Source organism: Poeciliopsis prolifica, unplaced genomic scaffold, assembly GCF_027474105.1.
Source record: "Poeciliopsis prolifica strain line A6 unplaced genomic scaffold, Auburn_PproV2 SCAFFOLD017, whole genome shotgun sequence".
Classification (NCBI taxonomy): Eukaryota; Metazoa; Chordata; class Actinopteri; order Cyprinodontiformes; family Poeciliidae; genus Poeciliopsis; species Poeciliopsis prolifica.
The window spans coordinates 1,894,985-2,038,610 of record NW_026562392.1 but is presented as its reverse complement, the minus strand read 5'-3'; the positions used below and the strand labels follow the sequence as shown (position 1 = coordinate 2,038,610).

At 39.7% G+C, this 143,626-nt stretch overlaps 7 protein-coding genes across 16 annotated transcripts in view; 2 read left to right on the top strand and 5 right to left on the bottom strand.

The window, feature by feature from the left end:
• The window catches only part of spag1b (sperm associated antigen 1b), a 16,310-nt gene extending 4,336 nt beyond the window's left edge, over positions 1–11,974 (top strand). For all 3 annotated transcript variants that reach the window (XM_055042097.1, XM_055042098.1, XM_055042099.1), the window contains 9 exons: positions 441–881; positions 4,743–4,842; positions 5,158–5,310; positions 6,463–6,620; positions 7,432–7,573; positions 9,143–9,269; positions 9,379–9,537; positions 10,163–10,486; positions 10,578–11,974. In XM_055042097.1, the coding sequence (XP_054898072.1) occupies positions 441–881; positions 4,743–4,842; positions 5,158–5,310; positions 6,463–6,620; positions 7,432–7,573; positions 9,143–9,269; positions 9,379–9,537; positions 10,163–10,486; positions 10,578–10,706 (1,733 nt within the window). In that variant the 3' untranslated portion in view covers positions 10,707–11,974. The remainder of the gene's footprint in view (positions 1–440; positions 882–4,742; positions 4,843–5,157; positions 5,311–6,462; positions 6,621–7,431; positions 7,574–9,142; positions 9,270–9,378; positions 9,538–10,162; positions 10,487–10,577) is intronic.
• Positions 11,975–12,071: 97 nt separating this feature from the next.
• Positions 12,072–31,691, bottom strand: LOC129367558 (E3 ubiquitin-protein ligase RNF19A-like). The gene is made up of 10 exons (XM_055042096.1): positions 31,467–31,691; positions 20,570–21,555; positions 18,966–19,174; positions 18,472–18,616; positions 17,758–17,920; positions 16,677–16,791; positions 16,304–16,465; positions 15,924–16,137; positions 15,703–15,840; positions 12,072–14,690 (listed from the first exon to the last, which is right to left on the bottom strand). Exons 1-10 carry the CDS (start codon positions 31,581–31,583, stop codon positions 13,919–13,921), a joined length of 3,021 nt encoding a protein of 1,006 aa, XP_054898071.1. The 5' UTR covers positions 31,584–31,691; the 3' UTR covers positions 12,072–13,918.
• A 1,601-nt stretch (positions 31,692–33,292) lies between these two features.
• LOC129367616 (polyadenylate-binding protein 1A) lies at positions 33,293–39,931 on the bottom strand. Of its 2 annotated transcripts, none has more exons than XM_055042173.1 (16): positions 39,607–39,931; positions 39,109–39,390; positions 38,822–39,015; positions 38,568–38,683; positions 38,108–38,247; positions 37,913–38,007; positions 37,658–37,795; positions 36,543–36,638; positions 36,179–36,451; positions 35,996–36,086; positions 35,234–35,356; positions 35,005–35,147; positions 34,168–34,252; positions 33,939–34,069; positions 33,770–33,860; positions 33,293–33,663 (listed from the first exon to the last, which is right to left on the bottom strand). In XM_055042173.1, the coding sequence occupies exons 2-15, from the start codon at positions 39,299–39,301 to the stop codon at positions 33,771–33,773; spliced, it is 1,908 nt and encodes a 635-aa protein (XP_054898148.1). In that variant the 5' UTR covers positions 39,302–39,390; positions 39,607–39,931; the 3' UTR covers positions 33,293–33,663; position 33,770. The 2 variants fall into 2 exon arrangements, with proteins under 2 accessions (XP_054898148.1, XP_054898149.1); XM_055042174.1 differs by having other exon boundaries at positions 39,704–39,931.
• Positions 39,932–41,248: 1,317 nt separating this feature from the next.
• On the bottom strand, positions 41,249–49,755 carry LOC129367513 (14-3-3 protein zeta/delta-like). The gene is made up of 6 exons (XM_055042025.1): positions 49,624–49,755; positions 46,769–47,080; positions 44,051–44,174; positions 42,746–42,909; positions 42,354–42,449; positions 41,249–42,227 (listed from the first exon to the last, which is right to left on the bottom strand). Exons 2-6 carry the CDS (start codon positions 47,069–47,071, stop codon positions 42,171–42,173), a joined length of 744 nt encoding a protein of 247 aa, XP_054898000.1. The 5' UTR covers positions 47,072–47,080; positions 49,624–49,755; the 3' UTR covers positions 41,249–42,170.
• Positions 49,756–54,705: 4,950 nt separating this feature from the next.
• LOC129367514 (zinc finger protein 706-like) lies at positions 54,706–57,886 on the bottom strand. Of its 2 annotated transcripts, none has more exons than XM_055042026.1 (3): positions 57,774–57,886; positions 56,939–57,087; positions 54,706–56,057 (listed from the first exon to the last, which is right to left on the bottom strand). In XM_055042026.1, exons 1-3 carry the CDS (start codon positions 57,784–57,786, stop codon positions 55,962–55,964), a joined length of 258 nt encoding a protein of 85 aa, XP_054898001.1. In that variant the 5' UTR covers positions 57,787–57,886; the 3' UTR covers positions 54,706–55,961. The 2 variants fall into 2 exon arrangements, with proteins under 2 accessions (XP_054898001.1, XP_054898002.1); XM_055042027.1 differs by having other exon boundaries at positions 57,802–57,886.
• A 2,547-nt stretch (positions 57,887–60,433) lies between these two features.
• LOC129367462 (grainyhead-like protein 2 homolog) lies at positions 60,434–77,480 on the top strand. 2 transcript variants are annotated; one of them, XM_055041895.1, is made up of 15 exons: positions 60,434–60,735; positions 61,256–61,442; positions 62,288–62,701; positions 62,798–62,853; positions 64,135–64,351; positions 64,433–64,544; positions 68,802–68,896; positions 74,191–74,349; positions 74,468–74,525; positions 75,364–75,503; positions 75,599–75,636; positions 75,847–75,932; positions 76,035–76,120; positions 76,225–76,289; positions 76,539–77,480. In XM_055041895.1, the coding sequence occupies exons 1-15, from the start codon at positions 60,722–60,724 to the stop codon at positions 76,651–76,653; spliced, it is 1,842 nt and encodes a 613-aa protein (XP_054897870.1). In that variant the 5' UTR covers positions 60,434–60,721; the 3' UTR covers positions 76,654–77,480. The 2 variants fall into 2 exon arrangements, with proteins under 2 accessions (XP_054897870.1, XP_054897868.1); XM_055041893.1 differs by having other exon boundaries at positions 61,253–61,442.
• Positions 77,481–77,832: 352 nt separating this feature from the next.
• On the bottom strand, positions 77,833–140,223 carry LOC129367464 (neurocalcin-delta A). Of its 5 annotated transcripts, none has more exons than XM_055041896.1 (7): positions 140,116–140,223; positions 137,185–137,298; positions 125,339–125,394; positions 89,931–90,341; positions 83,232–83,337; positions 81,553–81,672; positions 77,833–79,587 (listed from the first exon to the last, which is right to left on the bottom strand). In XM_055041896.1, exons 4-6 carry the CDS (start codon positions 90,306–90,308, stop codon positions 81,575–81,577), a joined length of 582 nt encoding a protein of 193 aa, XP_054897871.1. In that variant the 5' UTR covers positions 90,309–90,341; positions 125,339–125,394; positions 137,185–137,298; positions 140,116–140,223; the 3' UTR covers positions 77,833–79,587; positions 81,553–81,574. The 5 variants fall into 5 exon arrangements, with proteins under 5 accessions (XP_054897871.1, XP_054897873.1, XP_054897874.1 ...); XM_055041898.1 differs by having other exon boundaries at positions 89,931–90,338; XM_055041899.1 differs by lacking the exons at positions 125,339–125,394; positions 137,185–137,298; positions 140,116–140,223 and adding an exon at positions 114,816–115,121 and having other exon boundaries at positions 89,931–90,338.
• Between the last annotated feature and the right edge of the window lie 3,403 nt (positions 140,224–143,626).

Here is a 143,626-nt window from a genome sequence, read left to right as displayed (position 1 = left end):
AAAAAGGAAAAAAAAATTGGTAGCAGCCAAAATCTAAATTCGTGCCCCCTTAGGACCTGGTAAAGATCAAATCTTTATGTCTTCTTATGTAGAACACAGACCTGGACGAGGGCACACTTTGTTTTTCCTGTGTACACACAGAACATCTGAGTGGGCTCTAATAATAGTACGTAATAAGTGCTGTGGATAGAGGAAATTCCTCTTGTCCTTCAGGGTTATGCGATATGTAATATCTACATGTGAGTAATTCCCTCCCCCATAAACAGCTTTTGTAATTGACTGCTCACAGTTGGTGTTTCCTGGAACTCCCTGTTTGAGGTGTAGCATGTGTCAACCCTTCCCCCTCTGCCCTGACGTAACCGCTGACTCTTTCCTGTGGGTGTCTCTGTCTCTCTCTCTCTTTCTATCTGTCTTCCTCTCTCCCTCTGTCTAACTTCTAGCTCGTCCGGTTCAACCCAGCCAGCCTGTGGGAGGGGAGGAGAGCTCTGCTGCTCCTGCTGAAAGGGGAGACATGGGAAACGCTCAAAAAAAGCCCCACAGTAGAGGGGACGGGGGTCCGCACACCGACACCAGCAACTCGCATCATGGTCCCTGGAGGAGCAAAGGAGGCACCTCGGATAAGTACAAAGTCCCAGAGGAGTCAAAGCAAAAGGTGGCCAACGGATCAAGCAAGAGGGAATCGACCGCGTCAGCGCAGGGCGATAGGGGGACTACAGGTGGGGAAAAAGCAGAGGAAACTGTCAATCTGGATGCCCCCTGCGGAGCCCTCCCCCCACACCTTTCCCGGCTAAAGAATGAAGGGAACTTGCTGTTTAAAAATGGACAGTTTGCCGATGCTTTGGAGAAATACTCACAAGCTATCCAGGGCTACACAGACTCAGGTGAGTCCTCGCTGTTGACATTGTGCTGTTCAGTCAGACTCTGTGGTAGCAGGTGAGTCTGGACGTGTCTTGAGAAGTAAACTTTATGGATCACAGCGGCCACAGCAGGGCCATAGACAGGTACTGACAAGAAACCAGTGAGTCAGAATCTAACCAACTACTGTTTCATCACCAGCACACCCATGCCCAGAGCCGGCTGAGCAGATCTCTGCGTGTTTTAATTATCAGTAGCTGTGAGACTTTGGCTGACCGCTCTAGTTGCATATCAAAGGTCATAAGCTGTCAGTCATTACTACACTTCTGTTTTGATCTCCAGAATCTTCTGAATGACATTATTTGATTGGGAAAGGTCCGTTTCAGTTTGTCCGAAGTGAGTCAGCTCACACAGCAGTGGCCACTGCAGCCTAAAACTGTCCCGACACAGCCATGACATGATCTGGCGGTGCGTTTAATGACTCTGTGTCCTGAACACTGCGTCACAGTTAGGCTGCTGTGGAGTGGAGGGACAGCGTTTCTGTTTTAGCCTGGGCTAAGCCTCTCAGCTTTGCTCTGTCCAAGTCACATGACCACTGACCACTCACTGTGAAACAGAACGAGTTAGACTAGAGCTGTGTTTTTTTTTTACAGGAAGTGAAAGCCTGAACAGTCAATGGAGAGAGAGAGAGCTCATGATTTCTGTGCATATGGAGGCTTCTATAAGGAGCTCCACTGTAATACACAGAATATAATAGGAGCAAAAACATTTCCTTTGACTATATCAGAATATAAATATGTCTCATAATGTAAACAGTCTCTACTGTTACATTAGCAGAAAGCGTATGCTGAGACGTCGTCTCTGAAATGCCGCGTCACTAGCCATAATCTGATTTGATTTGAAGAGCTGGCATGCTAAGCTGCTGCTGTTTAGTGCAACAGAAGCATGTTGATCCGTCCATAACACTCAGACTCATTTCTGTAACTCTGTGACACAAATGTAAACCCAAACGATGAAAATAGGAAATCTAGCACATGTTGGCGGGTTAATTGAGGCCTACAGGTGGTTTAATAATGAGCATCCAACACTGTTAAAATAATTTTAAACCAAATTACTTTTGTGAATTTTAGAACACATGGTTAGAGGCTCACAAATTTCACTGATATTTGGTTAAATTAACTTTAGAAGGTTGTAGACAGAGTTGGGAAATAACTAGTAACATTTACATGAGTAACATTTTGCACAAAATGTACCTGAAGGAGTACTTTCACTACACTGCACTTTTTACTTTGTTGAGCTGCCAGTATCGCTCCTCTTCCTTGAATAAAATTCACACCTTCATTTTTTATTAAAGTTTCATAAGTTTTGTACAGAAAGAAATTGATTTAGAGAAAAACTGCTTTTGCCTGATTTTGTAATTTTGTTGTTTATATGAATTCTTGTCATTTTTGATGATCAAATAACACCATTTCCACATTACTTGATATTTTGATGAGGTAATTTTTAGATATTAAATGATTTCTGGTCTACTCAGTACTTAAGTAGCACTTTTACCAAAGACCTTCCACATTGACTTTTAATAACTTTGACTAAACTCAACAAAGTGCCAAATGCAGGTTTTAGCAGTTCTTTTAGTTATTTTATGGAATAATTGCACTCATTTTCAAAGTTTTATTTCTCAAAAACTAAAACAAATTTTCTGAGTAGTTCAGTTGGCAGAGCATGTGCACCATGTGCAAAGACGTTGACTACGCGTTTGTCCTGGATTTAGTTCCTGATCTCGAGCCATTTGCTACATGTCTTCCCCCTCTCTGCTTTACCCTTTCCAAAACCAGTTGGAATCTTTCTTTGCGATCCATCTCCCAAAGACAGCGATCCCAAAGGATACTGTCTTTATATCCAATTTGGAATACCAAATTGTATCGATTTTCCAACCACCGAGCCCAAACTGTCCCCCTCAGATGAAAGGAAATGAATTACGATATCTAAGAACAACACAGGAGGAAAGAAGGCTCAAATTGATCACTTCCACCAGTAAGGTGTATTGTAAAGACACGGTTCCACGGTTTTTCATTTATAACAAGACATTTTCCCAATGTTATAAGTGAATTAATTTGCCTATGGAACTCGTGCTTTTTCATCAATATTAATTAAGGATCGACTTAAAACAAGCCCCTGTAGTTTGCTGAAAAGTTACCTGTTAGTCAGTTCTGTCTTATTTCAAGTGTATTAAGATGTTTGCACTAGAAACTAGACCAAAATATGTGGTAAGATTTTATGTTTTTGCAATGCAGAGGTGAGTAGAGGACCAAAAACTTTATTCAGGTAAACAAACGCTACTCTGGGGTACTGTAGTGGCGCCAGGGTTAAGCACAACCCACTTAGTCCTCAACGCGGCTGTCGTGGGTTTGATTCCTGGCCTGGTGACCTTTGCCACATGTCTTTCCCCCCCTCCCTCCAGTCAACTATCAAATAAAGGCCACTAGAGTCAATAAAACCTTTAAAAAAAAACAGCATAGAGCTCCTCAAGTAAAGGTAAAAAGTAACTAAGAAATAAAGAACAATATTTTATAAAAAGGCTTGGCAAGTACTGAGTAACTGACCATCTTAATATTTTTAAATTATGCAGACAGAAAAATAAAAATATATGTTTTTTGCAAGATTTTAGTACTCTAAAGACTGAAATGAAAAAACAAAGAATTCAAATAAGTAGCAGAATAATACAAAATTTAGACACAGACACATTTAAGAATTAGCAGCTTGGACACATTTAGACAGAAGGAACCCTTTTTGTTTCCATATAAAACGAATGACACCAATACTAGCTGCCAGTCATATAGCTGCATAGCAAAAGTGGAAGGAAGCCCAAAAGGTTTTGACCCAAGTCATACATTTTGTAAGCCAGTTATCTCTGATGCTGACCAAATAGATATAAAACTTTTGAATTTGAGGAAAGTTAAAAAAAAAATTCTAAAACAAAAATGTTCTCACTAAATTTTCTGAGAAACAGACATAATTTTGGTCATTCTAAATAAGCGAAAACAAGAAAAGTGTGGTCTGATATAACTTCACAGTGAGAAAAAACGTAAATGTGTATGCATAAAGGAACTCTTTACTTCAACATGTACATTCTGAAAACACTAAGTAGGAAGTGAAAGGAGCTACTGTGATGTTTTCAAGTATTTCATGCTGGTCCAATAAACGGATATTACTTGAACATTGTATTTCATGACATGCAAATCGTTTAAAAGTTCTAGTCACTGCAGCGGAGAGGCACGTCTGCGCCTGCTGCTGTTGTCCGTGTACTTAAATAGATTATAGGGAGCCAGTTAATAAACCTTTCATTCAGAGTTATAGTTTCAAATTTGAAAGGTGGAAAGCAATGAACAAAAGTCTTCCTTTAGGAAATCATAAATGATTCAAGTTAAGGAAGAGTAAACAGAATTTATTACAAGGTTTGTTAATATTTGAATATGCTAACAAGTAAGATAAAGTCCAGCAGCATATCGACATGAAACTGGAAGGATTTGAATGATGATATTAAATTATGTACTTTTTAGTGAGCTTTAAAATGCAAAATTAAAAAAGTTCACACTGTTACATAGGTGCATATATATGCTATATTTATGTGAAATATGTATATACATGCCCATTTAAATTTAAATGTGTGTATTTATTTATGTATTTATATGGACAGTAAATAAGCTCCATTACTATAGGTTGCTGGGTAGAGATGAATAAGCATTGTCTTCAGCCTAATCCTCCTTTTTGTGGTAAATTATTGGTTTGTAAAATAGCATTTTATTTAGTTTTCTTTTTGTCATAATGTTGTTAATTTACCAACATCAAGTTGATCTGAAATCTGAAACTGGTTTCTCTCCATGCAGGGATGGATAGTCCTGGGGATCTGTGTATTCTGTATTCCAACAGAGCAGCGTGCTTCCTGAAAGACGGCAACAGTCAGGACTGCATACAGGATTGCACCAGGTGGGCGCCAGAGTTCACTCCTAATCCCGCATGATGACAGAGAAGCTACAGTAGCAGATCCCAGTCATTTAACAAAGGCGTGTTGAACCATCGCTGAGGGAACCTCCCATTAACACACCCTAAAACACTTAACGTCCCTGCAGAGGGATGGGGTTACAAAAACCATACGGACATATCGTGTATTAAGTAACAGACGTCTAAAATAGCATGTAAATACGAACTGTAGATACAGAAACACAATCTTCTCGTCTTGCATGTATCACAGGGGCCTTGATCCTTTGTGCTAGTCTAATTATGTCTATTTATACTAACCAGAGCCCTGGAGTTGCAGCCATTCTCCCTCAAGCCCCTCCTGCGCCGGGCCATGGCTTACGAGACGCTGGAGCGCTACAGGAAGGCCTACGTGGATTATAAGACCGTCCTGCAGATCGACATCAGCGTGCAGGCGGCACACGACAGCGTCAACAGGTGTTAGCTCCCACCGTTCAGAGTGGCTGCACTGAAGCAGGGCAAACTGAGCACATTCAGTTGTCCTTCAAATATCAGCTAATGTGTTACAGTCATTGCTTTCTGGCTGATTTTACTTCTTTATCTGTATGTCTTTACATGTTTGTAGCCCTGACTATGTTAGGGTTGGCAAATATAAGTCAAGTGCTGTCTTTCTTACCACTGGCTGCCCTCAGGGTCGTGTACTGAGCCCACTGCTTAACTTCAGTTAATCATTTTACTTTAGATATTTATAGTGATATTTTTTCATTTTTATTTGTTTCTTTTATTATTAGTGAAGCTGTATCAATCAGTAGATTTTAATTGTGCAGTTGAACGACAGTAAAGTCTGCCTATGTCTATTTTTAAAACTTAAACTGCTACATTTCCAGAGACTTAAACTCAACCAGGTTTTTTTTAGTCACTTAGAGATTTAGCTTGAGCTAAAGGCTAAATATGGCTTCTAAAGTACATGTGCTTCTATGTTATGCAATACAAACACTTATAGTCACTCATCAGATCAAGGGAAGTTACTCAAGTTGCTCAAGTAAAAAAAAAAATTCCCATATTGAATAAACTAAAAGTAGGAAGTTTGATTATTGTCATTTAAAGAGTGAAGGTTAAATATGAACATTTATTCTGAAAATATATTAGAGGTTATTTTGATATCTTCCCAAAATAATTGCATTTGTTGAAAAAATATGATTTAGCTAAATGGATAGATGAATAAAAAAAAAAGAGCTTTACTCAAAGCTGGTTTAAAAAGTCGAGGAGGAGAAATGTTTGTCTTTTAGCTTTAGATTCCAGTAGCATTATTACAGTATTTTTCCCCTTTTTACTTTATTTCTCGTCTATAAACCAAATCAGGAAAAAACTCTGAAAATCTAAAGGACGGTACTGAACTCCATTTTTAAAATAGATAGAGATTTTCTATGATATTTTCACACATTTTCTTTTTGCTTCTGTGTCTTTTCACCGAACATCTACCCCTTTATTTGATTCGTTTACATCACAACAAAAAAAAGAAAATTACAATAGTATTTTTGGATACAAAAAGTGAATTTTGGGTTGTTGGTTTTTTTTTCACTTCTATTCAAACCTGCTCTGGTTTTTGTTTTGTTTTTCTCTCACCAGAATCACCCGGTTGCTGATCGAGCAGGACGGTGCAGAGTGGAGAGAGAAACTCCCAGACATTCCCCTGGTTCCCCTGTCCGCCCAGCAGCACCGGCGAGAAGACCCCCCCAGCCAGCAGGTCCTGCAGGCTCGAGCAGAAAAAGCCTCCAGAGACGCAGGTCTGTTGAAAACATTCACCCTCCACTGAGGAAACGGACCTGAACCTGCAGAACCAACACTGCGTTTTAATGTCAACGAATTTGCTACATTTTACAGACCCTGACCAGTTTTAAGAATGGATTTTTTTTGTCCCTTTTACTTCCTTTTTATTTATTGTTTTGTGCCTGTTTTATTTTGGAAAAAAAAATATTCCAGTTCCACTGTTAAGAGTTCTTTAAACAATTTTTTAAAATACTTCTCTTTGAGGGAGTAAACCACCACTTTCATGCCATTGAAAATGGTCTCAATATTATCGATTATCGCGATTTTATTGTCTTGCAGATTTAGTCATGACGTCAGGCCTACTAGCAAGTGGCTCGACTGGACTGTTATTTTGTATCATAGGTTTTTTGTGTTGGTCACAAGAGGCATTTATACCTTTTGAAGCCACATTACATTTGTCACCTCCTTGCGCTGACCACGCGCTTTCCTCCTTCCCCAGGCTTTGCTCCAGCTGCTAATAATACACTTTAATAAAGAAAAGAGCTGCTGGCACACTTTTCCCTCCCTGATGATGCTCTGCAGCAGATTGATTAGCCCGTAGTTCACGCTGTGACTGATTGCTGACTTTCTCTCTCATGCCATGTGTCCGGCCAGCTCAGCATTCTCCTACAGTGTTAAACCCCCAGCTGCACAACACTGGCTCGTGAAAAGGAGGCCAATTAAAACGTCCTGCCACCTGGATTTATGACGGCAAAAGAGAGGCAAATGGAAGTGGTGCGCACAGGAATAATCAATGTTAAGTAATCACCTCTTTATTCTGTGTTGTAGAAAGGAGAGCAGAAGTCCGTTTTACAGCTTTGAAGCAAGAAGGGAATGATTTTGTGAAGAAGGGTCAGTACCAGGAAGCTCTGGGGAAGTACGCAGAATGCCTTAAGCTAAAGCCAAAGGAGTGTGCAATCTACACCAACAGGTTAGATAACTCGGTATCTCTCTGTCTCTCTCTCTCTCTGTCTGCTGCTGTGTTCTTTCTGTTGTCGGCACACTGCTGAGAATGAAGAAAGGAAACTGCTGCTAGGATGAAAAATCTCCTGCTGTGCGATTCTGTTCGCACATGTCATGAACTCTGCTGTGAAAATAGCTTTTCTGTGGTACAGAACAGACGCCAAGGTCACCTCAAGGTCGCTGCTGAGGAGTAACTGGCAAATGTATTTAGAGACAAGAGATGATTTAATGTATTCTAGTCCCTTTTTTCAATATTTAACCCTCCCACGACCTTAAGAGAAGGTGTCAATTGAATCTAGTGAGCTTTTTAACGTGTGTGTGGTCCGACATGCACTTGTGTGAGTTTTCCGATTGTCCGACTGTGACATCTGCCACGCTTCACCTGAGCGTCATGCTAAGACTGCAGCACGGTTCAAAAAAATCTTTATTGAATCTCAACTTTAGGTAATAAACATTCCTAGTGCGACGCTTAGGAGGAGCGGGGAGAAGTGGGTTGTCCCATGAGATCGTCATCAGTTTCCAAAATGTCACAAAAAAGGCTCATGAAAGCGCACACGGAGTCAGGGCAACCCTGCCAGACCGCGCACAGAGTAAAACACTTGTGGAGTCTAAATGACTCTTAAGACCATGGGAGGATTAAATATAGATTTTCTATATCTGTTTTTTTTTTTTCTTTTTCTTTCTTTTCTTTTTTTTTTTTGAATTCTCAGGGAAATTCTTAGTATGTTCTTTCAAACTCTAAGTATGAAAGAACATACTTAGAGCTGTAACTAAGTAGAAACTGTACTATACGTTTTGCATTGAAGATAAACGATAAGAATCTTGTAAATATGCTCTCCCTAAAATTTCTCAAGTGCTACAGTGTTAGCGTCACCCGCTTCAAACTCTGCAAAACAACATCTTCTATTGCACACCTTTGGCTTCCAATTATTAATCAGTTCGTCCATAAAACGATCAACAGACCAGCCGTACACTGGGCTTGGCTTTTCATGATGATATCAAAATTAAAATCCGATTAATCAATAGAATAATCGATTGCTAAAATATCCTTTAGCTGCAGCCCTACATAAGGATGATTTTATGTCTTAAATGTCTAAAATTCTAAAGATAAAAACGTCTTCAATTTAACATATTACATTTGTAGGAAACTAGTTGAAAGTAATCATCTTTCTACTGCGACTTTAAAAAGCAGTCACACTCCTCAAACTTTACAGCCCCAAACATACGTAGGTGTGTTTTATTGGGATCCCGTGATAAACACAGAGAAGTCCAGAAGCTGTGGGCTTTTGTATTCAACCTTCTTTACTCTGGTACCTATAAATAAAATTCAACGCAACCAGAAGAAAAGTAATTTAATTGATAAAGCTAGCAAGCAGAGCTAGGTCAAAAAAACAATATTTTACTGCTTGATCCGTGGTCTGATAATAACAGAACATGGAGCACGTTATTAAATTCAGCTCCAGGCTAACGATAGACATTCATCTGTCAAGCCAAGTGGCTGGTGAGCAGAACTGACAGGTTGTTGGTGCGATTCCAGAGCCCTGTGCTACCTAAAGCTGCAGCGGTTTGGTGAGGCCAAGCAGGACTGCGACGCCGCGCTGGAGCTGGAGCCGGACAACAAGAAGGCCTTCTTCAGACGGGCCCTCGCCAACAAGGGCCTCCAGGTCAGCAGACACAAACACTTCTGTCTTCATCAAAACCGGCGTTGGCACAAACGTCACGTTTGGGTGCAGCATCAACTCCACAGCCGGCTTGTGTGTTCGCTCCCATCAGGACTACCTGGCCTGCAGCTCGGACCTGCAGGAAGTGCTGCAGCTGGACCCCAATGTGCAGGAGGCTGAGAAGGAGCTGGAGGAGGTCACGGTTCTGCTCAGACAGAGTCTGGCCGGCGCCACGCAGGACAAACCCAGGAAGACTGTCGCCATCACAGAGGTGCGTCTCTGTTCTGTTTGATGGACAGCCGGGCTGGGCCGTCTGCGCTCCGCTCACACCTGAAGATACGTCTTTTATTTCTGATGAAGTCAGAACTAAAGGACGATGTGATTGGAGCCCCAAGTGTCCATAATATAAACATTACAGATGCATTTGAATAAATTAGAATATGTGAACCTCGCTTGTCAGCTTAAAAGCACCTTTTAATAATAACTTTTTAGCAGGAAGTAGATTGCTTTGCATTAAGCCCATATTTCTGTATTAAGATTTATAATAAGTTTATTTAGCTGCAAGTGGAAAATCATCATAACAGGAAAAAATGCTCAAAAACATCAATCTGTGTGAATAAAAAGCTGCTTCAATTGGTGACATAAACCTTCACTGATTGAGATACACATCAGCAAAACAACAACATAGTGGTCCTGGTTGGAATTTATTAGCTGACCACAGATTATCTTTATTTTTATTTATATTTTTATCGTAAACGTTGCTAAATATGGCAAGAGTTGCTAAATCAAGCTTACATGTGCGGAAGCTGACGTGGTGGTGAGTTTTCAGACGTTTGCTGAGGTTCCACATCCATAACTCCCATGACTCTGAGACGTGTCTCCGTCTCGTACCGCAGGTTGACGGCGAGGAGGCCGCAACGGAAACTCCAAACCCCGAGAGCAGCAGCGCAGGAGACAACATCAGCATCAACCTCAAACCCGGCAGCGCCTATGAATTTGGTCAGTCTTTGAACGCAGCGCGCTGCTGCGGAAACACGGCGGCCTGCGCCAAACTGCTGGCATCCACGGAACCAGAACTGCTTCCCCAGTATCTTAGCAACCAGCTGGACGGACACACCATCGGCTTCATCGTGAAGACACTGGACTCGCATTTACTGGAAGAGAAGCCCGACTTGGCGTACAGGCATCTCAATCAGCTGCACACCGCTGACAGGTTCCGGGTAAGAGGCGGTTCAAACGGTTCCGTTGGTGAATATTTTAAAAATCGAACCCGTTTATGAATGAAGGTAAACAGCTGAACTGTGTCTGCAGGTCGCTCTCATGATGCTGGAGAAGGACGAGCGTCGCTCCGTGACTCGGCTCTTTGAGCGTCTTTCAGCTGTGGAGAGCGCAACGTTCACCAAGGATGATGTTCAGAACCTGGCCAACCAATACATCTGAGCCCCTCTGCCTCCTCCATGCTGCATGAGCTGCTGCTCCTCCAGTCTGGGCTCGATGCACAGACGACACCAGAACCAAGCTCCCAACGTTTCCACAGAAAGACCAAGGAACTGCTTGAAAATCTGACCGACAAGTTCTGAATGTCTTCTTATTTTTGGATAAAAGCTTAAGATATCTTTTTTTTTTTCTTCAGAACAGTTTGCTATGCAGATTTTATGTACCAGCACAAACCACTTTAAGTGAACATCTGGATCATTAAGTGTTCCAGCCTCAATGTGGGATCGGTCGAGTGGAGAGTCAGACGGCCGGGCCCCCAGTGGTCAGCCGGGATTACATAACAGAAACTCGTGTTCCCAGAACCGAGCTTTGTTTATTTGATCCATGAAGCTTTTGAAATCAGAGGCTGTTATTAACCAGCCATGTTTAGAGAAGGTATTCAGTGCTACTTAAGGAAACTGTGGCTGTTAGCAACTGAAGTCACCTTCACTACACAAACAGAAACAACAAAGCTCATTGCCCCCAAAACTTTCATGTTCAATTCTGTTTCAGCAACTATGCAACAATATTGAATCACTAAGGTTTGCCACTGGTATAAGCTGAGGTCAACAGTCTGCCAGGCGAGGCAAAGATCCACTTTCACCTTCATATGAGCTATCAGACGTGAAAGCTCGAGGGAAGCGGCGTGCTTATCGTTTTGATTCTGCTAAATATTTGGTTTAGTTCCCAGTTTTGTTTTTTTTTTGCACTGATTGCAGTTTTCTGTCCGATTCCAGTTTTAGCCGATACCGTTACGTTTTTGTCTAAAAGGTCACGGTGTGGTGACCTCTCTCACAGCAGAACAAAAATAGTCACCAGGTGATTTAGATCTTTACAGGTAGATGAGGCCGGCAGATAAAATTCAAAAATCGCACAAAATAAAGGAAATCTGGGTTGATTTATCAGAGCACCTCTAGATTTTTTAGTTCTCAATTTTACATGTAATCAGACCATAATTAGAATATGCTTCTTTTTTTCTTTTTTTTACATTCTTGAAGAATAAAAATGAAATGAAACATTCTGATTATCCTAAACTGAGAGCTGACCCAGTTTTAAAGTCATTTTGAATGTATAGAGTTAAATTCAGGGACCCGATCCAGGGGCGAGAGGCAATAATTTCATATTTTATTTACATTTGTTCTCTACAATCTAGTTTTATCTGTATATGTTTCAGTAAAATTGTCATCTGTACAGAATTCAGAGGCCTGTTCAATAAAGTCAAAGGAAATGTGTTTCGCGTCACGTTTCACATATTCATTGTTTTGCTTAAAAACAACACACACATTTAATATACTTTTTTTTATTTTATTTTTTGCAGATATGCATTTACACGCATATAGTAAAGCAAATTACCAAACAAATATACAAACACCTTATCCCGTTGTGCACAAACGACCAATTTTATCTTGACACCGGTGTGCAAATTACAACCAAAACATTTGATTATTTTGGTCAAAACCAAGAAAAAGAGGAAGAATGAGCAGAAAAATCTTAACTGTGATGAAGGGAGATCTGCAGCCAGGAGGCTTTATCCACAGAACCAAACCAGAACAGACCTGGGTCAAAACCACACTGCTAGTAGAGGTTCACCAGAGCCAGCTCAGCAGCCTCAGTGCAGACCACAGAACAGTTTGGGAGAAAGAAAAAAAAAAAAAAAAAAAGACACTGACTTCAAGTCTGCTCAGCAGCACACAAACCCGAATCACATGACAAACTCAACGTTCCCATCAACCTCTGCGTCAGTGCAGGTGCCTGGAGCCTCACTTATTTGCGCAACTTTAGTGGAACATGTAAAAACAGCAGTGTGTGTGTGTGTGTGTGTGTGTGTGGGAGAGACCCTGGGTCATGTCTTCATTCATCCCCACGGTGTTTTAAAAAAAAGAAAAGAAAAAAGGTTGCGTGTTACTGAAGAGTCAAAGACCTAACAAGAGCCTGAGTGCTGTCTTTGGTAGGCTGTTGAAAAGTCTTCAGTTAAACTCCGCCGCATTGTGAAAGAGCGCGCCTCTAGCAAACGCACTCTGCTGTCGGTACGACGTTCTCCTCGCTCCCGTTTGGACTCTAGAAGACAAGAGAGGAACACGAGCAGCTTCCTGAAGGCACCATGAGTTAAGATATCAAAGCTCTCAGAGGCCAACGCAGAAAGCAGCTCTAACAGTAAACAAATCACTTCTTTGTACAATTTCGGTCAGCTGACCGACCCGCTGAGTAATGTTACAATTCTAACTTTAACCCTCCCGCAGTCCTAGGACTCGAGTGGACCCGCTGTTCACTGTCCAGGCAGAGTCGCACTGATCTTGTCTGCACTTTAACAAAGTTTTTTATTCGTTTGTTTTTTTTATTTGTGATTTTTGGGAAGTACTGAGCCTGTAAATGGACTTTGAAGGAAAAAAACAACCGTTCTCGAGCGCAGCACAGTTTTATTTCCCCTCATTTACGGGCTGACCCCGTGGCTTTCTACTCGACCCGACAGTGACATCTGCCACACTCTACATGAGCGCCGATTTCAACTACGGGAGGGTTCAGCAAAATCTACAGCTTCGGCCTTCCAGAGACTTTTTTATTTTTTTAATCACTAATCAAATCGGTTCCAACCTTTCCCAGAGCAAAATTCTGCCCAAGTTTTCAAAGTTATCTTGGCACTAAAAGACACTTGAGTTTCGAGCTACAGAACAGAAAGCAGTGGAGCACCATCTCCCTCAGTAGATCTCAGCATTGGAAAGGTCGAGTTCAGAGCTGGAACGGTTCAGTGTGATATATATTCAAAACGGTTACTTTTACATTTACGGGGGAAGAAAACAAACCAAAACGACATTTTGCCTGGTCCCTCACTCGGTTTGTCTCAGGAAATCAGATCTATTTAATGCTGTATGATGAATTGAAGAACTTTATTTTGTCCTACAGATCAATGCAACAGCCAATCAGTGAACAGCTTCGTGTGAAACGTGACAAATAAGAAAAGATCTGAAACAGAAACAGCCTCAGGAGGAACTTTAACGCTTTCAGGTGGCTGCTAGGAACAATTTTACTCAAAAGCTGCTTCCCTTGGAAAACCTCCATCCTAATAAGATGCATCTCTTACTCGGGAATAACCAAAACTGTAAAGCAGCAGCTGTTAGCTTAAAGAAGGAAAGGAGGTGGTCTATAAAGTGAGTGCAGCACTTTAGGTATGGAGTTTATTAAATATCAGTGTGTAAGCAGAGGTTCCTGGCCTGCTGCTCGGGCGGAGCCGCTTCCTGCGGCTGGTGGAGGTGGTGGTGGTTGTGCTCCTTCAGGAGCTCTCCTCCGTTGCAGTCCAGCTCGCCGGCACACATGATGTTGATGTTCTCGTCCGTGACGAAGCAGAGCCCCGACAGGTCCGTGCCGTTCCCCAGGGAGGAGGCGGTGGAGGTGGAGGTGGGGGACTGAGGCGAGAAGTGAGAAGGACACGACTCCAGCCGGTCGTTCTCCACCTCGGGGAGGGGGCTGACGGTGGCCAAGCGCAGGTGGTAGTCGCCGCCGCCGGAGCCGTGGCTGCACGACGTCCTCATGCTCTCCAGGTCGGAGCAGCTGAACTCGGACATGCGGCTGCAGTGGGAGTCGGCCACGGAGGGCAAGCTGCCGCTGAGCGACGGCGAGTCGAACTCCGAGGAGTTGGTGCTGCGCTGCTCCAGCAGCTGAGCGTCCATGTCCTCCCGCGTTTCGTTGATCTTGGTGCCGCCGCTCTTCTTGCGCAGCTTGCCTTTGCTCTTTTTGCCGCCGGCGCTGAAGGAGGAGGCCGACGCCTCTTTGGCCCACTTGGCGGCCGTCCCTCTGCCTTCAGAGGAGCTGCACCCGGCCGTGGGGTTGCTCCAGCCGCAGCGGCCGGCGGCGTTGCTGCAGCCGTCGTCGGCGCTGCTGCCGCCGCTGTGGTGCCGTCGCTTGACGGGTTTGGACTCAATGTCCACCTGGACCTCCATACTGTTTCCCTCTCTGGAGGGACGAGGGGAAAAACACGAATCAGAGCTCAACGCTTCTGCCACAACAAAATCCAAGCATTTTCAGTGTAAGTTTACCAACCTTTACAGCACCACACTTAGGAGATAAAGATACATTTCAAACCTCAAAATCGTTACAGAATATCATGTATTAATATCTTGCGATAGCATTCTACATTTTAAACTAAAATATTACAAAATGTTGCCCTTCTTCAAATTAAAAAGAGCGTCAAACATGTGCGCCGGGTTTGTGCAGCCAATATTTTTGTTTGTGCTGCCATCATTTTAAAGATATTAAGAAAAACATTCAGAAATGACAGAATTATATATATTGTATACCAGCTCAAATATAGCACAATTAATTTATATCAATTTCTTTTGATTTAAACTTTATGTTTGAAATATCACACACACACACACACACACACACACACACACACACACACACACACACACACACACACACACCTGACTGGTCCGAGAAAATAAACATATTTTAAAAAATTAAGACAATCTTTATTTCAGTTACAAAGATCAATAAGTAACTGAGCCATTAGATGCGAAAAATATTTTTAAAATGAATTTTTTTTAAAGTTCTTGCCACGTTTTCTGGCATTTATCAAACAGAAACACGTTAAAACAAGATAAGTTTCATCTGATTCAAATTCAGACAGTGAGAAAAAATGTCGTCTTATTAATCAGGCATTAGACTGAACTTCCTTACCAAACTTATCAGTTTGAACATTAATCAATCACTATACAGAATTCAAACACCTCATCGGAATTGAAGGATTTTCAAGAATCTTAAACACCAGTAGGAAACCTGATGATAACAGCACAGTTGGTGTGTGTGTTCAACTATGATTCTGTGCTGTTTTCATCCTTCAAGAAAACACATTCACCTATTAAATTGTAATATTTTGAACAGAAAACTAGCAGCATGTAAAGAAGCCCAGCAAATGTGCTTGAGATACGTTTGCAGAGACAGGAGGTAAAAACTCGCTCACAGAGGCATGTAGGCATTGAGAATGGAGCCGGCCATCGCTTTGGTGCTGGCGTTGTCGCTGATGGTGCCCAGGCTGACGGTGGCGGACTCCCCGCTCAGACTGCAGCGCTCCTTCTGCACGTCGGCCTGGACCTCCATCCTGAGACGGCGACACATTTTGGGTGAAGCGGGAACAGAACAACGAGATGCAGCGCTGGCTGGAGTGCTTTCGGCGGGCGGCACCTGTGCAGGTAGTTGACCATGGCGCTGCCGGACAGGCTGCCGGTGATGCTGGCTCCGGCCAGAGCCGTGGTGGAGGCCGTCTCGCTCAGGTTATCCCTGGCGGCGCCGAGGCGGTCCATGTGGCTGCCGCTGGCGCTCAGGCTGCCCGTCATCCCCCCGACGCTGCCTTCGCCGATGCTGGGGTTGTTCCGGGTGTCGGCTACCGATGTCGTATCTATGACACAGAGATAATTCAATGTATTCACAATACATAGTACTTTTGAAATGAAATTGTTGCTTATTTTGTAACACACAGTTCTGATTGACCCTGCGATTGACCCGCTCAAACATTTCAGTCCCATCACGAGAGCGTCTAGTTCATCTTGAGAAGTAACAGTTACCGGTAGCGGCCGTTCCGTTGCCAGCGTTCATGTCGTTCTCGTCGTCGAACTCGATACGAACTCCCTTTCCGTTCCCGGCCGACACGCCGCAGCCTCCGCTGCGGCACAGAGAGATGGGCACCACGCCGTAGACGTAGGCCAGCATGATGGGAACGCCAATGCCTGACGGAGGGGGCAGAGCGAGACCAGCTGTCTTGATGATACCAACAAGACTGCAGCAGCAGAGACCGAAAGTCGCTCAGAAAACGGAACTTTCATGAGAGATTCTGGCTCAAAACAACATGTTCATGTTTAGCTGAGTGTGATGTCTAGCCACAAGTCAAGAAGTCAATAAAGATGTGAAGATGTAGATGAGGAAGAGGAAGAGACTGACCGACGGTGACTGCAGCCACCACAGGAGACACGATGGCAGACAGCGTCACTCCACCAGCAATAACCAGGTTCCTCTCATGGTTGGAAATATCCTTGCCTTCGTAGCGGCTATGGATCTGGCGGGAACAGTCCAGACATGAGGGAGAGTTAACCCTGTGACTGCCAGGCAGTTTCCATTCTGACTGGAGGCCATTTGAACTGCAGGACGTGACTTAAGAGCGACTTTCTTAAAGGCTGGTCAGAGCTGCATAGAGAAACTCTGACAGACGAATCAAATCCAGTAGAGCTGGAACAATTAATCGTGTTGAATCCATTTACTGAAATGATCGTCAACTAACTTAGAATCAACTAATCGCTATCTAAAGTATGCAGACTCAAAAACAAAACAAAAAAAACAATAGGGATATTTGCTCTAAGAATATTGTGAGTCATAATGAGGCCAAAACTGTACAAAAAATATAAACATTTTGCATTGAAGATAAAAAAAACAAAAAAAACTTATTTGTTTGTTCTCAAAACTCAAGGACTGAGTTGTTCACATGCTGATGTTAGGATTTTTTATGGTGTGTATGTGGAAAAAGCTTTCACTATAAGAATGCTGTTATTGCATCTTAGACAATACAATGTTTTTATGAAACTGAATTTGTTTATTTGCAAAATTTTAATGCACTTTGACTATTGACTAAAAGAGGTTTGAGAGGCTAAAAAAACTTGAGAATTAATTGTTAGAATAATCGATTACTAAACTAATCCCTGGTTGCAGCCTGAGAGTCTAGACATCGTTTTATTTACTTTAGAGAAGGGAAGAAATGTCTCTTGGCTCTGGCTTCTTCTTTTGGCAGGCTCCAGCGGGGGATTCTGGAGACTTAGTAATGCCACATTATTGGAACGAGAAATTATAACTCCTCACGCAAGAATGTTCTTAGACAAAATTAGTAGTTTGCAGCAGGAAAAAAAAGTTCACTATACTCAGACCAGTTAAGTGGAAAATATCTGAATATAACCAAGCACACAGTTCCATCTCCATGAGTAAAGCAGGAAAAAAAAAAAAAGGATTTCCCCTCTGTGTTGTTCTGTCTCACCTTCCTGCCCACGTATACAGGTATGCCAATGATCATGGCGGGGATAGCTATCCCAGCAATCAGAGCGATTCCGACAGGAGCGCCCACTAGTGTTCCCAGCTGCCAAAGAATCTTCTTCTTCCTGCTCCAAGGCTTCTTCCCCCAGAAAGTACAGCCTGACGGACTGAAACCAGCAGCACAACGGTTAACTTTCACCAAACTGATGAAAACATCTTCTAAAAAATACAAATAAAGTTTGAATAATCTGAAATTTGAGGAATGAAAAGGTACTGAATGCATAAAGGAAAATAACAGAACTGTGGTAGATATTGTGCAAATTTACGACCAAAGGTAAAGACATACAAGGTGTGAATCAATGCAACAGAAGATGAATTTTAATACTACAGATTTTTTTCTTTTTTTTTTTTGTCTGAAAAGTTGTCAAGTTGGCCACAGTGAGCCGACTGCTGTTAACTGTACACACACACACACATAGAGTAAAAAGGGACAGGCTGATTTTCAGGAGGAAGTTAATGTTGGTTTCTCGTGTCAGCATCGGGCGATCGCCGATTTCCCAAAATGAAGACAAATCGAGGTTAATCACCGTTTTATTCCTACCGTGAAATCACATTTTCATTCAACATTCTCAACATTGATTGCAATTTAAGCCTAGTGAAAAATATCCTCTCCTTACTGTTTAAACTGACTGTTCTGGACTTGGCGTGCAACTCTTACCTCAAGTAGTGCAAGTCTGAAATCTCCTTCATGCAGAGCCAGCAGAACTCACAACCACAGACGGCACAGGTCATGTGGTTACAGCTCCCGTCATTCATTTTGACGATGTAAGCGGCGCAGCAAGGACATGGCTTAATGTCTTCGGCTGCAACAAAACAGGACATGATGGACGGGGAAGAAAAACACATCAGAGCCGTAAATGGAAATAAATAGACCTGACAAGCATTTGATTTTAGCAGCACTGGACAGCTGGTCTCTGCCGAGCTCCAAATTTATACTCAACTGGTGCAAAGTCTGATAAATCATGAACTTTTTAGCTTTAGCATTGCTTTTGATTTATTTCACATTACCCTAATAACTTTCATTATGGCAGAAAAAATATTGGCTTACGTGTGTTTAATCCATACAATGTGTTTCGCCAAGTCAAATAAATGAACTTTTTCAGAATTCTCTAAGTTACTGGACGTGGTTGTGCGCTTTCGGGAGCAGCCCACCTGCGGCGCTGCTCTCCTGACTGTAACTGAGGGAGGACGAGCGCACGGTCCTCAAGCGGAGACTCTGGGCTCTCTGCTGGCGCGCCGCGTCGCACGTCTGGTTGGGGTGCCACCGCTGCTTGCAGTGGTAGCAGAACTCCGTGCCGCAGCCCTCCCTGCCGCACGTGATCTTTGGACAGCTGGCACAGCCGAAGGCTATTACTGCATACCTGGGAAGCAGCAACAACATGAATGAATAAATCGCTTCAATATGTGATGGTCACAACACAACAGCTGCAAACAGTGCTGGATATTTATTATGTCATGTGTTAGCTTATTGTCTGAGGATGAATGCGGTTCGGTTTCATCGTTTACGTTTAATCTATAAAATATTAAAATGGGGAAAAACATCAAGTTTGACGCTTCTTGGTCTGAACACTGAATGTGGTCAGATTTCAGTGTATTTAAATGAGTTTTGTCGCTTTGTAGTTTGATATATTCCACAGAAAAGTTTGCGTGGCTGCTGCACATTTTCATCCCAGTGAAAAGGTGTGTGTGTATATTTCAGCAAACTTTGATGCAAAGTTAATTTTTATACATCCCGATTTGTGCGTAAAATATAGCACTGCACATTTTTTGTGCGCGCGCACAATTGAGCAAAAATTGTTTTAGATTTTTTGCATCATGGGAAAAAATAAATAAAGCTAGATATAATGAATTTATACTGTTCATGGATGAATGCACACTGAATATTTGAAATAGTTTTTAAAGGTCAGATTTAAAACAACATGGACTGTGGAGTGTCAGCAGTGCGTCAGACGGTTCATTCAGGGAGGCTGCTAATCATCCACCTCAATCCAATCCCATCAAGTGATGCTAAACACAAGAGAGTCACATTTCAGGGGTTGAATGACGTTCTGGAGGTTTGTGTAGCAGTTGGGCTTGACCTCAGGGCTAATGTTTAATCACAGAGCCACTGAGGGCCTGGGAGACTTCCTCCTCTCTGTATCAATTTACACAGAGATCCCCATCTAGAGCGCAGACAGAGAAGGCTTCCCTGTCAGCCCAGACAGACACCGGACACCAGTGGGCTCCAAACTGTGGCCCAGGGGACATTTACGCCCATCTGCACACTTTCCTGCGGAACAAATTTATAGCAAATGGAGCTGATATAGACTGATGCTGAATAGTTAAGAGTTTAAATATCATAAACTTTTAGTGACTGATTTTTCCATAGCAACAGGACTGGCTCAAAGAATACAGCTCAAACAAATAACTACACATCAGTTTACACACATAACATGAATAAGCACTAATGGTACCAATTAGCATTAAGTTATTCTCAATTTTAAGTTGAGAGTAACTTAAAATTCTTCCTTGCTCTAAATGTGGTAGAGAAGAAAAAAAAGACCTCAAAAACACTATTTGTTCATTTTACACAGACACTGAAGATGCTTACATTTGCTTTCTGGAGCTAACAACACACTCAAAATGTTCAGTGAACAGTCAGTTATCTGAAATATTATCATAGTGGTTGTTTACATGTAAAGAACCAACACGGGTTCACTCAGATGGATTTTAATACAAAGTGTTTTGTATTACGTTTGTCTGCTTCCGCTGCTTACCCACAGTCTGGCGCGGGACACCAGCGGCAGTCCGGATCTGAGACCAGCCACCTCCTCAGCATGAACTCCTCATATTTCTCCATCAGCACACGGTCCCCCAGAATCATGCGGATGTCGTGCGGGTTGAAGCGCTCGGCGCACTCGGGGCAGCTGATGTTGATGCGCGACTCCGAGATCTCGATGCGCAGATACTGGCGCAGGCAGTCGCTGCAGGAGCGGTGGTGGCACGTCATGATGTCGGGGAAGCTCTCCCTGGAGAGGCGTAGAAGGCACAGTGGGCACTCCAGCAGCTCCGCCCCTGCTGCTCCCCCCGCCTTAGCTGAGGAGCTGGTAGCAGCATAAGAAGGCCCTGAGGCGGAGGACAACGAGGCGGCAGCGGCGAAGGCGGCTCCCGTCCCCACCGCGGAAAAGAAGGCCGAGTTCTTGTCATTGCACATTTCAGAGTGGATGCTCTCGATGCTGGCAATGCCGTCCACTCCCGTAAGGCCACCCGACCCGGGGTACTGGAGGTCCCTGGACCGCTGGCGGCCTGATTTTGTGTCCCGGCCTCGTCTTCGGAAGAGAGAAGCCAGAGAGAGGCGCCTCTTCTTCGGGGCCTTCTTCACTGACGGAAGGGAGATGGAAGAAGTGGCAGACTGCAGGTCGCGGTCAGAATCCATGACCCCGACGTTTCCAGCGCCCAGCTGCTGCTTCTGTGAGCTCATCTCCACGGAAGGAGGAGATAGGCGCACCGGTGGGGAGCCAGCACTGGGCAGCCTGTCTCGCACGTGGGTTGAGAGGTGGGGGAGAGGGAGGGGGGACGGGGTGAGGTGGTGGATGGGAGAGGGGCTGGGTGAGGGAGGGATGGGGTGGGGGGGCAGGGCTCCAGAGGGCCCGTCTGAGTTTAGGACATGGTGGCTTCTCCTGATCAACCTCGACGTCACATCTAGCAGCCGGATTTTGGCGAAGAGGCGGGGCTCACGAGGGAGAAAAAGATGCAACAGGACCTGTGGACAAGGGAGAACGGGTGTGAGAGACAAAAAGGACAAGAACAGGAGGAAGAAGAGAGGATGAGGACAATTTTAATTTATTGAGTATCTTAAGTGCCACAAAAAATGGCTATGAGCTATGGCTTTCTTTCTTTATTGTTTTTTTGAATGGAGTGTTAAGTCTAAACAAATACTGAACATTATAACATTTACAGTGTTGGAGTTTGCAGTGCATGTCCCCAGGCGCTACGCATATGGGTGCTGCACTAGAGTGGGCGCCAAAATGAAGGAGAAATGTTACCAATGAGCATTTTCTGTATTGAATGGCTGTTTGTGTCTGTGGAAATGTGCAGATTACACAATTCATCTTTTATTTCTGATTGAGCTGATCACGTACTGGAATACGTAGAATTAAACCTGAACTTTGACATACTGAATATCCAATTGTTTTCCCATTGAAAAAAAAAAGATCCTTAGCTGATCTGTCTAACAAGTGAAAAACAGTCAAACACATTTTCATTGAGTTACAGTAAACTCATTTTATCGCAGAATTGCCTTTAACTTTCAGTGTTTTCAATTATTGAAGCCGTCATCCTTTGCATTCTCCTGGGAACATTTTAATCTTTTATCTTTCAGTCGACCTTCGTGCCTCAGTCTAATGCTTCATGATAATTAACTCTGCCTTGACGAAGAGCTTTCCAGCGAGGGTTTCATTTAGGCTTTCCTGAGAAGAGTTTTTTTTGCTAGACCAACACCATAACTTGACAAAGTCCACGTTTGCTCAGCTAATCAGAACATAACTGCAGTGGCAAAAGAAAAAAACAAGACGTAGACAACCTTGGACAGAAGTGACGCAAAGAGACAGCACTCTGATTTGCCACTAAGATCAACAGTGACGAGGCCTTGGCCGTCAGCCGCTGATAAAGGCCGATAAAGGAGGAAGTGAGCTGCACCACCCTAGACCACTTTTCAGTTGCAATTTTACTCCGACGTACCAGCTAAACTTAATCCGCGGGGGAAAAAAAGGTATTTAAGCTGAACCTATTGTACCTCTTTTTTTTAAAATAGCCAAATAACCTGTGCAAAAAGTGCAAACATCAAAAACACTCAATACTAGCAACACACCCTGTCCTCCAGTCCATAATGGCAGCTGAATGACTGCGAAGATAAACTGCAGTCCAAAAGCTCAATAAAGCACTGGTAAATGATTCATTCAAAGCTAATTTTGCAACACTGGACACATTGAGCAACGCAAACATCCCATCTCTGAGAGAGCCGAAGCTTTTCCTACGAAGCTGCGTTGAGTTTTAGTCAGAACTGTTCAAGATGTTCTGAGAAACGAGGCTCAGTATCTGGAGGCTCAATCAGGCAATTTCTCTATTTCCTGCGTGGCAGCAATTACTTGTGTTATCTTAATGTCTTCAGCAAGCGTCAATGTGTTGAGTTGGACTAATCTGATGAGCGTGTCATCTAGCCACTTGAGAATTTGAAACATTACAACCAAGAGCGAGCAGCAGCAGAAGCAAAAGAGTATTTTTAACTCTATTCTGAAGTTTAGGACTATTATTATACGGTTTAAACTACTGTTTAACACACGAGGTGACAAACTGGACATTCCATAATAAAAACGAAGCACACCATCAAATACATTTTTATGTGCAGAAAGTCAATACCACTCCTGAGGTAAGAAATTACTTTTATATGTGCAGTTGAGGTGTAAAGGTTTGCATTTGTAACAGACACTGCAGTTAAAATTTGGTCTGAATTAACAACTGGTAACAGGAAAGGAGTAAACAGAACCAGTGCATTCAACGTACAACTCTTAACTGCAAGGAATGTAAATATTATATTCTAGCCAAGTCTGCCAACATCTTGCGCCTTCTGTGAGATTTTTTATTTCCTCTTTGCTTATAAAATTAGTATTCAGTTCACCCATTATTCTTGGGCCACAAGCATTGCCTGTGTTAGTTGGGTGCTTGGTGCCCCACCCCAAAAATGGGGAGGGACTTAAGAGTCAGTCCAGAATTACACAGTCGGACCTGGTTGATGACCAGAAAAGAACTGGCACCACAGTCTTGAAGGTTACCATAGTGACATACACCACTATGGATTAAAACCCGACAGCGCTCAAGCCAGTCCATATCCCAGCCTGAAGTTTGCCAATGACTATCCAGATGATCCAGAGGAGGCCTGGAGAGAGGTCAGGAGGTCAGAGGAGACCGAAAATAGAACGTTTTGGTTGAAACTCTAGTCATCGTGTTTGGAGGAAGAACACACCATTCCAACCCACGGCGGCAAAATTGTCATTCTTTGGGAATGCTTTTCTCACAAGGGGACAGGACGACCAAATCGTATTGTGAGGTGGATGGATAAGAATATGCATCCATGAGAGATTTTCCCTCTGTTAGAGCAATGAGGACGGGTTGTGCCTTTTGGGACTGCCTAGCGACAGCCCGGAAAGCTGAAAGATCTGGAGAAGTTCTGTTATGGACAAGTGGACCGTGATTGAAGTGTGTGCAAAGCTGGTCAAGGGCTACAGGAAACGTGACTTTTGGAATTGGAAATAAAGTTGTGTTTTTCTATAATATAAAATACACGTTAAAAAAATCTATTGAAACAAATCCCTTCTAAGAAACTGGTTTATTAATCTGAAAGTATATTGTGATGATTACAAAAACTGTAAAAAAAAAAAAGTATTGATATTTTTGGTCCATAATGCTCAGATCTACATCAATCATCTTGAGCTTTGCTTTGACAAATTTAGACAATATGTAAGAAATTCAAAATGAAACGTAAAAAGCAAAACAGATCTTGAGGAGAACTGACCAACTACTTCTTCAGTCCCGTTTTCACATCTGTGTTATGCTTTGTGTTAATATGCTGAATCTCCATTATTCTAGAGTAATATTGCTGCTAAGGTGCAGTTCTTGTATCCAGAACGTACTGAAAAAGTATTGAAGACTCTTAAACAGAGGGGTGCAGAACCACAATTCCAAGCTCAAAGCCCACTGAGCATGCTCCCTGTCTTACTGTGCCTGTGCACACTTTAGAAAGTTTTGCTGAAAACGCAGTAAAGAGAGCCCCCGCAAACCTGTCAGTCTGCGCTACACGAAAAGATCAAAAGCAGACCTCAGCACAGCAACTCTGCTGCTGCAAGCAGAAGTCACACCACTACACTCTCAGAAACAGGTGCTTCCATCCAAAATCTCTCTTCTCCCATCTTCTTTCTCTCAATTGCAACACAGTTTCAAATAGGAGTCCCATCCCTGCTGTAGGCCTTTCCCCTTAAGAATAAGTCACGTTGCATAGTAGTAAAACTAAAACTCAGCACTGAAAGAAAGTTATACAGGAGACTGGTATGACAATGCCAACTATTCTCCAAAGCAGCTATATGGGTGATGGGTTTCAGTCAACAAGAAATTACTACTTGTGCAAATCAGATATCTTGATGATGCAGCAACTTAAAGGTCTGAAAAAAGCATCAAGTTATACAATAAAATATGTGACAGCCCCTCCGAATGCACACTACTAGCTAACTAGACTTCTCTCTTGCCAATAAGAAAACACAAAGTTGGCTACAATAAGAGGACTTCTCACACATGGACTGGCATATTCTACACAGACTGTGGATTCCTTAAGCCTTAGTTTGTGAAACTAAGGCTCCATTTATGAAAACACACACACAAAAAAAATTTAAAACAGGAGTGCACCGATGAATCAGTGAAGGATATCCTTAATTTTGGGAAATTGATGATTGCATATGAAACCGCATTCTGCAAAAGTCTAAAAATCATTAGCAGTCATCACCCCACTGCTGACAACTTAGCAACTTTGTTGTTATATTTTGCAACTTTTTTAAGACAAAAAAATCAAAAATAGGTATCGGCCATAATCAGAATCAGCAGGTCAGGTGATATTTTTTAAGTAGTATTCAATTAAATGACTGGGCCAAGCGTCTCACAGCAGCATTCACCTCTGCTGACTGACTTTCACACAGTTCATTTGTATCACTGTACTGCAACAACACTGAAAAACCACAAGTATGAACCAACTTTCACAAGAAGAATCAAGTACTGTCAAATCGGGTTAATAAACCGATGTGTAAGACTGACAGACGGTCAAAACACAAATGCTAATTAAAGTCTTGGAACACGGAGCGTCCAGAAACGGATGTAAAGAGCTGAGCTAGTGAACTCTTGCGGTGAGAGTCACTCCGGCTGCATTCCTGTCCCGGGGTCTCCTGTGTAATGCTGCCTTTCTGCACATTCCTGAGCTCCTGCAAAGCTGGGAACAGAGGCTCCACAGGCGAGGCTTCCAAACGCTCAGCGACCGGACACAGAGCAACGTTCTGGCAAGTGAGCTGCAGCGCTGATGTGGGTTTCAACATTACACACAGAAACTGAAACACTGACTGCCTGGAGTGCCGGGGTGCATTAAATTGCACCTAAAACATGAAATAAAATGGCTAAAACACTTGCAGAGGATTAAAAAAAAATAATTTAAAAATACTGAAAACATTTTTTAAGTAGAATTGAAAGTAATAGTTTGCCTGACCATCAATCTGAGAATCTGCCCCCCTGCACTAAACAAAGGATCAAACAGTACAAATAACGACAACAGCAGCAAAAAAAAGAAAAAAGAAAAAAACAGTGCAGGCATTGTTAACATACAAAGGCAGGCGAAGCAGGCCGACAAGGGAAAGAAAAGTTTCCAACGGCAACAAAGCTAGTATAGTGCCCAGCTGCCGCCCCTCCTCTCTGCTCTCAGACGTCCCCTCCTCTCTTCATCCCTCCTCTTAAAGGTGGCGTAGGCAACGATGAGGTAAGCATCCTGGTATTTCTGCTCAGCTGAGAGACCTCAGCCTTCAGGAAGACGGTGTGAAGCAGTCGGATTAGCTGCTCAATTGCAATCAGTTGGCACGTTTGGAAGAAAACAGAGGAACATAAAACGCCTCGACGCGCAGAGCTCATACTCAGAACAGGACCAAACCAGGCTGCTGCAGCTCTTCCACTTAGAAACCGTCACGACTGTATTCAAGTGTGAAAAAGTTTTAAAGTTTCTGCACACTATATAGCTGCATCGTTTTAACATCTAAGGTTAGATGTTCTAAGGCGTGACCTATTTTCTCATTAGTAGGATTATTTTTAAAAATCTGAGGTCTAAATTACTATTTCAGCTCATTGAAGCACTTTAAACAGTTTTTCAGTAGGTTACACATCTTGTACAATTCGCTTCAAATGAACTCTGTGTTTACTAGATTGTTAATGTTTTACAAGTCAATATTGCCTACATAAACAGTGAAATTAAAAAAATAAAGAAGTGAAGCTGTAAAACTGACGTCAAATGTGATGCAGTTGAAAATTAAGGTGAACCTAACTTCTTTTCTTGGTGAACTTGAGAATAAAAAAAGTGCAGAGTTAGTCTAAAGCTTTGCTATGAACTTTGGTTTTCTTAATCCAGCTACTTAAGAAAGATGAATAAATTTTAAAAATCATTATTTCCATCTCAGCATCTGCGTCTTACTGGTTGGGTTGAGTCTGGCCAATATCGGTTTTATCCCCAATTTCCAGTCAGGGGAAAAGTTAAGTCAACAGGTGAATCAGCACAAAAATCTGTGTGTGTTTGCATGTGTGTGAGGGGAACCGACTGGGCTGCAGTCAGAGTCTGAACACTGAAAGATTCTTGGATTTCTCAGACCAAAATAATGAAGGGCATACTTGAAATAAACCAAACAATTGACAAATTGAACGTGAAAGTTAAAAGAACTCAATTTTTAAATGCAGTTTTGTATAAAATATGTATTTTACAAATACAAAACCTGCTTATCATAAATCCTTAATGTTTCTGTGGTCCAAACAATATCTTGTCTGTTAAGATATTAATAATATTTTTAGATTAAACCTAAGACTGAGAGTCATTCCAAAACCTACAAACAAATTCACAACCTCAAATAAAATGTTCCAAACTCTCGAAACACCAGTTTAACGTGCAACACTGTTCAACTCATATTCAATTATGGGCTGAAACTAGTATAGAAATAAAGGCCATCCAAATTCAGTTATCAAGTATAACCAAATATTACAGGTAAAGAAAGAATTAATGAGAAAAAAAACAAACATTTTTTTAATACATCTCATATTGTTTATGCTCATATTTGCATTTTCTAATATTTAACACTTTGAATGAGGTAGCTCCTAAAAAAATAAGCATTTTCCCCTTGGAGATCAATAAACTACATTGCATACCAAAGTGTGGCATTTAAACAATTTGTTTAACATTTATTGCAGTGTATACAGACCTTCCCAATATTCACATTATGTGCAGTGATATTATATTTTGCACTTTTGGGGCAAGCAGTAAATGCAGATTTTTTTTTCGATAAAAACAAAAGCATTAACATTGTTTCTGATTTTTAAAGAAAATTGAGTGATTCGATCTATTGTTCAAAGCTTCTCAGTAAAGGCTGTTTAATCCACTCCTTGTTCATATTGATCATGTTTCATTTGTTTACCATGTCCTTGCTGTTCAACAGCATTAGCTTCAGAAAACTGCTGGACATGCAGCACATAGTGTTTTTCAGACAGTGTGCAGTGATGCTAAACTGTGACATCGGAAAAATGTCTAAAGTCTAAATTTCAGTAGGTAAAGTAAACACCAGTTACAAAAGATAACGGTAAACCTTTTTTTTTTTAATTCAGCTTCAAAGTGGACCACAAAATTGGGATCCTCTCCACTTACAAACTGATGGGTTGTGTGGAAACTTTCACTAACTGGTGTCCTGCATGTGGTCAGTATTGCTTGCAGGAAAGTAAAAACTCAGCACATGCTTAGCACTCCAGGCCACAATGACAACATTCTGCCACGCAGTGAACTGTGCAATCATAAATTCATATTCCATTTGAAAGAGCTGTAAACAGATTAGGAGGACGCCAGAAAGATACCCCGTCCATGTTTAAATAATGAGACAGTATCTTGAAAAAAGCTTTTCAGAAGACAGTAAACATTTTGAACCTGAAAGTTCTCCACTAATCCCCCGGTTCACATGACAGGAAATTGTTTTCACTTTTGTGTATGTTGGATTCTCAACAGTGGCTTTGTCACCTCGTTCTCTGACTGGCTACACGTAATGAAACGTCCATACGTACGTCCTTGCATCAATCCATTCCAGAACCAGGTCACTCTTATCATACCACACGGCGGGAATACACTTGAGCTCAAATTAAGAGTCATCCCGATAATCGGGGGAATCCTTCAGATTGTTGGAAGATGGAAATCGGGACAAAGATCAGCATAAAAAAATCGCAGAGTGAACAAGGTATTCGCAAGTGGAGTAAACATTTATTCAAATCAGCTCTTCATACTGTAGAATATAAACACAAACATGACACCAGTCATAAGGGCGGTAGTATAAGCACATCGCCTGACACCCAATATTATCCCCTTAACACATTAGCCTCATACTAACCCCATAGAGCCGGGGAGTCCAACTCCGGTCCTCGAGGGCCGCTGTCCTGCGACATTTCAACGCGTCCCTGGTCCAACACACTTGAATTAAATTACTGAATAACCTCCTCAACATGAAGCCAAGTTCCCCAGTATCCTACCAATGACCATATCATATGAAGCAGAGAGATATCCAAAAGCCGCAGAAGCCCTTAAGGACTACCTTTTCCATAGGCCATCTAAAGCAAAATGATGGGATAGCATACTCTGGTTTGAAACTATTGAGAGATACACACAGTCATCTGAGCCCAAACTAAAATATAGTCAGGAAACCTGCAGTCACTTTAGTTGCGAGTCATCGCGAAGCCCCATGTGGTGATGTCATGGAATAAGAGACGGATGACCGATACAACGCCTGAAACCTCTTTTAACCACATGAGAAATGAGCTGAAATGCCTTGAAACGGCATTTGTTGTAAACTAGAGCTATATAAATAAACCAAATTAGCTATTACAAGGTATAATAAAGCTTGATATACAATTTAGTGGTGTGCCTAGCCCCTTTTTTTTAATTTCCCCTTTGCTGGACAATAAAGATTTTTTTATTGTATTATATCAGAAGAACAGAGAAATATATGTACTCCTTATTAAGTAAACATTAGTCAAATAGCAAATGTCTTATTTTAAAATTGTTGATCATGATTATTTTTTTGTTTGTTTGTGATGTATGCGACAGGTCTTCCTTGAAAATGAGACAGTGAGTGACAAGAGTTTTTTTTTTTCTGTATCGATAAAGGATGTAAAAAGTCCATCTGTGGCACCAAATCAAAAAATAACTTCAAGAGTCTTCAAGAAATAAGATCACTTTCAGCTAACCAAATTAAAAATGTTCATGTGTCAGAATGAACACAGTGGTGTGACTTTTTACTTTCTGGTCTTGTAGCTGTGTTTACCATCAACCAATAAAGGGAGGTCACACACAGGTCCTGACACACACACAGGCACACAGACTGTGGCATGGAGAGCCACTGACCTTTACTGAAAGATTAGGTGCATGGTGTTAAAAGCCACTGTGTTCTTAGGAAGCGGCTTCTAACATCCAAACGATGATACAATGATGCTTGTTCTAGACAACTTTTATTGCTCTACTGTTACCATGTCAACATAAATAACTGGGTAATTGTTTATGTCAAGGGAGAAAAAAAAACTAAGAAAAAACTTCTATTTAATATCTTACTACTGAACATGAAGATAACAGCATATTAACCAGAGACATTAGTTAAGCTAATGAGAGAAAATATGATAACTATCCACCATTCAGTACTGCAGGTGGTGACCCTGATGGGGTTAAATATGATGGTCAGAGATTAATACTGGAAGGAGTTTATCCCAGCGACTTAGGCAAAAAGAAATAAAAGCGCTTCTCTGCACCCACGTGTACTTGATCAGTTTCCTCAGGAAAAGAACATTTTCTTTTCATTGTATATTTTTATCCATATCATATGACAATAAATAGTTCATTTACAAGGGGATATTAAGTGAAAACTAACTACATATTTAATTCAAGATTCACGTTCAATCTCAACATAAAATTTAAATTTTTATTTATATTTTTAAGTTTCAATGGTCCAATTTCTCAAATACCAAAGTAATGTTATGAAAATTATAACTTCTGAGGCAGAAGGCAGTTTTATAAAGTTGGAAAACTTCCCCTTTAAATGTGCAGATCTGTCCCCGGCAGTTCGCAGTGGTTGAGAAAAGCATACAGGACGGATATGGGACAATTAATATTCAAACCGTTATTTTGTTATCAACGGGTGATTGGTTTTATTTAGCAGATGAAGATTTTATGCAGAACGCATCTTCTCTTAATTTAAATAACCATTAAAAAAAATAAAAGAGTTGATCAAATGATCTGTATAATTGTCAACGTAGGAAGGTAAGAGCAATAACATAATGAAAATCTTTTGACGTAATTTCATTTGTTTACATACGTCGTGCGGTAACGTCGCAACCCCCCCGCCCTGAGATCGTGACTTTCCCTTTGGATGTTCGAATGGTTTAAAAATGTAACCAAATAAATAAATTAAAATCACTAAAAAGGAACTTTAGACCGACCTTCCATGTCGTCGGCGTTAGGTTACCAGATGTTCATTCGATGTTTTAATAATTATCGAGGCATCAACTGTTGCTGTTTTGATTTGCATCCCTCTTGCGCTGAAACTTCTCAGCAAAGAATGTTTGTCGAGGGAGCTACATAGCTCACTGTTTGACAACACCTAATGGAAATTATTAACTATATGTGACGTACAAATACACACAGGCTTCAGCAAACATGGTAAAAACACACGAGAGAATGAACATTTTTCGTAGGTCACAGCTTCCCTCAGTGACGGCCATCAGACTCCCAACAAGCTAACTAACTTCTACACAGAGAGCGTTAGCAGCTGGCTAGCAAGCTTAGCTAAACGCGTTGAGAGAACCTACCGTCTGTTGCCAGTGACACTTGTTCTGGAGACCGTGGGAAACACCAGACGTGGTGCGTTTTAAGAACGGTGAGCCTGACTTATGACTCGCCCAGCTTCTGTGCCGTGAATTCCTCATACGCTGATAGAGGCACTTATTTTCCCCTTTCTTCGGTCCCACCCAGCAGCCCCGTTTCGAACGACAACAGCTCTTACAAGAGATCGCTCTGTTGTTCGCCGATCTCGTTCTGACTCTGGAAATTCAAATAGTATCGCGAGAGTTTCTATCGCGAAGCGAACGGACTCTGGACTGCTGTATCTCAACTAATGTATTTCTAATAGTACTAACACAGTAATTTTCTAACGGAAAGAAGCACTCCTTAAGCACTGCGAAAAGCTGAGGTGACTGGTAGATAGTTAACATTTACGTAACTTTTTTCGGGGGAAAAAATACGTCTGGGGTAATTCTAGTACCCCAGACGTTTTACTTTTACTTGCGGACTTTCATTATGAACCATCGCAACAGTGTGTTGAGTCATTTTTGGATATTCTCCCCACCTCTGCATAAAACTAAAAAGACAGAAAACCAGAGCCAGTTCTATGCTTTTGGAGGCCCAGGGCAGAATGTTGTTTGGTGGGGCCAACAATGTCCACACATCATTAAGCTTTATATATTGCGCAAGTTGGATTATTGTTGTATTTCTGTTTTGCATTTCGCCTTTATATATAGCTTTCAAACATTTAATATCCTTTTAAGATCAAAAAGTACTTTTTGAATACAATTCCAGCTCAGACAAGCACCCTGTATTCTGCTGTCACATGTCAAAATTCTGGTACAATATTAAGTTAGAAATGACTTAATATTGAGTAGCATACAATCACTCTAACAGTTGCAAAATTTGCTTATGCAATAATGTATGTAGTTATGAGACACTTTATAATAAATCTAATTCATATTCATAAATACACTGCTCAAAAAAATAAAGGGAACACTCAAATAACATCCTAGATCTGAATGAATGAAATATGAAAATAATTTCCACCTGTTGTCTATTCCATTTGCACAACAGCAGGTGATATTGATTGTCAATCAGTGTTGCTTTCTAAGTGGACAGTTTGATTTCACAGAAGTTTGATTTACTTGGAGTTATATTGTGTTGTTTGAGTGTTCCCTTTATTTTTTTGAGCAGTCTATATAACCAAATCAAATCAAGAATAAAAGCAGATTTAAACTCAACTCCAAACTGATTCTAGTAATTACAAAGGAGTAAAATTAATTTTTTAAGGCCAGTCAATAACTAGGAAGCACCCACTGAAAGGGATTTTTTATATTTCTTATAGTATGAGACAATTTGGTAACGAGAGAGCAGACAAGACTCCAAACCCAATCCAAGATAGAAAGGATCATGTGAAAGCCCTGTGTGTACAAGTGATTCAGGAGGAAATGAAGTATAAGCCTGCATAGTTAAAAAGCTCATTAACTACATTCAAATCCTGTCACATGTTTGAAACCCTGTACTTGAATAGGAAATTCAGAATTAAGCAGAAAAACCAAGTAAACTGCTTGTACCAGAATTATGACATGTGACAGCAGAATAGAGGGTGCTTCTCAAACACTTGAACATTCTGTACATATTTTACATTTGCATCAACGCAAAGAACAGAGGCAGATGGTTCACTGCGACGCTTTTATAAATGTTAGGGCATAAAGGTTTGAGTAAGTCCTGTGATTCTGACAACAGTGACACCTAGTGGAGAAAACTGCTGAGAAACTGAAACGTTGACACGTGTGACAAATGGAATATGGTTTCTCAGAGTCCTGTTAATAAATCCCAACACCAGGAAGCGTAATTTCGAATGATGTTTTATTACAGCCAGTAGTTTACGATACAAATCACCTCAAACTACTCAGCAACCATTTCCCTGACATTGCTGACAGTTTGAGCACTGACACAGTAAAATGACATAAAACAGAGGAATGCATTCAAATTTATTACAATTTTCAATTTTATCTATTTTGCTATTTTTTTTAACTAATTTTTGTTTATGATCAAGGTCTAGTCAAACCATCTCTAGACCTGGCAAATTCAATTTCTTCTTTTTTTTTTTTTTTAAGAAATAATTTATCGTTTTGCGATGTTTTCTGAGTTTTAGGTTTTTCAATGTTTAAGTTTTTTTTCTCTTTTTCCATCGGTGAAGCAGGTTTCAAAATGCTCAAGCTGCAAGACAAAGAAAAAAAAAGAAAACAGCAAAAAAAACATAAATCTTTATTCCAGACAATAGTTTGAACAATGTTCATAATGTATAACTGTGTACTGTCTCCACCTTAGACGCTGGGAACACCGGCAGGTGTGGTGGATTTCTGCGCAGCCTCTTTGGCCTGGTGGGCCTGGAGCACAGCAACAGCCTCATCCACCTGAAACAGAAATGTTTATGAACCTCAAAGCAAAAGTAGTGTTTCCACAGAAGTCCATATGTTAAAGATGAAGCAAACCTTGGAGCGCAGAGATTCAGGTGACTCAAGCATGTGAAGCAGCTCAGAGTTGTCTATCTCCAGAAGCATACCGGTGATCTTACCAGCCAGGCTGGGATGCATATTCTGGATCAGGGGGAACAGACGCTCACCTGAGGAGGGAAGCAGTCAACTGGGTCATAAAACAGAACTCAACTGAAGGCGTTTGAAGAGTCCCAGGAATCTCCGTCGGAGCTGATGGTTCACTCACCCAGCATCTGCTTCTGCTCCTGAGGAGGGGCAGCAGCCAGCATGGAAGCAGTCAGGGGCTCCTGACCTTGGACATGGACAGCAGGCTACGGGACAGAAAGACGTCAGCCTGCACCAACTATGCCAATAACTCAGAGTAAGTAACATGGATATCTCCAGATATTAAATATTTCTAGATCAAGTTTCAATGCCAATGTCCCCAATCCAAAAGGGCAGATCTATTCAGTTTAATTCTACGGTTCAAAATTTATTTGACATTTATATTTTGAATCCCCAATTCCATTTTCTAAGCAGTTTAGCGATAACACTAATGTGAATATGTAAAATAAGGCTAGAGCATATGAGTGTGTGGATCTGGATATATTTTGAATCCCTAATTCCACGTTTTTATTTAGACATGTACACCCAGATAAGACGGAAAAATTAACTAATCTATGTCATTTTATTTTTTTAATGAGGCTCCATCTGATAATACTGTAAGTTTATGGGATAGGAGTTCATAGGTTACTTACTTCTTCCTACTCTGTTTTGAGCATGTTAAGATTATCGCACAAAAATGTGTCTTTTGCATTCCTTGCTCATGTGTCATTTCATACTTCTATTATGTTCAAAATAAATAAATAAACAAAACAAAAATCTATTGGTGTATTTAAGTGTGTTCTACTGGTCAAGAGTTATCAAAAATTTTTGTAATTGAGGACATCAAATAGCAATCCAGCACCGTTATTCTATATTGGACTATGTGACACTAAACCTCAGATATTGGTATCAGAAGTGAAAAAAGTGAATCACTATTTGAAACGACTGATTTGTACGTAAATGCAAAAGGCCTTCTTACTTGCTGCATGGCAACTTGTGGCTGGGACGCGATGTGTTGCTGAGGGTTGCGCACACCAGCAGCATATTTGTACCCAGGCATGGCACGGACTGGGGCTGCAGTGGCTGAAGCACTGGCAGGGCGCTGACCGAGGGCCTGGGTGGCTGAGTGGAGAACCATAAAGACGACTGGTTAAAAATGCCCACAGTGAGCGAGCGCTTCGTTAGGATGGTTTGACGCGAATCCTTACGCATGCGCTGGGAGGCCATCATGCGCGGGACCTGGGTGTTAGTGGTAGTGGTAGTACGAATGGCGTTGAAGGTCTGGGGCCTTGGTGCTGATGGACGCATGGCGTTGGGCATGTTTTGGAAATCTGAAGAAATTCCACACAATTAATGCACCAATATCAGGATGTTTAAGAGTCGAACCCACAGTATGCAAGTTTTATAAAAAAAATAAATATTTATATATTTCACATATTTGTTAAAACTGTCACAATATTGTGACACAAGTATGGAAAAATTTGTGAAAAAACAAACAAAACAAAAAGCAAGCCATCTTCTCCCAGTGTTGACTACAAAATACAATCACAGCCAGGAGGAGGGTCTTAGTGCCATCAATCATGCATGTATATACACTGCTCACAACACAATCCCTCCTTTCCTTGGTCTGCGCTACGCTAGTTTCTTTTTAGAGCCTGCTAGTTAGCATGGCCACAGATGACAGTGGATATGGAATGGCAAATTGTTTCTCAGCTATTTAGTGGCGAGAACACTAGGGTGATTGACAGCAATAAGACCCTCCTCCTGGCCGTGATTGCTTGTTTCTGACTGGGAGCGGTGCATTTCTTCAGATGGCTATTGCAGCGCTGGAAAGATGGGAATTGATTTTTTTCAAAGGTCATTTGTCTCATATTATTGTGGCACAACATGGTGAGTTTTAAGAATTATTATTTTTTATATAAAAAGTTACATACTGCAGCTTTAAAGAAACGTAGGAGCAAACGACTTACGCTGAGGTCGCACGCCCTGAGCGGCCCAGCGAGGACCGGGGCGGAGCTGGGCCAACTGGTTGGCAGAGTAATATGCAGCGCGGTTCTGAGCCTAACAAAACCAACATGTATTAAGTACAAATCCACACAAAAGCACTGATGGAATATTAGCAAACAATGTTAATCAGCTGCTTGGGGGTTCACCTGTGGAATAGCTGCCATGAAGTAGCCTGAGGGTGGAGCAGGCTGGTAGGGGTTGAGGACAGGGTTGGGCACGGCCCGGACCGTGGCCATCCTCTGCATGTACTGGTTGGTCAGGTGGGCCTGGCGCTCTTCCTTCCGCTGAGCCAGCGCCACATACAGAGGCTTCGTGGCCACGATGCGCCCATTCATCTCCGTCACAGCTTTAGTGGCCTCTTCCGGCGATGAGAAGCACACGAAGCCGAAACCTTTGCTGCGGCCGCCCTCCATCATCACCTGAAGCAAGAGTGGAAGACATCCAATGCGTTTTCAGACCACCGGCTGATCACGACGAGACGTTTTGTCTGAATTAGAAGACTGGCTTTACCTTCGCACTGGTGATTGTCCCGAATGGGGAGAACTCCTTGCGCAGACGCTCGTCGTCGAGACCGTCGTCGAGGTTTTTGACGTACAGGTTGACACCCTGAAAAAAGAGAAATAAAACAAAATAAAGCCCAGCTGTAATAGAATTTAAATAGTTACAATTCTGAACTGTGACTGAATGTTGATGCCATAAAACCAATCTTTTTTCAATCTTGTATACTGCTTTTAGATTGTTTCAGTCTTTTATTCTGTAAAATTTTAATTTAATAAAGCTATAAATACTTTTTTTTAATTGTGCTTACTTAGGACAAAGGGTGAAATCTAGTTATTGTGCTAATTTCTGTTTTTTGCGACAATGTTAATTAATTCTATTAAATTTATATAGAGCCAATTCACAACTAAAGTTTTTACAAAGAAAACAATTCAATCACCCAATTGATCCTGGTTCTCAAGTAGTACAGTAAGCTCAATAAGTTATTCAAAAGTTTCAATCGTCTGAATAAGAAAAGCACTGTTCTAATCAAACAATTCATTTAAATTAAATTGACCTTGCTTTCTCTTTGAAGCAGTGGGGTTTGCAGTTGAGATACTGCACTGCTCAAACAATGCAGATCTTTATCAGTTTGTAAATGATTCACTGGATCTTATGACTGTAAATTACCAAATCAAAGGTTGTAAGTGTACTCCTGTGAGTACAAGATGCGGTTTTGTAAGATGTACATTAAGCCTCGACAAATGGTCTAAGTATCAAGAACACTCTACGTGTAAAAAAATAAAAATAAAAAAAATGTATCTTCAAATACACAGATGCATTTTGGAAGAAATTGTTGAAATAAATTATTTTTCAACCTCATTAATATGTCCTTGTTTTACTTACAGCCTTACACAGTATTGGGTCCTAAAAGGTTTATCTCTGCAGCTAGTTATTATCCACACATACACATAAAGGAACCGCATTTGTGATATTGAACAGAGGTTAAAACCAAGGTTGGCTTACGGTGCCATATTGTCTCATCTCACTACCTGAGTAATTTCTACTTTTTTATTTTCCAGACTGACGGATCTCTGTCAAACGCTGTAACATGTTAACTGTTTAACAATCATGGAACAAACACCAACCTGGTATCTGGTCATGCGATCTTGCTTCATCTGTTCAAATTTGCGTTTAAGTTCATTCTGGCGCTCGCCCTTCTTCTGCGCACGGCCCACATACACTTGTCGGCCATTCAGTTCTTTGCCGTTCATGTCATCCACGGCCTACAAAGGCACCAGAAATGGAGCCCACACACGTTCAGATACAATTCAAATGGCAAATGTGCAACTGAAGTTGATAAAAAAAATAAAAATAACAAAAGACATGAAACCTATGCTAACCTTCTGAGCATCTTCGTGTCTCTCAAAGCTGACGAAGCCGAATCCTTTGGACTTGCCACTCTCGTCTGTCATAACCCGGATGCTGAGCGCAGGACCTTCAGAAACAGGCAGGCTAATCAACACATTTACCCAGCCACTTCATTCCAGATAGCTGGCGACTTGCAATCATCTGCATCTGAAATCTTGACGTCTCACCATATTTGCTAAATAACTCCTTCAGTTTCTCATCATCCATGTCCTCCCCAAAGTTTTTGATGTAAACGTTGGTAAACTCTCTGGCACGTGCCCCAAGCTCAGCCTCCCTCTCTTTGCGAGATTTGAAGCGGCCGACAAAACTGTTAAAAAAAATGACGAAAGTATGCTTACCTCACACACTTTAATATAAAACAGCAGGAGTATACAAATACAGACTGCATCAACGTGGTTACATCCAAATTCTGGTTAATTTTTCTTAAGAATCAAATTGAAAATGTAACAAATCTCATCTGTACTTTAAAGATACTTTATTCATAAATGTTTCGAGTTTACGGGACGCTGGTAGACAAGATGCAGGAAAACACAAAAATAGCACTTCGAGTTAGGCGTCAAAATGTTTGTTAAACACATTCCCCTCACACGTTTTAAAAACAAAAGTGTAACAATCTCCACCACTTACACTTTTCTGTCATTGAGCAACATGCCGTTCATTTTCTCAATGGCACGCTCAGCTGCTTCGTGGGTCTCAAAGTGCACAAAACCGTAACCTTTTGAGCCATTTTCATCACAAACCACCTTAGAAAGGACAGATTTGAGGATGTTAAAAAAAAACATTGAAACACACACCATGCAGGCCAAGCATTACAAAGTAGCTTTAATCTTGTGAAATCCTAACTCGTGCATTAACACAGAATAGATCTGTTGCCGTCTTACCTTGCAAGAGAGGATGTTTCCAAACGCAGAGAAGGTGTCATAAAGGGCCTTGTTGTCAATGGACTTGTCGAGGTTTTTGATGAAGATGTTTCCCACCCCGCTCTTCCTCAAGGAGGGGTCACGCTGGGACCACATGATGCGGAGAGGCCTGCCCTTAATCACATCGAAGTTCATCGTGTCCAAAGCCCTTTCAGCTGGAAACGTTTTTTAAAAAATAAAACAAAATTACTTTAAGCACCCTGTCGTATATGAAGTACAAGTGACTTATCTTTGTAACTATATCCTACCATCAGCTGGTTGTTGGAAGTTAACATACGCATATCCCAGCGAACGGCGGGTGATCATGTCTCTGCACACTCTGATGGACAGGATTGGTCCGGCCGGACTGAATTTCTCGTAGAGCATGGCCTCGGTAACATCTGGGTGAAGGTCTCCTACGTAGAGCGAGGCCATGGGGTAGCTAGGCGCGCTGGGATTCATGTCGGGCGACGTTTGTTTTCAATCAGATAGCCTTTTGAGTTCGACGCGCAATGGTGTCTGTCAGGAAAGCTAAATACGTTTTCTTCACTCTGTTTTGGCAAATAAAAAGAGAAGAGACAGAAGAAGAAAAAAATGTTAACCGCTAACAACGTGGGCTATGTAGCTCGGCTATGTAGCAAAATGTCGGAGTGCGGCCTACCCGACATGGCTTAAATGTCTCAATTTGAGAATTTTAGCTCCTTCAAAATCACAAAGAGTGATAAACTATCGATACAACAAGACACAAGCAGCGACAATTAACTTACTATTAGTAATACTTCTTTAAATGTGGGGTGGACTAACAGGCTATCGTTAATTAGCCGCGCTCTCAACAATGACGCTAGTAAGGTAGCTTGCTAACACCGTTTTCGTCGTTCCGTCTTTCGTTCTTTTTCGAAGGCAGCGTCTTCTTCGCGTTGCTTGGTTGGCAAATCAAATCCTGCTTCACCGATTTTAGGTTTTCTTATAAAAATATGTCTGCGGGTGCTCACTAGCTTTTGGTTTGTTTCATAATAATAAAATGTGTGCCGAGGCTAGCTCCGGAGCACACCCTACGCAGACGGATTACAAGAATGAAAGGAAGGACGGGGGAGGCTGTTTCCAGATTCCAGTCGAATCGCCGGCGCGTGCACTAACCGTAGTTAATGTCACGTATCTCGCGATATTTTATGCTTAGGCGTAAAATAACGTGAGAGAAAACATTAAAATCTAATTTCTAGGAAAATTAGAGTTTAAGACGAGCTCTAATTTAAGACGAGCCCACGGAAAAAAATTCTGAGTTTTTATCCATAAATTTTAGCTTTGACAGGACAGGAAGAAAGTGACAGAACAAATATGGTTTTTTGGAGGGGTTGCTAGAAGACCAGGACCTGGAGACCTTGCTGCCACTGAACTATGAACTTTTGGTTGCAATTTCAACACGCAACAGTTCTCATATCATTAGTACCTATTTGCACCATAATTTAACAAAAACATCATCCAATATCTAGTGGAATCTGAATGTTGCAACCTTGTTAGGACTTCTTAAACAGAACATTCCGCTTCTTCTAAGTTAAACATTTGCATGCATTGTATTTATTTCATTAAGCCAAATGTTTGTAAAGATTGTACTTCCTGTGCGGGCTCGACAAACATTTCTGAGTTTGTCGAACCCGCAAGGGAGTGCACATCTGTAATTCTATCTTTAGAACAGCAGGGGGTGCTAATTCGCACCAACAGTTTTCGACTTCTTGAAATGGAACACAAATTTTTTAGTCATTTCGACGATTACAACAATGAAGAGTCCTTATATTTTAAATAGTCCCAAATAAGTACATTTATCAAGAAGGAAAACAGACGCCATCTTACTTAAGATTGAGTATTAGGTCATGGTAGAATAGCACAGTAGGCCTGCAGCATTCGTGTTGAATCTGCCCTGTGATCAAGTAGAGCCGGAAGACGCACCCAAACGGTAGTTTATGGGTAGCTGAGTCTCCATTCATGGCAGTAAAGAATATGGAGGTTTTCCATTTTGGAACAAAACACAGTGGAAAATATCTTATTCAGAATAACAAATTGCCAAGTTTTCTATCCATTGTCTGATGTATTCCAAATGTTAATGTCTAGAAGGGTCCCAAAAGCACAGGACTGGCTTGCTAAAATTTCAGCAACATATTAAATGTTACTATGGCTGTAACATTTACAGTGTGGCTTATTTAAAACTTGTACTAAAATAAGGTGATAAAAAATGTAAATGAATGTTTTCTACAATAAATTAAAATCTTATCCAGATTACTATATTTAGCCAAACTGACCTTTTAGGTGCCTGTGCTTAAATGCTGAGCTTGCAGATGACCTTGAAACATGTCATGAGTCATGGCAGAACACTGAACAGTACTATACATTTAATAAAGGAAAACAAAGGACAAGTTAAACCTTTTAAATTGTTTATTTTACTTAAATGAAATTATGCATTACCCCCAAATAACAGTTACGCTCAAGTGTTTAGTATGAAAACTCCAAAGACAGACAAAGCTAACCCGCCAACAGCAACCGTTTACATCTCCACAGACTACCCTTTGACCAAATTTATGCAAGAACTGGAAAAAAAAAAAAAAAACTTATTTTCAAAAATTTTTAATTATATAAAAAGTGGGATTTTTTTATACTTACTGAGGTGCTCATACAAAAACAGCAACAGTACAAGCTTGTGCTCTTGTTCTTTTAATTTTCTATACCTCGTAATGGATACATAGACATACAAAAGCAGCCCCCCCGCAACAAAAAAAAAAAAAAAAAAAAAAAGACAGTAGAAGGTTGATAACAGTTTATGGAATGTAACCTGTGTAAAAATCTGGCCCTTCATCACCAGCTCTCCCCCATTATGTCATCATTGTGTCTGCCTTTGCTGTAATTCCTCCTTCTGCCAAGTCAAGTACGAGCAGGCAGGTTGGTATTGAGCAACCACTAATTGATCATCAAAAGATGTGGCTGCATATAAACAGCACCTTTTATGTTTAGGACATACACAGTAATTCTTTTTTGTGGCTTTTAAAACTGCTTGCTGCACGTCTCACGACTGGAAAACACCCAAAAATGCTTAGACCGTGGAACAAGGTCAGCAGGCAACCCAACCCCAAAACATGCACAAACCCTCCCATCACACTTTAAAGCCCCTACCTGTTATCTGCACTTGCTGCAGAACAACAGCAAACCAAAAAGAGAGGGATGATCAAGATAGAGAAACAAAGGATCAAACTGGATGTCATGGATGAGGTGGTCAAAGTGCTGATCACAATAAAGAGGACTTTGGATGATGTCAGGCAGACGGGGATGACTGTGAGGGTGAGGCTCATTCTTTGGGCTCCTCTGATTCCTCTCCCTCAACTGCGTTGTCAGAAGTCCAAAGCTGAGGAAGGAGACAGTGATCAAACTTTCGAATCGCTCAGCTCTTTGCTTTGCTCATCCAATGCCAAAAATATTTGATTGCACAAAATAATAATTAAAAAAAATAAATAAAAAAAGGGAAACTTACCGTCAAGTTGTCTCTCAATAGCTGCATGATTAGTGTACTGTCTTTGTACGATTCTTCACTCAGTGTGTCAAGCTCTGCAATGGCATCGTCGAAGGCCTGGAGGATATAAAAAGCCCATTTTTAGAGTTATGATAAGAAGATGCGATTTGTCTTTCATGTCTGCCTATTTCCAAGGTCCATCCATATATCAGTCACCCAGATCTCTATATAGGGAATTTTAATAAACTTTGTGTTCCTGGGAACAATTTGAGATGCCTCAAGAAAAAGCCGGAGAATATTTCTGGAGAAAGGGACGTCTGGGTTCCACTCCATTACATTTGAAAATGAAAGCATTAGTGTGTGTTTGTTGGTGATTGAATACAAAGCGTCTGCATTCTTGAGTATTGAATTACCTGCTTGGCTAGCTTGCAAGCCTCTTCGGGGGAATTGAGGATCTCGTAGAAGAACACAGAGAAATTAAGGGCTAGTCCGAGGCGTATTGGGTGCGTCGGCTGCATCTCTGCTTTGCTGATGTCGAAGGCCTGCTGGTAAGCCTTCTGTGAATCTTTGATGATACCTGAAAAAATGACACAAAACATTATGAGAAAACAGAACAATCATCTGAGCACAGGACCTAATTTTAAGCATTCAACAGTGTAGAAAGCAATTGGATAATTGGACATACATTAATTTGGGTATACTGAGATTAAGTTTGAGTTTAAACTCGATTATTTTTTACTTATTTTGAGAGGCAATAATTTTCAACGCTTTCAGACACTGCCTCTGTAATACTATCCTAAATATAAGTGTGACATTTATTTAGCAATATATAAGACATGTTGGCGTAAAGGAATAAAAAGCAAACAAAACAAAGTTCTGTAGCAAACACAGGAGAAGATTTGGAGGATTCATCCTACCTTTTCTGTTTTAAACACATACAAGGTTTTTTTTATATATCATTGAAATTAAAGGCTGCAAGTTTTAGCTAACAGGACTGCACATGCTGCAGCAAAGTAGCTGTTAGTGAGTATTGCACAGCTGCTTATTTTACTTGTTTACTTTTTAGTCAAATACTGTATGAACATTTTATGAAATACCCAGAACAGATCAATTTCTAAGTGATCTGTTGCTTCTGTAATGTAAAGTGCTTTGACTTCCTGTCTATGAGCACAGGAAGTCAAATTATTCCGTGATGCAGTTTGAACTAAAAAGAGTTATGTGTTGCAGAATATATTTTAAAAAAAGTATTGATAAAGGCCTACCAGAAGTCTTAAAACACCTTAAATGCAAAAATAGTAAGACATCATCACCAGGGTAAACAAACTGTAGTAGTGTTTATCCTGAGAATTGTTTTGGATGGTTTTAGTGAGATGAAAGAAAAAAAAAAAAAGGTAATTGTGGTGACAAAAGTGAACTACATTTTAAAACACTATTTCAGTCTTAGCGCTGGAGCCTGTCTTCTAAGAGACCAAAGAACAGGAAATCACAGCCACTGAACAAATGAAAATTAAACTGCATAAAAAAGAACCAATGACAATCACTTGCTGTTTAGGCACACCGAGACATCAATTGGATGTGGTGTGCAATACGTTACAATTTCATATTTGTCATATTAAATAGAAAAAAGTGAGGAACTTTAAAAGAAAGGAATGCTATGAATGACAGTAGTCTCACTGCGACACATCAGCAATGTTGCAAATAGCAGAAGAGAGGCGTACCGTCCTTCTCGTCTCCTGTCGCCACCTCAGCCAAGTAGCGGAAGTAGTCTCCTTTCATTTTCAAATAAAATACTTTACTCTCTGCTGCCTCTGCTTTGGGGATGAGGAACTTGTCCAAAAGACTCTGAAAACCAAACCAAAAAAAAGCAGTTATATTTTTTTTCAAGCTTGTATTCATCTACCCTCTAAATTTTACATCCACTTGTCCCCCAAAATCACACAGTTGTTTGTTCAACCTTTGTACACAGATTTTTCTAGCCATAGGTTTTGGACATAAATCGGTAGTAGAAATAAGCTGGGCATGTCTAATTAACCTGCAGGCCTGAAAAATTGGCCAGGCTATCTCACAGATGCTTCAGGGACCACAAAGGGGGACGGACCAATGTGGATGTGATAGCATGATAGCATATGGGCGGGGGTGCATTAGGGGAGAGGAGTGATCTGAAGAGATAAAGGGATACTAGGAGGATGGATGGAAGCTGGTGTGAGAAGAGAGAGGAAGCAGGCAGCTAAACTGATGAGGAAGTAGGTCACATAGACACCAGCTTGGTTCTCTATGACACAAGCATGCGGCGCTTGATAATCTGTTCTGGTTGCTAACCTGAGCGCTAGCTGGAGGAAAGCCGGCCATCTCAATGTGAGCAATGGTAACCTGCTGTTAGAACTCTTGACTAAGAAACTTATGACATAATGGCATAAATCTATGGATTCGCCTGTAGAGAAGCAAAAGACCTTCATTTATGATCCTACAAAATAAATTACAATGTAGGATCGCCGCTCAAATCCAAATCAACTGGAAGACAATGGGCCGTTTTTAAAGTTCTCAAGACCCTCTTTGAATAAAGCTCATTTGCATATTAAAAGAATAAAGGGATAAACAAGGCTAATGAGAGCATGCATTTGCTGAATGCTCTTAAACCAATGTGAAAGATAGGGGAAGCCCTGTGGGATGTGAATGTAGAACTAGGCCACTGGCAAGGGCACAGCTAAAATCAGGATATCACTATGGCAGTACAGAGCAGAAGAATATTACACTGAAGTAGGGATGGTGTTTCTGCACAATTTAAAAAACAAAAATAAGCTTTCATAGGCAAGTAGGAATTTAAACATACAAAAGGTTTCACATGGCTTTTTGGGGTCAACGGAAAATCCAATTCATGTCATTTAGAATAGGAAAACTTGTGCAAGCCAGTGGTTTATTGATCCGTGAATGGGACAGCAGTGCAGCATAGTGAGCATATGAATCCACAAGCCCAGCTAATAAAATTGCAGTTAAAACTTAAACAGACCTCTAAATAGCACATCAGGTAGGAGAAAAACTTACTTTATTCACATTCACCTCACAATAAAACTCACAACTGCATAAAATATTAAATGTAAGCATTTCATTCACACAATTAATGGATTCAAGACTAAAATGGAAATGCATGAGGCCACAAATATGTAACTATCCAACAGTGGCTGAAAAGAAATGACATGTTGCTGTTAGACTAGTAATTATCGGCACTTTAATTACATAAAGCTTTATTCTTGTCTATTAAAAACAAGGTGATGTATTTTGATAAGATTAAAAAAAAAATCTCAAATATATTTCCATGTGCAAAGCTTATTCAAAATATTTTAAGACAATGCTGTTGCATTCAGGGACAGTAGGGGGAGCCCAGCAGGACAAAAAGCTGCCACACCCTCTATGTTGATTTAAAGCAGCATTATAACAGTGCTGTTACTACTGTTGAATAGAATCTCAGGGTGGGAACAATATAAAAGGTAGAAGGTTAAATGCATACTTTATCATATTTTATGATTTTAAAACACGTTCTGTCAAAATCAAAACATAAATGAAGTCCTTTAGTTTTGACTGGACAAAACTTTAACTCAACTCTTCTTCCTCTATCAATACAAGCCGTCTCTTTTACTCTTCATAAGGCTGCAATACTGGAGGGTCAGCTTTGGTCATTATAGGATTAAGACTTTGAGTCATCGCTGGGCAGATAACATGCTGAGGCCCTGCAGAACAATGCAGAGGTTTATATTTACACAAAATTATAAACACTAATTTAACAAATAAAATGGCTTTAAGGTGATTGGAAATTAACAAGTAGTAAAACTGATTCAACCAAAGCTAAATATTAAATGGTAAGTTATCTAAACACTTTGTGGTATAACACTTCCTCATGCCAACCACTACAGGTAACTGATTAACTGTTGAAGAGCATGTTACACATCCACATGTCAACTGAAAAAATATATATACATTAGTAAATTATTAAAAATAAACTTTAAAGCATCTGCTTTGTTACAACAGTGGTACATACAACTGCAGGAGAGATGATTCACTTGGAGCATTAGTACTGTTAAGTCGAGCCTTCTTAATAGACTTACACATCTGCTACGTCACATAGAACAAAGCAATCAGGGTAAGACCAGGACCAAAAATATGATACATATTTACAGATCAGCTTTTTCAGGAAATAATTTGGTCTTGTTAACAAACCAGGCTGAAATTGTGATATTCAAATGACCAACTCTTTCTGTACCTGGCTCTTAGAAATCCTGTTGAACAAATCTAATATTAAAGTGATCAAATTTAAAGATTAAACCCAATGACAAAAATAATATACATTCATGTTCTCTTTTTAAAGGAAGAAACAGGACTTTTTGTGTCCTCACATGAAGCCAACAGGCGATAAAGAATAAGACAGGCGGATCCAAACTCACCAGAACGTCGTTGCAGATTTCTTTCAGCTCTCCCTCGATTTTCTCCCGGTACTCTTTGACCTTGGCTTGCCTGCCCTCGCTGGCATCTGTTTTCTGCTCAATGCTGGACACCACACGCCAAGACGAGCGCCGGGCACCCACCACATTTTTATAGGCCACCGACAGCAGGTTGCGCTCCTCGTTTGTCAGCTCTTCGCCTTCCTCCGTCACCTTTTTCATGGCGGCGGCCATGTCGTCGTAGCGCTCGGCCTGCTCGGCCAGCTTGGCCTTTTGTACCAGTTCCTTCTGAGATAATTCGCTCATGGCTGCTCACTGCAGGGGCAGGGAGCAAAAGACAAAGAAGTCATGCAGAGGTAAATTAAAAATTAAATAGACAGCTGGAGAAACTGTAAGGCTGCAATGCAGCACTGCTAGCTGCCCTTCATTAAGACATTCTGCACTGACAGCCTCAACCCTAATGAATGCCATCCATCATTCTTATTAAAAATAACTGTTTTAAAAGTGCAATTATTGAGCTTCCAGTAGCATGTCTATTAAGCAGCTCACTAATGGTTGGCTACCGGAGCAGATACCCTGACTAATCATTACCAACATTAGATAATAGAGAAAACTGCTAAAATAATTTAGAGTGGAATGAAACACTTTTCTGATCAATAAACAGCTGAAAGTTCAAGCTAGTGTTTACACTACATTTCTTTTCAAATCCATGTATCACAATGCTGAACTGATCAAATCCAGGACTGTCCTGATTGGACTTAATGCACAAAAATACACAACGAAATTTTTATCAGTACAATAAAAGCTAATAACTGTGTTTATTTTTTACAAGAAATGTAGCCATTTCTTGTAAAGGTTTTAACTAAGTTTTCATATTGTTGACCCATCACAAAATGGTAAGAAAAATAAAAATTAGTGGACAAATGTATGCCAAAAATAAAATCCATCCAGATTTAGTTTCACACAAAGTTCTGTCTAAACCATTATTAAGTGGTAATGTTCCCGGTGTTCCAAACGGAGGCAAACTTGTTAAATACCTCAACTATGTGGGCAAAGAGTGAAAAGGTTTGAACACGAACAGTCTGGCAGTGTACCTGTGACGACTGGCATTTTCTTGGCTACAGCAAAAAATTAAAAAAATAATAAGCTATTAGGCTATTATGTAGCTGCCATTGTGGTTCCAGTAAATGGATTTATGCTTTTGCACCCTGGCAAAAGCATAAATCCCTTTTAATTTCCCTTTTAATGAAGCAAAACTGCAATCAAGGCAGATTTGAGAGAAAATACATTTACCGAAAAAATTAAAAAAACAGCCATAAATTTGCTCAATAATGATTGACTTTCTAACTCCTCAAACGTTAGGGCAAATTTAAAAGCATGGCAAATTTTGTGGCAAATATAATTCTTGACAAGAAAAAAAACCCTGACAGTTATATCTATACACTAAAATATGATTGCTGTGATAATTACATCTTTGATGTCAATAATGGACTTTAAGATATCTGCTAATATCTAAACACTAGCATCTTTAGTGTTTAAAACACTAAGATGCACCAAATATATTAACTACTGAAAGAGTAAAATAGTTAAATATATTTGTTGAGGTAAAACCAAAAAATCTGTAGAATTATGGCATTTTGGTGCTAAATATTTTCTTTTGGTTAACAGGGGGATTCACTACAGGGTGGTAATGTTCTGGATATTTGACCTAGATGGATGATCTCTATCATTCCTAAGGCCATTTCACGAACTTTCGCCTTTAAGCTCGTTTCATCAGCCACTCCTTATTAAAATGTTGCTAATCCACCCACATTCGCAACAAATGAGCGTTTTCGAGACAAAAAAAAACACCTAAAAGAAATAATGTTGCAATCACAGTCGTGTCACTCCATTCAGTTAGGCTTTTCTATCCTTCAGCGTTAAAGGGGCCTCCTCCTTTTCTCTCATTCACACTCACCACACCCATCCCTGTACCTGTGGCTTGTTCAACAAGCGGAAGCGAAAACACGAAAAGTTCGTTTGAAGACTTTAAGACGACACGTTCTGGCGGATATTAAAGCAAACGAGCAGCTGGTGAAGGGGACAGCATATTCCCGCAGTAAGAAACAGCCCCGTTAAAAAGTGCACCGGGCTACGAGCTAGGCCCTCGTGACCGACGAATTTCTACTATGGCGCCAACTATTTCCTGAAAAAGACGCTTTCCAAGTTAGACAGCTTTTCCAAACGTAATGACGGTAAAAAATAATAATAATAATAAAAAAAAAACTAACACCGTTCTTGTAGCAAACATAACATTCAACGATGTGGTCAGGCAAACTGCCCAGTTGGAAATGTTACGTTTACTTAACTCGTTTGTTTTTTGTTTTTTTTTTGGTACCTAAAAATAATCACTTGAGGGGGGGGGAAACGGAAATTACTTTGTCATAAACGAAGGAGTGTAACAATGTAAATTGACCATATTTGCAAGATGCCATATGGATATCGGCTGTAGCTAATAGTTCACTGGGACAATGCCATTTCCAGCAAGCCGTCATTTGCCTTATCGGTTATCTACGGCACAGTTTCAGGCAACATGTTTAACATTTGTATCAAGCAGGATTTCACTCTACTCTCAACTGACGCGCCTTTCTATTTTCAGTTAGAAAATCAGCCATTAGACACATCCCGAACTGAAACGTTAGCTAAGCTAGCCTTTGTTCTGTAGTTTGATGAGCGTCCCCGCTACACCCAGTCCTGCCAGTAACCCGCAGACAATGGGCTTCTTCGACCGCCAGTTGTTTATTTACGCTCTTTAAAAAAATACATATAGAATATATAAAACCGAAGACACATTTTCTAAAGCCGCCATGGTTTCATACCTGAATTTTAGCAGATGTCGGCGTACCAAGGTGCAGCTGATTCTCTCAGCCTGTCCGAATGAGTGCAGTCAACGGGGTTTCCTCCCAATCACACCGGTCCAAGACACGGCCAGAGTAGCGCCGAGGCAAATGAGGACTGACGTCAAACGTTACCAGGGTGACCAAACGTGATGGTTTGTGGGAGTTGTAGTTGTCTTGTACATCCCCTGTTAGCTTTATTTTAAAAACAGTTTGGAAACAATTTCTCACTATATGGCCATCCTTTTGCTGTTATTCTGTGAAACACGGAAAACTCTACTCTCCCCTACTGCGGTTTTCTCGCAACAAGAAAACTGAAACCTATTACATTTTATCCCTGTCAAAGTTGTAAATCACATTCTCTGAATCACAACTTTGGAAAATAAATAGAACTGACAGACACAGAAACTAATAGAATATCTTAAGTAGTAAATAATTATGATAATCATCTAAAAAGTCTTGTGTTTTTAGATGATTATCATGAGGTATTTGCTCAAGATGCAGAAGGCACCACAAACTGGAACACAAGACACAGCTATGGTACTTTTCTAATAGAAACTACTATTTTTGCATTCTGGTTGGTTTCCAAAGGGAGAGAGTGAAGCTATTTTTGCCGTGTCACATGATTTCCCCTTGAGCAAAGATTTCAAGCTTGTAACCTATTTAAGGACTGATCAGATAATATTGGCTGCAATGTGCAGAGACAGGAGCAAAAGAAGAGGAAGGAAACAAGGGGGAAAATACATGTCTACTGTGTAAGTAAACCGTGGTCAGGGAAGGGTGAAACTCCAACCCACAGGGACTCCACTATAAAAGCTTTAGAAACCAGTTCGGTGGGTTTTACTGTCCGTGAGCCATGTCTTGTATGCACATGCACAGACACACACAGAGAAGCAGCTTCTGCTCACCGGAACAATGGCTGAGTGTTGAACACAAATCTTTCTGTAATGGCAACAGTTCTCATGTTAGATTTCAGTTGAAAACACTAAAGTGGAGAGGATTAGCACATAGAATACAGCAAAAATGACTGAGGAAATTAACACACACGCACAAAAAAAAGAAATGTGTTATATAATCAAAGTAATTATAGGAGTTTTTTATTATTATTTTTACTAAGTCTCAAAATGTTTCTTTATTTTGAAAGGGCGAAGACAATAAAGCATTAATATCTGTAAGAAAAACTAAAACTACAGAGGCGGTCTGAAATAATTGCAAATAATCCATAAATGTACAGGAGAGTCATTTTCTATGTTACGAAAGGCATATTGTGTCTTTTTAGCTCTGTCGTGTAATATTCATAGTCACAGTTCACAGAAGTGATATTGAAAAGCTGTCTAACAATAGCAGAATTGTTGGATGCACTGTGCACACCATCTATTTCTCGACACACTGAGGCCGTTATTAAACTCTTCTCTGGTATGAAACCGGGAGGACAAACTGACCAGTTCTTCCTGCTCTGCAATTTTGCATTATTCCCAGTTATTTCAACTTTTAACATTATTATCTGTTCGTCACTCTACATAAACATTCTTTTTAGCTCGGACATCTTTGTGATTGTTATGTCGTTTAGGTAAGTGCTGTGAATGTGACCCAGCCTTTTGTAAAAGTGACCAAAAGCCGGTGACTAATTTCCAGGTGTTACATTCCTGGCCTGGGAAGACATAACATGCTATGTGACTCTCAGCTCTTCCCACACCCATGAAGGGCCAGCTGGATGGCAGCTATTTAAGAAGGTGAACAATATTCATGGCAGCTAAAAGTTCATTAAAGCATATTGTATAAATAATAGGGTTTTACCTTAAGACTAAAAGAAGCAAAGATTCAGTTCAGAGCAGATACATTCAGAGAGAAAGTCAGGTAAGTATGTCAGAAATCTTTATTCTTCAAAGACATGACTGTAACTTTCCACTACCATCCCACACAGGTCTCTCATTAACACACACAGAGTAAATACTGAATCTGAGTCAGTGTGAGGAGAGTGACAGTGGTGTTGATTGGGATTTCAAACGCGGCTCCTCTTTAGTCCCAGTGCACATACACACACACACTTCTGGAGGGGTGTGTGTGTGTTCTTACAAAAACAAATTTCCAAAGGGGATGAGCAGATGGGCGACACTGAAACAAAACAAGCCGGGTGGCCTCAGAGGCGCACCGACGTTTCTGAACAGCAGAAAAGCGACGCAGGTCTGGTTGGGAACGGGAGTGATGCAACCGCATGAGCAAAGGTCTTACGTAAACACCGGGAAACGCCCAGCATTCCTCTGAAAGCAAAAAAGTGCATGACTGTATTACTGGAAATCCAAGAGACTCACACCTTAGCAGTGTCGTTCATAAGTTTACATACAGCTATCATCTGGTAGGTAGACCTACCCCATCATGTGAAAATCGCATTCATTTTGGTCTTCTGATGAGGTGGTGAACAGTTAATGTTTTTCCTTTAGTGCTTTCCATATTAGCGTTGGGGTTATACTTATAAAATAAACAATTTCACAGATTTTTAAGAGCAGAAATTGCGGGCATAGGGGCTGTTTCTAGTACACAGTAAGATATTATATAATCTCTAATATTTAGAGATTATACATTTTATATGTTTTCCCCCACAATGTTTGAAATTAAATCTGAGTAAACCTTTTTTTTCTTTTTACCAAAATTTATGTCATTTAATCAAAGTAGAGATTTTTTTTTAAGAGTAATTTTATACACCAAGATAAAGTATAGACAGTGTGGGAATATTCCCCATTATACTAAGAGTATGAAAGTGTTTTGTTGCAAAATGTGTGATTCAGCTTTTGAAAAAGAAAAAAAAAGAAGCAAAATACCCTGTGAAGAGGCTGAGTGAAGAGGCTGAGTGAAGCTGGCGAAAAAGCAACTGCACAGTGAAATCAGTTCTGTACCAAGATGGGCTGGAAGGCCGCTCAGAGAGGAAGAAGCCAATTCCAGAAATTCCATAAAAGATTATACCTTACTTTCATAATTAGGAAACACACACAGAGACAAAGACCTTAATATTTAAAGACATGTCCTGGATCTCTTGAGAGGTTTAGCTGTAGTGACCTTCCTTACATTTAGAAGAAAAAGAAACATTGGAAGCATGAGAACACCATCCCAACTGCGAGGCCAGGAAGTGGGAACATCCTGTTGTGAGGCTGTTTGGCTGCAGGACGGACTGGAGCACTCCACAAAATAGATGATCGGTATCATGAGGAGGAAACATTACGTGGCAAGTGTGAAGGAATATCTCAGGATATCAGACAGGAAGCTAAAACTTGACCAAAAAGCTTTAAGCTTCCAAATGGGGTCCAGGAGGAACACTAAGTCAACACTGAAAAAACACAAAAATCTTAAGTATTTTTGCAGTTCGTTTGTCTTCACAGCAGGTACTCAGTTATTATTTATTTATTTATTTTTTTATCTCAAGTGCTCCTCATCTATGCTATGAAAGGTTTGCCTTACAGTTCAGGCAAATCTTTATTTCCTGAAACCTGGAGAAAAAATAAATAAATAAAATAAACTCCTACAGAATTTATGAAGTGATTTGTCAGGATCACATAGTTTATTTTACAGACTGTGGCAATGCTTGTGACAGGAAACCATGACTGATGACTAATGGCATTAAGTCATTACTTAAAAATCCCTAAAATCCCCTGGACTGGTTTCAATAGTGAACAAGTCCCGACAAGCTAGAAAAAAAAGAGATATTAGATATCTCTTTCCTGATTAGAGATTAGAAATCTGAGACATCATTTAGTGGAACATTTATCTACTTGTTCTAGTTAAAATAACTGTGTATAATTTTTACATTCATACATACACTTCTAAATGTCAGTATTATAATACATTATCCTGAACTGCAGGATTCCTCTTCAGTGTGACAAAGATTCAGGAAATATTGGTTTACATTTACACTGTATGACTGCATAATATTTAAGTAAAATAAGTTTTAAAATGTAGTAAATACTAAATACCTCCATATTATATAGAAATAACTATATTCAGTTTCTTCCAGAGAGTTCATAATGTGATATTCAGTTAGAACGTGTTGTGATGTGGCTTGTCTGTTGGATTAAAAGGCCTTCTGAACATAATCTCATTATGTTGTTCAAGTTTCAGTAAACTCACATTGCTGAATGAAAATGCATTTCTTAAATTTCTGCAACAGATTTCTTTTTCTTTATTTGATCAAATCGGAGAATAAAATAACAGAAGAAAAATGTTACAAATTGCTCAAAATATAGTAAAACCTTTATTTTTCTGCACCCCATTACAAGTAGAATCGGTGCAAAATATTGTAAATTAGATACTAGGTGTGTATGTTATTCAACTGCATTTTAAAAAAATATGCATTAGCTTTAGATTTTGGGATAAAAGTTTGCACAGACCTTAATTACCTTACTTAAACTATTCCATAAATCCACTCTGTAATGCACGTTTGTTTTGTTGTAGAATAAGCACTCTTTTAAAGGTTTTCCCAGTAATTTTGGTTTGCTTTATAAATTGTTACTAAAAGTTTTGAATTAAACACAATCTCCAAATTTTAATATTTTAGATTTTAAAAACAGTGAATAATCTCTGAAAATCAGAATAATGGGGAATTCTAATTACTCTTGAAAACTGTATCTAAATTGCTCTTGTAGCCTCAACTCCTTAGCTGACATATTCTAATGTAAGTGTGTATTATATTCTACAACACACAAGGAGTTGTAGACTTAACAGGTATTTTGATTTCTTCGTTATAGAAAAGCTCCTGGCCATCTTGGATTTTGTGTTTGCAATATGAAGTTTCCAGCAGGCTTCATGAACGAGTTATGATTAAAATTTTTGTCATTTAATCAAAGTAGAAAAGTAATACAGATTGATAGCTGTTCTAATATTAAATGTGTTTATTAGCATTAAATGCCATTCAGCATCAGTCTGAGTGTATTTCATTAATGTTTCACTTAGTAATTCAAGTCAATGAAATAAACTTTATTCTAATATTTCATTTGATCAAAAATGAATGTAGAAAATACATAATGGGACATTTCTGTTTATACATGGAAGAATGCTAAAAACAAACACTGAAGATCTGATATAAAAGACCTTTATTAAAAGACTAAACATTACATTACGCTGACAAGATATGATTATTACAAAAGTAAAAACATGGCTGGTTGTCAGTCCAGACTTAGAGCACAGTGATACAATGTTCAGTGGTTCAATACCAGAAGGTCCAAACCTGTTGGAAAAAATTTTCCTTTCAATAAATTAAATCTGTTAGTTGGTCATAATAGGAAGTTTATACAAAAATAACTGAAGCTGACTTGCAGTGTAGTGCAGTTCAGACTTTCAATGCAGGTTCAGAGTCAGAACACTTTACCTCAGTCATGATCGGAGAACAAAGACTTGCCCTTACAAATGTCAGAAATTTGACTTTTAAGACTGTTTACACTGGAAAACTCCACAGTGATAAACTAAGTTGTTTTTAAATCTACAGCTGTGCACAAGTATGTCACAAATGTTTTACCATGGTAACCTCTGGGAACTGGAGTAGCCCATTACCATCATCAAACTAAGAGATACTTCATGAGGTCAAAGGATTTTCCTCTGGATAAAGATTACTGTGAATAAACTTTCACTCTCCTCTATTTACCTTTCACAGGGAGTAAACTATGTACAATTCATGAACTTATGAGGGGAAGATGGAGGAATTTCAATACCCGTGTAGCGCATATTCTTCATATCGACAAAAATAACCAGCATGCGAGGTTCTGTTGAATCTTTCCAGGCAAGAACAATATCAATGCAGCTTGGAAGTAAAAAGGAACAAACCACCGTTTTGACATTTATCTTTCCAAACACATTATGAACTCAAATATTTTGCAGACATCGTTGCATCAAAACGTGGAGGACAGATTGACCAAGCGGAACCACTTGGTCAGGCTTTAGAGCCTGCTCTGCAACAATGGGAGACCTGAGAGGGTGCAGTAGTCACAAAGCTCATAGCTGCTCTTGTAACTTTAGCGTTGGAAATGATCAAATACCGTTTACAATTCGACATGCAAGACTTTTTAGAAGTGAGACGAGGGGGGAGTACCGGTCGGTCGTGCATCTTCCATCCTTCGGTAACGGGGCCTGGATCAAATTTTGGCAGTTTAGGGCAAGGAAAAAAAAAAGAGACGAACCAGTAGGTACATACCATCTCTGCATAAAACACTCAAACACAGATAAATCAGCTGGAGAAGCAGATATTTCTTCTGAAACACTCAAAGTTATGTGTCCAAAGTGTAGACAGAGCCTGTCCTGAATCAGCTTCAGCTGTCTCATTAGTGGAGGTGGGTGTGTTACGCTTCCACGCCGACTAACTCCTGGGGCATCGGAGACTTTGGATGTTTGCTTTGGAAGTGCTGCTTGAAGGTTTTAGGGTCGGGCATTTGTGTCTGAAAAAAGAAGAGAAATTGGAACATGAAAATAGAAGTTAACAACTGCAAGTAAGAAGATTGTTCCTAAAAAAATAAATAAATAAAGACTATCAAATGCGTACAGTAACAATTATTTTGTTAGCTGCAGAGGCATGGTTTGCAACAACTGATCAAGCAAACGCTAAAATGAAATGTTATTGCATTTTAAAAAATCTCATTTGAAAAAGAGAATTGATTTGCTTGCTTATTTAATGTTATATAAAAAGTCATATAAATCTGTCAATTTTTTGCACCCGATAAATCAATTAATCGCCAGAATAGACTATTCACCAAGTAAAACAGTCAATTATCGCAGCCTTAGTTCTTTCCAAAGTGAACATTAATAGGCATCAGATCTGATGAGAGAAATTCTGTCTCATGATGCAGCATACAGTAAAATCTGCTGAAATGTTTCATTTGAAATTATTTTGTTTGTTTTCTTCTCCAGCTTTCTGTCTATTCCCCAAGTCAACCTTGGAGAATATTTTTTTAAAATATTTTTTTTGTAATGCACTTAAATTAGTTTGCCAACAGTCAATAGAATCAAAAGAAGAAGAACGTGAGCCAAAGACAGAAAAGCCACACTTTTCAAATTTTTCAAAACCATTCACCATATTTCTCCCACTTTTGCAATTTCGCATCACCGTGTCACAACTGTCTATTGTGTGAAATCCCAATTCTATAAACCTTGTGATGCAACATGACGTGGGCACAAACACTTCTGTCAACCATAGATGGTTCAGGTAATGTTTAGCAGGGAGTGCATATTTAAAAACTGAGACTCTCGTGTTTTCTTTCTGAAAACAATTCAAACACAAAAGCACAGCACGTGCCCAGATTGATGCATATAATTTACATACCCGGCATACCCTACAGGTGTACACCAAGGCAGCTTTGGCTGCTGCCTTCTGGTCATGACCTTTGCTCTTCTTTATTTCCGCCTGCTTTTTGGCATTTTTCTGCTGAGACTGAAACTTCTGGTGCCCACGGGCCATATCTGATGTTACATCTGAAGGAATCAGACAGGAGGCAGAGAACAGCAGTGTGTTAGGGAGGATGGATGGAGAGGGTGGCGGAAAAACAAACTGTGAAAACAGGAAATCCATTTTAAAAAAAAGAAAATAAATAAACGTCCAATGATGTTGACGTGTTTTAAAATGTTCAGAGCAACATTAAGTGGGAAACGTCTCCCAAAACTGGGTTAATTGTCTCTTTTTAGGTCACAATCAAAAAAAAAAAGCAATTAACTTGGAAATTTCCCCAAAGAAAATTAAACAGCAGACGTCTATAAATTTACCGGAACTGGGTCAGTTTTAGTGGCTGTATGAACCCTGCTTCAGAGGAGAAACGATAAATGCATATCATTTTACTACCAGGAGTCCAAACAACACCAGAGCATCTCTGAGCCTGTACAGTACGTGCCGTGTACGGAGTGACGTAAGGCTGGCATTGTAGCGTTAACCGCTCATTGCAAGCGTTGAGTTAAAAGCAGTTATAAACGGCAACGATGATGGAGGCGGTGGGAAACACATATCACATTTTGGTAAATATACACAAGATGGACAAAAATAAAACCCTACTGTCATTTTAAACGAGCTCAAACATAAACATTTTATCAGCCGGCTGCAATTTCATACTAGCAGGAGCAATACGTAGAAATGTGCAAAAGATGCTAAATGTCGGCCGTTAACTTACATAAACACAGCATCTGTAAATGGCTTACCAATCGAAAAAATTTGAAATTATTCACAACTGCCACAAAAATGAAAAGTGACAAATGCCAGCTTCCTCTGCACCATCCGTCGATTTCGAACGGTTTGCATACAAAATGACCTAAAGCGCATGCGCAAGCCGTCTACCGCGCTGCCTTCAGGGTCGTCCCTAAACTGGGAAGAAAATCGAATTGTTCGGTTTCAGTTTTGTACTGATATGGAATATGGTGGATTATTTTTCATTGACAACCCATTAACGTAAAATCATCACAAAAAAAATCAATGCGGAATCAATAATTTTATTCAAAACAATTTTAACAATGAATTTGTTAAACAGTTACAGTAAAGTGACATCAAATTTACTCAGCTCATAAATATAAACACGTCCGACCTAATCGTGTAAGATTAAATGCTCGCCACTAGATGTCAGGATAGAGCCTAAAAACCCACTTTACAGGATGAACGTTATTTGAAGAACTGATTGACTAATCAGATTACACTGGGAGCATATTTGAGATTTGTATGAAGACATTTAAAGCAAATGTGATTCTTCTTGGCATTTCATTGCACATGAAATAGCAGAAATATGCCACAAAATGAGACAGAGTTTCTGGAATTTATAAAAATAGATAGACAATTAGAAAACAAAAGCAGATAAAAGGACAAATCTAATATATAATACATAACAAGTAAGATAGCGGAAAGAACAGCAAAAGGACATAAACTCTAATAGTTTAAAAGCTTGTGGCAGAAAGCTGTAGACGGCAGTGGAACAGATCCGAGGGACCAGGGATCTTCTCAGTTCCCTTCACCATCCTCTGCAGGGTCCTCTTGTCTGTATAATTTGTAAATATATATGCAATGTTACTGTAACGGTATGGTTTCAGAACCCTTTATTGTGAGATTTGCAGTTAAAGACATGAAAGTTTTCATATTTCCACTCTTTTTTTATTACACCCTTGTCCCTAATGGGGTCAGGAGGGCTGCTGCTGCCTGACTCCAGCAAACGTTTCAGGCAAGAGGCAGGGGACACAGTGGACAGGTTGCCAGTCTGTCACAGGGCAACACAGAGACAGACAGGACAAACTATGCGCACACACTCACACCTCGGGAGAATTTAGAGAGTCCATGTTTTTGGACTGTGGGAGGAAGATGGAGTATCAGGAGAGAATCCATGCATGCACAGGGAGAACATGCAAAGTCCATGTAGAAGGACCCCAGGATGGGAATCGAACCCAGGACCTTCCTGCTGCAGGGCAACAGTGCCACCAACTGCACCACTGTGCAGCCCAGTTTTCATATATGTTATTTTATTTGTAATAAATTTGCTGAGCATAAAAACATTCTAAACTATTAAAAATGCATTTGTAGTTATTTTTGTGCTTCTGCTGGGTGTCCATACTGTCAGCTACATATGCAAAGTCGCTAAATAAGCTATATATCTCTATATATCTCTATATATTCTTGTGTACATACATAGAAATATTTAGAATACATAAATAAATACTCCAGACAATGCAATTGGGCTGTTTGAGGTTATTTACACCAACACACCCAAAGTTATGCAAAAATAAAATGAGTAAAAATCCCTCAAAGAACCAATAACTGTTAATCCAGAATTAAAACGCCAATATTATTTAATTTTTATGTAATTGACCTCTCTAAGCAGTTAAACCTGTGTAGAACTGGGTGCATGGTTGGTGATACTATTATTAATCACTTAATGTATGCTGATGGCCTGGTGATTTTTAGACTAAATCCAGCTGGTCTTCAGAAGCTGCTCAATATCTGTTTCGCAAATGGTGAACTACATGTTAAAGTTAATCCATCAAAAAGTATCATCTTGATCCGTCGACAAAGGAGGACAAGTATGGGGTATTTCCTAACTTCAAGCTATCTGGGACTTTATTGAATGCATCAAATGAAGTAAAATATCTTGGTCATGTGTTGACCTACCGTTTTTCTGATGATGAGGACATTTACCATCAGGTTCGAATGCTATATGCTCAGGCAAACATCCTTGTCCGTAAGTTTGGATTCTGTTCTGATGAAGTGAAACTGAACTTGTTCAGATCTTAATGTACATCACTGTATACAGCACAACTAAAAAAAAAACAGTCTTCAAAGACTGAAAGTGGCTTCTAATGATGCATTTGTCGTGTAAACGAGTCTAATAATATAATTATTTTACTGTTAACGAATGTTAAATACAGTACAGTGAAATACTCATCTGTACTCTGGAGACACTGGTATGATTGTCTCCTGAACGGATAGTAGCTGTTTTTTCTTGTTTTGATGTACTTTTATTCTTTTATTGTTCTTTGTTTTTCTTTTTATTCCAGACTTTGAGTCTGGAATGTACATCAAAACATACGCTGCAGGTGTACACCAAGGCAGTCTTAGCTGCCTTGTCTGTAATAAAACTGATCTATCTAAATGTATCTATCTAAAACGTATTCCCTGTACCACATTAAAAATAAACATGAAGCCCACATCGCTGTCCTGTCCTTTTAAGACAACCCTCTCGTCTGTGGCTCCACCAATAGGAACAAGAATGCGCCACCTGTATGTAGTCGTTTGACCAATCAGCAAAGCCGCCCCCGTTTCCTCATTCGCCCTGCCTCTTTAAGTGCTGCACTGAACACCTTTATACCTCGTAACTAAATAGTTCTACACAAGTTTCTTCTTAATGAAGTTAGTTTGATGTCTTCTTGTTTTTTTAACTCGACAGTAATAAGATGGGCAGCGGACCCCGGTGTAGCTGGTAAGACTACCTCCTCTTCTGTTGGCTGTTTTCATCGAGAGCCTCCTCAGAGACAGCCTCAGGGGCCCCGGCTGCCGAAGTTTGAAGAGCCCCAAACAAAGTGACCCGAGCCAACTCGAAAGGCCGGTTTCTCGCGCCAGTCCAAAGAAATTACTACAGAGAGCAACATGGACCTGGACAAGTAAGACAAAGCCATTACCTCTCTCTCTCTCTCTCTCTCTCTCTCTCTCTCTCTCTCTCTCTCTCTCTCTCTCGCTCTCTTTTTTTTTTACACGCTGGTTTGAAATTTACGCATAGTAATAATAAACCCCATCAATATTTAGACAATTAAGCACAACTAGAACCTAGCTTAATGAGGAAAACAAGGAAACCCGCGTTATTTAAGCGCAACGTAAACATATTAGGAGATGTGTTGATTGCTGACCCTGTTTCTGATTCTAAATAATAGCATATGCTCAGATGAAGATGTTTTATGATTATTTTTTGAATATTGTGTGACAAAGATATGATTCACGGTCATAGTTTGCGTTCTTAGCCCGTCTGAAATGAGTCCTGTTCACCATATCAGACAGAAGTCTGGTGAGAAAACAGCCTGAGGCATGCCTGTTGGCTCCACAGACTGTTGTCCCGTGTTGACAGATTGACTTTGATCTGACACCCAACGCTCTCTGTCTCTTCCCACTTTCCAATCGTCTCAGCAGTAAACGGCTGGTGGTGGTGGTGCCCAATGAAATGTCGGTGGCCCCCCGCAGAGTGTTCAGCAACGAGGATGAGGCATGGAAGAACTACCTGGAGAACCCGCTGATCGCTGCCACCAAGGCCATGATGAGCATCAATGGAGATGAGGACAGTGTGGCAGCTCTGGGGCTGCTGTATGATTACTACAAGGTCAGAAAGGATGACTTTGCACACACACACATGCACACGCATACGCACACGCACGCACACACAAACATGGACACTCATACACACACACACACACACAAATCATTGTCGACTTCAGAAGGTCTCGACTGAACCACACACCACTCCTCGTTAACGACAAAGCAGTGGAGATCGTTAGCAGCACTAAGTTCCTGGGGGTTCACATTACAAACAACCTCAGCTGGACACCTTATATCACTTCACTGTATAAAAAGGCACAGCAGTGCTCCTACTTTCTAAGAATGAGAAGAGCTTCCCTCCCGCCTCCCATTCTCTCCACCTTCTACAGAGGAACCATCAAGAGCCTGCTGACCAGCAGCATCTCCATCTGGTCTGGGAACTGCAAGGCCTCAGACTGGAAGTCTCTGCAAAGAGTGGTGAAGCAGTTCAGATCCTCTCTGACTCCACTCATCCCCTCCATGGTTTGTTCATCCGGTTGGCTTCTGGCAGGAGATTCCGTAGCATCCTGCAGAACAGCCAGACTCAGAAATAGCTGTCTGACTGGCCATCAGACTGCTCAACAATCCCATCACTAAAACTGTCTAAGACCGCTTGAAAATATTAAGTTGTATATATTTAGCGACATATTACTATTTGCTTATTATGTAATTAAAGGCACACTTGTGTTTCTGTGTGTGCTCCGGTGGCCAATCGATAATATTTAATTGCCAATTTTACTTATGTTTCTTTGAGCAATGACAATAAAGTAAGACTAAGTCTAATTTTTTTCCCTCTTCTGTCCTGTGTGGAGCTCAGTAATGAGTTCAGGTTTTAGTTCTTATCTTTTCTGTTGCCTTAAATCCGTTCAGGTTCCTAGAGAGAGAAAGCGCTCGTTCGGAGGTGTCCCACCCCTGGATCCCTCCGAAGCCTACGGCGGCCCAGACGTCCTGGATCACCACAGTCAGGCCCTGAGGTCCATGCCGGTGAACCTCTCTCTGAACGGCTCCACGGCAGAACACCACGGCTCCAAGCGTGCCGCTGCCGCCGTTGCCTCCGATACCAGAGGAGGAGACAGTAAAGGCGGTGGCTGTGCGCCTCTCGCCCTGGTGAAAACGGAGAGCCAGGCGTCCACCCCGGTTTTAAGTTCCCACCTGGAGGAACCCAGAGAGCAGCAGAAGATGCTTTATGAGCAGAGCTGCTACGACTTGTCGCTCTCTGGGTACCAAAAGGAGGAGCAGAGCAGCCCTCCGGACAGCACGCATGAGGAACGCATGGTGGAAGAGGTCAGGTGCCGCATCCTGCATACGAGTTCTGTGTTCCCCGTCTTCTGCTCGACTTTCCGGGTTTTCTTTAAAACACACTTGTTTTCTTTGTTCCAGATTTATCACAGAAATCGATCTTCACGAGTCGACGTGTCCTTCCATCAACTACCAATGTAAGACTTTATGTTCACATAAAGATAGGCTTGTCACGATGAGAAAAATTACTGGGTGGTAAAATTATTCTCATCCTCACAATGGAAATGATCAAGCTAATTAGAATTCACTATGAGATTGATTAATTAATTAATTAATTAGTTGATTAATTGCTCATTTTCATTATAGTATCATTTCCAGTATAGTTTCAGGACATGATACTGCCAGGGAGCAGAGAGGGGCTCAAATGATTAGTCGTGATGAAATAATTGTCAACTAACTTAGCAATCGGTTAATCGTTACCTGGAGAATACAGACTAAAAAAAAAAAGAAATTTTCTGAAAGAACAGCACAGTCAGAGCAGTATTTAAGTTAAAGTTGTACACAAAATATTCACATTCTCAAGTTACAAAAAACCCTTTTACTGTAAAAAATATATATAAATGTCCTCCTCATGTGGGAGTTTCAGCTTCAAACTCTGTTTAAAATAAATTCTCCTATTAACCACCTTTTGCGGTCAAAATATGAATCTGTTAATCCAAACCATAAACACCAGATCAGTTCCTCACTGTATTGACGTCCAGGTCTGAACTTATCTTGTTTCTATCTGCAAGTTCATCCTTTGCTACCAATGATCTTGTTCATTAAAGAAAAGCTGCATTATTGCATTTTGGGTAATTTTCTCATTCAAAAAATTAATAAATTATTTGTTTGTTTGTGTCTTTTTAATGTATTTCTAATATTGTCCAAAAAGACTTAAGTGGCCAAATGGAAAAATCTGCTGACTGTGCCAAGTTTTAAAATCTGATTAATTGATGGAATAACAGATTACTAAATCGGTTAGCTTCAGCTCCCAGTCACAATGTTTTAGAAGTTACCTCACTATTTTAGTGTTGTTTTAGCTGCAGATTTATCCTTTGCTACAAGCGACGCAGGCGTTCACTAACGGAATGCCGCTGCTACGTTTTAGGCAATAAAATCTTTATTTTCTCATTTTTAGAAGAGGAATTGTTTATTTCCATCTTTTGATGTTTTTCTAACACCTTATAAAAAGGCTTGAGTGGTGAAATGAAAAATCTGCAGAATGTTTTTTTTTATTTTCATATTAATCATCTGAATAATTAGAATAGCAAATTGCTAATCTTTAGCGTCAGGATTAGAATGGAATACGAACCACATGATACAAATTATTAGTAAAAATCTTTCCACATATTCACTACCTTGACTTGTTCTTTGCATGAAAACTTGTGGGTATATTTTGACAAAACACTTTAAGGATTTGAGAACTCAATGTCTTGCAGTGACTGCTTCTCCTACAGCCTGGAGGCCAACATGTCGCTGCGGCCGCGCCAAGGAGAGGGCCCCATGGCCTACCTGAACCGGGGCCAGTTCTACGCCTTGTCTCTGTCCGACAGCGGCTACAGGTCGGCCCACTGTCTGTCCGGGGGCCGAGCGTCCGGCGGCGAGCGGCACGCCTCCCAGGGAAGCTCCGACCTGCAGCGGGACACCGTGGTGCAGGTGAGGGATCCTGGGAGTCCCGGCTAAAAGCCGCACGCGCTCGGCCCTCGTAACGCTGCGTGACTGTGCTTCGTCACGCAGAGTGTGATCATGGTGGTGTTTGGGGAAGACAAGTCCAGAGACGACCAGCTAAAGAACTGGAAGTACTGGCATTCCAGACAACATACTGCAAAACAAAGGGTACTGGATATTGGTAAGAGGATTTTAAAAAATCGTTTTACATATATATAATTTTTTTTATTTTTTATTTTTACACAGATTACCTTTAGCTGTTACTCTCAGGAACTGCTAACTTTTCCCCCTTACTCTACAAGAAAAACAAGGCGGGACACCTGACGGAGAATCCCTCCACCTGCTGTGCTGTAAAACCGGATTAGATTTGAATAACAGTTGATGTTCGATTCCCACAGGAGTCATGTGAACAGCCAGTGGGGCTGCATTTGCATAGACGTTATGGAGAAATGAGTGCAAGCCTGGATTGCGGCCATATCCTGTATGATCATTCAAGAGGCAGGCCTCAACCTGCGGCCTAAATACTCAGGAATGAACACGATCTGTCATCCACTAGTGGGTTTTACTGTGTGGGGCAAGTTCACGCCGCTAACATTGCTGGCATGGACTTGCTGCACAGTGGATAAGAGTGGAAATGAATGCGTGACTGGGCTGTGAAGAGATGATTTTTAAAATTTATTCTTAGTTGGAAATCGGATTTAAGAAGTGAAAATATTTGCGCATCTGATTTTGATTTACTCAGAGATACGGGATAAGATATCCCCTTATCTTACCACGTGGGTAAGATAAGGGGAATAGAAGAGGGAAAAAAACGTGTTGAACTCATAAACTCTGATTTAGAGATTCAGATTGTTTTGGCCGGACTGCTAAACGACCAGAGGTCAGGGAAGTTCAGCAGGTTCATTTATTCAAATATTAAGTCCCGATATATTTGGATTATTTTGTCTGTAGAACTGGTGAAAATGAATGTTTTCAGTTAAACAATGTGTTTGTAATATGTGGAATTTTGAAAGACAAAAAAGTACGGTGGCCCTGAGGTGCAAAACACTACAACATTAAGGAAAGCACTACAACATTAACGAAAACACGACATTAACAAAAACACGACAACATTAACGAAAAACACGACAACATTAAGAAAACACAACATTAAGAAAAACACAACAACATTAAGAAAAACACAACATTAAGAAAAACACGACAACATTAAAAAACACGACAACATTAAGAAAAACAACAACATTAAGAAAACACACAACATTAAGAAAAACACAACACAACAAAAACACGACAACATTAACGAAAAACACTACATTAACGAAAACACAACATTAACAAAAACACGACAACATTAAGAAAACACAACATTAAAAAAACACACAACAAAAACACAACAACATTAACGAAAAGCACTACAACATTAAGGAAAACACAACGGAAGAGGTAGGTCCCAGTGGGAGACCTAAGAAGTCGCTGATTGGACGACAGGTCGTTTTACTTTTGAACCGGAAGTTATTCTGGCTTTAACTTGATTGCTGAAAACAAGAATGTTCTCAGTGATCCAAACCTTAGTACTGTTATTCGTAAATATTTTGAGTCAGGACATACTTACGAGGTGATACTGGACATGCTCCAGACCAACCACGAAGTGTCGGTTAGCATGCGTTCAGTAAAGACTCATTTGAAAGTAGCAGGGCTGCATTGAAGAGGCAACTACTCTCCACTTCCTGAAGTGAGACGTGTCATTATGTCCGAGCTTAGAGGACCAGGGCAATTATTTGGCTATCGGACCATGTGGCAGTTCTCAAACTAAAACACAACCTGCGTGTCAAACGTGATGTTGTAATGAGACTGCTGAGGCAGCTGAATCCTCAAGGCATCGCTCTGAGAACTCGCAGGTTTACAAGACGCACGTATCCCTCCACGTGGCCCAATTACATATAGCATGTAGATGGCTACGACAAAACAAGCCATTCGGCTTGGCCATCTCAGGGTGCATTGATGGTTTTTCGAGAAGGATAATGTGATTAAGACAGCTGTGGAAAGATAGTTTAAATCCCAAGGCCACTTACCTTTGAGAAATGAAGAGAACATTTTCCTGGTAAATTAATTGGTTCCCATGTTTTGGAAGGGACACATTATTTCAGGTGGCTAAAATATGGTTCCCCCTCATATCTCTGGCAAATAAAGAGCAAATGTTTTCAAATAATTTGTTGTTGATGAAGAGATGAATAAGCACAGTTGAAGACTTGTTGGTAAATAGTCCCCATGTTTTGAAGGGGGAACAGATTATTTTAGTCACCTAAAATATATGGTTCCCTCATCATAACTCTGGCACACAAGGAGCAAATTCTACCAAAATCACAGGAGTTATTGTTGATGATGAGTGGAATAAACAGAGAAAAAAATCTTGCTGGTAAATTAAGTTGTTCCCATATTATGGAGGGGGACCAGATTATAATTTCCTCCATTCTTTCTACCCTTACCGAACCTTGGGGAATAAAGAACAACTGTTTCCAAATTCTCAAAAATCTTTACATACACACTACGTGTTGGGAAAACTGTGTTTGGTGCCTGACTTATTTCTGCCAGGCTTACGTGAGAAACGTTGGAAAAAGAGCGATTCTCTTGGCGTATAAAATAACAAAAACAGCATCAGAAGATCTTGTTTATTTATTTATTATACAATTTTTTAAACAACAGCTGCCAATTAAACTCAATGTTACAACCTTCACATGATTATATGAGTTGTTTTACCGAGAAATCGATCAGAAGCGACGTGAAAATGGTCAGATCCGCCTCATTCGTCTCTCTGGCTGTAATGATCGCTCCCGACACAGGGGAACCGAATTTAGCACCTACTACCCGAACTTTCATTTCTACCTTTTGTCTTAACCCCTTTCTCCCAAGAGAATACTTTGGTCGCTCCTCATTTTTCTATTCAAGGAAGGTGCTGAGGGCTGGTGTACGGCAGGATGGGACAGTCTGTTGTGCTAGAAGTAAAGCAAAGAAAAAATGTCGCACATCACATTCATGCAAACAGACGATATGTATTACGAACTGAAGTAAAGCTGCCACAAGTATAAATTAAGTGCGAGTTCGCTTCCAAAAGGCGGCTAGCCTGATCGCAGTGCAGCAGAACCAGAACGACACCAATTATCCTAAAACAGTAGTGCCTAAGGCTGTAACGGACCTTACGATATATAGCTAATACAATTCTGCTGTATTATAGCGACTTTGTGTACTTTTAATTGCATTTATAATGAACAACTAGATGACAGTGGACACGGTCTGGAGACCACTAGCGTTAGCAAGTTACTACATCCATAAGAAATATGAATCTTCCTTTATACTTTTAACTTACTTGAACATTGTGGAGTATCCTCCATACAAGTTTCTTGAAGCCTCTTGCCACAATTACTGCAAAAATTTGGTGACGGCTCAACCACCTCCTTTCCACAGTTCGGGCAATACATGGCGAAGTGACTGTATTCCCGCTTCCTTAGGTTTTCAATCAAACGAAGCACTCCAGCATAACTTCCGGTTCAAAAGTAAAACGACCTGTCGTCCAATCAGCGACTTCTTAGGTCTCCCACTGGGACCTACCTCTTCCGTTGTGTTTTCCTTAATGTTGTAGTGCTTTCGTTAATGTTGTTGTGTTTTTGTTAATGTTGTTGTGTTTTCGTTAATGTTGTTGTGTTTTTGTTAATGTTGTTGTGTTTTTGTTAATGTTGTAGTGTTTTGCATCTCAGGGCCACTGTAAAAAAGGGATCTGGTTTATACTACATGATGTCACCACCATATTGTCTCATCGATGAAATAAAGTGTTGACATTAAGTTATTAAGTTATACAGGTGCTGTACAACTTAATCTTCCCATTAACCCACAAAACCATTTGAAATATTCCAGTTAATCAGTTTGACTTTAAACAAGCTGTAAAATAGGACGTTCTCCTCCTTCACTATTCACTGTCGCCAACGTGGCTGCTATCGGTCTGGCAAGGAAAAAAAAAAGAATAAAGTTTGATATCAACTGATACTGATTTCCATCTTGTTGCTGTTTGTTTTTCGGGGATTGGTCATTTGGTGTTTGTTTGGTCATATGACCGTGGAGTGTTGAACTCCAGCAGTGTCAGTGTGTTGGTGATTTTACAGTGTTGAAAGGGCAGGAAAATATATGTGTATCTAAATCTTACTATATCTATCTCTGTGTGTGTAAACATGTGTAAAGTTCTATATATAAATATAAAGGTGTATCTCTGTCATCGGTCATAACAGCAATATTAATATGGCATATTGGTATCGACTCAAAGTTTTACATTATTGCATCCTTAATGTCCAGGACAGTTTTTTGCACAACATTTCAAAATTAAGGTTTTAAATCATAATCTTAACCCCGTCTGAAACCGTTCTCTCGTGTTTCTTGTCTTTGCATCCAGCTGACTACAAGGAGAGCTTCAGCACCATCGGGAACGTGGAGGAAATCGCCTACAACGCCGTGTCTTTCACCTGGGACGTGAGCGAAGAAGCCAAGGTAAGAACCAACAGCAGCAGAGGCATGCTGGGATTTGAAGTTTTCAGAACCCGGCCGATCACCGCGACGACATGCAGTCCAGTATGTCCGTCCATCAGATCTCGCATGAAGCACAGATCCATTTTCACGTCCATTCATTATGTTGAGCTTATTGTAGAGCATGTAAAAAAATAGTTTCACTTGGATGAAGACAGAAGCCATATTTGCAGGAAGTCTGCGGCCAGCAGCAGTGACCCTGCTGTCTCACACTCGGGCCGAGCATCACTCTTTAAACGGCTGTACAGAAACCCAGGCTGGTAATTGCGGCTTTGCAGGTTTGACTGTAAATATTTACGGTTTGCCACAGGCCTTCTGTGTGCTCTGTTGGTTTTGGGCAGGTTTCCGCTGCAGCGCTCCCCTCATGTGTTCACTGTACCGTGTTCTTCTACTGCTTAGAGAACATGATTGCACAAGTGGTTCCATCTGAGACAGGATAGTTTAATTAGCAGCATCTTTTAATTTGTATTATAACTGAATAAAAAAATCAGCTACAGCTGAAACCAGAAGTTTAGATACCCTGAATAACAAGACAGTTTTTTTTCTCATTAGACTAAACTTCTCTTGTTTTAAATCAGTTAGAATGAGCAGAATTATTTCTGTTTGCTAATTGCCACAATAATGAAAAAAAGAGTATATCAGAGATTTATATATTAATGTCTTCAAAATCAGTATTTTCTAGCACTGCTGCTGAATAATATGGATTTTGCTCAAACCTTCCTGTGTTAACTTACAAACAGTGATTGTTTTTTTTTTTTGTCAATTTCTTTGGAGTAACGACTTCTTCGTTGCTGAGTGGCCTTTCTGCCTGTGATGCTGCAGAAAACGTTTCATTCTGGATGCTGAATGTTACACAAAGTTTTGACTTTTATTTTGGGGGTGATTTGGACATTTTGGACCAGAATCCGTTCATTTCTGGAACACAGAATCCTGGTCCTTCCTGAGCGGCATGATAGTTGTGTCTGTGTGTAATGTTTCAATGCAGCTTTACTTCAAGCATCGCTAAATTGTTCTCAGGATGCATCAGATGAGTGCAGCGCATCAGTTCTCTTCCTGAAATTTCTTTTGACTTTCCCATCATGTGAACCGTTGAAGCGGTGTGTTCCAGGTGTGTTCCTGGTGTGTTCCAGGTGTGTTCCTGGTGTGTTCCTGGTGTGTTCCAGGTGTGTTCCTGGTGTGTTCCAGGTGTGTTCCTGGTGTGTTCCAGGTGTGTTCCAGGTGTGTTCCTGGTGTGTTCCAGGTGTGTTCCAGGTGTGGCCACTGTGTGTCGCTTTGGATGTGGCCTCATTATCTTTATTGCGTTGAAGGCTGTGAAATTCACCATGATGACTGTGTTGGGATGGAATGAGTTAGGGCTCTTTGTATTTTTTTTTTTTTATTCCTTATTTTCTGAATAATATTACATAATTAAAACACGCATTTTCACACACACGCGCACGGGCGGGGAAACTGTGACTGGCTTGGGTCGGTGGAGGTGGGAATCGGCGGTGCTGCGTAGGAGGCCCATTTGCGCTTTAGGCTTTCACAGAAATCAACCCTCACCTCTGCAGGTTGGGGCACGACGCTGTTGATACAGCGCAGTGGGAAACTGTTTGCTGAGCCGCGGTGAGAGCTCACCTAACCGTTATCCGTCTCCGCCGACCTGTTTGCTCAAGCCGCCCGTCCCGTTTTACCGGAAAAATCTACAGGTGTTTGTGTTAGGTTTATATGATTTGGCATCAGTCATGAGAATATGTTCCTGGATGTAGCTATATTTGGAGGAGTGTTTACACTGTACTCTGCCCCTCTGTGATTTTTCTTCTTTCTTTCTGGGTGTGGTTTGAGTTTTAGAAGTTGAACCAACATGTTGATTTTATTTGAAGTCTAGGCCTCCATCTACCTCCCCAAAAATGTGAGATTCATGTGAAGTGGGGCTTGCCTGAGATTCATGTGAAGTGGGGCTTGTCTGAGATTCATGTGAAGTGGGGCTTGTCTGAGATTCATGTGAAGTGGGGCTTGTCTGAGATTCATGTGAAGTGGGGCTTGTCTGAGATTCATGTGAAGTGGGGCTTGTTCATTAAGTGAACTGTTCCTGTTCACTTAATGACACTGTGACCTTCTGTCATCACTGTGCACTAAATCACAGTGATGAACAACCGATTTCTTTGTCGACGACTGAAAAAAAATCCCTCTGCTTTTATCAATAGAATATAACTTTGTTTCTATAACTGCCAGCAGAGTATTGGTTAAAAACCTGATTCTAACAGTAACTTCTCTCTTTAGTTGTTTGCTTCATGAGTTTGTTGCAGAGAATTTTTGGAACTAGTTTATTTAAAACATTGCTGCAACATGTTGAAGTTTGAACATGTGTCAAACTGAGTCAAATCCAGACACAGTTTGAGATCTGGGTTTTGACTAGACCTTGATTTCTTTGAAAATTTTTTACTGTAGTAATTAACCTGCTGATGTGCCAGTTTTGTGACTTTACTCTAATTTGACCAGAGAAAACAAAGTTTCTAGGTTCTCAGGAAACTTTTTTTTTCTAGTCCTCAAACTTGTCGATGCTTACACACACCTCACACTCGACCTTTCACAGACGCTTTACTGCTTTCTTCTATTTCTTTAAGCCTGATGTAAGCCGTTGATACATTACAAGACTGCTTTTTTTTTTTTTTAATGATTAGAGGTTTACGTGAACAGACTGTTCTTGCTTCAAGACTTGAGGGGAACAAAACAATAGAATATATTAATATATTCAGGTTCTCTTCATGTCACTTTGGAAGCAGTGGTGGAAAATAGACTCAGGAATTTGATTTGGTCTCCACCAAACATGACGGAGCATAAAAAGTGCAAAGAAATATTAAATGGTTGAATCTGCCTCCCTTGCTTTGGGTGTGCTAAGTGTGCAGCATCACACTCAAAGAAACCTGAGGTTGCAATTGCTGCCTTGGTGGATCAACAAAAGGCAAAGGTCAAAAGTTATGTCTTGGTTTTCTGTTATTAATAAATTTGCTAAACAGTCATGTTTTGCAAATTTGACTGCTTTTCTTCTGCTTTACCGTAATAGGGCATGTAAGTGTAGAATTTTAGATTAATTAGATATAATTTGGAATAACGTAGCAAGATATGGAAAAAGTGCAGCGATGTGAGAACTTTCTGGATGATATGAGTGTAATAAGGGAGCTGCCTCATCCTTCACTGACTTTTCTTTTCTTTTTTTTTTTAGATCTTATTTATAAGACTGATCAAACCTAAACTCATGAACACCATCACTACAATGTAGTGTACGCTAACTGTCAGATCAGCTACTCTGTGACCTCATCGTATCCCAATATGACTTCAGGGATTATTATGGAGCTCTTGGGGGTTTTTAGCAGTTTCTCCAAACAATGCTGCAGGGAACGTTCTGGAACGTTCACTCTTTGGAAGACCGGCTGCTGCTCCTAGATTAATGATGGTGAGCAGCAGTTGCTACACTAATGGCATTGCAGAAGTCTTTACATGTTGGGGGTTATGTTGACACTCACCTAGCAACTGTCAAAACTTCACTTTTTTTTGAAACGGAGGCGGTTTGTGGCATGAATTACAGTACCTGGTCGTCTGCTGCGTTAGCTTTTAGATTCGAGGGAAGGGTGTTGGCGCAGTCATGGGGAACAACTGTGATGGACTAGCAGTCATGGAAATGTGGTTTCCCCCGCCCTCCTTGTCTGTAGTTGGCAGAATAACTTTTATTAAGAGGGAGCGACCCAAGCGGCCTATGCAGTCCCTACACCGGTGGAACAGATGAATGTTTCTTTCTTTCTTTGGGAGGAAGAAAGAAACTCCTGTCACATCCCACTCATCCTGCTGGCTCTCCAACATGTCTAGACACGGACCGTGGATTTCTTCTCACTTTCCTTTTCTTTTTACCTGCATACCAAGTATAAACAGGGAGGTGTTTACCGAGAGAGCTCAAACATAGTCAACCAGGTGGTTTTTATCTGATCAAGTGTGGGGAAGCGGTACTTACGGGAGGACTAAGACTGTGATGGCACATGTTGGCAGGCTTTAAGGCCAACATGTAAGGAGCTGCAGGTGTGAGTCAGATGTGTTAAAGGTTGGTCAGATGAGGTATTCTTGGAAGAGATGAGTCTCTGGTACATTCTTGACAGGAGCGAGACCGCCGTTGTGACATTGACGACGTCGGAATTGAGAACCGGTTCTCAGTCATCTCACCATTGTAAAGAACGGTCAAAAAAATCCTCCTGAAAACTCAAACACAACGTTCAAAGAAGAAGAAAAACGGTCTACATGCTGCTTTCCATGTTAACTCGGCTTACAGAGGGAAAGCGTTTGTCCCTGAGGTAAGAGTCCAGAAGGAATCATCTAATTTGAATGTATGTTGACACACATCAAGGCCATCAAATCAATCTGGACTTGCATGATGAGCTGCTACACCCAGAATGAGCACCAGGGGGCATAATGGTGAAGCCATTAGGTTACCTTCAGGAAGTTGATCTTAACACAGAGGGATTAGTACTTTCAAAATAGAAGCCTACCACAAACAAACTTCTTTTCAGCCAGGGTCTTGTGTCCTTCAGCCCAGTGTGAGAGACGTTCGTCTCTCCATCTTATCAATGTAACCTGCTTTTCAACAAGAGTTGTGAACATGTGTGGAGCTGTGACTCACAGGCTGTGATTGTGATCTGGGTTTACTCAGGCAAGGTTGTGACAGCAATCAGGTATGTCCATCATAAACATCAGGAAGTGTCAAGATCATCTTTTTAGATGATCTAGTTTAAATAAACACAGTTCTGACTCGGGCCGCACGATCGCCACTGGAATTATGTCACAGGGAAAACATGAAGTTAGAGGCTGAAATATGCAAAATTGGAGAACAGTAGGAGAATGTAGCATAATGAGGAAAAGTGGTCAGTCTTCTGCAGCATACATCTATAAGCTTTTATCAAAAAAGGAAAGTTTTAAGCCTGGTTGTGAAAGTAGACCGGGTGTCTGCCTCATGGACTAAAACTGGGAGTCTGAGAACAAAAGGATCCGTCTCCCATTCTACCTTTAGAAGCTCTAGGAACCAGCAGAAACCCGCAGTATGAGAGCGAAGTGCTCTGATAGGAACATACAATCACATCTCTGATGTATGATGGAGGTGATTATTAAGGGCTTTGCATGCAAGATGGAAAATCATGGATTCAATAGGGAGCCAATGAAGGGAAGCTAAAAGAGGGAAAAAAAATCAGTTTAAGGTGTTTTTATTTTTATTTTTTTGTCTTTCCGTCCTGCAGGTCTATATCTCTGTCAACTGTCTGAGCACAGACTTCTCGTCTCAGAAGGGAGTGAAGGGCATGCCTCTGATAATCCAGATCGACACCTACAGCTACAACAGCTGCAGCAGCCGGCCCGTCCACAGGGCCTTCGCTCAGATCAAGGTCTTCTGTGACAAGGTGAGGAGGTCAAAGGCAACGGGAGCCGTCTGCTCAGCGAGGCTGACTGGACCCGGGTGGATCTGTTCTTTTTAATTGCCGTTTTCCCTTTTCCCCCATTCTGTCCCCCCATCTGCAGGGAGCTGAGAGGAAGCTACGCGATGAGGAGAAGAAGCAACTAAGGAGGAGGATAAAAGGTGATGCATGCTGTTTAGTTCTTTCTAAACATTAACTAACTTAAACTAATTTGATGTAAAATGATGTTAGCAAGCGTTTTCTTTTATGGAAGCAAATGTTTGAACTATACCGGTTTTAGGCAGTATTACCTAAAACCGACTTTTTTGAGCTTTACGTCATGTTGTAATTTTATCCCCTCTTCAAAAACATGCTTTTCATTCTTTCCTGCGTGTTTGAGAAATCCTTTCATCTCCATGGCAAAATGCTGAATGGCGTCTCGAAGGCGGTGCAGCTCCTCGTCTGAGCTTCTGCCTCACAGAGCAGCACTCACCCAGGATTCCTCCACTCAGACCCTTCAGACTAGTCAGCAGCAATTAGCAAACACCTGTCAGAACTGCACATCTGCTGAGCTCATTGTAGACAGACACAGGAATGTGACGGCGAGGTCTGAAGCTGGCAGGTTTTATGATCAGCACTGCTAAATGGTTGCAAATGTGGATCGTAAACCGTCTTCTCTGTTGAAAGAAATGGTGTTTCTCTCTTAAACAGCAGTTGATGATCCTTCAGCTTCGGGCACTTCTCAGTGCAATGCTGGTAAAAACCTCTAAGGGTGCGATCACTTAAGAAAGACAGAACAAGGATTTTTAAAGAGACAGAGACCCAGTTTCAAGGCGTTAAATTACAAAGTCAAAAATGTTTTAAGTCATATTTGACTTTTTATAACAGGTGAAAGTAACATAGTTACTTATTAGAGACTCATAGCTCAATGAGTCTTAAAAACACATTCCTGCCCCTTTAAGAGTTTGCTTAAAAACATGCTGAGCGCTCTCTCTCTCTCTCTCTCTCTCTCTTAATTAGGAAAGAACAGCAGCTTGGGGTCGAGCTCCCCCATGAGGAAGGCTGAAAGTACGCTGTTCAAAAGCATACTGGACCTGGATTCCCAGCCGGTCCTGTTCATCCCTGATGTCCACTTCGGGAACCTGCAGAGAGCGGGGCAGGTGAGGATCCAGTCGGTTCGCTGACACATCCGGCGTGACGCTCGCCGCCTCCGTCCGGCCGAGCGCCTCTCACTTCTTTCTGGCGCTTCCTGCAGGTGTTTGCCGTCAGCACCGACGAGGTTCTTGTGGAGAGGTGAGCATCGCTGGTTCTGTTTGACGTCCTGCCTGCTGCGGCTCAGTACGACACAGAGGGTTTGTGTTCGACCGTTGAGATGTGTTGTCCTGAAACGTGGTGCGACAGGAGAGACTTTGGAAACAAAACCATTTGTCTGCGTCCTAAACGACTGATTTTCAACTGAAGTATTGATATTCTGGGCTGTTTGTCTGTTCATGCGTTCATCAGAGGGCTTCCTAAGAAGACGATGCCAAGTCAGGAAGAGATCTGCCCACCGCAGCCCAAGAAGTCCAGAGTGGAGCCTGAACGGAAAGGTGAATTTTTCTAATCCCGGCCAGATTCTTGTTTTTGTTTCCAAATATGGATTGTAGTTTATTCCAGGTGTAAAATGTTTTGCTTTGCTCCTTCTGTTCTAGTTCTGCTGTATGTGAGGAAGGAGTGTGACGAGGTGTTTGATGCCTTAATGCTGCACGCCCCAACCCTCAGAGCGCTGATGGAGGCGGTGAGCCATCTGCCTTTTCATGTTCAATGGTTGAAACGTGAAATGCTTCATCTGCACCTGGAATACTTTTCACATTTCTTTTTTCTTTTACTTTATCTTCATAGATTTCTGAGAAATACACAGTGCCCGTTGAGAAGATCGCTAAAGTTTATCAGAAAAGCAAAAAAGGGTGAGAAAGCTCACAGACACAAGACGTCCGGTTGATGACATGTGGAAAACCACAGGGATGTCCCGGCTTTCGCTTGGAAAGCAAAATACGTACTAATGCAAAATACACTTAAGGTTGCTTTCAAACATTTTGATAAGGTCAATATATATAAAGGCATAACCAGGAAGTAAGGTATTAGCTATAACCCTGGCTCTGTGTTCTTCAGTCTCTTCTGTTTTTAACAGCATTCCTTGTTTTTATGAACCACAGGGTCCTGGTGAACATGGACAACAACATCATCCAGCACTACTCCAACGAGGACACCTTCATCCTGGCCTTGGAGAGCTCAGCCGACTCGTTTCACGTCACCCTGTCAGAAATCTGACCTCCGTCAGCCTCAGCGCGGGATTCAGTCGTTACATTATACGGACGGAGAAGATGCCTGCCGAGTGAGGCAGTAGAACTGGGTAGACACTCGCAAGCATCGCAGGTAACCGTTAATAACGGCACCGAGCGGGGTTCCCTGAACGCCACGCGGCAGTCTTACCAAGGCAGCCTGGTTAAGAGGTTTTTTTTACACAAAGAGCCAAAATGTGCGATATTATGTGGATGTTACCTGGTAGCAGTCGCTTGCTGAACAGTTTTTTTTTTTATTTTATTCCGTTGGAGCTGATGACATTCCAGATCCACATAAAGCAACATGCTGGTTTGCTGAGGTTCCAGGATGAACACAATAAAGATCTGCTGTTGGCGCCTCGTCTGCTTCCTGACTCGCCCAAAATCAGTGCAGGTTGATGTGATCTGGCATTATTCATGGTACAGGCAGATTTTCTGTTTACTGCTGAACATTATTCCTCTAGAAAGTCGTTTCTATGTTTTTCCTTGTTTTTTTTTTTAACTGACTTTTTTCAGATTGTTGCATTTTTTTGGTATGTCAAAAGTTTGCATGCGAGTTGTAAATAGTTGTAAATTTTAAATGCCATGGAAGCACTAAAGTGTTTTTTTCTGGGTTCTTTCCAACATTATTTATGATATTTGCTCCAAACTGAAGAGGTTTATACAACTTTGAGATTTCACATCAGAGCTTTACTTTCCTCTACTTTTAACTATACTGTCAATGATATTTTGTGTCAACTTATGTGTCATTCTGTCTTTAGCACCATGATGTACAGTCTTATTCGTGAATCATTCAATATAGTTTTATATGCAGAAGTCTGTGTGTCTGTTTGGTTGCAAGAAAATCTAAATGTTGAGGACGAAGTCACTTCTGGAGGTTTTAAAATTGTGTTTTTGCAAGAAAAAAGTTTTTATCTAAGCCTTGAAGTTTTGCACTTCTTTTCATTTGTCTAGTTAAGGATTGGAGCAGCATATAAATATGAAAAGCTGCTGACGGTGCAGCATTTCTGTTGCGCAGGTCAAAGGTCGCACGAGAGGTGAAAAACACATTAAATGATCTTGGTCTAATTTTTCTACATGATAAAAGCGACATTTTAACAAAGACCCTTTGGTTTTTCCCGTCCAACGCGAGACAGAATTTAAATGAACCACACACACACCACATGAATACGTCGTGCACGCAGTATGCCATGGATTTAATGCTCGCCTTTTAATAGACCAAAAAATAAGAGAATCCTGTGTTTCAAAACATCAAGTCACTAAAATACAGGATACCTTACAAAACCTACAAAATTCAACTATTACAAACATTTTTGTTCAACATATAACCATTCTATAGTAGAAATTTATACAATACTGTTTTGTTTTCATTTGGCACTTGATCACAATTCGCGAATTTGTTTGACAGAAATATTACACCTCATTTTTCCTCTCTCCTTTTATAAGAAAAGCTTCTTCGTGTACATTTATTTAAAAAAACAGTAAAAGCGACACATTGTGACAGCATCGCTGGGGTGGTTGGGATTCTCTGTTGGTCTTTAGCATTTTTCTGAACATTCAAAGCTTCTCGTTGCTCGGTTACATTCGCGGGGCGGATCCGGCTCGGGCTGCAGTCTCTCTCTCTCTCTCTCTCTTCTCTTTCTCTCTCCCTCCCTCCTCCGGCACGAAGCCGAGCGAGGAGGCGGAAAAACCCGAGCGAATCCTCCCACGCGCGTCCGCCGGCACGCGCTCGATGTTTGACCCGACAGCCCGCCGTTTCGTTCCGCTGCCAGTTTGAGTGTCGATGAACTTTACAGTTATAAACACACATGCGCTTAAGTCACATGCAAACGTGTGGCGTTAGTTCACGCGCCTGTAGACCCGACGACTACATGCAGCATTTCATGAAACACGTTAAGAGCGCGCGAGGCCTCGCTTTTTTAGTCGAAATAAAAGAATCTGGTCCGCATGCTTGATATCTGGCGACATTTAAATAAACATCTTCTATTATTATTATTTTTATTATTATTATTTCACCACAACTGTGTTCGGAAGAGAACGTTCTGGACTACATGGAACTGCTCAATGAGCTTTAAACAAATACCTACTCTACACTGTTAGGACTAAAGTGTGTTGTGTGAGAAGCTGGAGCACAGCAGCACTTCCTGTGCTCTCACTTCCGTCATTTCAAAATAAAACACAAGAGGACCAGACGCAGGGAGAGGGACGCTCGTCACAAAGTCTAAGTACGGATCCAGGAGCGTATGCATAGTAGCATAATGTTACGCGACGCGTCCGTTCCAGCACGATATATAAAACAAACAGTCTATCAAGTTTACAAAAAAAAAAAAAAAAACCTGGAACGAAACAAAAACACGTCTTACAGTAGAAAAGAAGAAAATGAAATGGGGACTCGTCGTGAGCGAAGGACAGACTTCACAGGTCCTCTCTTGCTCACCTGCAGCGCCTGCTGTCTCTCCCTCTCTCTTCTGCACGCGCTCAGTCTGTCACGCGCGGCGCTCTGTGTGGGCCTAACTGGAAGATTTGAGAGAACAGTGAGCCAAGCAAAGACACTGACACAGAGACTCCAGTTTACACTGCATATATACACACACCCTACGGTGAACCGTCTCCACTCTAACAGGCCTACAGGAGAACTGAGGAGGAGTTACAGTCAGAAAGGGGCCGGAGGTGATGGTGGTCTCCAGGATTTTGCCTGGATTTCAGACACAGACATCTGTTGAGTTGGTGGGTCGAGTAGAGGGTCATAGAAGAGGGAGGGAGGGGAATATTAACGAAGAATTAGGCTCCTGCGGCCGTCTTTAAAAAGTCCTCAATACATGTTGAAGGCCTGGCTTCTTCTTCATCTTCATCTTGTCATTCTTCATCATCAGTCTACTCCATAGTGCAGAGTTACAGGCATGTAGAGTCACCCAAAGAAGCACTGCAAAAAAAACAATCTGCAGTCAGTCAATGTCTCAAATTATTTTAATATCTGCATGGATCTACATAACGTAAGAATGTCTAGCACAGCCATTCATACTGCCTGAATATTTTTCCCTTTTATCACTTGCTGACAAGCGTCAGTGCTTTTTTTTTTTTTGTCAAATTAAAACTATCTTTTGAAAATAACACCCTGAAAACAAGTATTAAACAGATGTTTCACTAAACTCACAATTCTGTATTCATTTTCTTATCGGTCGGATATAAAATCCTCATTTTAAATGTCATGTTTTCATCAGCTGCAAGTGGAAAATCGCCACAAATAACAGAAATAAAGGCTTTCAAAACATCCGAATGAGTGGAATTGATCTGTGTAATGTGAAATCTGTATATTTTAAAACCTTAAAGGAGTTGAGATCAGGAGTGCCGTCCCTTTAATGTGGCGCTCAGATGGCACGCTGTATATCTGCGTATTGTTACTGCGCAGCGGCAGGACGCTTTCACCAAGCTGCAGTCGGTCTGCAGCGTCACTCAGTGAGTTCTGGCTGAGTTCTGGCCCTGAGTTAATCACCACTGCTGGGAATCCACTGACTCACACTGAGGTCACAGCGCTTCCCCTCTACCTGTTAGAGCAAACTCACACTTCACCCTCAGTGAGTGGAAAGTAATATCTCACCAAACACATTGTTACGAAGTGCTGCTGAACCCATTATGTTAAAAGGAGCTGCATAAAAAGCAACCCCTCCATCCCCCTTTTTTTTCTTGACAGCGGTTTTTCTTTTTTTTTCATTCAGTGTTGGAAAAATGAGAAAATGTCTTTCATTGCAAAAAAGCAATTCTTCAGTTATTGTTGATCTATTTTCCAGTTTAGCACACTTGAAATAGGGGAAAAAAATGAATCTAGAAGAACGATTCCCTGCAACATGTAGGAGCTAGTTTTAGGTAAATAATTTCTCAACAGTTCAACTGAGAAATTATTTCACTTGCAAGACATTTTCCCCATGTTAAAAGTAAAATAATCTGCCAGTGGAGCCAGTATTGATTAAGCTATTGTTTACTTAAAAGAGGCTGATGTATCATTGGTGTCCACAGTGTGGCACGAGGGCCATTTGTGGCTCTTGAAATGATGTTGATCGGCCCCATGACAACGAGTCAACAACTGTAAAAAAAAACTTACTAACAAAACAGAAAACAACTGACGACCCCAAACATTTGTGCAAAGTTTTTTGCTTACCTTTTGGATCATTAGGGATTTACAAATTTAATAAAAATGGTGTTCACTTTCAAGCAGGTAAAGGTTAAAACGAGAAGAATCACAATAAACTCCTTTTTGCGTTTTAAATTGAGTGAATTTTGTGGTCTGCATTAGTTTCCATTTGCCAGTTTTGGCCTCATGGGCAAAAGATTTTTGACACCACTCACCTATGACTTGATGAAAAGTTATTTGTATGTCAGTTTTGTCTTATTTACACTAGAAACCAGATAAAAATAAATAAATACTTGGTGAGATTTTGTGTTTTTGCAGCGTTCACAGTTTGTCAGGCTGGAATCTGGGAAACTTTTACAATATGCAACAGAAAACGTGAATCTGATCAGCCTGGACTAGACCTGTCTCTAAGCAGAGATGGTGAAAGTAGGACTTTAAAAGAAAACTGAACCAACGCACTTTTTGTCCGATAAAGTAACATTTCGCAAATGTCTATAAATGACATTTAATGGCTTTAAATCGATTTTTCTGCAGGTTTAGCTGCAGCCTACCAGGTCACCTCCTACAGCGCGGGCTGCTGGGAGGAACCAGGCTTCGTGGGAGAAGAGAACGGCTAGTGAGGCTGGACCTCCGCCCTGCCTCTGTTACATCAGCACCGCAGTCAGGTTTGCACGACTCTGAACCGATGAGGCGTTCCCTGTCCTCTAACTGCCTCAAATGAACTTTTAGTGGAAGAGCCCGATGGAGTGTGAGGCTTACAGATCGCGGCGCTGCCTCGGGTTTAGAACTGGCCGGCGCTGCTGGGGTCGCACTGCAGCAGGCGGACAATAGACGGGTCGCTTTTTGCTCCTTTGATGAATTCCTCCAGAGACAGTTTACCTGTACACACACACACGCGCACGCACAGCAGCAGAAAAAAGAAAACAGAAAATGTTTCAATGATCATGTGGAAATTTGAGGATGAAAAGACTCAATCTCACAAAAGAAATGCTAACTTTTATGCGGCTTTGGCAAAGTTACTTTCTTAGGGATTTTCTACGAACCCTGGATTTTTAGTGCTCAGGAATGGCCACCAGGTGGCGGTGTTTGGATGCTTAAGTCACCCTCAGCCTCTGGCTTCTTCCATACAAGCCAGCCCATTCCTCCTCCTCCTACTTCTACTTCTTCTCCTCTTCCTCAGAGGATAAAAAAGTACTTCCTGGTTCTGCTCCCTCACATCATGTCTGTTTTAACAGCATCACGGTTTAAACGCTTTGGTTTGGTGTGTGAAGCTCATGTGTCCCAATTCTACTGTCACAAACTATTAGGACTCTCAGAGAAATGGACACAGAAGAAAGAAAGTCTGGTCTTGGAGTGAAGGAGATTCCAGTTCCTGTTTGAGTTCAGCTGCAGAACCACTCTGGCTCTCTGCTGTGAGACTTCAGAGGACGATTCTGCACATTTTCCACATCAAGTGGAATGAAACTAGGAACATTTGCAACTGGCACAAAAACAATAAACTGGCTCAATATTTACATTTTCTCAAAACATTGTAACTGAAACAGATTTATTGATCTGACTATCATGTATTTATTTCTGGTTCATTTCTCTCCTTTATTAGTTCCTTAACTTCCTTTTTTGAATCCATTTTCAATTCCTATGTAAGAAGGAATCTCTAATTACTAATTATTATGTACATTAGAGTCATTATGTCATTATGGAGGCCCATGGAGAGTCATGGTGGGAATATAACACTGAAACAGAGGTGGCCGCTTTGCTACGTTTCAATTTTTGAATTATTGCTGTTGTTTTTTTTACATTTATTTTCATATTTTTCACTGCAGATGCACCGATTGCAGTTGTCTGGCCGATTGTTGAGTTTTAAAAAGGAAACATTTTGGTGCCCGAGTTTCTAAAGAAAAAATATTTGAATAAAATTTTAGTACAGTGATACATTCTCCTATATGCAAAAAATGTACTAACTTCACAATTCTCAAATACTTGATGTTATTGCTACCTGAGCAGATACCCTGACTAATTAACAAGCTTATAACAAAGCTACACTATTCAGTGCTGAAGTTGATACAACTTTACCAGGTGCTTTTTCTGCGTATTTGTCCTATCTTCGGTTTTTCATTATTATTAAATTGCGGTTAAATAGTGTGATACCATGAAGTTTTGGTCATTTTTATCAGAGGTTATGATCCTCAGACTGATCCATGATTAGTGTTGTGTGAAAAGAAAAGTTATTTTCTTTATTATGTTTTCTTTGTTTTGTTTTTTTGATAAAGGCCCCTTTCTGTTTCTCTTCAGATGAATTCTGAGACACCTTAGACTTAGGAAAGTTTCCAGCTGTGTTTTATAAAGCAGTTCTTTCTGAGGGAGGCCACTGATCCAAGAGCCTACAGATGGTACATGAAGACCCAACAAAAACACAATACTGGAAAAGACAAACTCACCGTCTCTGTTGGTGTCCATCTGCCTGAAGATCTTCTCCGTCCTCTTCTCGGGCGTCGACTCGTCCTCAGGCATCTTCATCACAGACGAGACCATCTTATATATCGCCTAAAGACAAGGACACATAGCTGTTGGAGTAACATTTTAACATCTCCCTGACTCATAAGGCAGCTCCGCTTTCTTGGTCCATCCAGGGCTTGTTGACATTTTTATCGAAATGTTTCACTTTAAAATCTCACTTAGAGGAATTCCAATTGTTTCTTCTAACTGCACGCAATACGTCACAAAAACATACAGACGAAACAAACATGAGCTCAGTTCTGTTCCACGGTAATATGTTGAAGCTTCGTGATTTCATAAAATGATGAGCAGTTCATCTCACCCATATTAAACCAAAACTGTTTCCAGGCAGAAGAACTTCATGTCATTATGTAGCATGGGAGGTTATGCTGTTGCCTGGCAGCAAGAAGGTCCTGGGTTCAAATCCTGCATGGAGTTTGCATGTTCTCCCAGTCAATGTGTGTGTTCTGTGCAGGTACTCCAGCTTCCTCCCACAACCGTGAGGAGGCTGAGCGAACATGACTGTGAGGTCAGCTGAACACTCCAAGTGTGTTTTACACCAGAATCTTTTCACTAACAGAGCATGTTAAAAATTTGAATCGAGTGTTATGACTGCAGCATGTGAAGCTTCAGTTGATAGAAAACTATTTTCAGAACAGCGCCGACCCGACAACTGGAGAAGTTATTGCAATAAACCATAATACTGTTGTTTGGAGATCTTTTTGAAGTAATATGATGATAATGACATAATAACGCAAGAACACATTCCTAAAGGTCAATAAACTCTCAATTCTAATGGACATTTAACACTAGAACAACATCCAGGTCTACTCCAGACCAAAACACCAGACTCGAGACTTTTACCACCAGTGTTTGGTAGAAAGGGAAAAATTATAAATCATGCAAAATGGAAATGATTGAGTTTGTCTTCATTCATGATGTGATTAACTGATTTCCTCCTCATTGCAACAGTTTACTAAAAACACTTGTCTTCTGTTTCAGGAGGCGTTCAGAGGTCGTACAGCCTGTCTCATTCAGAGTGAACCAACATTATGTCAGTATGAAGCCGTTCTGCTCGCTCCGCTCCGCTGCTCTGCGATTGGACGTTCGCAGCTTAGGTAGACCAACATATGCACGCACACAATCCCTGACAGACTATTTACCCGTGTTGCGTCTCCCTCTGCTCTGTGGCAGGCTGTTTGGCAGTAAACAGTGGAATCACAGTCCACTCTCTGTGCCTTTAATAGGGAGGTGGGTTTGAGGGGAATGGGAGCTGACATGTGAGCAGAGCAGGGCTGATTGTGATTACAGGCCAGCCAGAGCTTCATATAGGTGTTGATTATGCTGCTTATTACCCAGAGGCAGGATGGAGGAGCAGCCGGGTCAGAGAGGAGCGGAGGGACAACCAACACTGACACTTAATATCAGGCCCTGATTTCAGCACAGAACCGGCTCAGTTATTATCTGATGAGTGTTCAGGACGTTTAGCCAATATCGCAGTCAGCTGTCGGCCTTATCTGGAGAAACACACTCACACCGGATCCAGTTCCTAAACCCCTCCATGACAATAAGGAGTGAAATGATGGGAATTGCACCGCATGTCATCTTAACTCGATTTACTATGAATTCATTCCCTAAGATCTCCAAATGCTGCATATGGTCCTCCCCCTCCCCCAACAGGGGCTGTTATCTATTTGATGCTGTGTAATCTCAGACGTTTACATGATCAAAATCACATTTCCCACTGAAGACGAGACGCGCCAACTGTGTGCAGAGCCTCGCCCTCAGGGGGCGCACTCACTCACAAATTCAATCGGTCCACTGAAGTTTTTTCTCTCTTTATGGAACTTCTGTGTTAGAGCAGTAGGGCCATGGTAGGTAGAAAATTGATCGAATTTCCAAATTTTGAGATTAATCTCAGAAATTTCCAAGACAAAGCAAGAACACTTCTGAGTTTGAAAAGTCAGAAAAATTAAATTAAGCTCAGAAAGTTTCAACAGCAAATGTCAAAGATTTTGTGAGGAGCTTCAAAGAGGGGGAAGGTGATCCGCACAGAAGGGGTCTCACTCCCAGAAGGAACAATAGCAGACATAGAGGACAGTTACAAGTACCTAGGTATACCATAAGCAAATGGCAACCTCGATGAGGTCACAAGGAAAAGAGCCACAGCTAAATACCTCCAATGAATAAGGCAAGTCCTGAGAAGCCAGCTCAATGGCAAGAACAAAATCCGTGCAATAAACAGCTATGCCCTGCCAGTAATCAGATACCCTGCTGGAATAATTAGCTGGCCAAAGGAGGAGATAAAAGCCACAGATATTAAGACTAGAAAACTACTAACATCTGTGCAGTATATGGACTGGAAACCCCGAGATCAAAGTGGGGAACACCCCCAAAGGTGGTGGAGAACGCCAGAGCTAAGATCCTGTGGGACTTCCAGATCCAGACAGACAAAATGGTAATGGCGAACCAACCAGACATTGTCGTAGTGGATAAACAACAGAGGAAAGCCGTTGTGGTAGATGTAGCAATACCAAGTGATTGCAACATCAGGAAAAAGGAGCACGAGAAACTGGAGAAATACCAGTTTCCTCAGGGAAGAACTGGAGAGGGCCTGGAAGGTGAAGACCACAGTGGTGCCTGTGGTCATCGGGGCCCTCGGGGCAGTAACCCCCAAACTGGAGCAGTGGCTACAACAGATCCCAGGAACAACATCAGACATCTCAGTCCAGAAATGTGCAGTCCTTGGCACAGCCAAGATACTGCGCAGAACCCTCAAGCTCCCAGGCCTCTGGTAGAGGACCCGAGCTCAGAGGATAAGAACCACCCGAGGTGGGTGAGAAGGGAATTAAACATTTTTTTTTATAAAGGTATATATCTCCACAGAACTACAGTAGGAAAATACTTATCAAACATCATGCTTGTTCTTAACCACAAATCACAAAGCTCTCTTTCTAATGAAAGGGAGCTAGCCAGTGCTAACCACACTGGCTAGCAGCGGTTCTGCCTGGTGGCTCTGTCAGAGTTTTAGGTAGTGAAAAGGCAAAAGAAAGAGTTGCCCTCCATATGTCAACAGTGTCGTCAGAGCAAGCTAAAGGCAGTCTGGACTGTTCTAGCTGAAAGTGAATGATGTGAACTGCTTTCTTCTGCCTCACCAGATGACCTGTCTGAATGCCCCCTCCCTCCGTCTGCCAACAGGAACAATTACCCCCGCCCTGCACCCGTCTGCTCCGCTGACAGCACAGCCTTCCAGATGAAAGATATGCAGGCGTGAGATATCAACTGCTGATGAGTGGATGATGTAGCTTTATGCGTTTCTGTGTTCGGCTCTCGCCATTGTCTGAAGAGCCGTGCCGACTCTGATCTGTCCCATTCAATTACTCCCACAGCAAGGCTAATTACGAGCATCAGCAGCGTTTACACACTCTCTGCAGGAGAGAGCATTAAATGGTGGGAGAGAGCTGGAGTTCTCCGTCACTGGCCAATGGCGGCCGGTGTCTAACGAAACATAAAAGCATCAGTGGGAGGGAAGGCAGGGTCCTCTGGGTGAAGCATTGGAAAGTGGCAGCAGTCACGTGGCTGTGGCTGACTACTGGTCACAAAAAGTGAAATCTGAATAGCGATCCGTCCAAAATGAAGATTAAAAACAACAATCATTATGCCCTTCTACAGCAAATAATTCTAACTAGGTGCTTTTTAATGCCTGACATACTTCAGGTGAGTTTCAAGCTGCAGGAAACAGAACCGAAAGCGTTCAGACCAGATGGAGAAATTCTCTTTTTTTGTCCCAAACTGAAATCTCACGTTGTGCTGCTGAGATCCTGTCAGAGGAGAAAAGGTGAACGGATGACAGCGTAAACGTTGTGCCTGCAAGAAATTACAGTATTTTGTCTGAACAACTAGCAGGCGGAGAGGTAAAAGGTACAGAAGACCTTCTTGCTGCTGTGTGACGAAGAAAAACTGCCGTACTGAGAAGAAACGAAATACTGAGAAGAAACGGTGAATGTGTGACATATACTCTGACCCTCAGATCAGTGCAAACACAATTAATCCCTGCAGGTTCGTGTGAAAGGTTTCTAGATGAATGAAATAAATAATCAGGGGGGCATTTGGCCCAATTCAGCTCCACTTTTAGAATATTTAAACATTCCTTGTTATGTCAGCAATAACTTGTTGAAATGTTAGGAAATAATGCATTTTGATGGCACTGATATCAATATATTTAAAAATATGGTTGGATGAACTTACTTATGTGGTGTCAAATGACGATACTCGTAACCAGTGTGCCTAAAAAGCCTGAAATGATGATTATAATAGTAAATTTTATTTTAGACCAGTTCTAGTGTTTCCTCCTCTGATTGGATATGATAAAGATTTGTAGCAAACAGAGACTTGTGCTTTTTTTCTTTTATTATTGTACCTTAAATCACTATGGCATTAGATACCACAACATATCATAACAAAATGTCAAATTTGAGTTATAACTACAGTAAAAAGAAAATACATTCTCAGTTAACTGCAGTTACATAATTTACATAATTTAATAAATAGATGCAGAATATGTCTACTGGTCGTGATCTCCCTCATTTGAGCAGGTAAGCCCAGTGAAAAGCCTGACAAGAATCCGAGTCACTGCATTCTAATGGGAAGCAGGCAGAAAGTTGATGTCAGTAGGCTGCAGAAGGAAGTGACAGGTTGAGGTGCAACTCACTGCAGTCTGGTTAAGGTTAAGGACATGAAACACATGTCAGATCTCTTTTCTTTAATTTCCTGCAGATGCCTTGAAAAAAGTGAAGGAGACTTAATTTAAGTCTGAAATTTTCATACGTGTACCAAGAGGCACAAACAGTCACAGGAAACAGTTTCACCAAAGATTAGAAAGACATCTGAGTCATAAAGCAACCAGGAAGTAAAACCAGCCGCTGTCCCTGCCAGAAGTTTACATACACTCATCATGAGCAGGAAGGTCAGAATCATTTTGAGCTTCTGATGACTTTTAAAGCTTTTCTCCACTATATAAAACATAAACTTAAAAATGATTCCACTCAGTTGTATTTAAGAACCACTACATTTGTTTATTGTGCTATTGTACGTCTCCCAGCAGAGACTGGTTTAGGTAAATAATTAAAAAAGGAAGTGACATCAGGAGCTCACTGATGAAATCATTTCGAACTGAACTTTGCATTTTTCTAGAGGGCTTGTACACGGCATGTCTCACTCGGCTAGAATAACCCTACAGATCAGTAGACAACCTGGGGTCAAGTGCCTTGCATAAGGGCACAAAGGTTATTTCCTATCAGAAAAAAACAAAACTCTTGGTTACATGAGAAACACCTAGGTGTAAATTTGCCAGGTCTGAATAATCTTGAGCTTATTAGTTACTGTAGAAGAATCAAAAAGAAGCGGTCCTGTGGGTAAAGCTCAGACCACAAAAACACGTTTAACAAAAGAAATTCACTCTTAGCTGTAAAATAAACAGAATTTAAAAATGTATTTTCTTTTCTTTTTTTTTGTTGCCAAAATAAAATATTTAATTCTACATTTTTGTATTTTAGTCACATTTTGGATTTGTAAATATGTGAAGCAGTCTTTGGCCTAAAGTCGACACGCGGATATCTGGGAAAAACAAATTTTTATGCGTCTTGAGTTTTCATTAATGCAAAAACTCAGTTTCATATCGCTAATAATGAATGTTTATAAAAACTCTGACCAAAGTGGAGATTTGACAAAATGCTGCATTTGGGTTCGTAGGAAAAGAGAAATTTGGCAAATAATGCACCAATATGCCCACTGACTTGCTTTGACATGATTCCCAATCAACATCGTCTTGTCTTACTAACTTTATATTCTAATAGGCTACTTAAAAACAGTTCAACATATATATATATATATTTGTCCACATCAATAAATCTTCTGGTACCATGTTTAATTTCTGACAGGAAGTCCTGATTGCTTTGAAGCAATCTGATTGGCTGACAAGCTTCAGCTTTGCATTACACTTCCCCCTATGGCTCTAGCATTTTCAAAACAATGTTCAGGAGTGGATTTGTCCGGGTTCATGTGGAAGAAAACTCTCCTGAAACTGAACCAGCGTGTGCCATACTATTTATTTAAACGATGTGGTGAAGACATTTGTTTTTATGAAGACCAGGCAATGTGTGGACAAAGCCTCAGAGTACTCTCTGCCCCTTAACGTCCACCTTGAAAAGCTATAATCAGATATAACTTTAAAAACATGGTGTGGCAAACAGGGCAGTGGCAGTCAGAGCTTAGAGGCAAAAAAAGTTTCTACATCAACGAAACATATCATTAACGCTCAGACTAATTTCAATGCTCACAAAAAGTGGGATCTAGAACGACTTATCTCCCAGAAACCATGTGGTAGAAAGAGCCACATGACTGTCAGAACTTCCTCTCACTTCCTGGGTATTTTGTTCTTAAAATATCAGCAGAGGCTCACAGTATCAGACACGGGCTGTGTTACGGATGCAGCTACAGCGCCGTTAGTTTTTGCTTTAGTCTTGGCCAAAGTTCTAGTTCTCACATGTGTTCCCTAAAAAATCAGTGAAGGCACAATCAGGAAATTTTAGAACGATTTATGTGCCGTCTGCAGCTGGTTAAATATGTTGCGAGACACTCACCTGTACAATCTCCAACATCTCAGCTTTACTGATGTACCCGTTCCCATCCAGGTCGTACATACTGAAGGCCCACTTCAGCTTTTGCTCCAGCTTGCCGCGGGACGTCACACTTAACGCGATGATAAACTCCCTGAAATCTATCGTCCCGTCACCGTTGGCGTCAAAAGTGCGAAAGACGTGCTCGGCAAACTTGGAAGCGTCTCCGTATGGAAAGAAGTTTCCGTAAATCTTCTTGAACTCCTCCATGGACAGGTTCCCGCTGGGGCAGTCCCTCAGGAAGCCCTTGTACCACTCCTGGATCTCGTGCTCGGTGAAGTCTGTGCTCTCCAGCAGGTCCTGCATCACCTCGGGACGGAGCTTACTGTTCTGCTTCCCCATGTCTGCTTGTCCTGTCAGTCACTCAGCTCGCTGCTGGGTGGGAGACACAGAGGAAAGACGGTTTGATTTTAGGACGCCACAGTTAGCATGCACTTCAGGACATTTAGCTTTCATCTCAGGAGAACAGTTCAAAGTTTACATGCTCTTTTGACATGTTGAATTTTGATAAATGCATGTTACTCAGATCTAAAGGTGACAAAATAAAGGTGGATTTTGTCACTTTTGATGTTTTTCTGTTTTGAGTGGTTGTAGTTTATTGGATTCAGGAGTGTGGAATTAGCAGTGGGTTTAGCAGTTTTAGTTTGTGTGAACATTATATAAATGTTGATACTTTTCATACAATGACCATCACCAAATGAAATTTGCTCTAGTCATATTCAATACATTACAATATGCATTCTGATGAAGCTGAATAGTCAGCAAAATAAAAAAAACAAAACACTTTTACCTTTTAATTTGTGAATTTTCACAGATTTGAGTTTTTTCAAATTTTTTCCGATTTCAGACTTTTTTGTTAGATTTCTGACATTTCTTCAGATTTTTTTTTCCAACTTTTGACTTTTCTTCAGATTCCCGAAGAGTGTTCAGTGTACCTTTGGACCATTACTTCAAACAGAAATAATTAATTATGAGACTTTTTTCAGTTAATTTATCCCAACGCTCAGTTTTCATCTACAGCTTCTGACTTCACAATTTATTACAGGCAACTGGAGCCAGCAAACATTTGCTAACATAAATAAAAGTGTTGAAATGTGAGGCAGGAAAATGATCTACTTGAATAGTTAAATAGGAAACTTCACAAAGTATGACCCAAAAATGAAAAACACATCAAATATACCCTCATTTGGACAGAAGAAAATCTCTCCTTACAAACTCCTGGAGCTTTCCATGGAAAGCAGATCTGTGTACTCTGAGTAAACACAGCACCATATGCACACCGTGCCTCCAATAACCCTGTTAAATTCTCTCCATTGAACACCAAATTAGGCTGAAATGCACAAGAAGGAAAACGTGGTGTCGTCAAATATTACGTAAGATGAGGTATTTAAACAAGATCCTCCACATTAATAAATTCTTGAGAAACTGTTTCTTCCCATCCAGAAGTTGCCTACAGTGTCTGTGTTTGCAGTTCAGATCTTCATGCAGCTTTACAATGCCCATTTCTGCTGTTTATACTCAATTTATGAGTTCCTGTTAAATGAGAAACACAATATTTGCTTAAAATATTCACCCACATAGGATGGCCACCAAGCATTTGATTGAGGATAAAGTGACACGTCTCCTTTTATGAAACACTGGCTGACTGCAGGCTGAAGGTGGAGAAAGGTCAGCTGAAAATTATAGTCATAAAACAGCTCAAGGAAGAAACCTTAAAGTGCTTTATCGCAATAACTTGCTCACTAGAAACTTTACAGTATTTCATTTTCGAATCAGCTTTACGGTGACATCATGGGCAGAAATTCCCAAGTAGCTCCGTTCACAAAAATGCTTTGAATCTGTATTTTTGTTCGCACAGCAGTGTTGGACTTCTAACGAGAGACATGGGCGACGGGGACAGAGTCAGCCTGCTGAGATCAGAACAGTGAAAAGAGGCACACTGGTGATGATTTGATTCTGCCTTTTTCTCTGCTAGCACAAACAGGAAGTGCCTGCTCATAAAGAGATTGGACTCAAATATCGTTAGTATGGTTGTATTGAAATGGCTCGTAATTTTTTGCAGGAATCCAATGCAATTAGGAGTGAGAAATAGCTTAATAGGCAACCTCTTTGGTTTGCACACACCTCAGTGTTTGAGATTGCGTTTAAATGAAAAGTGTCAGGAAATGAGTCACTTGTGTCCAGAAAACCACAGTGAATTAAAGGCTGCAGTTGGAAACCATTGGCGATGAAACTGGTGTTGGAGTTCACATCCCTTCAGTGGCTGCAACAGTCTCACTTTTTCAATATATCAGTGTTGGACCACTTTCTCACAAATTTGCTCTGATTTTTTTGTGTTGTGTTCATGCAGATACACAAGCAGCACAGTTTATATTTATATGTGTGTGTGTCCAGTGTGGTTAGCTATGTACTTTTGTTTTTAGAATAATGTGGTCTACAGACTGATAGCTTTGAAGTTGCATTTTTTTAATGCAACACAATGAAAGCATTGTGTTTCAGTGAGACAAGCTAATGGCTGCTATGTTAGTGTATCAAGTAAGATGTTGACTTTTGACTATTTTTCAAGTTGTTTAAAGTGGTACCCATGTTTGGAACACTTGCATAGCATCTTATTAGTTCCCTTAGACAGATCTCTGAGCGTAAAATACAACGTTAAGTACTGCATTTAGTTGACTGCATTTAGTTTTTCAGCGGTCCAATCAGTAGTTGTTAAGGAAGATCACTGAAAACAGCAAATGCTGCTTTCACGGTTGTGCTGATGGATCAGAGAGGAGTTTTTCAGGCTGTAGGGACAAGTCGTGTCTTTCCACTCCCACAGCAAATCAGACAGAAGCAGAAAGTTGGAAATGACAATGCGTCTAACTGACCATAACGTCCCTAAGCCGTGCTTCTGCTATGGAAAAGAAATGGACAAAAACAATTAGTTTTCCATATGGACAAAAAGCATGTGCACGCACTTAATTAATGCTGATTTGTTTAGCTACTTTCAGGTGTTTTTCTTGAATTCCCCAGAGTGTGAATAAATGTTACTTGCTTAGCTTTTTTTTTTAATCTGCTTTAACCAAAAGCTACTAGAAAGAATATTTAATCCATAATTTGTCTTTCCACATTGTAAACAAGATGATGGCTTGGATTTTCCTCAGTGGTAACATTTCAGTTTGTTGCCAAGCTCTGTAACTATGAGATTTCCCACCTGACAGTAAATACTAATACCAAACAACTGAAACACACACCCACACACACACCCACACACACGCACGCACACACACACACACACACAGCCACAAAGCTGTTATCACCGACCCTGGGTGCTTTGTGACCTGTAATGATCCACTCTCCCTGCAGCCTGCAGATATACACCTGTTCCCACTCCACTGCTTTTGATGACATCCTCAGCTAACCGAGACCGTTGCTGTAAACCGATCTGTGTGGCTGTGAGGACTCTATGTGTGTGTGTGTGTGTTAAATTACTAAAAGGCTAAACTCTTCAGACGGTTTTTCAAGTAATTGTTTTTTTTTGTTTAGCTAAATACGCTAAATAACTGTCAGGGAATCAATGAATGCAGATAAGACGCTGAGTGGACTTGAAGATACCAAAATGTCAAAACATTTTAGAGAATTGAAAGAAAAATTAAGCTAATCTTTAGAATACAATAAAAGCAATTTCTTCACACGTCTTTTTTCCTGTCTGAACTTTGTGTTTTCTTATTGTCCACAAATTCTTATCAGATCTGTCAGAATGAAAACATCAAAAGGCAATGTGGCTGGGCTGACACTTTACCACAAATACACCACAATCAAAGCAGATAGCTTAAAGAAATAATAGGATAGTTAGACTAGATCGACCTGTTTTGTCTGTCTGTATATGTGTGTGTATGTGCGCATGCACTGAACTTGTCTCTGATAAGTGTGTTGTATCTAAGAGACTGACAGCAGCTGACATTAAAATGAGTAGGCATCGCTGAGTGGCAGGACACGTTTTTGTCTTTCAAGGCTGACGCGAGCAGGAATCACCTCTCATTCGCGGCTCCAATGAAGCTTCTCTTCTAATGCAAGGCTGTAGTGTTGGTTTGCTCACTGAAAATGAAGGGACAGTTCCTTCGTCAGATGACACCAGTTATTCACACACGTAGTGTGTAAAAGCACACTGTTTGCAATGCAATCTGTGACAAAGTTCTCAACACCTGGACATGTGTCCTATGGTTTAATGAGGTGATTTTTTTTTAAAGCGGAGGGCCACCAGGGGGCACTGTGAGAGCCTCAGCAAGTTGGAGGGAAGATGAAGAAAAAAAACAAAAAAAAAAAAAAAAACAAATCTCTTGAATTTTTCATCATTGTTTCAGTTTTGTTTTTTAATTAAAAAATTAAAATTAAATCAGTTAAAAGAACTGATTAAATTTTTTTTTCTGATGCTCATTTTTCAAATTTGTCAAGCGACTTTGCGCTGCGAACTCGCCTGGTGGACACAAAACGGAAGAAAAACACTGAAGGAACCGACTGCTGCAAAAAACATGTGGGAATCAAATGAAAGTTGATGTGATTAGTGTCAAATATTGCACATTTTCTCATAGTGAAGAGAAAAAAAAACCTTATCTGGTAACATTTATAATATATTATCTCATTAAAAGAAATGCCTGTTGTATGTATTACATCAGCAAGTCAAACAAATCAGACAGATTTTGGTTCTTACTCAAGATATCACTGTTTTTTGCAGAACACCCATCAGGTGATGGGGTGATGCAGGTGATTCCTGCTCGCAGACAAAAGATGTTCTCCGAGCATCTTTTGAACATCTTTCGTCCAAATCTTGAGTGATTTTGTTGATTAAAAGTCACATTTTCTTTTTAAAGCAGCAGCACTAGCTGCTTAAAGTGACTTGAAATTCCCTCAGTCACAAAGTGCAAACATTGAGATCAAACAGCTTGTCAGATTCAGATAGGAACACAAGCGGCTTGGATTCAGATGTTCATCTCAACAGCCTCACCCACCGGTTCAGAGGCAGATACTCTTCCTCTGAACCGGTAGAGACTCTTGGGTTTTATGTAAAGCCCGATAAAGCTGTTGGAATATTAGTGAGATTGGGTCTGCTAAGCTAGCAGTAAACAGCCCTGAAGACTAGAACAGATCAAATGGCAGACAGCACTAGGCAAACATTATGTCTATGTTGTGCATGCCTCTTGTTTCCCTGAATCATGTCTTTGTTTTCCCATGTCTCTGCTCTGCAGATGACCTCAACAAATCCTTTCTCTCTGCCATTCATAAATGCCTCATCACTCTCCTGCCCTCCTGCCTACATCTTCCATACTCTTTATCCTCTGATTTAATTCAGCCTACACATGACCGTCTCTTTCTTATAAAGCAATTTCTCTGCTGTTACCATAGCAACATTTGGCAAAATCTCACAGCCATTGATAAGCTTTCTGGGTGAGGGCTCCGAACAGAGGCACATGCACAAACACCCACAACTTTAAAAATATTGTGTGTGTGTAGGAGAAAATGTGGGTGTACGAGGTGTGCAACAAGTACATAGATGTGATCCACTGTTATAAAAATTTATATAAAAATAGAAAAAAAAGAAGCGTAGCTGTGAAGCAGCCAGTCATGTTTAATGGATCTGATATCAGTGCTGAATTGCTCACTCAGAAGATCAAATAGAAACAGTGATATCATACACAGACTGGATGTGTGTCAAGACTGATCCCAGTCTCTTCCAAATAATGACTCACAGCAAAGTGGAAGTGCTTCTGAACAGGAACGCTTCAAACTTCCAGTGCTCTCTGTTTTTTTTTTCAAACTGTAGGAATTTAGTGCAAAGTATGTTAAGCATCTGCTGCAAAGAGACCAACTATTCTGGACAAGGAACAGAATACGAAATAGAACAATACCTACCTACCCACCCACCCCCTGTGGGGTTGAGAGGGCTGCTAGTGCCAACCTCCAACAGGCGAGAGGCAGCTTGTGAAGCTGTTGGTGTATGTAAGTGTGCTGTGTATAGACATTAAATAAATATGTACATCTTATGTCTGTGTTTCAAAAAATGAAGCATTTTAAGTTAGTTCGGCTGTTTTTCTGTATCGGATTGGCCGATACTAAACCTCAGATATCGGTATCGGAAGTGGAAAAAGTGTATCGGTGCGTCCCTAATGTGTTAGCTTTGAAATCCAAACCATACCATTATAAAGACAACATTAAGAACTGGCTGTGGCTGCCATCGCCATCATTATGAAATTTTATATAGTCATTTAAATGCAAAAAATGTAAGTTGTCAGTGAAGTTTGTTTGATTCAGGGACTTGGAGGTCAGCAGCTGTAACAATCCAAACGTCATTTTTGATCCCACAAGGCCAATAAAAAATAAAAAAAGCTCTGCACAAATAATTAAAAAATAAATAAATTAAAAAAAAAAGCTAATTGCTATACTTTTACTTCTCAGAAAGAAAACAAAAAATTCCTTCCATCCGACTGTCCAGAGATTTGACTTCTTTGTTGCTATCCACAATAACGTCTAATTTGTGTAATATTATTACATTACTAAGAAAGGGTGTGAATTAAAATGAACCCTCTTTTCTGGCTGCAGGCCATGGGGAGTCCACCCTGCCTGGGACTCAACCACATTGATCCTCAGTGCTGGATTGGAAGAGCCTCCAGCATCAGACTCTTGACTCCAGCTGTGCTCTAATCCCCTCAGACAGGAGAGGCTTCAGTCAGACAAATCCACCCCAAATCTCACACACATTCATACATGCAACGGTTGCGAATGTCCTACAGCTGGAATATATGATGCAAAACTTGTGATCAAATGTTTATATAAAGTATAAGGATTTCATCATGGAATTATTTCTTGCACTCACAAAAATACATTTTAGTAAACACAATCTGATTTTGTTTATTTCAACATACTGAGAGGCTGTGTAAATTATTTAGACGGAAAAAAGAAAAATCCACATAGGAGGTAAAGTAGTTATTTGACTGAGCTATAAAATGGCACCATGAGCCTGAAAATACATGAGTCCCTTTAAATACATTGAAAGGGACTTAAACACTGCCCCTTTAAGTCGACATACATTAACCATGGGTCCATGACACGGGTAGGAGAGAGAAGGGGGAAAATAAAAGTGAAAATAATAAAACATCTAATGGTAGGATGATTCTGTCAATTTGCATAAAAAATAAATATCTCTATTTACTACAAATTAATCACTACAGCTACTCCTTAGAAACAAAGGAGCCTATTTCAGCAGGAGGAAAATAGGCTACTGTCATCTACGGTGACAAGTCTCAACCTATAGCCATTCTGCAACATTCCACAGCTTCAAAGACAATCGCAGAAGAAGAAACCTCTCCCATCAAAACTTCCTGCCAAAGGCTCGGGCAAACGAGGGGAAGCCACTGAGACAGACGCTGGCCAGCCTCCAGCCACAAGCTGGAAGCAGGGTGACAGTGACGGGGGTGGATGAGTTTTGTATGAGTTGGACCGAAGCCAGATTTTCCAGGATCTGAACCTTTGTTCCTTCCCTGTTTGCACTCACAAGCAACCCTCTTCTTGTAGAAGAAAAGTGCATGCGAGCGCAGGAGCTGGTTTCCTTCCAATCAGCAGAGAACCCGACGGCGCAGGCCGTGTCTGAACTCCTGTCACATCGATTGTTGCTGCTTGCGGGTTGGCTAGCTTGATGCTGCCCACAGTGGGTATTTTCAGCCCTTACACTTTTAAATGGCCTCCTTAGCCCTCATTAGGTTGCTATAGTAACAGACTTGATAGAAGGAGGTGGAGAAGGCAACCAGATGAAGTGCCTTATTGATTCAGGAGAGCAAGAGTGAAAAGCTAAGAAGGCTACATGACAAAGTTATTCAAGTCCATTTCATAATCAATTTAATTGAATCTGGGAAACAACAACATGGAGCAGCATATTACAAAGAAATATTCACAGGGTTTCTGCAGGTTTCACCAAATCAAACTCAAGACTTTTTAAGACCACTCAGAATTAAATGCAACACCCATCTTATGACAGAAATGTACAAAATGGAAATATATTGAGGAAAAAGGGGTACTACACAGGGGCTAACTATATCTTATAACATTCTTCTTTTATTTGAAGACATTGTTTTGTGTATTTGCCATTAAACTTGCTCCTGTGTAACCATAGAGAACTGTGGCTCGTTATTCTCATTTGGTTCCACTCTAATTCTTCTCATTTCCCCTCCTTCTCAGCTGCAATTGCCTACTTAGTAGCAACAAAGTTGCACCTTGTAGCTAGGGTAGCAGAACTGCCAATTAGCTAGCAGGTCAATTATACCATAACTAGCTAGCAAGCAAAGATGTAGCTTGCTGCTATTATACCTTTGCAAGCTCGCTAGCAGATACACTATGCTCTAGTTAGCTAGCAAGGGTATAGCTAGCTGCTAATAGCAACTATTTACCAGTAGTTGCAATCACAAAAGGCAATGAGGATGTCTGCACACAGATCAAACTTTTGCCAGACAGAAAAGTCCCACACTAGCTAAAAAAAAATGAGAGAGAGAGAAAAAAAATATATAGAATGTACAAGATTAAATAGTCTGGCCAGGACCAAATTTAAGAACTTTGACTCATGTGTTTAAGTTGAGGCATTTTTAGGCCTTAATTTTGACACGTGAATTTAAGACATTTTAAGGATATTTAACTCTGATTAAAAAGCTGGTATTATTCATTTTTCATTTATGCATGACCTGATGAACCACACCAGATCTCACTCAATAGATCTCACTCTTGAACTTAATTCAAGAAAAAATTCTAATTGACAAAAATCTCTTTTTCCTATTACATATTTGTTTTGGAATCATTCAAAAAATTCTGAACTTTGAAAAGAACTGATTTTTGATTCAAATGTCTGAATGAATTGTTTTGTGAAAGGTTCTGGAAGAGTTTTCACACAGGCCTCAGAAAGGATGTGATGGAATCGGTCAGGGAATCATTATTTAGCTAAAAAATGTAAATTATATAAAAGAATATAAAAGAGAATGAAGCATCAACAGAACATGAAGAAAAGATTCAGGCACCACACCGCAAAGAATCATGACAAACGTGTTCAGAGTCATCAATATAGCCCCACTGGCAAAGGTGTTCTGGGCGAAAGTGGACACAGCCTCCTGCTGCATCTATAAATGTAAGCTGAAACTGTATTACACAAGGAGGAAGCCATACATCAACTCTGCACGGAACTCTGCCAAGTTGGAGCACAAGCTTTACAGACAGAGAGCATATGTGGCTGACAAGCCTGCATGCAGTCTATATTTAACTACTATTTAAGATGAAAGACGAATCATGAAGGAAAAGAGACAAACAGTGCAGAGCAGCAGAAATGATTTATTCACTGATAATTTTATGTGAAATATCTGTAAAACAAGGTGATATAGCACCAGGCTCCATATTAACCTCTTGGACTGGGTGTGTTGGTGCCTTTAAATTAACACCACCAACATTTATCACACCATCTTTATCACCATATTATCTGTTTAAATGTCATATTTAAAAAAAAAATAAAAAAAAGAAAAAACGCTTATTTTCTTTTGTTACATTTAACAGAACAAAAAAAGAACACATATCAAAAGACGAACAGAAAAGAAAGATGCATTTCTGTCATTTCTCTTGCAGATTAGCAATATGATCAATACGGATACAGGCCTGTCACGGTGATCAATTTTGCTGGACAATAAATTGTCCCAGTAACTATTGTGATAAATGATAATATTGTTGTTTTAAGACCGTTTTCAGGTAATATATTGCTAGTGGCATAATAATGCAAGTTCACCCCTTCAAAGACCAATAAGACTGGAATTGGATGACATTTTAAATATCCAACATAAAACATGAGAAAGACAATAAATAACGACAGAAATAAAAATTGCACGTAACCAAAACCATAAATAAAATTGAATAAGAAGTCTCTGTGAACAAAATTGCGGGTGAAAAATATTAATCATGAGAATGGAAATCATCAAGCTCATTTTCATTTATTGCACATTTACTTGATTATCGCAAAAATGCTTTTATGGATTTTCTAAGTTAACCAAAATTTGTGAAATTGTGTGTTTCGTCATTAATGCGAAAAGTTTTGTGCACATTTGTAAAGGAAACACAGCTATTGTTTAAAAGCACACTTCTTTAAATAAACTGAGTTTTGAAGGAGCCTATTTCAGCAACAGAAAACCTTAAAGACACTTTATTTATCCCGATGGAAATATTGGCATAACTCGATAAAGCCAAGTACCTTCAAAGAGTCGTCATGGATATTCACGGTGTAGGGAGGAAGGCTCTTCAGCAGCAGTCAGTCTCGCAACGAAACTGAAGAGGCCTCTGACTGAACACTGTTACTAACAGTTCAATATCCCAGCAGCAGCAGAGATGATATTCCACAGTAACATGCGCCGAGCAGAGGAGCTCTGTGTCCAAGAAGCCTCCTTTTCAACTCATCTGGGACACGAGGTCATAGTTCAGCTATTATTTAAGCTCTTGATTCCAATCAGCCGCTCCCACTTGTAAAAACAAAACCTTGTTGCCACGGTTTCGCATCATAGCAACTGTCCGAAAGCAAAACAGTGAGAGCAAAAATCCTTCAGATGCACAGCATCTGAAACCTGAGGGAGCAATAAAAAAACGAGGTCTGATGGCTGTACGATCGTGCAAAGCTAAATTAATCGTGATGAAATATTGGCAGATCTGCTTGTTAAAGGAATAACGGGGAAGGAGAGCAAAACGGAACATCGGGTGTGTAACATGGCAAGAGATGGGCAGTAAGAAAGAGGGAGGAACGGAAAGAGAAGATGAGAAACAGCAGCTTGGAGATATTTCTGATTGATAAAAGCCCCAGGGGTTAGCAACAAGCTTGTGCTTCCTGTGGTCAAGGAAAAAGATAGAAACAGGAAATAACATCATGGAAAGAAAAATCTAAAAGGAGATCAATGACATCACGGCGAAGGTCAGTGGTCAGGATGAACCCGCTAAACTGGTCAAATAGTTTTTCAGGGTTAAGATTTCTGAATTGGCCCACCAGCAAATCGTTAAGAGTCATTTCCTGTGTTGTGCTAAGTCAGACAACATCCTGCCACTGTTTCATGTAAATATAATTATCTCTAAAGATAGAATAGGATGACTTTTTGCCGGTCACATTATAATGCCGCTGTAATAGTGATTTTTCTGGATAAAGAACGGTGGCGTTCTGTTCTGACATCGAGTCGATGCGTCACGTCTGAATGGCAGGCCAGGAAACGTCGTGTCCCATTTATTCACAGCATAACAAGCCGGCGCAGCTCTGAAAAAGCTTGTCGTTGCCATCAAATACCATCAGAAATGCACGGATTCGGCGTCATTAAAATCAAACAGCAACTTTGCAATGCAAACTTTCTAATTCCATTATTATTTCTCGTGCAGCGTTTATGCAAAGCTTTAGGTAAATCAGCAGATCGAAAAACACTCCAGCCAAATGCCTGGGATCAGATTTTGCAGGCTTTCCTCGATGCCTGACAGATAAAGCTAAATACACAGCCGACATGGAAAAAATGTGCAAAGTGGATGTTTCTGTTAAGTTTCAACAGCTGCTCTCTATACGCACACACCCATGCACACACACACATACACACAAGTTAAGATTATATCAGACAGAAAGGCTGTTCTTTCACACAATTACAGCTGTAGATCCTAGTAGCTTCAGTCAACTGCATGGACTGAATGATAAAAGTATAATTATTGTGTGCCAATTCATAGAAATGATCACTTTCTATTAAAATGATCATTATTAAGATGTGCTAAAAAAATAGTTAAAAGTGTCTCTGCTCTCATCAAAGGATGCCTTCTTCATTACATTAAATATGTTTTCAACCACATATTTGGATTTAAGAATGAGGCTCTATGTCTCTGCAGGTTTTGATGACCTGCTTCAATGAAGCTAAAATTTTATAGAATAAATGAAAATCATAAATAAATTAGGGCTGAAACTAACAATTATTTGAGTAAATTATTTTGACACTTAATTGGATTAATAAAGCCACATTCTGATTTTTTATTCAGCCTTTTTGATATAAAAGTTTAGAATTATATGAAAAAAATGCATCTAAACACACAATTCAATTCCTTTTTGAAATAAGAAAACACATCTTTTAGCCTAAAATGCAATAACAGCATTCTTTCAGTGAATGCTTGATCAATAGTAGCGAAGGATGCATCTGCAACTAAAAACAATTTTCTAATATCAACGTGTGAAAATCTCGGGGCTTCCTGCTTGGCTGACCTGGTGATTATTTTTTGGTTTGATTAAAATAATAAATGGATAGAGGAAGGTTCTTAGTGAGATATTTATTTTCACAAATATGAACTTTAATAGGAGAATAGAAAAGATTTAGAAATTACATCTCCATTTGGACAGCGCTCAATTCATATTACCACACTTAAAGGGGCAGCATTATGTATTTTCCAGGTGCAAAATATTATTTTATAGCACAGTCAAGTAACTATGTTAATTGCAGTTGTTATAAAAATACTTTATCTAAATCAAACATGACTTAAAAGAAATCTTAAATATGCGGCCTGGGAGCCATCAGATCCAACAGAGACAGAAAATATTATTCTAGCTTCCTAACGTTGGAAGCTAGTTTTTGTACATGTTCTTGTTTTTTGTCATCATTGTGACTTGTTTTGTCCACTTTGTTTAGTCTGGCTCTTTTAATAATGTCTATGTGTTTGAAAAGTGCTATAAAAACAACATTTATTAGATTTGAAATTAAAACCATAATTCATAAAAATCGTGTAAACCGTGCAGACAATTCCTCATCAAAATCATTTTATGCAGGCTCGCCATGGATTGAATTATACAAAACCACATTGCTGTTTTGAAATTCCCCAGAGCAGCTTACAAATCTGCCTGCATGGAATGAATACCTGGTGAGCCGACTGCAGAGCCAATGGCAAGTTTTACACACCAAGAACACGGATATTGGATTTTATTTATTCCTTTATAAACAATAGCTGAGCTCCTGAGCAAAGTTTATCGCTGCTAATGCGCACTGCCCCGTGGCCACCGGTGTTTATGTATCGTGCGTGTCCGTTTGTCACCACATTATAGAAAAAAAACTGCAAAGCAGCTTGTTAGGATTGATGAAACCCGGTAAAGAAGCCCCTCGCTCCTTCTTTCTGCTCAGGATGTTCCTCTTATCTCTCATAAGCCTTCCTGCAGTGGAGACTTTGCTGACACTAAACAGAGCTTAAAACCTGACAGAATGATTAAATAATTTTGCTCTGTTGAAATAATGGTCTTGTTGGACTTCTCTTCTAATGTGATGGTGAACTGAATTGCAAGGTATTTCATACACTTATTGTTTGAAACATAAGGAACCGATAGCCACCCACCTCCAACGTTAACAGCTCTGACTATTACATTCTTACATGTAATAATAAAAGACCAACTAAAAAACACACAAATAGGAAGACAAAAGCCCAACTTAATTCCATACATTCTAGTTATGACAAAAATTACAGTAACAACACACAAAGTATTATGTGAAAATTCCCCATTTAAAATAAATAGCTTACAATTGGAGTCAAGATTAGGGGCATACCTGCATATCCAGGATCTTAAGCTATGTTCACAAAGGACATTTTTCCCCAAATACAACACATATTTAACTTCTTCGCAGCCGTCTGAACGGCCCAATTCAGATCTTTTCACCTATCAAAAAATCTGATTTGTGCCACTTGCATTAGTGGTAATAAATTGGATTTGTATCTGATAGTTTTCAAAGCGTCTGCAGTCAGAACGATCATGTCGCATTTTATCCGATTTTTATGTCATAAGAATCTAGACACTGTAAATCCAGCAATGGCTGAAAATTACAATTGAAATTCAGAAAGAGGTGTGTGTCAATGAAGCACATCACTTCACAGTCTCACCATTCTTGGCTCCGACTACAAATCCAAACAGACTTCTGAAAAGAAGCCGCAGTCAATGCTCCACAAAAGGCCATTGCTGTTAGTTGTGCTTGACTTTTCTTGTCGGCTCCCATTGCTGAATAAACTTTAAAACTGATTCATAGATGGCGGCATCCATTATTACTTGCGTAAACAGTGTGCTGCCTTATGACGTTTACGTTCTTCTTTGCTTCGGGGTTGTAAACCGTTCACACAACAGTCTGACTGTGGCCGGATTTCATTAGTAGTATAAACAATAATGCAGAAAAAGAACATTTGATTTCTGCAACAAAAAAAAAAAAAAAAAAAAAAAAAATTGGAATTGAGCTAGAAGTGTGCTTTTGCATAGCAACAGATGAAAACTGCAGCTGTATTTAAGGTTTAATATTAATAATCCTGCTTTTTCACTTCTGCAAAAACCAGGATTGCTGTTTGGAACTTAAGTAAAATGCTAAATAAAAATGGAATAAATAAAGTCAAATAAAAAGCAGTTTATGATAAGTAGGGCATGAGATTTAAAGTTATTATATTACCAGTTGTAGTTTACAAATAATAGTTTACCTCAGAAAAATATTTATGATGAGTACATCACACATCCTTCCAGTTTTCATAGCCACTCTTCATACTTTATGGCAACAGCTAGTAGCAAAAGCACAACAGTGCAGGTTAATCTATATTATCAGTAATTTACAAAGGAATCTCAGCTATAGTTTGGAAAGCAAATGGGGCTGGTGATTAGTCATGATCTGATTATGTTCTGTTGAATTTTCCGTTGTGTGCTGACGTAAAACAACGACGATCAGGAGGTCAAGTAAACTCAATCAGCCGTCCTAAAGTCAAGTTTTTCAAGAGCCACTAAGTGACTGCGCAGATAGCTACAAGCGAAACAAACACACAGTATAAACAGCAAGCCAAAATCCTAACACAGCCGGAGCTGAGCTGCAGTGAAACAATATCCAAACCCGGTGTGGGCTCATAGGATCTCAGTCTGAACTGTAAACAGCCACCACCGGACATGTTAGACAAATCTTCATCTTATTATTAGCACACACCTTGGAGAAAAGACAGGACTTGGAACGCTACAATTAGTAAGAGTTGTTTAATTGCAGGTTAGTGACAGCATTCTTTTTTTTTGTCTCAAAAATTCTCCAAAGGCATGCATCCTCCTCGCCAGCGATCTCTACAAGCACTGAGGAATTCTAAGTGGTTTTGTGTCTAACATTCATCATCTCCTTGGTGCTACGTTAATATCCAGCCATGTTGAGTGCATGTCATCACGTAAGCCTTCAGGAAAAGATTTAAGAGATCTATTTTAAGAGATTAAACTTGGTTTAGCAGCACAGACAACAAAACATTCAACAATTTATTTTGGGGAAAAAAAAAGTTTTACTTGAGGTATGACGTGGGCTTTGGTTTCAAAGAAAGCCACAGTTTTGAAGTCACGTTTAAAACCACTAAAATGTTGTGTTGCACAGTTCTTCCAGTTTAATCCATCTTTGATGAGGTGCCACATGCAGTGCAGTTTTCTGAAACGCACCGAAGTGTTAACATAGGCATAAAGACCTCATCCAAATGTATTTTTTTCAAAAACAGAAGAGCTTTCAACCATTTCTGCTCACTGTCTACACATATATGACATTTAAGGAGATCCTACTTGTTTTTTTTTTTTTTTTTTAAAGGGTTCCAGAGTGAACATGTTGCCCTGGCATATTCATGTGTACAGCTAAAACATCTTATGTGAAACACTGACGTATGAGCCCAACCTTGAGCCTGACCTATAACCCCAAATGCTTCATACATAACAGCCAGAACAATGGCGGATCACATGTTTGTCTTGAAGTTTTCTGGTTTTATAACCCAAAGTGACACAGAGAAAAAGCTTGACTTTATTACTTCACACAACAGACTCTACTCTGGTTTTGCTGTTTCCCATTCTGGTTGCCTTGCGTTTACTCCTAACCTCACATGGCAATTTTATGTGTCATACAAGGTTTACTGCCACCTTCAGGCCTGGGGGGGTAAAAAGAGCATCTTTTCTCTGAAATTTGTTTTGGCTCGAGTGGGCTTTATTTGAAAGTGCTATGACAGTAATGTAGGTTAAAGACAGAGAGGGAAGATGTGAGGTCACCAGGCCGGGAATCAAACCTGCGACGCCTGCGTTAAGGACTAGGCCTCCTTATGTGGGATGTGCTTATCCCCCTGAGCCACCACAGTGCCCCCTTTTCTCTGGGTTTCTGTGTGGATGAAAACATTTGTAGAAATGTGTGGCCAACCTGTGTTTGAAAAGAACATCCCTATGTAGACTGGGAAAGAATTATTAAACATGACAGGAAGGGAATCCCTTAGGAACACATTTTCAAAGTGTTAAGAAGAAGACAAAAGCAGTTTCTATGGAAACACCTCTAGTAGCAGAAAAATAGATAATCTTAGAGATCAAAGGAGTGATAGTTATGATAAAACAATCAGTGTGGTTTTCTATCTAATGTTTGAAACAAGAGTCATATTTATTCCTCTTTAAAAAAACAAATCTGTCTCTTCTGGTCAAAAAGGTTGTAATACATATGCCACAACAGCAGGTGGCGATAACATCTATATTACCTACACCAACATTTAGAAGAGTGTTAGTGTGACTAAAGCATTGCTAGGCTAAGGATTCTTTCATAAATGTTGCAGCTTTGACACATTATCTTTTTATATTTGGATCTTACGCTTTACGGAAACAGAATCAAGAATAAAGACAAAAAGCGAGACAGATGTGAAAAGAACGCATAAAAATATCCCTCAGCCTGAGCAGAGTAAGTCTCCATGTTGTATTTAATCATGAGCAGATATGCAGTCCACACAAACGTGCCACAGCCAGTAGTTTTATGTTTGTTCTTCCTGCAGACTTCTCTGCGTGAGAATTAATACTACGGCTATAAACAACCAAAACCCCCCCCCAAAAACCAAAAAACGTTACCTTGAAGGGGCTGAGTTCTTGCGTTTGAGTAAACCTTTAGCTCTCATTCACAACTGAATTGACTGGAATAATCAAATTGCCAGAATCCTGTGTGTACATGAGAATGTGAGCAAAGCCAACAAGCATCATCTGGTTCTGTAGAAACTGGAAGCTTACAGACAAATATGACCTACCAGCGTGTGTGAATTCCACCCTGTGACTAAAAATAGAACATCTGTTTCCCATAGCTTTCCCTCCACCAACACACGGACGCTTCTATGCGAGAGATTTCTTTTTAAAACCTGCCACTTTTAGCAAAGGCAAACATCTCAGAACTGATGAAACCCTATCCTGAAAAAGCCCATTAGATGACAACACACACAAAAAATCTAATGTTTCCAAAACATTTTGATATTTTTCATTCATATATTGACCAAAATAAAGCATTGTACTTTAGAGGTTTCTACTATATCCCAAGCTCACGCCTGCAACTAAAGGCAGTGCTGTTTGTTAAATCATTGTTGTAGAACTATGAGTAATGTGACCCTTGATTTCCTTTTCGTTCTCTAACAGCTTTTTCCCACAGTCGCTGAATAATAGTGGAAGCGGCGTAAGTCAGACAGGCAGCCATAATACCAACTCATCCTACTTGATCCACTAATCATTAATAACCAAGCTGGTATGATACACATACTTAATAGTTTTATTATGTCGCTTGTTTTTTACATTAAAGCTTTCAACAAAAGCGGTGTAATATCTTCGGCAGATGCTGACTCGGCCATCAAGAGAGGTGGTGCTTTGACAGTCGGTGAGTAAGCACACTTCACCCGGGGTGAACCACACAATCAAAACACAACACCTCAGAAGAGAAGTATAATTGTCTCTTAAGTGTCCCAGGTCCTTTCTCTTTTGACCTTTCCAGACAAAGTGCTGGAAAATGTCACATCTGCTTCAGGACAGTGATCACAGAGAGGCTTTTAAGTCTTCACTCTTACTTGTTCTCCAGGCCTTGCTTTTGTTTTCTTTTCTCTTTTGGAAGTGTGGAACATTTTTGCAGGGAAAAAAAAGAGAACAAAAAACAGTTGTGAGGATGTGAGTATCATGCATACTAATGAAGAGTAAGTGAGAAAGCATTTCATCCTGTAAATATTCAGTTGATTTTGATGCCAGGGGTGCTTTCATGTTCAGTTTAAGTTTTGTGCAAAAAAAAAAAAATTATAAAAATAAAATAAAATCTCAAAATAATTTTGAGGAACAATAGAATTTGTAGTGGTGATTGATTGTTAAAGCAAACATCCCCCCCAAAAAAAAGGTTCCATCAGCCACTATGAGGCACTGCGGTCAAGATTCTTGACACAGGTGAAAGAAGTTTAAGGTCCAAACTTGTTGATTGTCTTGGTTGCTTTTATTTTCTTTTTCTTTGTTCTCCTGACTTCTCTTGCACTGGTAAAAACCATAGGCCCCAAACCCAAATGCCTGCTGGTCCTTTACCAGGCCCCTACATTTATAGAACGTGGACTGACCCACCTTACTTCCTGTCTGGCTTACAAATAATAAAAAATAAGAAAACGAAACAAAAAATAAAATCAATTATTAACCTGCAAATAAACTCTGTAAATAATGCAAAAAATAGAAGTTTAAGAATAAACTAACAAAATTCAAATGGATAAAGAAATAAAGAATAAATAGCTCCAACAGAATTATTGATAGAATGATCAATAATAAAGTATTTTTGATTCAACAACTGCTGAAGCCCTCCAATGAGACGCTGAGAGAAATAAATGACTATAGAAAATGGACAAATAAAGACGGACCTTCTCAGTCGATACCTGGTTTATCCTGAAATTGTGGAAATCTGACTTGTCTCCTCTGTGATGCTCACATAGTTTTATGCCCCACTATCTACACATGGTGTATCATTTTGTTTTTGTTGCTTTAATGTTTTCCTATCTCTTTCATTGTTATGTTTTTATTCAAGCTGTCGTGTGTTACAAACATTGTGGTCTTCAATCTAGTCACAGCTGCATTTTTAGTATTTGTTATTGCACTACAGTTTTAATGTATTTTTTTTTCTTTTTTTGCCTGTTTTTTCTTCTTTGATTCACCATGTAGTCATCTATTTTCTCCTTGTGTAACATGCATGTTAAAATTCAAAATATATAAAAAATAAAGCTGAGAAATGGATGAATAAAAAAGAAGGACTTTCTTGAGCACAGGTGTTTTACTGCGTGATGGTTCTGGAGTGTAATTAATTAGTCGTGACCTTTTTGTTTTCATGAGTTTTCACAGCCAGTATCACATCTGCAAAGTGTTTCCAGGATTATTTATTATTATTTTATTTAAAATTCAATATTTCCACTAATCATATTGACTTAGTTTTTAATTCATCTAGAGAGTAACCTTTTTTTTTTTTTTTTTTTTTTTTTTTTTTAAAAGGTTACTTTTTTCATATCTAGTGTTAGTTACCTAACACTAGATACGAGAGTCGGAAGAACAGAGCGAGGAAAAATGGCTGACTGCCTCCCCAGGTGCCTGCCTCTTCTCATATCTCAGAGTATATTTCCTACTTCAAATCCTTCTTTCTGTCTGTGGACATAAATCAACAGTTACATAAACTGCCTTCAAGTTAACTTTCCACCAGCTTGTGTGTTTGGCCAGGCTCTTTAAACTGATGCGTCCATAAACGCATCACTTAGATATCACTGTTAGTGTGTGGGCTCCTCTGCTGAAACATCAGGAGGCAAAGGTGCTGACTTTTTCCATGACATAACAACCTTAAATCAATCGAGAACTAATGCGCAACACACACACACGCGCACGCACACACGCACACACACACACGTACACAAGGCGACTCCCCAGGCCAAAGAGGTAGCTTTTGCACTTATAATGACAAATGAGAAACACACTCAGCAATATGTATATGTATAAAGCTAGATTCAACAATGCTTGCCCATTTGTTACCACACACACACACACACACACACACACGTAGTGAGGTGATGGGGATGATTATTAGGACGTAAAATTTCAGAGCAGATTAAAAAAAGGCAACAGCATAAAAACAGTTAAACAAATAACACTGAGTTATTACATAAGTCAGTTGTCTGCTAAAGCATTTTTATTTACTTTCAATTCCGGGTGGTGAAGCAAAGTAGAAGTAGCTTTTTTTTAACTCTTTACTTTCTGATTTTTTAAAATTATTATTACTTTTTTTTTTTTTTACTTTTAAGGCTGTTTGTGGAGTAATACATTTTTTGATTATTGCCATACTTAAACAGATAAATCTTTTTATAAAATGTTTATAATACACATGTATATTTTTAAATACACACAAAAATGTTTTAGTGTTATGGAATAGTGTTAGGTTCTGAAATACAAAATCTACTCAATAATTGTATACACCATACTTGTTACCTTCTGAAAAACCAAATCTCATGTGACTGGTCAGCAGATTATTAGTTAATGTTTTTTTAAGTATGGAGATTAAAAATAGACAAAGAACAGTAAGACAAAACCTCTGAATGAGGTGTCATGTATTATCATAAGCCCTACGGATAAAATATGCCGGGCAGACCTCGGTGTATACTTAATAGGTACAGAGATTAAAATTCAAATGCTTCATAGATAAACTTAGTAAGGTGCAATCAAATATTTCATTATGGAGAAAGTATGCATCTAATCAATTGTCATGTAGCCTACTACGTATGAAAAAACTGGGAAGCATCTAGACTTTTGTACACTTTTGTGAGAGGAAATGCTGTTTAAGACATATTGATATAAATTATGTGGGATGAATTGAGACAGATTAGATCAAATGATCAAAGATGAAGCAGATATGGATCGTTTTCACAGGCATCTCCAACTTTTTGTAAATGCTGCTGTCTGTGCATAATGAAAAAACATTTTCTGCTCCCTGCCATCTTCATAGATCACAAGCTCCAATGACAATAATAATAATAAAACAAATCAGTAGTAAGCTTCACCTTTCCTCTAGTTTTGTGTTTTGGTCCACTGCAGCTCGCTTCTTCCTTTTCTTTTTTTAAACTTCTGTCAAGCTCACTTACAAAGTGGTGAGGGAGATAAAAATGATTTTGCTTTGATGGAGCCCACAAACACAATACACAAAAATTTTTGTCATTACAGATGTTTAAGTCATTTTCTTGAGTTTTTTTCCTTCATTATATGTGTTTTTGAGAAGTGGGAGTGTTGAAAATGTATGCTAGAATCACTGCAGTAAATGCCGCTTGAGATGAACTAGTATACCAAGAAAACAACTGCAGAAGAAAATCGAATGATAAGTTCAGCTTCCCATTCGGCATTAAATTTTGAATTTTTAATGATGCTATTCAAAACTATGGTGGTGACCCTGGGATACCGCCCAACCCTAATGATCTTAGACAATGAACATTCTGCCTACATTGTGATCCTGCATCTTGTATCATTCATGGAGTGTTTGTTCCACAACATAAGCGCCTTGTAAAACCTACAGTGTCTTGTCATTTTGAGACGTTTCACATTCTCAAAGTAAATTTAATAATAGACAAAAGAATGAAATGTAAGTTTCATTCTTTGAAGTAAAACTCGATCAAAACAAACATGGCCGAGATAAAGCTGTTTGAAAATAATTATGAATGATGATGTTCGATTTACCACATTTAGTTCTCAATAGCCACAACTTGAATCAAGACATCTTTAGAACAGAAGTAAGGAAAGCACTGAAACTAACACACCCGTTTCAGGAAAAAAATAAAAAAAATTATATATGAATTATGTTCACACTCAAACATGATGCTGCTGGTGTGATGGTCACACAGTGCTTTCCTCCTTAGAAATAAAACCTGAAGGAGAACTCCCAGCTCTCACACAGCAGGATAATGATCTGAGGCACACCAGTAAGTGTAGCTTAAAAAATAGGAAACAACCCACAAACTAATAAAAGTTTTAGAGCAGCCTAGTCAAAGTCTTGACAGGCATCAAATTTAGATACCGTGGTGCGAAAAACTTTAAGATGTGGCAGAATCCAAACCATTGTGTTTAGAATAGTGGGCCAGCGTTCTCTCATAGTGAGATTCTGCCTGGATGGCAGATGTTGTTGCCAAAGTTTGGAGCAACCGGTTATTGTCAGGTTTGTTAAACCTTTTTCCCACAGGGAAGCGTTACTTCCACATTGCTTTTTTCCCCCTTCTGTAAATGGAATTAACATTTCAAAACTGCTGTTTGCTTTCATACAGGTTGTCTTTGACTAAAATTAAAATTTGCTTCATGAGCTGATGTATTTCATTTAGATTATTTTAAGTTACATAAAAGAAGAAAAAAAAGACTTCCAGAAATATTTAAATCTTAGTCTTTTCCATTACTGCACTTTCTCATCTACAAAACCTTGGCAGAGCATTTCAAGCTTTATCCTGAAAGAATTTTACAAAGCACTGATTGGTTCTATTAATTCTATTCCTTTGCAAAACACCAAAGATTAAAGCTTTCCTCTTAAGCTGAAAGCATTTCTTTAACTCAACATTTTTTTTTTTTTTTTTGCCAGACCGTTATCTAATCTGGTACATTTCACTGACAAATGCACCATGCAGGGTATTATGTCACCATGACATTTCTCTTAAATCCAAGCCATAAATCCTGATGTAATCAACAAATGTTAATTTTTTTGTCTTTATCTTCTTAACAGCAGTGGACATTTAATTAGATGGGCTGGCAGATATTTGCAGCTTTAAGACTTCAGATTGTGTCACAGAGAGCTGTTACATGCCACTGGCAGGTCTCCACATCATTAAGTAAGAGGAGGGAGGCTCTGCTGAGCAGCAGAGGAGCAGATGAAGAGCTGTCTCAGAGCTGAAGAAAAGCAATGACAGAGAAGGTGGAAAAAACACACCAGAAATGATTTATTCTACAGATTATCGTACCTCTCCGGTCTATTTAAGCCAAATATAAGCCCAAGTAATTCATTTATGCTAAGTAGCTTTCTGGCTGATCACCGATCTTTAAAAAGCTTGACCTGTCGATTTTTATTTTAGCCCATACCATTTTTATGTGTGAAAATGTGCTACAAATAGTGACAAAGTCACTCATTTTCAGACCTTTTAGTAGGAAAATACTATCGGTGGATAACATTGGTTTCTTATGTGAAGATCAGCCCCTCTCTAACCTCCCAAAATGAACAAAATCAGTACCAATTTTTCAGTGCAGCTCTAATTTGTGCTTTAGTTGAAAGCATTTAGGGAGGAGGAAATACATGCTAAGGCCAATAAGGGAAACCCATGCTATGATGATACTTTAAAGGAAGATAACATGATTTCACCAAATCAAGGTATGTACATAAAATAACAATATCCCTCCATCCGGTCATTTTTTTACACCCACCAACTGGTGCTCAGCATTTCAAACTTTACCCTGAAAGAATTTTACAAAGCACTGGTTGGTTCTATTAATTGTATTTCTTTGCAAAACACCAAAGATTAAACCTAGGTGCCCAGCTGGCCCCGTTAGAGGTTGGGTCCAACCTGGAGAGGTCGCCAGTTCATTGCGATAAACAACAAAATGTGAACTGCAAAACAAACTGTAAAACAATGGGAAACACAAATGCAACATATTCCCAACTGGAGAAAAAATAACACAACACTACTGTGTAAAATTAATAAAAGGTCTCAATTGAAAATAAAACATCTGTTTTGTCAATTCTGAACGACTCAAATCGAGATCTGGGTCATTTATTGAAATTAATATAGCCCAGTTTAATAAATTCATGAAAAGCAGATCAGGGTGCAGCAAAGTCTGCTGGGTAGATGTGGTGTAGCCAACAGTTTATATTGTCAGATTTTAATTTGTTTGTGATAATTTTGCCCTGAGAAAAAACAAAAAGAAGTTGCCATTTGCATTAATCACTTGTGCTGAGGTGGAGGGGCAATGTTGAACTGGAGTTATGGTGGCACAAAATCAGTCCAGGCTGCTCTATGCAGTCTGAAAACAGCTACATGAGGTCGACGGTGGACGGTACTCGTTTAGCCTTTGAATCATTTTGTTGCATGTTTTTGAGATCAGAACTATTTTCAAACAGCAGTATTTGTCTTTCCTTTCAGATAGCCAACTAGTGCAGCAACATGTGGGGGAGGGGTGCTGTAGAATTAATTTCTGATTCATGAATCTATGAGTAGGCCTGTTGAGATAAGCAATAAATCAATTAATGGCATGATAAATTAAAGCAAGCTTGAACATTTCCATTTACATAATTTAACGGTTTTCACTTTTCTCTCTCTTCCTACTTGATACCAGCTATGATAACCAGGGGGGAAGAAGCAGGAAAATTTCCTCAAATATTTCTGTAAAAATTATTTCCCTCCCCCCTGACATATTGGCTGGAAAAAAGAAATCTCACATAAGTGTGAGATTGCAAGGTATCCAAATGCATGCGTGTTTTTGAAGCGGCTGAGGCTTTCCCACCTCATTGCAGGGGGCAGGTGGCAGCTGCTCTGCACCCCCCCGGCCCCATCCCGACTCTCTGGCAGTCAACGCCAGCAGCTCCCAGCCCACACTGCTGCCTCTAACATTAGCAACGCTTGGGGAGGAGAAGCCATGTGGCGCTACACATCACGACACCCGCACAGTCCTCCTAATGTTCACTCTCTCCTTCCTCCTCTCCTCTGTGATGCACTCATTTCCTGTTGGGGGTTTGAAAACAGATGTAGCTATGTTTGTTGATGTGAAGGAACGCTGACGGAAGGGTGGGGGTCTCCTTAAAGGCCCCCCTGGACCCGACACACACATCACACAGCGTTTTCTGCGATCACTCAAATGTCAGGTTTAGCTAAGAACGTGAAGGGCTGACTGAAAACAAAAGGAGTTTCACAATTCACAACTTCCCTTCTCCACAAGTATGTGACTGACCCAACCAATGAACCCTTTCTTTACCCAGGCAGACCCTAATGCATACATGATCCAACACGGGGAGACAAAATATAGGTTCTTACCTCAGTTTGTAGCCGACCAAAAGCTGTTCAGCAGCCCATCACACAGGAATTTCACTAGAGACTAAGTTTGCGGCAACAGCAGCAGCAGGAGGAGCAGAAGAAGCAACAGGCGAGAACAGCGGACAGCGCTGGAGAAAACAATGAAAGACAGGAGGAGGGGGGGGGACAGCACACCCAAGGTGGGGGAGGCGTAAAGGAGCAACTGACTGGGCGACTGAAGCAGAGCTAACGGTAACTGACAGACTCCCAGACTGAGCTGGAGGTTTATTCAAAGCCCGCAAACTAACTCGTTTCTCAGCCTGCCTCCTCGGTCTGACGTCAGCGTTGTCACATGACCGCGCTCTAGTATGTGGACGTGTGTGTGTGTTGAGAGGGTGTTGTAAAGTAGACGGGAGAGAGAGAGAGACAGAGGGAAAAGACAGAAAAGCAGAAACCCATGTTGCTGTAGCAACAGGGCACACTGCACCTCAATGATTTCAACAGGTCATCTGAGATACGAGAGCAGATCTTCAGAGATACGTTCACTTTGACGGACAAAGCAAAACGGTGGACGTTTGCTGAGCTCCACCACAAGATCAGTAACTAAACTGGAAAATGTTCAACTCAATGGCATTTACAGAACGCAATCAGATATGAAAACGTGTCTGCAGGATTTAAATTCACCTGAGCTAACCCTGCGCTCTGTATCCCTTTGGTCTGTTTGGGGCTTTTATTCCTTTGTGAGACCCCCCTGCACATACCTCAGAGACCCTCTGCATCCCCTCCTACACCTACTGAAGCAGCGAGCACCAACAGCTTTCGTCTGCTTCCATTCATTCCAGAAGCATCTGTCGGTCTGCTGAATGGGACAAAGTGGGGCCCAGGGTCGGCAGTGGGTGGGGCGGGGGAGTTTGGACTAGCCTGGAGAAAGCAACCACCCTCCCACTGGTGGAGTGGGGTGAGTAAGGGTATGCTGGAGTAGGCGAATCAGGGAGAAGATGCAGAGTAGTGGAGGAAATTGACAGAGAGAGAGGATCAGTCGTTTAATAACGTCTGCAGCTACAATAAAAATGATTAGAAAGACCCTCTGAGGAGCCAATCAGACGCAAGGAAGACAGCTGTAGGCAGAAAGCAAAGAGGGATGATGACAGAAAGTGAAATGATGCTCAGGTAGGTAATCAGTTTGAGACACTATTTTTTATACTAACGTTTGTGTCGCCACCATTTTCCTTATCTTTATTTGCCATTTGCACACATAGTAAGTCGGTTAAATGTCTACATTCATACATGTCTTGATGCTCAATTCAGATTTTTTTTGCCTGAAATCCTTTTTTTTTTGCGTGGTCGTTCATACCATTGATTAAACATGACTGCAACCAGACTTCTGTGTGAACAGTTTATGGCCCCAAAGCGACCCGCATGCGCAGAAGAAGAACACAGACATCTCACGGCAGTGCATTGTTTACACAAGTAATAATGGATTGATGTAAACGTTATTCAGCAATTGAAGCTGACAGTATCGACACAAGATCATAGTAGGATGAATGAAGTTAATGAAAAAAACAAAACAAAATCACACTGAGTAGTGGAGGTCTTTTGTGAAATTTTGGCTGCAGCTTCTGTAGAAAAGTCTGTTAGGATGCAAATTCGTAACGAAGAGTGGTAATGTGCTTCAGTGACACAGATTTCTTTCATAACTTCAGAAATTACATTTTCTGCCAATGTTTACATCCAGATTTTCAGCGTCTGGCTTCTTCTGGTTCAGACTTCTGACGGATGTCTCACTTTAATGACATAAACGTCAGAAATGCTTCATAGAAGTTCAGACTGCAAACGCTTTGAAAACTATTGGATGCGTATCTGATTTTCTTTGGGTTAAAAGATTGAGTTTTTCTTGGCAGATCTACATCTGCCATGATAAAGTGAGATATAGATCGCATTCGCCGTGTGAACGAAGCCTCAAGTCAGGGATCCAATTTTGCCCACTAAAAACAATAAAAACAGGGCAAAGCTTAAAATTTACACTTAAAAAGATGTAAAATAAACAAGAAAATAACACTTTCAAACTAGTTCACCTGATATTTTTGGGCAGGAAGCTCAAAGAAAACAAAATAGTAATATATAGGAATTACAAAAGAACAAAGACAAATATAAATAAAGGTGCGGAATATAATGGCATTTATGGTCCACGCCTAAATATGTTTTTGCAATTTTGAGGCAGTCATAGAGCTTAAATCTGATTCGCTAATATTTAATGCAATCCGAGCATATCTTTGCAATACTGATAGTACATATAATAGAACTGTGATATCTTTGCGAAAATTACAGCACAATCACAGCATGAAGGCTAAAACAATACAGAATTCCTGACTGATTAAATTTCTTTAAGAGGAACTTACATTGGCTAAAATCAGCGATTAGATATCTAACATAAATTGGTGCAACACTGGTAAAACTAAGTATATAAATTTTATTGAAGAGTCACATGGCACACAGTGATTCCTTTATTTTGTTTATTTGTTTAACCTATTTTGTTTATGGAGAGGGAGTGGTGGATAACTAAAGCTTGTACACTGGAGAAAAATGACAAATGTAAATGTTGAAGCAAACCACACAGATTACATAAAAAGCACTTCCATACAGTCGTGAGTGTGCGTGCGTTTGCATGTGTGTTAGGATGTAGGGTGGGTAACAGGCACAAGAAGGAATTCCTTCCTCAAAACGCTCAGGAAGTAGAAGCAAGGGCAGAAGTGAAAACAACTTTCCTTCCAAGGCAAAATCCATTGGAAGTTCTTCCTCTGGATGCTAAGAAAAACAATCGATGCACAATGGCTGAGTGTTTGAAACCTAAATAACTCCACTTCTGATAGTACTGTTACTAAAATCAGATGAAAGAATGGTAAAAGGATGGAATAAAAATAACCAATGAAGCCAGATCAAATGGTAACAAGGAATGCAGCCTACGCTGGGTGAGTTGCAAGGCTCTATCCGTCACACATGATTGATGCTGGGAAGTTAGATTGGAATGAAAAAAAGCAACATTTGTAGTAGAAAGCGGGGATTATATTCCCTACATCTGGATTTCAGGGATTAGGATGCAACAAATCATAAAACTGGATAATCAGCTACAGGGGACAAAAAGGCAACAACAGGGCAACAGGATCTGAGCAGCAGAATAATCAACGGACACACACACACATAGTCTTGTTTAGGTATCTTGTGGGGGCTTTCCATTGACTTCCATTCATTTTCTAAAGCCAAGTGCTAACCTTAACCATCACATACCTAACCCTGACCAAATGTCAATTCACACCTTAGCCCTACACCTAAACCCTAACCCAAAAACAACAATTCTCTTTATGGAGGCCAAGAAAATGTCCTCACAAGGAGCAGTGGTCCCCATAACAGAAATATATCCCCACAGGGATATAAGAACATGGTTCCCACACACAGATGCACACATATACGTGTGCTTGAGTTACATTTGATCTGTACTTCTATTGTGAATGTATTGTTGAACCTCTCTGCAGCCACCAGAGGTCCATAGCATCTGCTCTCATCTTTCATTCTACTTAACCCAATCCTTTTCTCTACTTAGCATCAGCAGACCTCAGTCCTCTTCACAGAAGGGAAACCTTCATTAGTTTCCTGACATAAACTCAACTAGGCCTTAATCCAAATAAATCGCATATAAACAGCATCGACAGGAAGATATACGGCACAGTGCGACAGTATGCTTTACTCAACCTAAACTTAATGTCTTAACCACAATTTTATGCAACAAAACTTTGCCTGAAGTCATCATGTCTCGTAACATTACAATGTCTGAAGAACCTCAAACACTGTAGAGTCGCCAAACATTAAGAGCGGAAAAGTCAAACTTCAGGCTTCGACACTGCAACATTTTAGATGTGTCTTTGGTTTAACACACCTGAATCAAACAGTTGAATTCCCACCTCGGCATGCAGTCAAGTTATTCAGTGTCCTGCTAATGACCTGATGACTCAGGTGTGTCGAAGCAGAGAGACGTCTAAAAGTCATAGGCAACTGTGAGACTGGAGTTTCCAACAGACAGTTGGACCCTGTGATTAAAAGGAACTAGTGGATCAACTCCAGAGTATTTCTGTCATCACTCACAAGTATAATTTGCAAAAGAAAACGCAAAGAGGAGACTGGTGTTGCACAATAAATGTGTAGCACTTTCCTGTGGATGCCAGTTATATACCCAGAAGCCATCAGAAACTTGGCTGGTAGCCTGGGGACTTCATTCAGCTCCCACATACCATATGGCTGCAAATATATCACAGCTTAATGCCACAATAAATCTGTGTGACTGCACTCTGCTTTATCCTACAGCAGCTGGAGTCAAAGGCACAAACAGCAGGCTGAACTCAGCTGATCTCAGAGCTTTCATCAGTGGAAGTGGTTAAATTCACAAATAACTGGGATGAGTAGACAAATCTCCTCCTGGTGTGTTATGTAACAGCAGCACAAGGGGTGGGCGAGCTGATGCACCTCGCTGAACAGGCTAATCCAACACACCACTCTGGGTGCCAACACGAGTGACGACAGCATCTTGGAGCTCTACGGTATTGTGTAATGTTATAGCCAGTTTAACAACACATGGATTTCTAACTTTAAAACAGTGCCCCCAAAGAAACAAATGCGGTAGGTTGAACAGAAGTTCAGGAGAAGAACATAAATGGAATTTCCTTTCAAGAAAATCATAAATAAACAGCATTCGCAAGAATGAAGAAAAGCAGCACCAAAGCATCTGTACAAAATACTTCTGTTATAACCCTGCAAACAGAAGTTGCTGCTGACCTACTCCTGGCCATTCATAAATCTGAAGTGCATAAGGTGATATATTGCAGACTTCAAATGCCGCTACAGGACAACAAATTAGCATAGACTTATTTCGTAACTGCAAAGAAAGTCCAACTGGATTTATTTGCTATTAGAAACATTGTCTTTTTCTATGTTGTCTTCCAGCATGGTGAGCAACATGCGAGCCACATGTTAAATACAGTATTACAAAAATTGGGGACGTTCACAATGAGCAGAAACATTAAAACTTGCCCCCTACTGGCAGCAACTGTGCCATCATTTCCAAAAAAGCAGCAAGGATCTAATGCTGCTGTCCATTTTATTATATTGTTTGATATGATGGCCTTTATGATTAATGGCACTGACTGACTGTTCTCCCTGATAGCGTAGATAAGATTGTGGATGTTAGCTTCTGTGGTAGTGCCAAGATGGTTTCCATTGTGTATTAAAACATTTTAGGGTATATTTGGTGTATGAACTATTAAATTAGGTAATTATAAGTATTTCAGAGGGGAATCATCTAATATTCGCCAAATCAAACTATTTGCAGGTGCTTTTGATTATTCACTGTTGTGATCCACTGAATTCAGCATGTCAAATTAATGTTGGAATAAACTCTGGAAATGGTTCGTCACCGTCTTATGGTTTAGAAACGGAAAAATCTAAAATTTTAACAGCTATGCCGTTTGTTGGAGGATCCTTCAATGCATAAATCAACTCATTCTTCCTTCAAAATGAAGAGTTTAAAACAGAAGTTCAACATAATGTCAAACTTAAAGAGTTCACCTTCATATCTGGAGCTCAAGATAGCAACATCCTCTAATCTGAACAAACTATGTGACACAATGACAGCAACCAGATAGCACTTCACCTGACAAATTTCACTTTGATGAAAAATAGCGTGGCATTTTAATTTGTCAAGGACTCGTCATGAAATCTTACGAGCCAGAATTAGATCAAAGTTTGATCTGACTAGATCTTAGTGAAGGTTTTCAGCTATGGACAAACTGAACAGTGTCATTAATTTCCTGACAGCCACGTTCAGTAATTCTCTTACATGAGGATGAGTCAGCCTTTGATGTGAATCCAGAATTGGGCGAAGAATATTATTTACATAACATTTGAATGTATCCCGTTAATAGTTAACAAGGTAGACAGTGAAGAAACAGGAAATTGGAGGGAAAAAAAACAACAAGAAAAAAAAAACAGGTTTGTTACACAAGCTGCAAACTGTCATAAGAGTTATTCAACAACATTACAGCCCACTCCTTCCCCAGTGATTCAATAACTATAAACAGAAGGCTAAAAAGACTGATGACCAGTCTGTCTTTTCCCATTTTCTTTTTCCTTTTGACAGATGGCCAGCTGGATGCAGTGACAGGATTAACCAGAGCCCACAGTCTCCGTCTTATCAGAGAGCAGCAGGTTGAGAATCAGGAGCAAAGGGAGATGCATCATCGCCTCGCCTATGAGTCACCCTGTGGTCCCCTGCTCTGTCTTACCCATGCACTTATAAGCAAACAATAGAGAACTATAGAGCTGGCAACACACATGCAAACACACTCCTACACCTGCATCTATAACGGTCAGACAGAAATAGAGTCATTGTCCCTGCGTGTTAAAGATTACATCCAGGGGTGGTGAGGATGGACAGATGTTGCTGCTTTGTCAAATGTCTAGCAGCTCAGCTGCTACTTTTACTGTCTTAGAGTTAGGATGTTTCAATTTGAAAAAGATGTCAGTGTAGGATATGTCTGTTAAAGATTGTGTAAGAAATGTGTCAAAAAAGATTAGATAATAAAATAAACTATAATGACAGTCTTCACACCAGCCCTGTTCAGTCTGCTTTAATCAAACTCTAGTCGGTTGGGCTGGAAAGTACAGTTCGCTTGGGGAAGTGTGAATGCTTAATCGAACTCTGATGTGGAACAGAGATGAAGAATATTCTTCATCTCTGTTCGGGTGAAGAATTTTCTTCATCTCTGTTCGGATGAAGAGAATTCTGTTAGGGTTCAATGCGTAGGGTTCTGCTGCTCCAAAAGCAGGAAGCAGACTACAGCCAGGGGCATTCTGGGTAAATATAGCCAAAGAAAATGCCTGAGTCTAGTACTGGTGGGAGAAATAGATTCTGGTCTTTTACCAGAGACAAAATAGGAAATACTACAACCGCTAAAATCTGACAGCACTCCATTTATATTCACATTCTCTGACGCACTCAAGTGTCTTCTTCAGGTATTTTTTTGTGGTTTCCTTCAGCGGATCTTGGTGCAGCGCTATGACAGGCTATAGAGAGAACAGGTTGCTTTAAGGATTTGGTTCATTTGATACAGTACAGTGTGAAAGCGAAGTGCACCAGCTGAAAATGGAACAAATGCTGCAATTTTGGCTCAGAGTCAAACCAAGTCTACTAAACTACCAGGTATGTAAACACTATTCCACCAGCACCATCATAATAAGATTTAAATGCCAGCTCTCTGAATAATCTTTTTGAAACACCTACAAATCTCTGCAGAGTCTCAGTTCTCAGTGTGTAACACCTGATTTACACCCGATCTACCTTTTTTCACTCAGTGAGCTGTGACTCAGAAAGCAGTTTGGTTCCCTCTTAACACCTCGTTAAAGTCCGGGGTTAAAAATCTATAAGTTACATTACACTATGTTTCAAGAAGCATGCACTGATGTGTTGTGCCAGTGATGCACTGAATTCACAACGGTTCTCACCTATTGTAACACTTCAACACAGCAACTAAAATGTTTCAAATAGTGTGTGGCTGTGAGCAGACACTGCTGTAATACAGAACGGAGAAAACACCCAAAGTAACATTTGAGGAAAAAAAAAAAGAAAGAACAAAAACAGTCACAATACAGGTTGTACTGATAAAGTTTGAGGTTGACATTATTTCAGCTGCCACACCAATGCCTATAAAATGTATAATAATTCTTACAAGTAAGGGTTGGCATTCATTGTATCATTTATCATAATAAATGATAAGATCTAGATTTATGAATTCCAATTTAATGATGTTTTAAAAAATTCTAAAACTGTCAGGATAGGTATTTTTATTTTTTTTATTTTATATTTTACAATTTATCTTCATTGTTTGTTTAGTAAAGGTGTATCAATAAATATTAAGGAATGTGAAAATTTGATTAAATGCAATGAGTTACAAATGGAAATGTTTTTCAAGAGAAATACTTGTGTGTTTATAATTCTTGTGCCATGTAGTCACAGCTATAGTCACCTTTAAAAAAGGAATAAATAACTCTCATCATCATGTTTGTTATCACAAAATATCATCATCAAACAAAATATCATGATCAAACTTTGAGCCTATTCAAATTTAAATTCAAATTAAAAAATACTGGATTGACCCCAAAGGGAAATTAAATGTTGTTGTAACTCATATCAATACAGGTTCTTCAAAGAGTTATTCTTCAAAATCAACTTGCTCCATCTGCAAATAAACACAAAGTGCTAACATATTTAGGAACAAGTGTTGTATACAAAAAAGACAACAATTAAAAATGATAAATTCCTTTAAATGATCAGAAGTGGGGATGTAAAAAATGACTGATTTGTACCGATTCAAACAGGTGAGTGAATGATGTGCGTCATCTCCCAAGCAGTCATGTTTTCATGTAAAATCGTCATCCAATCTGGCCAGAGACTTCACAGACATCCTGGGTGACTTCATGTGTGAGTGACAGTCTGGCCTTTTTACATGCAGCGGACAAGCAGCAGCTGCGAGTTGCTCCCAATGTGTGGAGCTATGGCTACGAGAACATATGCATCAAAGAGCAAAGGATGTTCTAGCCATCTATCTCTTTTAATGTTTGCAATATAAACAGACACATAAACAGAGACATATTTGGTTCTGACTTATGAGTGTGTGCGTGACGGCGTGTGTGTGTGTGTGTGTGTGACTGTGTGTAACAGTTTATGTTTGGTGAGATCTGGGAGCCTGGGAACTGAGTGGAAATCACACTGGGTTCTTCTGGCTCAAAGCAGCGTCATGGGAAACAACAATGCCCAAGGTCAACTGTAGACCATCCAACAGCTTGATGGTCCATTACACACCTTGAGCAAACTTCACACTTATCTGTAGGTTTAAACTTTATTTGTGATACAAAAGGACACAGTAAAAAAAGATAATAATCTGATTATCCGTAAATATGACCAGGGCATTATAATTGCAAATTATCTGCCTCAAGGCTACGTTAAATTATGTTTTACAATTTTGTATGCTTTGTTCCGGCCGGATGATTATTTGTGATGCGTAACATTCTCTGTGCATTTCTGTAGATGAATGCTAAGTGCTACTACCAGCTATGGAGGAAGACAGTGAGGGACAAGAAGTTCCATCAAGAAAGCGATAAAAAGTGTCAAAAGTGTGGGATCCTTTTAAACTAAAGAGAAAAGACAGAACAACTCAGTGCATATTCTACAAAATGGAACTGACGTTTCACAAGAACAGGTCTTTGATGCTGCAGGAAACATCCACTACATGCATCGAGCTCGTTTGTGACAGATGTCTTTTTTTGTTTCTTTTGCAGAAGATGTTAACTTTTATTTGAGACTGTTTATACAGAATCTGGCAGATTATGCATGTTCAGGGAAATACTTTTTGGCAAGCACAGCACTTGTTCAAAAAGAGTAATACTTCAAACTTGCAACTGAAAGGCAATGTAATACAAAAGGCACAGTTTACTAAACCTCTATTTGGGTTTGGTTTTTCATTTTAATTTGATTTCAAATCTGTTTTTACAATTCAAGAAAAATGATTTTTATGCTTCAAACTTGAGACTAAAAGTGAAGTTTCAAGCGTTTTGCATTTTAAGACGTAAAATGTTTTCTTACTAAACAAAGGAACTGAATTGCTTCTTTTTTTTTTTTACTAGCATTTTTTCTTTCATGTATTTCTTTTACCAGCTTATTTAGCTACTACAGAACAGGAACATTTTTAAAAATTCACTTATTGGATTAATTGTCAGAATAAGAAATAGATTATGTGATTATAAAAATAATTGTTTACAACAACCCTACTAAAAATAACTTAAGAGACAGAGGATTTTAACAGATGTTGAACTCAAGATTTAGTGTTGGCATTTATATTACCGTACGTCAGCTGTTTTTATTTAGGTCAGTAGGGTCAGTAGAAAGACACAATTCCGGTCAGTGCATCAGCTTTTCTCCATAATGCTCGCTTCAAATACAGAAACTGAATCGGGTCATCACTCTAAAATTGCATAACAGTACTGATATCCTTCTTATTGACCCTGAGCCTTGTGTCCTGTTTACACCTGGCACCAACATCTGTCCTGGGTGATCCGACTGCAGCAAGACCAATTATTATAACTGGACTGTGGAAGCAGGAGTACAACTGGAGAGGATATGAAAACTCCATGCAGAAAGACCCCATCCCAGATTCAATCTCAGGATCTTCTAACAACAATCAGGATCATGAAATCCTGTTAATAAAGCTATCCCATTTATTTAAGATACTTATGTATTGTTGTTCTTTTGTAAAGAACATCTAAGGGACTTTTTACCAACTTAATGTGCGTGACTGCAGAGTCACTACATAGCACTGGTAAGCAGAAGAATTGTAGTGTTGCTCAACAGTTTTTTTTTTTTTTTTACTTATTCAGCAGTGAAAAAGAAAATAATTTATGAGGGTAAAAGAAATGACAGAGGTATAATAGTTTGGTGTACAAACCTGTCTTCTTCTTGGCTTACAGCAGAACCACTACCTTTCCCGCCTCACACTTAGACCTGAGGGAAAACAGAACACAACCAAGAAGTTAAACAAGTTTAAAAGTTTAAAATTCATGCTGATAACTAATGGTTAGTTGAGTGGGACTGGTAAAAAAAAAAACAAAACATTAAGGTTCTTCTGTGTTTTATTAGTTTAAAAGTATCTATTTTAAATGACTGAAATCAAGAAAGCCCTGACTTAAATAAGTGTTGAGAACCCGGAAGAAAAGAAGACATGAGGGTAAATGGTTTCAGGTTATTGTTACTCTTTTACCACTAAATGAGCTCACTTAAGAGTAATTATCACAGAGTAATTGCTTGGGTTGTAAAAACAAAGTGCCATCCTGGTGCTGTCAGCATGTCTTTGTCTGATGAAGATTACGTCTAAGACATAAAGGAGAGCGCTTTGAGCTCAACACTCTGTCGCCGTGAGTGGCCTGTAGCGCTGATGGAGCTAATACAGACAGCTCATCAGAGTATCCGCCGTACTAAACATGGTAGCAGTGTTTTGGGTACCAAGTTGAAAAACAAAGAGTGAAAGAGAAAGGAAAGGTTGATGGAAACAATAAAATTTGGTTTTTGCTAATTTATGCAAAGATTGTTGTCTTTGCTGAAAAAGAAATGATCTCATAAAGGGGAGATGGAAGAACATTTACTGAATAATTTCTGACATAGCAAACTGAACATACCAAACGTCCAGCATGGAGATGACGACTGGATGGAAACATTGCTACAGTTGGCCGCTAACAATCCTGAAATTAGCTTCCTCTTCATAGCTTCTTAAAAGTGCTAAATTAAAACGCTGTTAAAGTTGATTCAAGGAGTCAGGACTGCATCAGATAATCACCTGATCATATTTAATTACTCTCAGTTGCACTCTTCTTGGAATCTGAATATGCTCTTTGTAGTAACTGCAGCATAATGTTTTTTCCCTTAATGTACTGGGTTTTATTTCTTACTTTGAATTATTGCATTTTACTTTTTGGTGCATGCAGGTGCACCTGAACTTTCCACCTGAGGGAATTTTATTCTGATAATTAAATTTCATTTGTGATTAATTGAATCTTTACTTGTGAAACAGAAAAATAAAGGTAAATCTTGTTTTTTTAAGACAAATCTTATAAAAATCTTGTATTGTCTTAATTTCTGAGCTTCCTCTGTCGTTTTATGCCAAACATGATAACTGGTTCCGCTACATGATGCCTTCAATCTGCATCTGAAGCATCCTCCTATAAGAAGAATGCATCAGTGAACAGTAATAGAGCAGCCCTCTCCTATGTTTCTGCCACCTGAGGAACAAAACAGGTCTTGAATGTTTTGTCCTTTTTCCTCTCCTGGTTCTCTTACATAACCCAACTCTTTAGACCCAGCACAGCTTGCTAATAGCAATCTCTGCAGGGACATTGACAATCCGCCTTCTGTGAATTACACGGTTTGCCATAACACTGCCAAAGAAGAAATTGTGAGTAGGCTGCTTTTTTTTTCCAAACATGGCTACTACACCTGTCACAATAAATCAATTAATTACATTATAAATCAAAATTAATAAAATTTTTATTTGCATTATTTCTCATTTTTCATCTAGTTTTACCAAAAACTAGATGATGAAATTCTTCAGTCTGATGATTAATATATCGCCCTTTGTTTGAAGAACAATTTTGTCATTTCACTTGTTTTCTGTTATTTATTTTTTAGTATTTATAATGTCTTCCAGTTCCAGCATTAAATGTTCAGTAGAATTGAAAGTTTATCAATATTTGAGAATGTGTTCTTGCATTATCATAGCATTACATTATGCTTCTTGAAAGTGGTCTTAAAACAACGTTATTGTTTGTCACAATAACTTCTGGGATAATTCATTATCCAAAAAAATTTGTTTTTGTGATAGGTGTAAACATGACATATGATCAAGAGACAAGATCATGTGTCATGATGACATGTCCATGCATTGCATGAACTAAAAATCTTAGAATCTAAATTTCTTGCTTTGTCAAATGTAGCTTACTGATCACAATGTGTTTTGTGCATTTGCAACCAGGGCAGAAAATGTTGTGGTCAACATTCTGGGCAGCGGTGGTAGGAGTTTGTATCCACATCGAAAGGACCTGGTTGAGATGGGTTGGGGATTTGATCAGGAATCAACCCATCTCCAAAGAAGATGTCCTTGGAGGCAGACCCAGAACTCAAAGGCATGAATATCTAACTTTTATACCAAGTACCCAAAATATTACCACGCAAGCATCTAAATACTGTATAATATGCAATATTTAGTCAATTCACTCAGTTCACTCAGTGATTTCAAAATAGGAGTGACTAACATTGATAATGGCATCAAAATATCAGGGTATCTTGCTTAAAGTACTTTCTACTCTGATTATGCGAGACATTTCACAAGCTCTTGCTGTGTCCTACTTAATGAATGACAAACCATAAAACTATTTTAAATTTTAATTCAATTAAAAAATACTTTATTGATCCCAAAGGGAAATTAAATGTCCTTGTAACTCATTAACTGAAAGTCTTCAGACACAAATACCACTTCTAACATGTCTGGTCTTTTGGAATTAGTAAAAGTTATTGTCCCTCTCCTTATTTTGCTGAACGTAAATAAAACAACACACATTTCTGATACTGTGAAAATATTAAGAGAACATACAAGAACGCATAAGTCACTACGAAGAAGCCTCACAAGTATTTCAATAGGCTTTTCAAAGGCTCAGTTATTGCTTTCAGGTGTGTAGAGCTGTGTCAGTTAGCTTAAAACCATAAATACTGATATAGCACAAAGTGATACTGAAATGGACGTTAATTTTGATAAAGTGGGCAACCCTTATTCGAGAGAATCTGTATTCCTAGCCATGTTTATATGAGATATTCTGAGTTACATTCCCTACCTTGCACCATGCAGAGAGAAAACCAGGAAGAGTGTAAAATCAAACATACCACAGTAATGACTGCTTTAATCCGCTGATGCTCCAAAAACATCAAGAGCTATAAGAGCTGGTTTAGGTAAACAGGTTTTTTTTTATAGTCCCATGAGTGAAAACAGAACATCTTCAGATAAAAGCAGAATGTATGACTGTAGACACCACAGACTGTCCCAAGTGTGACCATATTTCACACACCATTTGCGACTAAAGCAAACATTAATACTTGAGGAGTTGGCCCGTGTAACGACCATACATGGAATGCAACTTTTGGCTCAATAACAAAATCACTCAGAGAAAAAAAAGGGAAAAGCAGCACACAGCAACTAAAATTAGATCTAAAAATCCATGATGGAGGCCAGTGTTGTTTTCCAGACTTTGGTCTTAATGCCATTACATCATCTCAAAGCCATTTTAGTAAGCCATAAAAAACAGCTATCTACAGTGGCCATTTCACCACTTTGTAATTTACTCTAGTTCATATTTTTTTTGTAGAAATTACAGTGTGTTGTTTTTTGATTTCTAAAAGCCACTAAAGAAGTGGTGCGATTCCCTGTGGAGACATATGGTTTCAGTCTGAGCACAGCAGTGAAAGCAAAGACATAAAGGAAATAAATGCACTGAGACACTGACAAGCACAGAGTTTGGAGAGCTCATGTTGTGTTTGAACAAAATGTCACACCAGGGAAACCACAGCCTTTTACTGGCACCATGGCAACGTGTTCGGTGCGTGTTGGAGGTAAAGCGAAAGCTGCGGAATCAGGTGTGAAAGCTGCAACACGAGATCATTTGCACAGAGAACGAGCAAACGTTAAAAAGCTCTTCCAGCGTGTGCAAGTGTATGCATTCATGCATTATATGAGACGTCGTGAGCAGGAAGACCGAGTAATGACCAGGATTGAAATGGAAGAGGGACTCTACTACTGCCGAAATGAGGAAGATAACACTAAACATTAAATGAACAGCAGAACCGCAGATTATATAACTGAAGAGATTAAACTAGTGCTCCTCTTTTCTGGGTATTTTCTCTTGAACATTGTCACTTTCTTTTCCTGCCTATTTCTGTAGCATGAAAGTCAAGGATCATTCAGGGCTGCTGTGTGGAAAAATGACTCCAGACATGAAAATTAGGCATATGACTGGTACATTTTATGAAAATGAAGGACAAATTGCTGACCAATAAGCAAATCCCTTCTGCCAACCTATGCAGCTGCCATACAAGGGAGATTCTTCCCTTAGGGACATTGTTTCAGACACATTCTTCACGCCTCTGACTCAAAGGACAGAATTCACACATCAAATCTCTCAAACATTCCCTAAAGATGTTTTGAACAAAGTCTGACCGGTGCAATGTGAGCTCTGCCGCCATCAGTTAAGTGACCTGTCTGTTTTACTAAATATCAAACACAACATCAGCTTTGGTGGGCACATTAGAATAAGCCGTCACTGCTCTTTTGAAGCGATGACTTAAGTCTGGTTGCTATATAGTAATGGTGAGTGGGATGCCACAGCCATGGATGCCTCTTAAAATGGTGTTAAAAACAACATAATGCACTGAGAGGCGAACAGAGAAAGACGTAACAATGTCTTTATAATCTCCTTGGACACCGGCCCAGGCAGAGTGGGTGTCTGGACAACACACGCTTGCTTGCGCATTCGCTCATCTGCTCCAGAAAACTGGGCTGAAGCCGCAACGTGTTGCCTTCTATGTTCGCTGTGGTTACCTCCCACATCTAGCCCCTCCACCCACCCACCCCCCGTCATTCTCTGTTGCTCCCTTTCTCGTGGCTGTTGTGGTTTGGATCCGACTCATTACAAAACTGGCATTTCAAAAATGTCACATCCTACCTCTCCTTTGCTGCACGCTGAACTTTTTCTGGTTTTGGTTGAGTTATAGCCATTAAATTCGAGGTATTTTTGGAAGGCGTTTATGTGACACAAAGTAGTGTGTAATGGAAAAGGATACATGTTTTCAATTTTGCTTTTTACAAATAAAAATGTGTGTCAAAAGCATAAAAATGCATTATGTTCCCTTGAGTAAGCACTGGGTTAAACCCAATGTACTATAAGCCTGGTAGGCCACCAGGCTTTTCTTGCTCCCCCACCAGGATAACTGTTGTTTTTTTATACACCAGTAACAGTGATACCAAAGACAACTAGAAGAAGAAGTAGCACAAAGTATGGATTCAGTTGTTGGACAAGTTGTTTGAAGCTTGGTTTCCTTTTTTCCATTAAAATGTATAAGTAAGTAATTTTCTTTTTGGTGCAGTTATTGTGATTCTGGTCATTTCAGCATTATATTTTCTTTGATAGACAAACAGAATCAAAATAGGTGGTTGTCATAGTTACAGTTTGACCAATTTTTATAAGTTTGTCAGGTTTAAGCAAACACAGCGGTTCAAATGTAAATTGTCACCTTCTTAATGTGACATATTACCTGATGAAATCGGTTGTCAAACCAGAAAACACCAGGAGATTTTTTTGTGACATGTTTATGCTTTTGAATTATATGAATAACTGGTCGCACAAACAATAAGTCGTCATCACATCACTCCCTCGAGTTGCAAAGCTAGCTTAAACTTAGTTTATGCTTGCTACATGTCAGATGAATCAAACTGCAGACTTAAAAAATTCTAAATAATTCAATTTGTGAGGAGTCACTCACACTGTATTCTCCTCAATGTAGCGTCAGTAGTCACAAAACCAAGTAGGCTACAACAAGTACTTTTGTGGGTTATTTTTACAGTAGAAGTAGTGCCTTTAACTAAGTCTTAATTAAAGTAAATGGTACTGAACATTTTACCGAATAAAACATGGATGGAAACATAATGTGGAGCTCATATTGTTTGACACTGACGGTCAAATTCTGTATTTTGATCTAATGACATGGAAGAATGGTAAGAGACAGACTTGAGTTATTAAAGCCAGCTGGAGAGTACAGCTGACATTTTGAAGAGCCAGTGAGCAATGTTGTTTTTTAAGCATCCAGACAGATGGGTGCTAAATCAAAGATGATTTCTCGCAGTAAATATGATGAAAAAGCCCTCAGAGTGTAACTGTAAACTCTTCAGACCTAAACCATATGGATCCAAAGAAGAGTCACATTTGTGCCGCCTACACACAGCAGTGTGATTAGGAAACGATAAGTCTGTGGTCCAAAAAAAAAAGTTGTTGAGATTGCGGGTACCAACGCTATTACAATGTGCAGTGCCGCATCATAAAGACAAACACATGTTCTCAATAAATGGCTTCAAGTTCTCTCCAGTTTATAACAAAAAATATGTCAAGGTTGATTATTGTTTGAGCGAGTTGTGGAGCACCCAACACTTTGAATACAAAGAAAAAAGCAGATTGGAGAAGAACTCTACCAGACTCTCAGTACAAATCAGTAACAGCGGGAAGGACCGTATTGAAAATCAGAAAATCCTACACAATGCAGCCTTTGAACTCCAATCTGTCGTCTTGTTTAAAGTCATCTATGATCTAACATATGACAGATTGACAGTGGATTGCCACGACTTTTCACGGGTCAGAGAATGGCATGAGACCAATCACAAAGCCAGGAGTCAGCGAGCAGTCATCTGCAATCTGAAAGCGTATTTTTACACACATTACTTCACATGGGCCAGACAATGATAATATAATTATAAACTTCCTATGAGATTTTCAGTAAAAAAAAAAGAAAAAGAAAATTTTTCATTTGCATATAATGAAGCCTGATAAGAAGTCCTTCACTTTTCCTGCATAAGTGTGACATTAACTGCATGTCCACTGACCATTATTACAATATTTCATTAACAGCCCAGTAAACATAAAGTTCATTAACTGAAGCACCAAAGTGGAAATGTAACTTAGGTAACTTAGTGAACAAGTGTTTAAAATATTTCAATTTAGTTGAAAAACATCTTAGGATAAAATAAATGAAATGAAAAGAAGGTCTAAATTAGAAGTGCAAATATCAAGTCATTTTTTAAAGAAGAGTTTTGCAAAATTAGCAAAGGGATTGTTAAATTTGATCATCTGGTTTGATGATCTGCTTCCTGCTGGCTGCCCATGAAAGTCGACAGAGAGAGGGACACTTGAGCAGTGTATTAATAAAAGCATGTTCTTTAGCATTTTCCGATCTCAAATGGGGACTGGGGTTATTTCAGACTAAACCAAAATAAGTTTAGTGTGAATTAACTTCAGAGAGTATTAAATAGAAAGGTGTGAGTCTTTTTATGTCGTATGTAATTTCTGTTTTCAAGTGTATCTGCATCATGCAACACCTTAAAGTCTTGTGTACGTCTCAGTACTTCTTTCCTGATCAACTCTTCCTCACCCTTCTTTTAGTTTCAATGTGGTCACTGCAACACCTTGACTGTTTTTGCAAACCACCGTACTTCAGGATGTGTTTGTACTATATCGTTCTCTCAAGCTCAACATTTCCACTTTTGTGGTCCAAAAGTCTTATTTTATAATTTTTTATCTGATGCAACATGACAGTCCTTAGCTGGGATGTTAGTTGTTTTTTTTTGTTTTTTTTTAAGAGAAGCAGCAGTTATACTGCAAACGGTCATACTGCAAACCAAGGCGTGTAAAGTGCTAAGCAGCTTCAGAGTATTTGTGTCTGTCCTCAGGTTGAACTAGCCTGGATGTCAGTTTCTGTACAAACAGTTTGTGAATGGTGTTGAGGTGATGTCACACAAAGGGACTTAACTGACATAAAATTGCTAATCCACATGACTTAATGTAATGCTGGCCCACTCTGTGAAGTTATAGCAGTTTCAACTCTTCCGTTAAAACTGTGTTTATCTGTTCTTGTGTTTATCTGTGTTTCATTGTTCTTCAAGAAATGCATTTTTGAGGTCAGACACTGATGTTGGACAATGTTGATGTTGGTTCAAAGTCTCTGCACCAAGCCAATAGATAGTTATGTCATACAATAGCTTATTATATTTAAATACATAATACAAAACGGTTAAGCTCTGGAACGGAATCATAATTACTTCTAACTATATATTTTCTCATTTTTGTGGCATTTAGAAAATAGAAATATATTTTGGTAATTTTAAGTGACCTTAACCTTAATTTGATTTCTTTTTTACATATGGTAAAAAATCAAGAAAATATGGGTCAATCGTACCCAATGCCATCAATATTTGACTACTATCACAATTAAATATTTTTCTTTAGCATTGTTTCTCATCTGTTTCTCGATGAGAAAAGTCGGAACAACTTGCCAGAGCAGAAACGGAGGGAGAAAATAAACAAATAAAAAATAAAAATACCAATTTCTTATTGTGATTTTTCATTTTGTTCAAGTCATGAAAACACCTTGTGCTTCCAGAGGTTTTAAAATGGTAATATTTATATTTTAATTTAACTTTTTAACAGTGTAAATTGGAGCTCTTTTAAGGGCTGCCGGAAACCCACAGCTGATTAACTTTTTTCGCTATTCACGCGCTTTAATTTTTGCCAGTGAAATTAAAGTTTGAAAGAGACACATTGTGACTTAACATTTCTGTAAACTGACCGCAGCACAGGTCAGTTTACTTCTCCTACGGCCAGCGCAGATAACTTTTGCAGTTTGGGTAAATGCTAGAAGGAAAGGGAACTTCTCCAGATTACAACAAGTAGTATAGATACTTTAGCTGCAAGAGAGAACAGCAGTCTTTATCTAAATACTGAGATAAAGACGTACACAAGACTTTAAGGTGTTGCATGATGCAGATACACTTGAAAACAGAAACTTACAAACGACATAAAAAGACTCACACCTTTCTATTTAATACTCTCTGAAGTTAATTCACACTAAACTTATTTTGGTTTAGTCTGAAATAACCCCAGTCCCCATTTGAGATCGGAAAATGCTAAAGAACATGCTTTTATTAATACACCGCTCAAGTGTCCCTCTCTCTGTTGACTTTCATGGGCAGCCAGCAGGAAGCAGATCATCAAACCAGATGATCAAATTTAACAATCCCTTTGCTAATTTTGCAAAACTCTTCTTGAAAAAATGACTTGATATTTGCACTTCTAATTTAGACCTTCTTTTCATTTCATTTATTTTATCCTAAGATGTTTTTCAACTAAATTGAAGTATTTTAAACACTTGTTCACTAAGTTACCTGTGTTCTGCTTCAGTTAATGAACTTTATGTTTACTGGGCTGTTAATGAAATATTGTAATAATGGTCAGTGGACATGCAGTTAAGTCTAATTGGACATCTTGAAGTCAGCAGGCGTACATCCATACTTCGGAGATGACAACGTCCAACAGAAAAGATATCAGTGGAAAGAAAACTCCAGGATGAGTTATATGACTGCTGGCATTTATGTCTGCAAGGATATTTTTCAGTTTCTCGTTGGGAGAGCTTTAGAATTTTTATTGTTTTTAGAAACATATTATATTACAGAGCATGCCACAGGCACGCAGATCTGGGCCTTCCTGCACTGACTAACTGCACCTATTAACTGTAATACCTAAGAAAAAAAAATTATTCTTCTAGCTGAAAGAAACCATAACATGTTTTATGTCTTAATATCTTTTACTTCCACAGTATTGTGACAATCACGAACAACCTAATATTTTTGAAAGGTTCTTCACCCTGAAACATAGGAGTCGAGACTGTTATTGAGAGAAGTTTTGTTTTTCTTTTTTACAACTTTGCTTGCTTATAATGTTCTGTACACACTGCAACAGCTACTATTATTTTTATTTCATTTAAAATGATATTTATTTAATTGGTGAATAAAGACAATAACAGAAAGGGGTGGAGGTATGAGCGCAGGAAGTCAAGGTTCATGGCTGGTTTTCATCATGTGTCAGCGGCGCAGATTCAGGCTTCGGATAAGAACAGTCACAGTACGCTCCTGGGTTAATGTTTATGGTGAAGCGTTGTTTACTGTTGCTATAATTGTTATATCTAATGGTGCAGAAGGAGATTGTGCTTTTGGAAATCTTTTAGACTACTTCGGGTTGTTAGACAGGTTCTGTTTCTGTAATAACTTCTTAACTTTGCTGGTTAGATGGTAAAGCATGTTGGTGGCAATCAAAATTAAATAAAAAAAAACATGTCTAATTACAGTTTATTCATTATTTAACAATTGAGGGGGAAGCAATATTTGGATATTGGTTTGAATCACACTTGCTCTTAAAAAATCAAATTAATTATTAACATTTTAAAACAGTTAAAATAAAATCTGTCTGAATGCAAATACTTTTTAAAGGAACTGTGTCTTCACCCGGCATTAAACTATAATATTGTAACAGCTCTGTTAATGTAAAGGCTGCAGGGTGTGGCATGCGAGGTCTTTTAAGAGAAGCTGAGGGGAGCCCTGCTTGTTTTCAGAGTAAAGCTCTCATCACTTTATACATGGGAAACAACAGGCTGACAAATGATGATCGCGTTTGATCCAAACCACAAACCCACAGGGGTGTGAAGCAGAACAGAGCCACAAGACAACAACTCCACAGCTCTCTGAACCACAAAATGAAGGTGTTATTTGACAGCTCTGTGACTCGACAAGGATCTATAATGAAGTTTGATCACACAAAAAGTTGGATGAGCAGCTTCAGGAATGTCTTCAAGTTTCAGATTTTATTCTTGGATTTCTTTGCTGCTTGTTCCGCCCACATTCTTTCATCTCGTGACGTTAACATCAAAAAGGAGCACGCCAACAAATACTGTCATGACAAATAATAAAAAAATCTGTAATCTGTGTCTGTAATTAGATTCACAAATATTCTTGTGGGAGCAGAAGACTGCAGCATAGCTGCATCCTTGGTTTCAATGAAAAATGCAAACAATCCAGGCTATCTATCCTGGGAAAACTGGAAGACAAATGTTGAAAGCATTTCCCACACTAAGGCTGTGTGAGATAAGGAATATGAGCTTTCGAATAAAACAAGCAAGACAACTTCTAGGCATATTGCAGAAAAGATTGAGTGGTTCAATTCTGCTGCAGTGCAGGTTTAGTTCTGTAACTAAAGGTACATGTTTTATACCGAGGTTGAGACAAGCTTATACCTCAAAGGCTCTGTGCTATTGGTAAGAAAAGCTAATGACTATTTATTATGGGCTTCAGTGGCAGTACGATATGTTCAGTATTGAACAGGATGACTCACACACCGTTATCAAGAAGAGATTTTTTTTTAAAACCACATAAATGTGGAATTCAGACTGAGTAAACTTCATCTTTCTAAGACTTGTTGACATATGATTGTAGATTTCAAATATTTTGTTCTAAATCTCAAAAAATATTGTTAGTTTCACCCACAGATGCACAGACTTATTGGCCAGCCGCTTTATTGGTGCCGCGTTGCTTAATTTTAGGAGATCGGTGATTGGTCGATACTTACATGTGAAGCCGATCTGATCCACTGACCTTATATATCTAAGGAAAGGTCTAAACATCAACCTGTCCTCTTCTGCTCTGCTGTGAGAGGTTTGGCTGACTGACAGATCACCAGGTCAGGTCTGCACATTTGTAGTTAATAACAGTCACTACACTGTTACCAACTCAGCAACTTTCTTTCAGACACAAAAACAATACAAATGTTGGTGGAGTGACGAGATGTGTGTGGGAACTTACATGTTTCATGCTGTATAAGAAACGAATAAAAATATGTTTTTAACATCTTTGTTAAAACCATCTATATCCTGACAGTAGAATACGAGATAGATTATCCGTGAAAAAGATCAAACTGTTCTGCCTCCTTTCTGTGTTCCTACAGCTATCTGAAGAAATGCACCACTCCCTGTCAGAAACAACCAATCAGAGCCAGCAGGAGGGTCTTAGTGCTGTCAATCACTCCCATGTATGTGCTATTAAGCTAGTCACAAGACCTTTGGCATAATTCTCATTCTGAAATCCACGGATGTGGTTCTGTTGCTTACCAGTTGACATTTGTGGACATCTGCTGAATAAGTCTGCGCTTCCAGGCTGCAGGAGAACCCTTTCTGGAAGTCCTCACTTCACGGTCAAGAACTGTCTGTGAACGCTGACCACACCTGAGACAAAATATATATGAAAACATTCTAAATGGGAATGGATCAATTTACAAGTAAAATTGTTCTCTATGTCTCCTCACTTCCATGTGACCTAAGGATAGCATGCAAATAATGATGCAAATGATACAAAACCATTATTATTACACACATTCTATCTTCATGCCATCGAGACATTTTATGAAAGTTAAAACTGCTTACATCTGAGTGGATTTTATTTGTGTTATGGAAAACTACATGAGTTAAAGACAAAATCAATGAATCATAAGAATCATGGAAGACTTGGTATTCATCAACAGTAAAATTTCTACTACTGAATACATTGCCTCAGCTGTAGAGTTATCATGAAGATGAGCTGCACTGCCCTGATGATATTAATAAGAGCTGTTCATCATTGATAACTGATTATGTCTGTTTCAACAGTCTGATGATGTGCAGCTTGTTTTACATCTAACGGGAAAGAAGTTACATAAGCTGCTGCGCATGTCCACACTAAAGAGTTTACCCTTGTTCATTCCTGTTATTTACAGTTGAAACCAGAAGTTTACATGCACTAAATAAAAACACACCACATTTTTTCTCAGTCTGAAGTTAAAGCAGATCAACATTCTTACTCGTTTGGAAGATTGGGAATCGTATGATTATGAGAAACCCACCTTATCCACCAATCATATCCAATTCTACAAAGGTCTGAAAATCAGCCACTGTCCTCTTTTTGCTCTGCTGAGACACAGACCCGCCCACCAGATCACGTCTGTGAATGAGCGGTTAACAATAGTCGCTCACTTCTGTCAATTTTAGCAACTTTTCAGACAAAAAAAAAAAAGAAAAGACACACTGACATCATGGGTCAATGTGTCATTATAAATATATATTCAAATCTGACAGAGAAACATCACAACAATGTAGCTGCAATTACATTTAAAGGTGGTTCTACGGACATTTAACTCAGAAAGGCTCAAAGTAAAAAAACGGCACACACTTCAGATTATTATTTGGAAGAATTTCTGATAACCATGTCTAATTATTTAATTAGCAAGCAAAGGTCAGTGGACAAACGGATGGACATCTTGTAAATTTACTACAAGATGTTGCAAATTTAACTACTTTAGCATTATATGAAACATAGGCAGACTTTACTCTCATTCAGCTCCAGTTTTAAAATGTACACATTGAGTGAAATTTCATTGTAATGCTCTGATAAATATGGGATATTTGTCTCAATGTAAATCTGCACAAAACTGCATTTTTAAGCAGTTCTCAGAATTTAAAAATGACTTGATTGAGTAATATTTTCTTAAGTGCCATCTTTTTTTAGCTGAGAAGTGCTAAAGTTGCACAGTGAGTGGGACACTTATGAAGCTGACCTGTCAGTGCTCTCTGGTGGAGAAACTAATACGATGAGGATGTTTTATCAAACATACCTTAACATATCTATGTTTTCAGAACTTTCCTTCTATGAGTATAAAATCAAAAAAATAACACAGCCAACCAATATTTCCATTAGTGGAGATCCCAGTAAATTCATCTCAACTTAAGGCAGAGAGAAAAGCTCAACGAATCTGTAAAATAAAATCTCTGAGCTCAATCTGTGGGCCTTGCTTAGCCTCATAAAAGTACAACTCCACGACAAGATGCTACAGAACAAGTCTGGCTTGTGTCCAAGAGTTCCAAGGAAATAGTCTGTTGTCTCTAAAACAGAATATGGCAGCATGACTTTGATTTGTAAAGTTGCACCTGAGTGATTTCCAAAACTTCTGGAGAAAGTATTTTGAACTAAAGTAGAGATTTTGGGCCTTAATCCAAAGGCCAAAGCATGTCATGTCATGTCACAGTGACAGTGACATGGCAGTCAGTGCCACAAGGAACTGACTGGCTCTGAATAAAAAAAAAATCTGACAAGGTCTATCTGAATAGTACGACATCTCGGTATGTTGTAAAGAAAAATGAAATGAAATGTCTGCAATGAAGTGAGAGACTGACTAAAAACTAATGAGTGTCTAACAAGTTTTCTCTGCTACAGACAGTTTTAAAGGGCGCTGAGAGACATAGAAAGTATCTCAACAATTAGTATTACAGCATGTGAAGTATATAAAGTACTTACTGACACATTGAATATTCTTTGCATCACAGTCAGTCTGGAAAGTCATTTCTATTAGGGGAACTGTTTGGATTATGTAAATTAAACATGGGATAATGTTCGGTGTTTGAAGACTTTTTTTTCTAAAGCCAAGTGAAAGGCTTTATGCAAACAGAACAGCCGTTTCAGAAATAGAAATCAGAAGAACGTGTCTCTGTTCAGTTTGATACGTGAACATTGTGAACGTTCTCTTCACTCAGCCAAAGCTGTTCTGAACTTTCGATCTTAGAGAACAGGGTTGTAAATCCACTCTGCCTGCTTATGCTGCAACAGAACGCAATAGCAACAGCAGCATGTTGACAAGCAGCATGTTGACAACAGCAGCATGGTCTGTGTAAGAACAGCGGAGCCATATCGAGGGAACCATCCAGTCTCCAGCATCCAAGTTCCTAATCAGAAAACTGTAATTAGCTTAGCAAGCTAATGTGTTAATGGTTTTATGAACGTTATTCACGTTCACACGGAACGTTAAAAACTTTGTTGCACCGGACATGCTGCATAAAAACAATGTAATGGAAACTAAGAAAAATGTCTGAGGCTGTTTTTGTTTTCATCAATGAAGTAAGAACTCGTTTACTTCATTTTGCTAACTCTTTTTGCTGTATTAACACTGAGAAACAGAAACACGTCTAAACGCTGGATAAACGCATCTCCCTGCCGTCCTCGGACAGGTGACTTACCACTCAGAAGACAAACGTGTCCCTCTTCTCCCACCGCTGGCTCGGGACCTCTGCAGACTGAAACGAGGCTACACATGTGTCCACAAGTGTCAGTGTTTTTGGAGTTAGTTAGAGCCAACACATCGTTTAGAGGATGTTCTGCTTGTGAGAAAAAAAGGGTTCTTCTTCCGGTCCGACGGGTTGCGTCCGTTTTAAATTATTTGGGCTCTTGCTGAGCCTGAAAGTAACAAGAACCATAGTTTTATGCGTTCCGTTCAAGTACTACTCTTTTACATGTAATATGTATAAGTTACGACCATGTAAAATCTCTGGCATTCAGAAAAAAAACGGAGTGAGACCTCCTTGGGTTTTGCTCTTACTTTCCCTTTGCCGTGTTGTATCTATAGTTGTACTCGATTGCCATCTAGTGGACGATTGAGATATAGACGATAACTAAACACGAATTTTATTTGTGAATCATTTGAAATATTACAATTAATAAGAAAATTTCATTTTTCTTAAAAGCCTCAATATTTACAGTAAAAAGTGAAGAGAAATGCAATTTTTGTAAAGTGTGTTTTAATAGGGAAAGAATGATGTAAAGGTGAACAGGTATGGTTGGCTCAATTAGTGCCCAAATAACCTTCATTAAACATCTTCAGCATCAAATGAAAGCAATGCATTTCTTTTTAGTTTATTCGCAGTTTGACAATAATTTTCCTGAACAAAGTGTTTTTAGCTTCTTAATAATCAATATTTTGCAACCAGACGGCTTCTTTGTGTCATTGAATTCAACTCAGTTCTGTTGAACTCAGTTCAAGATTTCTTCATTCATAAAGCACTAACTCACAACAAATATCACCCACGTGCAGGTAAGAGGACGTGTTTCCTACTGAAACGTACACTCATCTGCCTCTTTATGAGGTAAGCTGTCAAATTGGATGGGAAAGCATGAGTAGCTTCTAAAACTAAGGATTCAACATGGCATTGTGCCTAACAAGTGGCCAGTAAGTGTGTAATCAAATCAATCTGGCGTAACCCAAAACATATACATAGTAATTTGATATTACAAAGCCCAGTTCAGTCCTGATCTGTCCCTCAGACTATAAAGACTTCATATAAAGTGTTTATTGAGGTTTATTTTTGGAGTGCCTTATTTGGCTAAGTGTCAAATGGTAACAAAATTGAGATGTGAGCTTAGCTGCAGACAGGAATCTATTTAAAATCTCTTCAGCCAACAGGCACCTCTTTGGTTTTATGACAGGGAAACACAGGCTGGTTGTACATGACAACCTTTGAAAGATTGCTTTGGCATCAGGAGAAGTTGGATCTCTTGGTTTTATTGAGATCCATAAAACAGGCACTGAGTTGTTTCTCTTTTCTGTTCCAGAGCTATCTCAGTTTTTCACACGCCTGTCTGCTTTTCCAATTCCACCAGGTGGCGATGGACTCACGTACAATCTGAAGGCCTCCCTCTTAAATCTAATTAGCAAAAAGATTTGACGTATTTATTTTTTTTTGTCTCCAAACCTTGGTTTCCTCATCACCTTGTTTTTATCAGCTGCACAGTAAGCAGAAGACGATGAATAGATCTGCATCGGTTTAATATTACAAACAGAATAATATGAGGCTTTCTGAGCTGCTACGCTGCCACTGACATTTCATTCAGGCAGGTGAGAAGAGGGATATGATTTGTGATTTGTCACCTGGGCTTTTTAACTGTGGTTGTTTGAGAAAATATTCACATGTCCTCTTGTTGGAATAAAAGAGTATTACAATTTCAGAGGTTGTCTTCATGCATAAAATGATCGTGCCAAAACAAAAGGCTTCACCAAAACAGACTTTTTAAATCATTTTGTGTAGATTACAAAGCAAGACTGTTGCTACATGCCATATTTGAAACCAAAACTCTGAAGTAATTTGTGTCCATTAATCTACATTAAGCATACAAAGCGTTATGATCCAAAATGCAGTGTTCATCAGCAAAACATTCACAATCTGAACCTGCTCTTTGTTGTCCAGAAAAGGTTTTTCTTCTACCGTTTTCTCTGATTTTAACAAATAATAATTCTTCATACTATCTTTTAATAGTCCTTTATCCAGCCGAAACAGCAAAGTTAATCATCATAGGAATTCACTAGTAAATTAATATTGTTGCTATTAAAAAAAGCATTGTGGAATATTCTTCCATGAAACCGAACGGCAATCTGCTTGAACATCTTCTCAAAGTAAACCTTCTAGTTGTTGTCAACAAAAGATAACTTGAAAGCAGAAAAATGCGTTTTTAATTAATTATCTTCATAGTCTGTATTTAATGTGATATGTTGAAAAAATCATAATGCACAGAACCGTGCAATGATTTTTAATATTTTTCACTTTAACTCCAGATTTTGCATGGGTCAGAAAAACATGCATTCAAGTGTCAAATTAGCTAATTTCCTTCACATTGGTACGTGCAAGAAATGTCCTCAAAAACGATTAAATTTTTTTTTTTTTTTTATCTACTCATGTTGAGATGTTAATGGGAAGTAAAACTTACTGAACTCTGGGTGGGTTTCCATTACATTTTTAGCTGGATTTTCTTTTATTTTTATTTTTACCCCAAATAAGAAAGAAGTCACGGTTCTTTTTATTTTTTTATAACTATAAAGCGATATATTTAAAATCCATTGATGACAACAAAAATGGCCAAAACAGTCTCACTCTTTGCTGTATGTTTCTTTTTTATTAGGTGCAGTTTATTACAGCTAGGTGGAAATTAAAAACATTTTGTTGAGTAACAAATCTCAAAGATAACTTTAACTCCTGCATTTCTTGTAAGCCTCTTATTCTAGTTTAACCTCCTAATTTTACTTACTACAATTTATTCAAGTAAAGCTATCTGCAAATTGCTGTATTACATTTCTGGATTAATTTCAGTCAGTTTGTTTTTACAGTGTGCAGATGTCCAACCACAGTGATGTGTCTCCTCCATGTCCGCATACATCAGCCAGATTGCTCTATAGATCTGCTCCCGCTTTAATGAGCAGAGAGCTAATCAACAGAAAGCCGTGCCACACGTGCTAATAAATTTTGCAGGATTACTAATAGGGGTGTTAAAGGGTCAGAGGACTGAACCCTGAACATAAAGCATTCACACGCTCTACTCACGCTGCGAATGAACGCCGGAATGACAAAGTTTGGTTTAGAATTACAGAAGGCAATTAAAGGTAATAAAGAAATATCAAACGTTTGCAGGTTTCTTCAGTTCTTACATTTTTGTGCTTCTTCTTTTATGGTCTCCTGGAGGAGACGTCAAAGAGTCGATTGGACGCACACTCCTGGAAAGATTCACCCCTCTTCAATGTTTTTTCCATTTGTCCTTCCCTTTTGTTGTAACAAGTTTAAATGGACTTTGTAAACCTGTCTAAACTGATGTCAGTTTATTTATTTTTACAAGTTTTCCTGAATTTCTTTAGATTAATAGATTAAGGTATGAATTGATTCTTTGTGAGATAATTCACTCTACTTCATGTTATCAGACACGTTTCAT

Coding starts and splice junctions, on each gene's coding strand:
- LOC129367462 (XM_055041893.1), top strand. Junction 75,504..75,598: donor ACCTGCAGAGAGCGGGGCAG/GTGAGGATCCAG, acceptor CGCTTCCTGCAG/GTGTTTGCCGTCAGCACCGA. Junction 75,933..76,034: donor AGTGGAGCCTGAACGGAAAG/GTGAATTTTTCT, acceptor CTTCTGTTCTAG/TTCTGCTGTATGTGAGGAAG.
- LOC129367558 (XM_055042096.1), bottom strand. CDS start 31,583: ATGAGGAATTCACGGCACAGAAGCTGGGCGAGTCATAAGTCAGGCTCA. Junction 18,617..18,965: donor TCAGGAGAGCAGCGCCGCAG/GTGGGCTGCTCC, acceptor GTTTTGTTGCAG/CCGAAGACATTAAGCCATGT. Junction 14,691..15,702: donor CTCAATGCCTACATGCCTCT/GTGAGCGAGTTT, acceptor TCGTCCCTCCAG/AGAGGGAAACAGTATGGAGG.
- LOC129367464 (XM_055041896.1), bottom strand. CDS start 90,308: ATGGGGAAGCAGAACAGTAAGCTCCGTCCCGAGGTGATGCAGGACCTG. Junction 83,338..89,930: donor AGATGTTGGAGATTGTACAG/GTGAGTGTCTCG, acceptor CCTTGTCTTTAG/GCGATATATAAGATGGTCTC. Junction 81,673..83,231: donor GATGGACACCAACAGAGACG/GTGAGTTTGTCT, acceptor GTGTGTGTACAG/GTAAACTGTCTCTGGAGGAA.
- LOC129367513 (XM_055042025.1), bottom strand. CDS start 47,071: ATGAGCGAATTATCTCAGAAGGAACTGGTACAAAAGGCCAAGCTGGCC. Junction 44,175..46,768: donor AAATCTGCAACGACGTTCTG/GTGAGTTTGGAT, acceptor TTTGGTTTTCAG/AGTCTTTTGGACAAGTTCCT. Junction 42,910..44,050: donor GACAGGAGACGAGAAGGACG/GTACGCCTCTCT, acceptor TCATTTTTTCAG/GTATCATCAAAGATTCACAG.
- LOC129367514 (XM_055042026.1), bottom strand. Junction 56,058..56,938: donor ACACCTGTAGGGTATGCCGG/GTATGTAAATTA, acceptor TTCTTTTTTCAG/ACACAAATGCCCGACCCTAA.
- LOC129367616 (XM_055042173.1), bottom strand. CDS start 39,301: ATGAATCCCAGCGCGCCTAGCTACCCCATGGCCTCGCTCTACGTAGGA. Junction 39,016..39,108: donor CTTCCAACAACCAGCTGATG/GTAGGATATAGT, acceptor AAACGTTTCCAG/CTGAAAGGGCTTTGGACACG. Junction 38,008..38,107: donor GGAGTTATTTAGCAAATATG/GTGAGACGTCAA, acceptor CTGTTTCTGAAG/GTCCTGCGCTCAGCATCCGG.